This window comes from Pteropus vampyrus, unplaced genomic scaffold (genome assembly GCF_000151845.1).
Source record: "Pteropus vampyrus isolate Shadow unplaced genomic scaffold, Pvam_2.0 Scaffold462, whole genome shotgun sequence".
NCBI classification, from domain to species: domain Eukaryota; kingdom Metazoa; phylum Chordata; class Mammalia; order Chiroptera; family Pteropodidae; genus Pteropus; species Pteropus vampyrus.
In genome coordinates, this window is record NW_011889243.1 from 553,035 (window position 1) to 656,004 (window position 102,970).

At 42.2% G+C, this 102,970-nt stretch overlaps 2 protein-coding genes and 2 pseudogenes across 7 annotated transcripts; 3 read left to right on the forward strand and 1 right to left on the reverse strand.

Moving 5' to 3' along the window:
• The first annotated feature begins 4,383 nt into the window (after positions 1 to 4,383).
• CLK3 (CDC like kinase 3) lies at positions 4,384 to 18,867 on the forward strand. Of its 3 annotated transcripts, none has more exons than XM_011382074.2 (13): positions 4,384 to 4,806; positions 8,176 to 8,327; positions 8,971 to 9,187; positions 11,067 to 11,163; positions 11,440 to 11,506; positions 13,953 to 14,069; positions 14,828 to 14,994; positions 16,203 to 16,297; positions 16,389 to 16,518; positions 16,772 to 16,854; positions 17,286 to 17,365; positions 17,630 to 17,720; positions 18,381 to 18,867. In XM_011382074.2, the coding sequence occupies exons 1-13, from the start codon at positions 4,384 to 4,386 to the stop codon at positions 18,555 to 18,557; spliced, it is 1,896 nt and encodes a 631-aa protein (XP_011380376.2). In that variant the 3' UTR covers positions 18,558 to 18,867. The 3 variants fall into 3 exon arrangements, with proteins under 3 accessions (XP_011380376.2, XP_011380378.1, XP_023380188.1); XM_011382076.2 differs by having other exon boundaries at positions 4,769 to 4,844; positions 18,381 to 18,794; XM_023524420.1 differs by lacking the exons at positions 4,384 to 4,806; positions 8,176 to 8,327; positions 8,971 to 9,187; ... (1 more) ...; positions 11,440 to 11,506; positions 13,953 to 14,069 and adding an exon at positions 14,155 to 14,173 and having other exon boundaries at positions 18,381 to 18,794.
• Positions 18,868 to 19,270: 403 nt separating this feature from the next.
• On the reverse strand, positions 19,271 to 82,289 carry EDC3 (enhancer of mRNA decapping 3). 4 transcript variants are annotated; one of them, XM_011382080.2, is made up of 7 exons: positions 82,172 to 82,289; positions 57,069 to 57,276; positions 54,040 to 54,359; positions 41,316 to 41,651; positions 27,833 to 27,986; positions 24,007 to 24,224; positions 19,271 to 21,725 (listed from the first exon to the last, which is right to left on the reverse strand). In XM_011382080.2, the coding sequence occupies exons 2-7, from the start codon at positions 57,230 to 57,232 to the stop codon at positions 21,391 to 21,393; spliced, it is 1,527 nt and encodes a 508-aa protein (XP_011380382.1). In that variant the 5' UTR covers positions 57,233 to 57,276; positions 82,172 to 82,289; the 3' UTR covers positions 19,271 to 21,390. The 4 variants fall into 4 exon arrangements, with proteins under 4 accessions (XP_011380382.1, XP_011380380.1, XP_011380379.1 ...); XM_011382078.2 differs by having other exon boundaries at positions 82,150 to 82,279; XM_011382077.2 differs by having other exon boundaries at positions 82,146 to 82,276.
• LOC111732487 lies at positions 40,039 to 40,157 on the forward strand (annotated as a pseudogene).
• Positions 82,290 to 98,629: 16,340 nt separating the features above from the next.
• On the forward strand, positions 98,630 to 99,389 carry LOC105306872 (annotated as a pseudogene).
• Positions 99,390 to 102,970: the final 3,581 nt, after the last annotated feature.

The window sequence follows — 102,970 nt, forward strand, 5'->3', positions numbered from 1 at the left end:
ATGAGATCCTGTCTGCTCCATCAGCTGTGATAAGTCCAGCCAGGGGCTCAGCTGAGGGCCCAGCATAAACCTAGGCCCTGGCTTGTACACAAGGGACTGTGCCCCACAGTCCCGAGGGGCTCCCCAGCTGTTGTCACTACAGGCACCAGATGTGCAACCCTCAACTTTCAGCTGGACCCAAGACACATCACCTCTTCATTCCAACTACTGATGGCTCTGGAGCTCCAGTAAGACCAAGGATGCTGTTATGGGATGCTAGAGTGGGCAGACATGAAGAGACAGGTTGTCAACTGGGTCCCCAGAGTCACCTCAGGCCTGGTGGGGAGCAGTGCCTCTAGGAGCGTCAGCTGTGGGCTGAGATATCCAGGTCACTAAAGGCTTGAATATCTAGGCTATTACAGGGTGGCACTGTCCACACTCTGATGTGGAGCATAGAAGCTAGGTACCCTCCCTAGAAGCCTCAGCTTGCAGAGCCCTTCCTCTCTCCCTAGGGATTGCAGCTTTCACAAGGAGCAACTGGGCATCTAAGGAAACTCTTCTTCCACTGAGCTAAAACCAGTCACCTCCTTCCCTCTGACTCTCCCTGGGGGCCACAGGGACCTTCCTTTGCCTCTATCCAGTGCCCCCAGCAATACTAGGCGATACACTACTCACATCTAGGGGGCACCAGACCCTGACAATCCTGAGAACATGATACCAGATGTGGGTGCCAGCCCTGAGCATTCAGGAGCTTTTGGCTTGGAAGGGGACCTTGCTAGCTCAGGGGACCTCCCTAGGGCTGAGGACAAGAGAGAGAGGGTGGAAGTCTCACTTTCTCCTTTAAAGCCAGCACCTTACATCGAGCCTGTTGAGTCTCAGTTTGCATTCTCACCTCTGCAGCACCTGTACTTACTCCAACAGGGCCTCTAGTGCTACCCATAGGCTGGTGGCCAGTTCGGCCCACTGCCAGCCACACATGCAGGTCCTTCTTTGACTGACTCCGGTTCTGGGCTCTGTCGGAGCACCTGCCAGGGAGAGCACCTTCCAGGCTTCAGCCCAGGTCCAAGCGGCTGCTGTGCCCACCTTCCCCATACTCACCTGCACCCTTCAGTGTGGCTTGGTGGGCAGGCACAGTCCAGTGACCAGAAGTGACAGGAGTGCCAGAGATAGCAGGTGGGAGGCCATAGAGCTCTGCTCCAGTGGGTCCTGAGAGGACAGATGGGAGACCCTGAAGCTGAGGGGGTCCTGCCCTCCCAGAGGACCAGCCTCTGAGACCCCTCCTCGGATGTGAAAACTGAGGCCCTAGGCTGAGCCTGCACTTAAACTCTTGAATCCTAGCCCCTTAGCCCAGGATTTTCTCTAGTAATTCGTATTTCAAATAAACACTAGCCTCAATCCCACTAAACAGTTCTCAGTTCCAACAGTTTCCATGAACTGTAGATGCTGAACAACAAGCTTATTTGGGCCTCCCTGGTCTTGGGAGGTGGGATTGAAGCTCAGAAGGGTACGTCAGTTGCCCCAGGCCATGCAGGGAGTCCATTGCAAACTGGGCCCACGATAACCCATCCCTCATGCCCTCCTCCCCACTGTGTGAGTCTGAAAATGGCAGGGTCAGGGGAATATCTAGGGGTACAGCTCTGATATGGGGGGGTCATTAGCCCTTGAATCAAGTCACTGCTCTGTTACCTCTGGCTTCCATAGCTCCAGCTGCGAGATGGGGGCCCTGATCCCCATGCCCTACCAGCTTAGTAATGGAACTCTTGGAGTAGATAGGGGAGCCCTCCCTCAGCTGGTGCTGGCTCCCCACCCCATTCCTCCTTATCCCCACCCACTTCACCTCTGAAGTTTGGGCCTCAGAATCCTACCACTGTCTCCCACCCACACCCCCAGGCACCAGATACCCTGCTCCAGTTCTGTGTGGGCACAGTAAGAGGACACTCACTGAGGAGATTTACTGGGCTGAGCTCCCCCCCCCTTGACTTGCCCACTCCTCACATTCCCATACCTTTCAAGATGGTACCACTATCCACCAGGCACTCTCCCCTCTATACACCTTGACTCTTTCCTTCCCCAATTTCAGATTCTTACAACCCCCTCCAAGCTCTTTCCCCACATTTCACCACCACACAAGTCCTCTCCAGAATGAACCATGAGGAATCACTCCACCGTGGCTGGGTGCTCTGTCTTCCCACTTAGAAACGACAATTCTCCACAGCAGCCCCTAGCCCTTACTGGGGTCTCAAGCTCTGCCTGGCTTGGTTTTGGAGAGGCTCATGGTCTGTCAGGTTGTTGAGCTTGTGGAGCTGGCACAGAGGAAAGCATGGGCATTGACTGCCGTTGGAGCACAGGGAAGAGAGCCAGACTCTTCCTTGGGGCTCCCAAGAAGGCTCTCCAGAGAGGTGAGGCTAAGGCTCAAAGGTGAATTAAGTGTCTTCAGAGAAGGCAAAGATGAATGTGACAGAAAACAGAGCGAGAGCAACAAGACAAGGAGATCAGGGAAGCTGAGGCCTGGAAGGGGGTGGTGAGGTGAGCCAAGAGCCCAGGGGGGCAAATGGGAGATGAAGAGGGGCAAGAGTTGCTGGTGGCAGAGTGCAGGGCATCTTCCCTGGTGCCCCTGAATCATACTGCAGTCCTCAACCCTGGTACCCCAGGGCTGAAGCATGGGGAAAGAGCTTGGGCATCAGCGCCAGAGGATGTGCAGCAAGCCTCCTGGAGGTGGCCCTTCCACTGAGCGCCCCAGCCCGGAGTTGCCCAGGTCTCGGTTGTGCAGCACTAGAATGAGGTGGGCGGGTGGGGTCGAAGTTAACCAGACTGCTTCAGGGTAGATCTTTCCCCAAGGGCGTGATGCTCTGCCTCTCTTCTAGGCGTCAGTTCTTTTAAGAATTAAAGAGACAAAAGAATGAAGCTCTAATAGTATTTCAGGCACAATAGCTGCAGGGCCGCAGATTTTGGCGAGGGAGCTGGGAGACGGCTCCTATTCCGCTTTAGAAAAAGAGAGAGCTGCTTCGTTACTGGGAAGCAGAGACTCCTGGGTTCTCGATGGTGGAAGGGCTGGTGGGAAGATGGACTCGACTTATCCTTCAGAACCTGACGCCCGAGGCAGGGCTGAGAGCAGGATCCTCTCCGAGCTCCTCCGCTCTCAGCGGTCCATGCGGCCTGGTTTCCAGGATTCATGGAAACCGCAACAACACGAAGCGGTGGGAGAAGGAGACGCCAGAGTCTTCCTACCTCGTTTGAGTGGATGAAACTCAGATGAAACTCAGCTCGTGTGGCCGCGACCATGGGCCAAGCATTGGGCCGGGCCAAGAAGGGCAACTCAGACTCTCTGGCCAGACGCAGCACGCTTAAGGGGCGGATCTAGGGGCGGGGACAGCCAGGCTCTCTGTCACCTACTGCGCACTGAAGCGGCTCTAGAATCTTTATTTTGGGAGGCAGGTGCATTTGGTTGGCAGGGGACCAGGAGCCGGTCTTGAGGATGCCTTAGCGTAGTAGGCATTCCGTTTTTATTTAGCTTTGTTTACTTTGGGTAGAGGTGGTGGAACTAACGGAGATTTGGTGGATACCAAGCATCCTCTCAAGCCACGCCATCAGACACCAGTTTAAGGGAGAGCCAGAGACATGGGACTAAAGAGCCTACCACAACTCCGGAGTGGATGTGCCTGCCGGGGCGGGAAGACTACACCTCGCGTCAGGGGCATGCCCAGCCCTCATTGGGGAGGGGGTGTGGCGTGGGGGGGCGGGGAAAACCTGGCTGCCCCCGCGGCCTGGCTCCGCGAAGGGGCGGGGCCTGGTGGGATGCCCTAGCCCTCCCACTTTAGCTCTGGCGTGGCTTGGTGTCAATTAGGCGCCCCCCCGCCCCCTCCGCCGGCTTGGCTAAGCTACGCCAAGCGGAAGCCCGGGGGCGTGGACGCTCGCAAACCGTGAGGTCTCCCAAAGGGCCCGACCTTGGTTTAGAAAATGGAGTCTCGTTATCCCGTCCCGACTAAGCACGGGACAGTGGGTGGGTTTTGATCCAGGGGTGGTCGAATGGAACTTAGAGGAGAAATGGCCTGCGGGGCTTGACTGCGACAGCGCGCGGGGTCTATTAACTGAGAAAAGGATGTCCGTTTGCTGCATTGCTCATGGCATATGAGATCCCCTTCCCCCAGCGGCTCCGCCCACAGGGTTCTCCCCACAAACCGCTCTCGGCGTGCCCGCGGGCGCTGGGCGTGCCGCCTTGGCTTTACAAACCTCCCCCTCCCCAAAGAGAACGTGGTCTGGTTTGCTTCTTTCACGTAAGCGGGAGTCGTGACAGCCTCCCGGAGCCGCCGACCGCGCACAGACCTCCGTCGTCTTTGGCGCCCTCTGGGGCCCCGGACTGGCGCTCGAGGTCTGCTGGGTCTTCACAGAGGCGACCGCGCAACAATGCCCTCCTCCCCGCTCACAGGAATGGGGTGGCGGGCGGGGTCCGGGTGGCAGAGCGGGCCGAGCCCGCCGGCCCGGTCGCAGCTGCACCTTTCGGCTCCCAGTGCCCGCCGGCCAGGGACGTTGCCCCTGTTAAGTCTTGGGGGCCTAAGTGCGTCGCGACACGGCGGGCAGCAGGCCGGGGACGTCCCCTCGGCCCTCACGGAACGAGTCTCCTCTGAAGCCGCCCGGACCCGGGCTGAGAAGGCGGGTCCTCCAGAGCCTTCGAGACGGGACCTAGAGCGGCCCGGCCACTGCGCTGGGACTGGTGACGGCTGCGTCACGCGAGGGGCGGGGCCGCCGCGGGCGGAGGCTGGAGCCGGAAGCGGAAGAGGCGCTCGGAGCGGGGAGTGGGGCCTAGCCGCAGCCAGAGCCTGGGAGACGGTGAGTGAGGTCCCGGGTCCGCGGTGGCGGCGGCGGGGGTGAGTCGGCGGGGTCGGTGCGCCAGGTGCGGGTACCCGGGCTCCGGGTTCGGTCTCAGCCTAGTCCCTTTTTTCCTCCTCGGCCATCTCAGGCCGCGACCCCGACCTCTCACCCCTGACCCGTCGCTTCTACCTCGGAGGGCGGTCACCACAGTCCCGACCTCTCGGTCCCTCGTTGTAGGAGTCCCAGCCTGAGCGGTCACTGAGCCTCCTGCAGGGATCCGGTTTCTGCTTTGCACCTGCCCACGGAATGGGGTTGGGTGCTACCTCGACTAGCTTGGAGGAGCTTTCAGACCCCTCCCCTGTCCCCGGCTCGAGGCTTGGTCCGCAGTCTCCTCCCCGCGCGGGCTGGAGTTTGATTCTGGCCCAGGCTGGCGTTCCCTCCGTCCCCCTGGGTCTTCCCCTCGCCGCCATTGGCGGCGGTTACAGGGGACGGGGCTCTTGAAATCTCTGGGACCCGGGGCGTCAGGAAAGGCCGCGAGCGAGGGCCGCAGGCCCCCGCATGTTTTGTTATGATGGAGCCGCTCCAGCCCGGGGGAAGGGCCAAGTCAAGTTGACAGCACTAATGCCTGAGCAGCTCCCGGTCCGGGAGTCTCTGTGCTTTAGTTCCGGGTGCGGGTGCTCTGGTGTGGAGCTGGGGTGGGAACCGCCTGAGCCAGGCCCCCGTCGAGGCGGAGTTGGCGGTCTTCCAGCTTCCCTCCTCCATGCCCTTGAAAAGGAGGAGCGTTTCACCCGGAGGTGGCTGCTTGCAAGGTGGCAGGTTTGAGATTGCAGTGGTGGAGCAGCGTCAGCCAAAAATAACCATGGGGCGCTCCGGTGGCTGGGATCCGAGAGGGCCGTTGCTGACCTGGCTGGCTGCTTTTCTTGTCAGTCCAGTTCTCTGGCCAGGAACAGCAACTGAAAAGCCAACTAGGCCTGTGCTCAGAGGAAAGCTGGCATCCTCCCCCAGGTTTCCTTCACATTACTTTTTTCTTCATTGTGCGGAGCAGAGCCTTCTGGAGCATAATTGTGGCCCTTAGCTTCTTTAAACCGCCCGTTTCCTGGGGTGCCAGAGAATCCGAGATAATCGGTTATAAATGGGCCTTAGAACCTTGGCTGGGAAGATAATAAGGGGCATCAGGTAGTCCCAGTACTTCACCTGCATAGAATGTGTCGAAGAAGAGTTTATTTCCTCTGTGATTGCTTTGTACGTGGTACTTTATAGCTTGTCATCTCCTTTGCCAAGTGGGTTGGGAGGTGTTATCTCTATTTTCCAGGTATGGTAACTAAGGCCTGGAGTGACTTGGTCATGAGGCCAGTAAGTGGCAGCACTGGGATTTAGTTCAGGGTTTTCTACCCAGGGCTCCCTCCCCTCTGATCCCTTGGAAAAGACTTATAATATTAAACGCTTCAAGGTGTTACACTCAGAGGTGTTACCTGGATACTTTTTAATGTTGTTAATGAAAAATTGCCTTCAGTACTTCTCGTGAACCAAGACCTGTGCTAGGCATTTAACATAAAGGCACACGCTAGGCGTGTTACTTAAAGAAGTAACATAATGTAACCCTGTAAGAAATACTATCCCCTTGTTGCAAGAGGGAGCTGAAGGTCAGAATAGTTTAATAACTTGTCTAAAGGCACACAGCTAGAAGTGACAGTGCCAAAATTCAGATTGGCATCTGACTGAAGCTGTGTTCTTTCCACTAATGTGAACATGTGTGGACATAAGAATTTTTTAGGTACCAGGAGGGAGTCTTTGGCCTGGTGTGAACTAGACAATGTCCCCAAGCTCTGGTGCTTTGTCTGCCCAGTGAGGATGGGCAGGGCCTCTGTCCTGGCCACTTGAGCATCTTCCATGTCACTTACTGTCTTCATTCCATAACTTGGGTGCTTTACACAGGGTAATTGCAGGAAAACAGTGAAACATTAGTCACCTGATCATCAAAACAAAAATAGTCTAAGTACTTGAGGAGCTGTACTTGAGGAGTTGTTGGTGATTTTACATAGTATTTATCTTCAAGGATTGCTGGGGCCTGGACTTCCAGGTAGACAGGGGAAGACACCTACTTGTGGGGAAATTGAGGGCAGCGCTTTTCTCAGGATCATGGAGAAGCTCCCAGGGTTTTGTTCAGATATGCTTCACTGCCTTGCTTATCTATCCAAGGGGAGCTGTTTGATTCTGCTCTTCTTATAGACTCTTCTCATGAGATGGGCAGTCTCAGTGTTTTTGTCCAAAAATGTGCTTGTTCAGGCTAGCCCAGGAGGTTGGTCAGCTGAATGGTAAGGCTAGCCATGGTCTCTGGCCCAGCCTTTTCATGGAGGCATTGTCAAGGTTTTGAGTGTGGGTGGAATATGGTGCTGGCCTCACATAGCTGTCTTTCTCAGCTGGTGGCTGATCCAGCCTGACAATTTCCTGTAGCGGATATAATTTCCTGCTGAACAGGATAGCGAGGTGGGCCCTTTTGGCCTGCTTCCCCAAGCATACCACCCTGAGATCGGCATAGGAGAAGGGTACTGGAGCAGGGTACTGGAGCAGGGGATCTAGAAGAGTGGAGAGTCGAATAGAGGCAAGGCAGCGCCTGGCATGGTTGGTACCACAGGCGGTCTGAGGGTGCTAAATGGGCCTCAAGCAAGACACTTGGATGCTCTGAGGACTCTGGAATCTTTACTGGTACTGAGCCCTAGTGTAGACTAGCAAGGGTTAGCCAGACTCTCAGGTGGACTATGTTTGTGAGGGAATGTTTGTGAGACCCTGTTCACCTTTTTCTCCAAGGGCCGGTCTTCTCATTTCTGCCCAACTTGTGGTCCTTGCTCCCTTGAGTGAGGTTCAGTTTAGGGCCTCCTCAAGCCAATAGGGCTTCTCAACTTAAGTACTTTCACCCTTTGTTTCTGTGTGTTGGCATCAATTCCAACAGCTGACTCTGGCCTCTAGGTTGAGAGAACAGGTGCTTCATAGTACCCCACAGACAGGCAGGAGGGAATTGAGCACAGGAGACTCCCCTTTCTCCTGGGCCTTGGTCTCTTGTGATGGGTTCACTAGCCCCCCTATGTTCCACCTCAGCACCTGTCCTGGCTCTCTTGGTTCCCCAAGTGCTCAGGCCACCAGGCCAGTGATGCTGTGCTGGGGAGGCAGCTATTTGTTTGTTCACTGGCAGAGAAGGGTGTTACCCATTGTCTGCTCTTTGAGCAGTGTGACCTCAGAGTTCTTCTTCACTTCATAAACCCCTGGGAGGGGCTGCCCCTGAACAGAACAATGGGCCTCTTCAGGAGCATCTAGGCTGCCCAGGCAGCCCCATGGCTGGAGGTTGGCTGGCTGCATGTTTAGCAGGATTTTCCATTTCTCATGGCCTAGATGCATCACTGTAAGCGATACCGCTCCCCTGAGCCAGACCCGTACCTGAGCTACCGATGGAAGAGGAGGAGGTCTTACAGTCGGGAGCACGAAGGGAGACTGCGATACCCGTCTCGAAGGGAGCCTCCGCCCCGGAGATCTCGGTCCAGAAGGTGAGGGGGAACTAGATCAGAAGGAAGAGCTCCTTCCCTCAGTCAGGCTAGGGAGACAGTCTGGAGACTTGTGGCAGCGCTGACTTCCTTCAGGTGACTGCCACCTCTGCCTGGCTGCATCTAGATCACTGCCCTGTCCTCTTTGGGCTCCTCCCTGATCTCACCTGCATTCCTTGGCCTAAGTGTTTGCTGCCTTCCTTGCCACCCCTTCTTTCTCTGTCCTTGAGTCTTCCTTCTCCCAACACATTCTCCCATTTCCTAATTCAGCACCTCACCTGCTAACCTCTGAGACTTCCTCAGTGGGGATTAGAAAAATAACCTCAGCCCTTTCCAGAGGTTGGTCCCTGGTCCTGTCTCAGCCCCCAGATGACAGAGAGCTCTGCCACCTTGCTCACCTTCCCCAGGGCTCTGCCTCCTGTGGCACTGGAGGGATGCTGTCAATAGCCGAGGTTCTGGAGGTTGGACTTCACACATACACACTTCCCCAACCCTTCTTCCCCCAGTGTGGGTGCCTCTGCTCCAACAGGCTACCCTTGTGAGCCCTTTGCAGGAGCCCCACCACATTCTCTTATCTGGTAGCAGGAACCTGGCTGGTGGGAGGAAGGGCCTCGTCTGACCGGTGTCTCCATTCCTCTCTTGGCAGCCATGACCGCCTGCCCTACCAGAGGCGATACCGGGAACGCCGAGACAGTGACACATACCGGTGTGAAGAGCGGAGCCCATCCTTTGGAGAGGACTGCTATGGATCTTCACGTTCCCATCATCGTCGGCGGTCACGAGAGAGGGAGCCATACCGGACCCGCAAGCACGCCCACCACTGCCACAAACGCCGCACCAGGTCTTGTAGCAGCGCCTCCTCGGTGAGTGGTGGCCAGAGTGTGCTGGCTGGGGCTTCAAGGCCTCATCTCTTTCTAGCCTTCTCTCAGGCTGGCTGGTCTGGGTGAGTACTGCCAGCCCTGCACATGTGCATTTGGTATGTGTGTGTGCGTGTGTGTGTATGTGTTGTCTGGTCTAGGTACAAGGCTGAGCAGAGGGCCTGGCTCCTCTATCTTCTGGCCCATTGACAGTGGCAGCTGTAGGGGCTCTGGTTCCGGCGCTGGCTAGTCCCTGGCCTGTCTGTGTCTCCACATTGCTCTAGGCACAGGCTGCATGGGTTCAAGTGGCCAGGGACACTTCTTAGGGATCCTATTAGAGTTGCTGGTATATGGTCTGGAGCTATATGACCTGGTTCTTCCCACCTAGAGATTGCCTCCACACGTAACTGAATGCTCTGACGTGTGGAATGCACCCACTTCTGCAGTCTCACCTCCACACCCCTCCCCAAAGGCCCGGAGGCTGGAGTGCCTACGGGTAGGGGAGGGTCCGCCTGTCACTCAACTCAGACTGGTGGCATCACTTACGACCTCCAGCCAGGCCCTCTTTAGCCTTGCCTCTTTGCATGGCAAGGGGGACAAGCTGCCTCTGTGATGGGACATGTAAAGAAATGACAGAAAGGCCTACAGCCCTAGGCCTTGTCCAGTTGCAGGCCACATGCCATGAGCAGGGCCTGCTGGTGTTCCTAGCATGCAAGGTTCTGTAGATCTCTGCTGAGACCAAGAGCCCACACTGCATTCAGACCTTTGGGAAGGAAAACGCGCTGTGTCTCTGAGGTTATTTGCTGTCTTCTCCCCATTTCTCTTCCCTTCCTTACTCCCGCCCCCCAGCCATGAGGCCACTGAGGAGGAGTGATGGAACCAGTGGAGGGGTCAAGCATCTTCTCTGCCTGACTCTCCAGTGACTTCTTTGAGTGGCCATGGGTTGCGGGTTTACTGTGCCGGCGCCCAGCATGACCTGGTGGCCTCTCTGCACACTGCCACACACTGCCACAGGAGGGCAGTGCAGAGGTGTGTGACTCTGCTTCTCTTTTTGGTGCCCTCTGTCATCACGAGGCTTTGGATGGCCCTGGCCTGTGAGTAGCATGGGTGCCAAGGCCAGGGTAGGAGCTGGCTTGGGGCCTTTGTGGGCCATCGTGGTAGGAGACCTGGAGGTTGACCAGCCCAGAGGATTCTGGGCTCCTTACTTGCTTGAAGCTGTTGGCATAAGGGCTGCTGATAGAAGGCCGTTTCTGGTGGTGTTGTTAAGTCTGGCCACGGATGCCGTCTGGGGTAGCATCTTTGCTCTCAGTAGCAGCTGTCGGGTATGTGCAGGGCTGCGTGGGCAAACAGGCAAGCAAGGACAGGCTGGGTATTCTGCAGCTGAACCCAGAGTAGCCTCTGACCATTCTGAATGATCGGACCTAGGCTGAGCCAGCCACCTTCTTGCGCCGTTTTCACTGCGTCTCCACCCTGGCTGAAGCGTCATGGGAGGGCCCGGGAGGGGGAGACTCAGTGGAGGAGGGAGTCGGCTCTCTGGCTCTCCGCACCGCCCAGCTGGTCCCCTCAGGAGCAGAGGCTGGTCGTCTTTCTGAGCATTTGCGGCACCCTTCTCTTAGATAATGTCCGAGTTTTCTTTACATACCTGTAGCTGTTTTTACTTTTCTGTTTTTGAAGTCAGTTTGTGTCTTGACGTGTCCCTTGCAATATCCCTATCGTTATATATGCTGTGTGCCTTATGAAATGCTGGGATCTGGAAAATCCAACCAACCAACCCACCGGCTCCTCACCGTCTCCACCTCTGCCTTTGACTGACACCTCAATCTGTCAATCGGAACCGCCTACCATGCGATTGGTCGGATGGCGTTTCGGGGGGCGGTGCATGCAGAGAAGCCAACAGAGCAGTAAGCGCAGCAGCCGGAGTGTGGAAGATGACAAGGAGGGCCACCTGGTGTGCCGGATCGGCGATTGGCTCCAAGAGCGATGTACAGCCACCTTTCGTAAAACTTTACCTCTCTACTTTCTACCCCCTTGTTAGACCAGACCTCTCCTGCCTGGAGGGGCCTCTAGTGCGCGTGGCGCCTTAGTGGGGCCACCAGTAATTGCCTGAATGACACAAACGCTAGCAACTTCTGTTTTTAAGAGTGTAGCAGTGAGAGAGAAACCTTTTTTGTTTTTGAGAATTTGAATGCTGTGAACTTGCAGGAGCTGCCGCCCCTCTTCCTTCCAGACCCTCATGCCCCGCTTCTTTTCTCTTCTAGATGAGATTGTGGGGAACCTGGGCGAAGGCACCTTTGGCAAGGTGGTGGAGTGCTTGGACCATGCCAGGTGAGCAAGCTTCCTGGGAAGCAGTGGCCTGAGGTTCTTAAAGTTGGTGGCAGTCAGAGCGTAACCTTATCCTTTTTCTTTTTGAAGGGTAGCACCAAAGCAGGGTTCTGACCTGCATATTTCAGGGTTTTGCTGATTCCCTGAATTTGGGAGACACTGCTGAGTGGGGTTCCACAGGCATGTGGCATGCCTGCTCAAGAATTACTGGTCAGTGAAATTGCTGGCCTGCCCAATTTCTCCACTTTCCCAGGGTGGTGGAGGTGAATATCAGAACAGGGCCAAGGCCCTGGCTCTTCTGTGGCTGGATCTGCTCCCTGTGGGCTTGGGCAGGAGTAGAGAGTACTGCTGAGCCCAGCCCAAGCATTAGCCTCCGCCCTCTAGAGCAGTGGTCCCCAACCTTTTTGGCAGCAGGGACCCTTGCTCCTAATAGGATCTAATGCCTAATGTTCTGAGGTGGAGCTGAGGCGGTGATGCTAGTGCTGGGGAGTGGCTGCAAATACAGATGAGGCTTTGCTTCCTCGCCCTGCCCGCTGCTCACCACCTGATGTGCGGCCCAGTTCCTAACAGGCCAAGGACTGGCACCAGTCTGGGGCCCCAGGGTAGGGGACCCCTGCTCTAGAGGTCTGCCTGAGAGGCTGTGCTGGTCTCAGTAGGCCAGTGCCTTCTCCAGTGTGGCCAGGGTTGAGCGTGGTCCCCTTTGAGTGTGCTCACGTAGAGCATGATATACCTGTGTTGGTTGGGGTGCTGCTGGAGGCCCCTTGCTCCCTTCCAGGCTGAACATTAGAACACTTTTGTCCTCTTGCAATTCCTTAAGACCAGAAACCTTGCCTCCTCTGCCATAGGCTGAGTGGCCACTGTCTCCCTGACTTAATGGCCCTCTCTTAGGTTTGGCACTCTAGCTACAATGTCCTTAGCTGTCTTAGCTGTCTCAGTTGAGCCATGTGGTGCCCATATGTGACTCTTCCAGTAGTTTAGAAATGAAGAAACATGCTCAGGGTTTGCCCATATTCCCTTGCTGTTGAATGGTGGAGTGGGGTTCCACTGTACTGCAGTGCTCCCTTGTTCAGAGGGGTGCTTAGAGGGGACAATTAGACCCGGTAGTCCAGCTGGCCATGGGGCCCCAAGAGAAAAATAGTGATGGTGACTGAGAGGAAGGCTTCCCAGGCTCCCAGTTCCTATTTAAATACCCCTTTGACTCAAGAGGTTAGGGTTGGTACCAGTAGGCATAGGGATGTATAGACTGTACTGTGACTGGAGAGGGATGAGGCAGATCTGAGAGCTGTGGCACATCGGGGCAGCTGAGCTTTCTAGGCTGTGCCACTTTTAGTACCTAGAGGGAAGTCACTAAGGGGCAGGCATAGGGCTCAGGGGACTTTCAGGGGGTCCAAAGGGAGTCATCTAGTGGGGTCGTTTTGAAGAGGCAGGATTCAGCCTAGCAAAAGGAGGGGACTTAACCTCAGAACCATCCAGCCCTGATAGTGGCTGTCTGTGAAAGTGATGAGCTCTTTGTGTTGAGGGTTGGAATGCCATTGAGGGATCTTGTTCTAGGATGAGGCTGGTGGCCTTTCTCTGAGGTCCTTTCCTGCCCTAAAAATCTGGGAAAATGGGATAGGGAGAGAAAAAGCAGGGTATGCTGTAGAAGATGCCTCTGCCCTGGGGCCTGTAAGGCTTTCTGTAGGCACCAAGGCCAGCCTCCCAGAGGCCTCAGAGGCCACACCCTTGTGGGCTAGGGCTTCTTACTCCAATTCCCCAGCTGGCATTTGAACTCTGGCTTCCTTTCTAGCCTCAATTGGTTTCCTTCTCTGCTGGCATCTTTCCACGAAGCGGGGGGAGGGGAAGTGTAGAGCAGGAATTGTTAAAATCTTCAGTGGTCTCTGATAATGCTGTGGCTGGTAGGCTGGCAGGCAGGACTAGAGGGGGGTGTGGTAAAGAGCGCAGTCTTTGGCCTCCCAGTGAGGGGTCCCTACTCCTGGCACCTCTTACCAGGCTTAAACCCCTTAAATTCCACCCTGAAATCCCCATACCAGGGGGAGCCATTTGCCCAGAGTTGTAGACATGCTCAGGAAGTTCAGGAAGTTCAAGAGGTACTGAAAGAGGGTGCTGTGTGGACAGCCTGGCAGGGGTCAGGCTGACTGGCCTACATACAGGTTGGGTTACTGAGTGATCAATCACTGGGGCTGGTGTTGGTCAGCAGGACGGGCCTCTCTCCTCCTCTGCTCACTCTTCCCTAGGGGCTGGCAGTAGCTGAGATCATAAAAGCCTAAGGTGGCACAGATGCCAAGGGAGCCTGCCGGGGCCGGCTGGGTGTCAAGTATTTGCTTTCCTTGGAGCAGGCCCTGTTCCTGGAGTCCAGAGTGGTGTCTGCCAGGAGTTGCTGGGTTGGGGTGGAGGGTAGGGGGTTTGGGCAGTTTCTCATGAGAATCTGTGTTTCTTTCTCCGGTTGCAGAGGGAAGTCTCAGGTTGCCTTGAAGATCATCCGCAATGTGGGCAAGTACCGGGAGGCTGCCCGGCTAGAAATCAATGTTCTCAAAAAAATCAAGGAGAAGGACAAAGAAAACAAGTTGTGAGTGTCAGCAAGGAATGGGAGGAAAGCATTCACTGGGGACAGCATCCTCTCCAGCCCCAACTGTCTGGACCCCCTGGGACTGAGCAGTGTCCTCTCACCTGGTTAGCACCCTGCCTTCTCCCTACACCCAGAGCCAGGAGTTGGGCAAGTGAGTCTTGCTGGAAGGAGGCTTTGGAATTCAGTCTAGGCTCCACCACGACCAGCTCTGAGTTCAGAGGCAGGCCTCACAGTCATGCATTTGTGGATTGGGGGCCTTGTTGGGTGTGGTGGGCATTAGACAAGATATAAACCAGAAGCTGTTTGGGGCTCTTGCATGGTCAGACACCCAAAGGAGAGCTGCCTCTAGCACACAGGTGCTGAGCCCTGCAGACTTGGGAAGTTCCACTGAGGGAGTTGAAAAAGGCACTGCTAGTCCTGTGGCATGTCCTGGCATTATTCCATCTTTTTTGGAAGTTATCATTATAATTTACCATATCATTAAGTAGATAAGGCAGGAGACCTCAGACCAGAATGGCTCCCGACCCCTTCACAGCAGGAAGTTCAGACCTTGCTCTGAGCTGATCTAGGTGATGGCTGGTGGGGAGATGTGCTCTTGCTGTTAACTGATTCTCTTTCTTTGTGTGTATCTGCATCCTGGTGTGTGACCCAGTGGCCTGGGAGGGAGTGGGGACTGGCTTCATCTGAGGGAAGGGGTGAGGCAGCCAGCCCCCTCCCCTCAACACAGAGCCTGATTCCCACCCATCCTTCTCTCCCAGCCTGTGCGTCTTGATGTCTGATTGGTTCAACTTCCACGGTCACATGTGCATCGCTTTTGAGCTCCTGGGCAAGAACACCTTTGAGTTCCTGAAGGAGAATAACTTCCAGCCTTACCCCTTACCACATGTCCGGCACATGGCCTACCAGCTCTGCCACGCCCTTAGATGTAAGTGTCCATCATCAAATGGAACGTGAGTGGTCACATACCTGGCAGGAAAGTTACCTGGTAGTCTTGCTGGCCCCCATTCACTCCAGCATATTGCTAAGCATTTTGCTGCGCCTGAGACATACCAAGGCCCTTTTGACTAAAAGGCCTTCAAGTATGAATCTGTGTAGATGGAGAGGCAGCCTCTATCAGAGGCTTTCTGAGCCAACCTCTGCCCCAGGCACTCAGGAAGAGGGCCGATGCTCTAGAATTCTCCCAGCTACCAATCCTGCTTGCACTTTCCTGCAAAGGATGAAAAGTTCCAAGTGACCTGCGTGATCCCAGCCATAGCTCCTGTCCACACAGACACCCTCACTACCACTTCCCATCTGTTTTCCAGCATGTTTGCTGGTGTTCATGCTCAACACTATAGGATTTGCAGTGGTTGGAGGACAGTGAAGCTCCTTGGAGGGGAGGTAGATAGACCTAGAGCAGGGTCTGCGTAGAATGAGGGGACAGGGAAGAGTGCTCCAAGCAAGGTGTGCCAGCTCAGTGATGGCCTAGAGCCTGGCATGTGTTCAGTCTGGTGAAAGAGGGCCCATGTTGGGGAGAGGTGGGCTGCACTGCTGTGAGGGTCCTGAGTGCCAGATGGGAGCCTGGAGCCTGAAAGTGATGAGTGGCAGGGCACCACTATTAGTGGGACAGTGATTGGAGGAAAAAGGATTTCTTGCCTAGGACTAGGGATGAGGAGAGATAGGGCTGGCTTTATGGGTGGTCCTGTGCTTGGTTTAATGTTCTCTTGCCACCAGCTTGACATTCTTAAGCTTCAGAGTAAGGGGACCTGCATTTTCATTTTGCCTTGGGCCCCACAAATGATGTAGCTGGTGCTGGGGAGAGGGAACCTCCCCAAGGCAGATGCTGCAACTTTGCTGAGAGACAGGCTGAGGAGGCCTGCGCCCTGCAGAGGTAGAGGGAGATATTTTGAATGGAGTCACCCCTGCCTTCTCATCTGAAGTATCCAAAACCTCCAAGGTCCCCAGCACAGAGAACCTTTAAGAGGGAAGCCAGTGCAGAGGCAGAGCTCGGGTTTGCTCCTTTGGCCCACTGCTGAGGTTACAGCGTGAGGGGCTCTGGCAGACTGGTCTTGGAGGACAGATCTGGCCTACAGTTGGTAGGAGCCAGAAAAGAAGCCCAGGTTCTTAGTCTGCTTCCCTCTCCTGTCTCTCCAGTTCTACATGAAAACCAACTGACCCACACAGACTTGAAGCCAGAGAACATCCTGTTTGTGAATTCTGAGTTTGAAACCCTCTACAATGAGCACAAGGTATGGTGGACGGAGGGCAAGGCCCCACTCCAAGGCTGGGTTTACCCACTAGGACAGAGTCTTGACCTGGCTCTCCTTCCTTGCCTCTCAGAGCTGTGAGGAGAAGTCAGTGAAGAACACCAGCATCCGCGTGGCTGACTTTGGCAGTGCTACCTTTGACCACGAGCATCACACAACCATTGTGGCCACTCGTCACTACCGCCCACCTGAGGTGATCCTTGGTGAGTGACAGTATAGCCCCCAACCAAGATAAAGTGTGCAGTTGCTGGGAGGGAATGAATAGAGGAAGTGATGTACCTGCTGCCACCCAGGGCCAGTGTCATGGGTCACTGTGGTTGTCAACTTGACCTTACTGAGAAAGGGAACTTGGGATGTAGGCAAAAGACCTGCCAGCCAGTGTGGCAGCTGCCCTGTGACCTCTAGGCTCGGAGCACAAAGCTCAATCTCATAGCTTTTCTCCATCTTAACTTTCAGAGCTGGGCTGGGCACAGCCCTGTGACGTATGGAGCATTGGCTGCATTCTCTTTGAGTACTACCGAGGCTTCACACTTTTCCAGGTAAGGCCCCTTCCCGCTTTGTTCTCACTACCCTGAGTGCTGATATTCTGATACACCATAGGGTCCTGGTGTGGGAAGCCCTTCTTAAGCCCACCAATCAGCATGTTGTGAGATTCAGACTCTTGAGGGTTGTAGATACTTAGGGGAAGGCAGAGGTCAGGGTAGCTGAAGCAGTCAGCAAGTCTTAAGCTTAGCCACCAAGGATGGAGGACTGGGGCCAGAGGAGTGAGCATTCGAGGAAAGAGGCACATGAGTGAGGGTGTGGAGATGAGCTGGGGTAGGTTATGTTCTGGGTAGAGAGTGAGGAATGTAGCAGGCTACCACAAGGCCAAAGCTGGGAAGGTACTTGCCCATCTTTTTTGTCCCTTATTCTTCTTGAGGGACTGAAGCTGGTAGTGACCCCCGCTTGCTCTATCCCTGACTTTCTACAGACCCATGAAAACCGAGAGCATTTGGTGATGATGGAGAAAATCCTAGGGCCCATCCCATCACACATGATTCACCGTACCAGGTAAGGAGCCTGGCCTAGGGGCCTTTCCCATCTTGGCTATGGGTCAGCAAGCTACTAGATAAGTCTTTGCAGAATGTTCTATGGCTCCTCCAGGCTCATAGCAGCCTTCACTGTATGCTTGAGTGGCCTCGCAAACCTGCTGCCCAGAGCTTCCTGCCCTGCTGAGTCAGCCCAGGATCCCGTCTGGCTTTCCTGCCATTCCTTAGGCTGCTGCTGTCTCCCCTACCCCCCACTCAAGACTTGACCCCCTCCCTTCATTTTCAGGAAGCAGAAATATTTCTACAAAGGGGGCTTGGTTTGGGATGAGAACAGCTCTGATGGCCGGTATGTGAAGGAGAACTGCAAACCTCTGAAGGTCAGTTTCTGGCTTCCCCCAGCTCAACTCATGCCAAGGAGACCCCAGGCACTGGGCACACATACAGCAGAGAGACAGGCCAGGCAGCTAAAGGCTGCCCCCTCGCTCCAGCTGTATGGGAGGCTGCACTCAAGGCTGCTGGGTGCTGGCAGTGGGTGCTTCTTGCAAACTGCCCCAGAGGGGTCCTTAGCCCTAACCCTTCCCCACAAGGTGGCTATGAATATAATTGGAAGAGCCAAGTATCAGAGACCCTGCTGCTTCCTGTCCCCCTCTTCTCTCAATTTTGGGAAAAACTAGGCAGGACTGAGGTGAGGGGGAGGGAAGACCTAGACATGGCCAGGAGGCCTCTATCAACTGCATTTGGTGCTCGGACAGTGAATTTCACAGAGGTGATTTCTGCTCACCTGTCAGGACTTTTGCATGTGGGGGCAAAGGCACCAAACCAGCAAGACACCCAATAGCCCGACAAGTTCAGAGCAAAATGCTATAACAGGCATGAAAAGGAAGGTGCTGCTCATTGTCCAAGAGGGCAGAAGTAGTTCTCCAGGAGGCATCACTACCTCCTCAACCCATGCAGCAAGTCTTCCCAGAGGCTGGGGGACCTGCTGTGGCTTCCCATGACCCTGCCATCACACTGAGGCACCTTGTGTCCCTGAGCAGAGTTACATGCTTCAAGACTCCCTGGAGCACGTGCAGCTGTTTGACCTGATGAGGAGGATGTTAGAATTTGATCCTGCCCAGCGCATCACACTGGCGGAGGCCCTGCTGCACCCCTTCTTTGCTGGCCTGACCCCTGAGGAGCGGTCCTTCCACACCAGCCGCAACCCCAGCAGATGACAGGCGCAGGCCACCACATGAGGAGATGGAGAGTGGGACTGGGCTGCCCAGCCCCTTTTCTCCAACCTCTAACCACCGGGCCCCAGGGCCAGAGCCACCCAACGAACAGTGCAATGTGAAGGAAGGCAGGAGCCTATTGGGGAGGAGACTTGATGCCCGGCTGCCAGAAAGCACAGATTTGACCTAAGCTATTTATATGTTGTAAAGTTATAATAAAGTGTTTCTTACTGTTTGTAACCCCTGGTACCAGTGTGTCCGTCTCCAGGCTCCTTGCCTTCTCCCTTCTGTATTAATAAAGTCTTTCTTAGCAGTTCAGCTTGTGGAGAGCTAAGTGACCCGGGCCAGGCACATAAGGCCTAGCCAGTGAAAACATCAGAAACTGGACTGTCCCTCTGGGCCCAGGAGAAGAGCAGTTCTAGCCCTGAGGTGCTTTCTGAACTGTGCTAGAAGGCACCTGGGCCTTGTCCTGTATCTGTTCCCCTGCTGTACCTCTTGGCACTATGGAATCTTAAGGGAAATGGCCCGCTGCAGTTTTCCAGGCAGCATCTGGTTTTACTTATCTGTCCAGCCCTATTACTGGCTTGGACTTCAGGCAGTATGCGCCCAACAACTATAGCTTACTGAAGGCTGTCAGGCATAGGACAGCTTCTAGGGCTGGGGTGGCAGTACCTTACTGCAGCCTATAGAGCAAAATTTACCACAGAGCACAGGACTCCCATCATTCAGCTTTATTTTAGTGCTGGTTTTTGGTTCCCCAAGAACTGTATGAGTGATAGTCTTGACTACCTGACTGGGGCCCCTTGGGGACTGGGCACTGTGGGCAGGATATCTCTGAATAGAACCAAAGATAGATAAAGGAATCATGCTTTAATACCACCCAGGAAGGCTCAGACTGAGGGCAGAAAGAAGCTCCAGAGCCACCAGGGGAGGAAAAAAAGGTTTGGGCACAAACTCCTAGTGGCCCCGCAACACGGCCGTCATCCCCAAGGCCACTGCTACTTACTGGAGTGAGCAGTCTTTTGGGCCAGGGTTCTTCGAGCTCATTTGCCACTGTACCCAATCAGGGAGCCTCACAGCATCAGCAGGCAGCCAAAGCCTGTTTAATGGTTGCTTACTGAAATGCCTGTAATCCAGCACTGCTCCTTAGATTATGGTCCTGCCTCTAAAGAGAGGACCCCATCTTAGGAGCTGCTTGGCCCTGAGAGTGAGCAGAGGCTCAGGGAGGGATACACAGCACAGAGCTCACAGTCTCTGGCCCTCCCACTGCTGTAGACAATTTAACATTTGAGGGAGGATGGGAGGAAAGGAGGGACCAGCCCTCTCTGCCCTGCCTCATCTGCTCCTGGCTGTGCTCTTATACAGAAAATGACAAGTAGACTGAAACCCATGGTACCATGGCCTACCTACCCTGTGTCCATGATCCCTGGCAAGCCTTCACATTCACTCCCTTCATCATAATAGGTGGGCACAGAGCTGAAGGAAGCCTGAGCCCTGAAAAAGGCTTTAAAGCCTTTTGCAAGGGCTGCTGCCAGGCAGAGGTGGCACCTGTTCTACCAGCCTCCAGGGCTTAGGCCTGCCATGGTCCAAAAGCTTAGTGCCTTAGGATCTGAGCTGCAGTGTGTTCCTGTGACTGAGCCTCCCCAGCTAGCTCATCCAGAACTAGCCTCATTTTGGCATCTCTGAGACAGGGTGCTGGCCCTAAGCCTGCTCATCTAGAGTGGACAATCAAAAAGGGTTCAAATCCAGACACTAAGAACTGGGGTGGAGCCCAGACAGGGGAGGGACATGCACCCTGCTCTGGGATGACACCTATAGAAGACCACTTTAGGGGAAGGGCAGGGGTACGTATGTCTAGGAAAGGAAGTAGGGGGAGTGGTGGCCTAGGACAGAAGCACCAGGGAGCCTCTTCTGGCTCAGCACCAGGCCCCCACCGGGGGCCTCCCTAACACTGAACATTAAAGCTGTACCCTGAGGGGCTCTGGCCCCAGACTAAGCAAATGCTCAGTCCCCAGCGAGAGAGGGTATGGGTTTAGGGGACACTACTGGCAAGAATGGGCACTGTGGTCCTACAGTAACAATCTTATACTAACTGTGCTGAAAGCAACAGAAAAACAGTATAAAATTCCAGTACAGTAAAACCATCCCAATGCCACCCCACTTCCCTGCCTTTTTGAGTGATGGGAGTGGGAAGGAAGAAGGACCTTTGGAAAAAATTCCAGCATAAAACTTGGATCAGCTCAGGAGAAAGGGTCAAAAGCCCCCAAAACAACTCTGGTGGGGCTCAAAGCCTCCTCACAGCCCTCAAAATGAATGGAGAGTGCAAGTGTGCCCTCTAGGGAACAGCTGCAGTGCAGCCAGGTGCACATGATGCAGAGGAAGGGCTGTCCAGCTGGGGAAATGAGGCAGTAGGGGAGGGAGGAAGACAAAGCCACAAGCTCTGAAATAGAGCAAGTACAGGCCCCTAAACAGGACCTACCCCACCCTGCAAGGCTCTTGTCCAGGCCCAGTGGCTGTAAACCTGAAACACAGTCTGTGAACTGCCTAAGTCTGTAAACAAAGCCCCACTGGCCAGTGGGGCCGAGTGCAGAGATGCTGGAGCCACTGTACACTCAGCCTGCTACCTGCCCCACAAGCCTGGTGGGAAAGCCTTTCCTGGCTAAGGGCAAGTGACAGGTCAGCTTTAAATATGATCTGTTCTCTCACAGAAGAAACAAACCCAAAAGAGAAAAAATTTAACAAGGTCCATGAAGCTTCACATCCTTAAGGCGTTTGTTGTCAAGTTCAGTATCACCAGCAGCAGGGGATTACAGGGTCCAGCCTGCCCAGAGCCCCTCTAGGCAGAATGCAGTGGGATGACAAACTTGCAGCCAAAGGGTGAGTGGTAGTTGATGCCCACCTCCTGGAATACCTGCTGGGGAATGCCGATGTCACACAAATAGACGCGGCCTGCATGCTCTCCCAGTGGCAGAGGCAGGCCGAGAGCCAGTGACCACTTGGCATCGATGCCCTGTTCAACTTCATGCACAGGAGGATCTATGCTGAGTACTGGTGCCCGGTTCTGGTTGGCCCAGGCCACAGCCGCCTTGTACCAGGGCTGATCCCGCAGGAAGGCATTCTCAGGGCAATCCAGGCAGTTGATCACGAGGTCCACGGGGCTAGTGGGTAGATCTGCAGGTGGAAAGAAGGCCATCCGAAAATCTCTATAAGCAGAGTGCAGCCATGGCAGGGACTAGAACCCAAGTGGCCCCTCAAGTGTCTTGTTCAGACACCACTCCAATGCCTTTCCATAGGCTAGCCTTCTAAGGTTGGGCCAGGACTCAGGTCTCAGGAGTTCCAAGGCTTAGACTGGCTGCGTGCTAGAGACCAAGGGCTTATCAACCCAATGGACCACTGTCCTCATGGAGCTCCCAGGCTAAAGCAATGTCCTGCTGGGTATGCAGAGCTTCTCAGAGCACAAGGCCCTCACCTCCTTTGCACATCTAATTCACTCCCAGGGTAAATTATAAGCTCTGGGAAGGCGGGGTCTACTGCCCAGTCAGCTCTCACAGGGAGACTGCTATTTGCCGACTAGCCCTAGAAGTGTGAGCAGGCTCAATTATTCTACCCTGGGCTGGCCTCTGTTGCTATTCTCATGGAAATGGGTCCTCCTTACAGCCCGACCTTAAAAATGGGGAGAGAACCTATCGCTTTTCCCAGGCATTTAAAAAGGCTTTTCTGCTCTAAGTAGGCCTCTGGGACAGTATAAGAACATTAAGAATATAAGACTTGACTAGCCTAAGAAGTTAAAACTGAGAATAGCAGAAATTGGACTAAAGTCAGGGTCAGCCTCCTCAGGCTTGCCTCCTGGCATAGCTGGGATAGGAAGGCTTTGGGGCAGCCAGAGAAAGATTTGCCTGGAATGGGCATCGTGTTATAGATATCAAGAGAGGGAACTCACACCAGGTACCCTTCCCAGCTCTCAGCCTAAAGTAATACTTCTCAGAGACCCACAGCTCCTTTACTTAGGACAGGCCACCATGGGTCTGTGTGCTCATAGGCACCTGGCCTGAGAATTAGGAGACTGAGGTTCTGCCTCAGGCTCTAGCCCCAGCTTGCCATTGGTCACCAAGCAAGGCCCTTTCTTTAGACCATATTTGTTCACCCCACTTCTCCCCTATTCTTACTTACCCACTCCAATAAGACTTTACCGCCACCATTCCATGTGAAACTGCTACTGTCAAGAGCATCAGGGGATTGCTTCCACACTGCTAAATCCAGCAGCCAATTCTCAATCTTCATTTGAACTTAACCCAGAATTGCTTACTGACACAGCTCATCACACTCTACTATCCTCACTTGCCTTTCAGGTACCAGACCCTTCTGGTTTTCCTCCTCCTTCACTGACCAACCACTCTTTCCCTTTCTCCTTAGCAGATCTCTCAACTCCCTGACTCCAAAACAAAGACTCAGTCTCACGACTTCTCTATCTACCCTCTCTTCCTAGGAGATATTTTGTCCAGGCTCATTATGGCTTTAAATACCAACTACACACTTTTAATTCCAGAATGGATCCCTTCACTTAAGTCCAGACTCATCTACATATCAATCAACATTTCCACCTGCATATCCAGCGGCATCTCTAACTGAGCTGTTCTTTCTCCCCCAAGTCATCCCATTTCAGTGACTCAGGCCAAAGACCTTAAAGTCACTCTTAACCCTTCTCTTTCTCTCATTCCCTACATCCAATCTGGAGATCCTATCTTCATGATTCAGAAACTTTCACCACCGTTCACCACTTCTTAGCCACTGTCTTAGCCACCATCATCTCATTCTCCAATTTATCACAGCCTCTTAAACACCTCCCTTTGTAAGCCTATAGTTTACTCTCAGGCCAGGATGATCGTTTGGAACCTGAGTTGGATTATATCTTCTACTTCATCTTCTAGTGACTCTCCATCTAGCCCAGTAAAAGTTCAAACCTTTACTGTGATCCACAGGCCCTTTATGACCTGACCCTGAAATGTCTAAGTCTGCTATTCTTCACCCAACCCTCCAACATTCACTATCTCCCTTCCATGCTTTATTTGTCTCCATAAAACTCACTACCATCTTACCTATTAGAGATGTTACTTATCATCTCTTCAACTGTTTTAACTAGAATGTTAAGCTCCAGGGAAGCATGGATTTAATAAAAAAATCTATTGCCCTATCCCCAGTGTCAGGAACAGTGCCTGTTCCATAAATGTTTGTGAAATGAATAAGTGGGTCCCCCACTTTCCATCTGAGTAGTGGGAGAAGGAGGGTGAAGGGATGGGAAGCAGGCAAACAGACACCAGAGATAATTCCAGCATGTATGAAGACTCTTTACACTCATGGTGCTTTTCCCCCTGTCACCACTGGGTGGTACCATAAGATCATCAAATTACCAAGGAAAGAGGTGGCCTCAGCCCAGCCCTGTGCAGGTGCTCACCTTTGAGGCTAGACACTTGTTGGCCTTGGGTCTTGCAGAAGAGAGACAGCTCGTTTGTGATAGATTCTAGCATCTTGACAAAGTTGGGCAGGAAGAGGATGACCTGGACATCATGGTTGGCTAGGTGCCTTCCACAGCTGATACCCTGAGCCCCCTTTACGTGGGGCCCACACAGCAGGGCCACTGTAGGCCTCTGATGAATATTTTTGGGATTCAACCTGGAAAAGGGGTAAAGATGCATTATCGGCTGAAGATCTGGCAATTCCTTGCACTCTAAACCAAATGAGTGCCTCAGCACCCGTTCTCAGAATTCTTGATAGCCCCAGGTTCCAGAGGGGGCCAAAATCTACTTCAGGACAGGTCTACAGGGTGGCATTCTCATTGTCCCAGACCCCAGTGTCATCTGCTGGGTTCTCTCGCTAGGTTGTTCACCTACAGCTTGTTCCATATAACACTGTTGCCAGGATACTGCTTTCTGACCAAGAACACTTGCTATTCTCACGGTATGAACCTATTAGCTCCAAACTCTACTTAACAAAGATGCTTTTCCACCTCTGCAGCCTTCTTGTTTTGTTTTTTTTTTTTTCCCCCAAGATGCCTGCTTCACGGCAGCAAGGCTGGTCTCATTATTCTCTCCTGCACTTGTAAAGCTTTCTTGCTTCTGCTCAGTGTCTCCTGTCCAGAAAGCCCTCTGCATGTCAGATTCTATCCTACCTTTTCTTTGAGATCCAGCTCAAGGCTCGTCTCTTCTAGGATTACTCTGGTTCAACTCCTAAGAGACTCCCAGCAAGTACCAACCAGGATAGTTCTAAACTGTCCACAGTTTCTAGTCCAAGTTCTCTTATTCAGTTGCCAAGTAAGCTTCAATAAAGGTAACGCTGTAGATACTAACAGTACCTATATCATAGGATGCTGTGCAGATTAATGGATGTACTGAGAACAGAGTCCAACACAAAGTGCTCAACTGGCGTTAGCACCATTATAGCACTGGTCACAGAGGAGGCAGCAGGCTCGGGGAGACCCAGCCTCCTAGGCTGGCAGCTGCCTTGGACACCCACTTCCTGATGAAGTCACTTTCAGTTTCCTGCCATTCAAAGCTGAGAACTCCCTGGTCTCTGAGAAGCCACAAGTAAGGAGATTTGCAAGATTAGCCCTGGAGCTGTGCCCAACTCACAGGCCATGAGGTCTGCCTGAAGGGCAAGAAGGTAGAGGGAGACAGCCAGCCAGAAACAGGTCCCTGATGAGGCAGTAACAGTAACTTACTGGTCTCCCTAAAGGAGAAAGAGGACAGCTGCTGTCTGGCAAAGAGGAAATTCCTGCCCTCCAAATAAATTTGGGGAATTTAGCAACATACTCTACATATACACCAAATCATTCACTTCCCAGACTATGTTTGCATCTTAAAAGAAACATGATGAGTACTCTTCCCTTCAGACAGACACTGTAGAGTTCTGGCATCTGACTCATCCATGTCTTTCCCTCTCACAAAAGCATCCCCCATCAGAGGACTCAAAGCAGACCATGGCACCCACATACCCAACAGCCAGGGGTAGAGTACAGACATTGGAGACCTGGCTCCACCACTCACTAGCAAGGTGACATGGGCAAGTCTTTCAGCTCTCTTTGCCTTAGCTCATTCATCTTACAATGCTGAAGTTATGAAGATCAAATTCAATGCTGCTGTGAAAATACAGTGAAAAACTGCATGGTATTTGACATACACAAAAATGATTACTAGCTGTGGTTATCCTTCTCAAAGGAAAACTAGCAACTGCTACAAAGGACAGGAGGTGGCCCTTCTAAGTTCAGATAGGCACAAAAACAGCCTGCCCCAAGAAGCTGGCTAGAGAGGAATGTGATTTTGTAGGGACATTCGGATCCTCTTCCCAAAACTACTAATTCTGGGAAGCCACTTAGGCAGTCACAGAACCAAGGGCCAGCTTGCACTACACTTCCTCCTTTGGGGGTTCTCCACTGGTTCTTCCCTGGCACAGGACAGGCCAGGGATCTAGCACGGTTGAGAAGCAGGCCTAAATCAAAGAGAAAGGTGGAACAAACACCCCCCTCCCCAAATCGACAGGGCAAGGGGAGTGGGGGAGCAAGAAGAGGAAATCTCACATCCAGCTTGGATCACTTTAGATCCCACTCTCCCACAAGGTTGCCAAAGTCCTCCTCTCTATTGACAAATCCAGCAGACGCTTGTCAACTCTAATTGTGCTTGATCTCTCAGCTGTACCACTGACCATTCCTTTATTCTTCAAACACTATTTCTTTGGTTCTGAAGCACTATCTTTCAGTTCTCTTATCTCTCTGGCTTTCTTTCTCAGCCATTTTGGAAGGCTTCTCATCTCTTAACTATGCTTTTAATGCTGATGTTCCCCAGAATTCTACCCTAGGCCCGTTCCTCCCTTTACATCCTCTCTTTAGAGGATCTTATCTGCTCTTCTACCATCTACGAGCTGATCACTTCCAGATCTCCTTCTGCTCAGATTTTTTTCTAAACTTCAGATCCAGATTGCTAATGGTCTATCTAGCTATCTCACAGGCCTCCCAAACTTAACATATCCAAAACAAGATCCACTATCTCCCACAAACATACTCCTCCTCTTCCCACGTTCCCTATCACAGTGAATGTGATTACTATCCAACCAGGTGTACATGCTGGAAAGCTTCAAGTTCAGTGACCACGGACATTCTATTTTCTATCACCCCCACATTAATTCCATGACCCTCCTACTGTTGATTTTATCTTTAAACTCCCCCCACCCTCCCACACACACTTATCTCCACTTCTCTGATCCCTACTTCCCTGGTTGGGGTCACCATCATTTGGTTCCAGGCTCAGTTTTCTGTTAGTTTCCTACTGGTCTCACTGCCTCCAGTCTTGCCTCCACTCAATCTACTCAGCCAAAGTCATTTTTGTTTAAAACGCAAGACTAATCATGTCACAGCCCTACTGAAATCCCTTTAGCAGCTCCCTTACTGCTCAGTTGCAGCAAAGCCCTACTTTCCAGCCACACTGAATGACTTTTGGATCCCTACCACTTCCATGGTCTCTTAATTCTTTCTGTTCTTGGCACATGCTACACCCTAGATCCAGACTACTTTCCCCCTTCCTGCTTGCCCATTAATTCCTCCTTGTTCTGCAGGACTCAGCTTAGATGCCCTGCTCTAAGAAGGGTAACTGGCTTCTCCAGCCTGGAGTAGAAATGTGGCTTGCTAGAGAATCTTGTTTCCTCTACAAGGGCATGGTACTTTCTAAAGAGCTCACTTGGCTATAGGGTGGGAGCATATTTTATTCTTTTTTGTATCCCTAGTCCTAGCACAAGATCTGGTACATGATATCAGTAAATGTCTACAACTAAAGTTAAGCACTGCTCCTGATATATGAACCCAAAGGGCAGGTGAAAAGGTACCAAACTCCAGCTCTCCCACCCAGTTGTTAGGGTGGTCCTAGAAGTTCTCAGGTATGGAACTCAAGAGATTTGTATCCCAGCCCCTTTGAGTAAATGACAAGTGCCGAAGGCCAGGTCTCTGAAGGTTCTTAGAAGGCAGGTCTGTGACAGTAGCAGTCTCAAAGCCAGCTGTTATCAGGAAAGAAAGGGTTAAAGGGTGGCTTGCTGAGGGAAGAATGAGGACTTCCAGAAGAGGGCTAAGAGAGGCAAACAAAAACCTTCCAGCATCCAGGAAAGTGGCTTCATAGAGGTGTTCCCATTAGTTGAGCAGCAGCTATCTGATGAACTTCTCTTGCGTGAGGCACGGTGGTGGGGCCCCAGCAAAGTACTACCACCCCACACTTGGCTCCCAAAAGTCTAGAGGCATTTACCTGTTGGGTCCTCCAAGCAGGGTCAGTGCCATCTGACTGGCACACACGCCTGTCATCTCCAGTCTCCGCTCCAGTGTCAAACCATGCTTTTCAGCCACAGACAACAGCTTTTTATGTAGCTCATAGGAAACACTTGGGACAACCAGGCCAGAGTCTGCAATCCAACAGGAGGTGAGGAGAGAAAAGGATAGCAATTATAGGAAACCAGGTCCACAAATGGGTGTATTCCTAGTCCTAGCACAAGATCTGGTACATGGTATCAGTAAATGTACCATGTACAAATCCAGGATTCTGTGAAAGCCAAGATGTTAAGACTGACTCTGCCCTCACCCATCTGCCTCATCTGCGACTGAGGCATACTATGTAGACCCCCAGAGCCTCAAGCAGTGGATACAGAACTGAGTAACAACTTGTTCAAGCTACCATATGGAGTGGGGTTGAACTTAAGCTCTCTTAGCAGCTTATCTTTCATCATGAAGGCCAGATTCACCAAGATATATTTGGTACTACCAAGAAAAGGCCAGCACAAAGCATGGAACAACCACCTATTAACCACATTAGGAGATAGCATGCTTGTCTCAAAGTGGGAGAAAGTCTGTCCCAGTAGCGGGGTTCTCCTCACAAGCAGTCCCCTTATCCTTCCCTAGAAGTGGAATAGACACTACCTAACCCTTCTGACCCTCTAGTCCTGCTATTCGATTTCAAGGCAGGATGATTCACTGATCCCATCTGTTCCCTACTTCCTCTTCCTCCTCTTCTCTTCTATTTAGCTCTTTCTCTTTGCTTAAGAAATTCAACTAGCAACTTGTTTTCTCATGTAATTTGTCATTTTCTCCCCATATGGGGTGAACGTGACCCATTACTCATACCACAGGGAAACAGTACACAGAAAGTAACCTGTGGCTTGCTTTAAGCTATTCAGAAGAATCCTGCACATTTTATTCTCCATAAATAAAGAGAACTCTATAAAGGTTAGAGAGAATCAGTCATTGAAAGTACATCATGGAAAGTACTTGGTTTTATAAGATCAAAATCTGCAATAGCTGCTACACTTGAAAAAGTCTACAGTACTATATGTATCAGTATCAACACACCAGGTGCCATTTCAGGGCCCAGAAAACCAGGACAGGAAACAGCAAAATCGAAAATTATGATCTGTAATGAGCAGCTTTTGCCTTGACAACAAATGCTATCTCAAAAATGCTAAAAGTCACTGGGAACAGACCCTTTGCAAAGAGCCCCATCTGGCCTCACTGGCTGACAGACTAACGAACAAGATTCGCATTAGCAAGTCATCGTGGACTGCATGGAACTAGTTGTCTGGACAGATCAGATGCTTTTTTAGATCCTGTGTCCTCATCTATACTGGAATGTAAACTCCTCAAAGTAGGGAAAGAGGCCTTTTACTTCTTGGGCCCCCACCTCTTCAACTTGTCTTAGCTATATTTATCAACAGAGGTGAGTTCGTTCACATCAGATACTCAAACCTATAAGTGATGCAAACCTAGTGCTATTTCGGTCTGGCCGAACTCTAAGGTGGAAGTTCATCATCATCCGATCGGTTCCAGGGCCTTGTATAAAAAAAACTTGTCTTTTTTACTGATTGTTTCAAGAGAAATTTCTTGAGGTTCTATCAGGTGTCTAATTTTGTCTACAGATTCTTAAAATCACACAAAATGAGGTTAGGGCTATACATTTTAACAACAAGAATCTAAACACAAAGACTGAACCTAAAGCCTCCAGGTCTGTATCTTCTCAAGGGAAGGTCAAAGAATAATAATTTAATGTAACGATGATAATAAAATAAAAATATCTACACATTAAAATTAACACTATCTTCTTGGTTAATGGAGCCTCTCTATCTGCCTGAGTCCTATCCTGCCTTGGGCAGAGACAACAGTGTCACCAGGAACAATTGTCGCAACCCAGGTGCCTGGAGCATGATGGCAGTTGGAGTCCAAGGTAAAGGTAAAGGGGTGAACTCTATAGGGGCAAGATCATGGGAGGCCTTGTGGACCCTAATCAAGAGTATTAGGTGTATTTAGGCTTCTCGTAATGAATTCTCCTTTCAGAGATAACTTGATACCAAACTGTATTTAGTGGTAGCTTTAATGTAAATCTGCAGGGACTGTCTGTACATTGTAGGTCTGAGAGGGTATTAATTTACCAGTGGTTTTATACTCCAAAAAAGGACCAGTGTGATATCACCACCCAATTGGGTGACCAGCACAGAATGGAATTAAAATTCAAATTCCTAGATAAATCCCTATACCCATGAAATAGCTGTGCTGCTTATTGATAAGACATGGAGTTTTTTTCCTCTGCCTCTTTCTGATAAGCCAGTCTGACTGGTTGGACTTTGTGTGTAAATGTTGAAAAGAAGCGTTTTGTGGTGCTTGCACATTCCTTTTAGAGAATCAGTACAGTGGAGTCTTAGACCCTGCAACAGCAGACTGAGCAAAAGAAATTCCTGGCCTCGTCTTTCCCTGAGCTACAGAATGTGCCAAATTCATCAGCAGTGCCCCTTCCTCCCCAACGCAGATCAGTGAGGAGATAGTAATAGCCACACAGTGTCCAGCTGCAGCATCTAGCCAGCCTGGGTGGGATAAGCTCTCCTCTCCCTGTACCGTAAGTTTTATATTTTTAGAGAGAGGCAGCAGAAAGTGAGGTCTGCTCCCAGAGAGCCCTCAGAATGGGAGAGGGGGCACCTGTACACACAGCACAAGACCTAGACCTGGAAAGCCAGCTTGATTGTAGGGTAGCAGGCTCAAGTCTCGCTGCTCTGACCCATTTTCAATTCAGCAGTAAGAACAAGTAGGTGAAGAAATGCATGGACTTCAGGGAAACTCTCCCTTGCATGAAGAGGTGAAGAGGGTGTTTGAAGTAGGCATGTGCGTGACTTGCCTGACAGGTTTAGGGTTGTAAGTGGCTTAGGCCTCCTGAGAATTTATTCAGCTTTTTTACACTGCTATCAATGGTTCCTGAATAGTTCTGATAATATGTGCGTGTCTGGAGCAGGTCATAAAAATGGCTGTTTTAATCAGCTGTTGACATGCAAGGTCAGGCTGCAGCCTCCAGCACTGGCACCTGGTACATCAATGACTGACATTTCTGAACGGGTGAGAGGAGCGGAGCGACAATGAGTCCTAGCCACACTGGGGCAGAGACAAAAGGCACAACAGGAACAAGGCACGCTCCACTCCTCTCACCCGTTCAGAAATGTCAGTCATTGATGTACCAGGTGCCAGTGCTGGAGGCTGCAGCCTGACCTTGCATGTCAACAGCTGATTAAAACAGCCATTTTTATGACCTGCTCCAGACACGCACATATTATCAGAACTATTCAGGAACCATTGATAGCAGTGTAAAAAAGCTGAATAAATTCTCAGGAGGCCTAAGCCACTTACAACCCTAAACCTGTCAGGCAAGTCACGCACATGCCTACTTCAAACACCCTCTTCACCTCTTCATGCAAGGGAGAGTTTCCCTGAAGTCCATGCATTTCTTCACCTACTTGTTCTTACTGCTGAATTGAAAATGGGTCAGAGCAGCGAGACTTGAGCCTGCTACCCTACAATCAAGCTGGCTTTCCAGGTCTAGGTCTTGTGCTGTGTGTACAGGTGCCCCCTCTCCCATTCTGAGGGCTCTCTGGGAGCAGACCTCACTTTCTGCTGCCTCTCTCTAAAAATATAAAACTCACGGTACAGGGAGAGGAGAGCTTATCCCACCCAGGCTGGCTAGATGCTGCAGCTGGACACTGTGTGGCTATTACTATCTCCTCACTGATCTGCGTTGGGGAGGAAGGGGCACTGCTGATGAATTTGGCACATTCTGTAGCTCAGGGAAAGACGAGGCCAGGAATTTCTTTTGCTCAGTCTGCTGTTGCAGGGTCTAAGACTCCACTGTACTGATTCTCTAAAAGGAATGTGCAAGCACCACAAAACGCTTCTTTTCAACATTTACACACAAAGTCCAACCAGTCAGACTGGCTTATCAGAAAGAGGCAGAGGAAAAAAACTCCAAAGGAAGAGAACCAAGAACATAGCATGCAAACTCCAACAATAACATTGCCAAAGCCTGAACAAGGGCCAAGCGTAATTACGTTTGGGTTGGAAGGTGGATCTTTATTGTTCAGGTACCAAGGCGGTAAAATCAGTTGGTAGGGTTTCTCTTAATATTAATATGTATTTTATAGCTGTTGCTAAAACAAGAAAGGGAGATATAATTATAGCCAGCTCTTGACAAGCAGAGAACTTAGGATATGACTAACTTTATCGAAAAAAATGGCTTAAGTACACTCAGTACAAGCCAGGAGAGAAGGCTCTTCCTGACTATACAACTAATTCCACAGTACAAGGCTCGGGCCATGGAACCTAGTGGCCTAGGCACTGCACGGGCCTGCTGCAGTCTGTCCTTTGTTCATGTCTTCATTATTTCTGCACTGCTCATTCTAATACATACTTTTCAGGCCTTTCCCTCCCTATAAACACATGCATGTTCTCACACCCTCCATCGTACTTCCCTACCCTCAGATACCCTCCAGCACCATGTCCAAGTCTTCCCTAGAAGCTTCTGAATGAACATTCCTCGCTGTACTTCAAACCTCCTAGTCTTTCTATTGTGTAACAAAGCTTCCACAACAGTGTCATCTCAGACCTAAATTCAATCCTCACACTGCTGTGGCCCTTTAGTTGAAAGGGCTGTCTGTATCCCATGTCTTATCAATAAGCGGCACAGCTATTTCATGGGTATAGGGATTTATCTAGGAATTTGAATTTTAATTCCATTCTGTGCTGGTCGCCCAATTGGGTGGTGATATCACACTGGTCCTTTTTTGGAGTATAAAACCACTGGTAAATTAATACCCTCCCAGACCTATAATGTACAGACAGTCCCTGCAGATTTACATTAAAGCTACCACTAAATACAGTTTGGTATCAAGTTATCTCTGAAAGGAGAATTCATTACGAGAAGCTTAAATACACCTAATACTCTTGATTAGGGTCCACAAGGCCTCCCATGATCTTGCCCCTATAGAGTTCACCCCTTTACCTTTACCTTGGACTCCAACTGCCATCATGCTCCAGGCACCTTGGTTGCTTTCTAGTTCCTAAATACTCCAAGTTCCTTTTGGCTTCTGGAAGCATGCCTCTCTCCTAGCACTGTCTTCTTTCTTCCAGTGCTACCCCCAAACACATGGCTAGTTTCTCATTCTTCATGTCTCAGCTTAAATATCCCTTGGTCTCAGCATGCTGCTTATTTTCTTTATTGTACTTAATACAATTTGTAGATGTTTTCTTTCTGGACTATCTCACTATACTGTAAGTTCCATGAGGGCAGTAACTGTGTTTATCTTGTTTGGCGCTATATCCCCTTCTTCTCCACTGTGCCTTCAGTGCTAGCACAGTGCCTGGTGAAGGGGCTACACAGATGTGTAGAACTAATGAACAAATAGGACGAAAACCTGTACAATAGCCTCAGGGCATTCCATTGGGTAGCTGGGTAAGAGCTAAGCTGTAACCAAAGGCAAAAGTGGGCAACATGTTTTTGACTCTTTCCTCACCACTTCTTTTCCTATTTACAACTAGAGACCAACCCTCCTGTCCATACTGTACCTCATTTCTTCAGGTTAAAGCTCTGCTAGAACAAGCTATGGACTCAAAAGGTAAAGGACTACCTAACAAGATTACTTATTAATTACAAAGAGGAAAAGTACTTTTACAAAGAAATCTGATGCACACTTTACTAAGTGATCAAACTTAGCCCCAGTGATAGGACAAACTGACATCGTGTACTCTATGACATGATGCTCAGGGAGAGACAGAGCCCCACCAAAATCCTGCAAAAAATGTTTAATATAAATCATACCAAAAGGAAACAATAAATCAAAACTAAGGGGTATTCTGCAAATCAACTGGCTTAGACTCTTCACAAATAAACAAAATAAACAACATCATAAAAAAAAATAAAGTTGTGGAAACTGTTCTGGTTAATGGAAATTAAAGAGATATGACAACTAAATGTAATATGCGATGGTTGATTAAAAATACAGCTATGAAGGACATGACTGGAACAACTGGACAGTTTTGCATACGGAGTGTACATAATACTTTTGTATTAATTTTAATTTCCTGAGAACAATCTTATAGTGTGGTTGTGCAAAGCAATAACCTACTGAGTACATATGGAAGTATTTAAGGGTGAAATACAATGAATGCAACTAAATCTCAAATAGTTCAGATGTGTGTGTGTGTGTGTATTTAGTTTATTTATTTACATAAAGTAAATGTAGCAAAACGTTAACTGAATTTAAATGAAGGGTGTACAGTTGTTCATTAAACTAGTCTAGCAACTCTTTGAAATTTTTCCAATATAAGAAGTTGGGAAGAAAAAAAGAGAGAGTTGAGTGCCTCCATATATGATCAACAAATGTTTACAGAGCAATAATACATCAAGACAGTGGTGGGGTGGGGAGTGGCATGAGACAGAGTAAATAAAAAGATATGAAAATAGATCCTGTTCACGCAGTCTTCCAATCTAGTTGGGAAATAAAAAATATGTATGTGTAAGTATCAGAGAATACAAAAACTAAACTGTGTTATCCTGAGCACAAGTAATTTTAAATCAGAAACTGTGGGCAGTAGGTGTCAAATTCTCAAACTAAATTGTGCCTTGAAAGACAGGCAGGACTATAGTCACAATGATAAAAGAAAGAGCACTCCAGGTTGGGTGTGGAAGAACCTTGAACAAAGTTCCAGAGGCTGGAATGGGTGTGACATGTGCAGATGGAAACTTTCCTGCCTGGAGCCCAGAGGCTCATGTCGAATCTAACTTAGAGTAGGGACAGAGCCAGACATCAGAAGGCTTTAAAAGTGAAGTTGTTTTATGCAGGATGAAGCTGACAGGGCTAGAAAATGAGAGCAGAATGATCTTGTAGAATTGATTTCAAGGTACACAAGGGAACCTGTGGGGTAGTACAAAAAACTAAATGGTCAAGACAATTTCAAGGGTGATTCTGAAGGAAGAAGAGAATCTAGGGCCGGAATGAAAACTGAAGATAAAGGAAAACTCTTTGCCAGGGCTGCTACCGAAAGAATCACCATGCCTGCTATCAAATTAAAAAAAAATGGCCTCAAAGATCCTTTCTAGTCATAAACTTTTATGAGAAGGAAGAGGTAAAGATGGCCACAAAGTTTCACGCTGGATACTTAAAGAATGGTGATTCCAGTGAGAAAAGAAAATGGAAGGCCAAGGAGTCAAAGGTATGGGCGGGGGTGAATGACTGACTTAGCTATGATACGTTGAATTTAAAGAGGATGGTGAATACACTGAAATCAAACTTTTTCTTTATTGTGGCTAGATATCTTTGGCTCTGAAATGGCAAGATGGCATATACTGGCAAGGTAGTCACATTTGTAGAGACAAACTCAGTTTCTAGAATGACCAATTAGCAGCTCCATCAAAAACTCAGATGTGGGGTTATAATGTGCTAGGCTCCAAATCCTCCAGCCCTTAGTTTGAGCTTAAATTCTTAACTTAAACTCTGGCAACAAGATGCCATGAGACCTTTTCCAGTGAAAGACTGTAGGAAGCACAAATGTTCATTACTGTAGGAAGAGTCTAGCAAAGACAGCTGTCTCAACAGTATTACTCTAAAACCTCATGAGATTGCCAATGACTTGCAACCAAGCCCTTCAGGCCAATGACAAGTGCCCACCTGATTATTCAGGCCCAGAAACTCTGAGGGATTCCATGTTAAAGGGACTGAACACTCCCTCCACTCCTGGCACTGGAGGATCTGCTAGAATCTGAGATTCCCCAAATCGACCAAGTCACTGTCAAGGAAGTTCGCCGGCAGAAATACAATTTCAGAAACTAGGCTCATTAGCTCTGCTCAATGAAAAGTTGTGCTGGCACTTGGTGCAGGAGCATAGGTGTATTAGTGCAGGTGTTCTGATTCAGAATATCTCCCTAGAGTTTACCTCCTGATGTCTCCCTGTGGCCCTCTTAAGATAAGCAATGCTGAAGAGGTACATCCCTGTAACACATGGTCTAACCTGTAAACACAGGATGGAGAATGGGGTTCACGGGGAGATAGAGACAGGAAACTATGTGGATTGGGTCAATGGTTTGAGGAGGCAATAAGATCGTGACCAATTCCACTACAGGAAACAGCTGATTCTGTGAATAAGAAGGATTCTCTTCAAGAGCACAATAGCTGCTAAAGGAAGTCTCACCACTTCAGGGTAAAATTCTCCAATGGCGACGTCTAAACTTGAACATTTATTTTTTTCCTGAATTCTATCTGAACACATACACAAACCCAAAACAGATTTCCTGATCACCTGTTCCTCAGGAGATAAAATTATTGCTAGTCTTGAAAGCATTACAACATTTCTTGAGGGATTCTTGGTAACAAGAAGCAAAGGAAGGCAGCCAGGGCTCAGAGGCAGAAATAGAATGCCAGCAGTGGAAGACACCTGCCAGCCTGTAATGGTGAAAGCTGAGCTTGCCCTGAAAGCAAGATATATCTCCACTGAAGCTCAAAGACGTAGCTAGCAGAGGTGGGAAGAGTAAAAAGGCAAGCCACAAAACAGAAGGAACTAACTGTGGCTTCATCAGCTACTTCCCTGCAGAGCGGGTAGGAGAACTGCTTTCACCAAGAGAAAGGGTATGGCTGAGTGGTCCTAGACTCAAAGGGAGCTCAGACCAAGTACCTAGCTCAAACGTTGACTTGATCCTTTTGGAAGACAGTAAACAGAAACTCTACTTCAGGTCATCTTCACTTGCTGCTCCCCCAAATATCGACACACACAGTGTGGAGGCAGAGAAACATTCTTCAGGCAAAGCAGATGGGACAACTGCAGAGATTTCAGTGCCTGCGTCAACAGGACCCCACCGCTTCCCATTTGGCTTCTATGTACTTGAGGAAAAAGGCTACACAGTGGAAAACAAATGGTGGAAGTTAAATGAAAATTCTACCCAAAAGGAAGGGCTCTTGAATAAGATATACCTGAGAGAAATTTACTAGAACCCAGGGAATGAAGAATTTAAGACATGTGAAAGTCATTCCTGATGAAAGATTTACTGGAACACTTAACTACAGCAAAATAAAAGTAACAAAAAAAAAGGGGGGGGGGCGGGTAATGGTGAAACCTCATAGAGATGCCAGGAATTTAACTGAGATAGCACATGAATAGAATAAATACTCAATGAATATATTCAATACTATGATGTTGATTATAATGATGCTGCTTCTCCTGAACCAGGCCTCCACCTTCTCCTTTCTGCCACCTCTAAACCTGGTACACACTTTTATTATTTACTTGTTTATACATTTGATTATCCTATACTCTAAGGCCCTTGAGGTTTGGACAATGACTTAGCCAGAGTATCCAGAACTGTGCCTAGTACATAATAGAAATTTTGTAAATGTTGATCTTTTGAAATAACCTTACTGAAATTCATATTTGAAGTCAAATATTGATAAATAACAATTATAAAATGGGTACTGCACTAGCTGCTTTTCCATATGATCTCATTTGACAAGTATTACTTCGTTTTACAGATAAGGAAACAGGCTCTGTAGTCCCTTTTTGGCTACGTAACTCAATTCTCTAACTCTACAGAAGCCTCCTCACTGAAGCCTTTAGTAATTAATAATTTTATCACCTCTCTATCCCTTAGTGTGGCAACTCTACTATCTGCTTTCCCTGGGCTCAGTCACAAAAACAATGCAGGAGGAAGATCAAAACTATGTGGACTTGGCCCACTACAAATTCATGCTATCTAACTGAAATTAGACTCTCACTGCCATTCTTCCTGCCCCACAAGTTTAATGCGCTTGATTACTCTATCTTTTTTCACTTGTTTTCAATCATTAAATCCTATCCAATTCCTCTTTGTCATTTCTCTCACATCTTTGTCTTCTTTTCCATTCAGAGGTCCAAACCCATGATACATTAGTTATGTAATGAGCTTAACTGTTTTTTCCTATTCTGGTCTTTCTCCTTTCATTCTACCTTGAATTCTATCATAAGACCAATCTTCCTAAAGACTAGAAGTCTTTGGAACATCTCATTTTCAGAATCCTTCAGTTATTCCCTGTGGCCACAGGACGATATCACTGGCACACAAGGCTCTCTGCACTTGCCAAACCAGCCAATGGCTGACCTCCCATCGGCCCTTTCCTCACCAGCACCTGCTCAGTCTATCCACGAATATTCTCCTCTTCTTCTCTGCCTGATGAAACGCTGCCCATGCTTCAGGGCTTCTGTCTTGCTCCCTTAGTGAAGCCTTGCCTGAACAGCCCAGTCTTCAAGCCTTCTCCTGCCTCTCGACACCCAGTACATTCTCATTGGACTCCAGGCCTATACGGCATATTTCTATTTCTTAGTACATTATAATAACTTGAACACAAAGACTGGATTCAAGTGACTTACAAATAATAAGCACAGTGTTCTGATTGACTTAAAGTGTCTTATACATTTCTTTTAGATTATTATGAATATTCATCCAAGATTCCTCTCTGAAGCCTTACCATTCTCCTAACCAGTGTTCTTTGGGGACCTCTCACCACTGAATAGAGTGTTCACACCTTATAGCCAAACTTAACACTCAGGTATATAGCCACTAATACCATTATTTAGCAGGGGAGGGCCAAGCTGGAGAAATGTCTGACAATCTGTGACTGCTAGAGACAGTCACACTATCAAAGGACCCAAAAGGGCTTTCCAAGAAAAAAAAGACTTGGGTTAAGCAAAGAGCTAAGTTTAACTGCTTCCTGAATGTATTTTCCCAATCAACAGACCTTTTATAACACTGCTGTGCCCTCCCTCCAAACACAGTTGGCAAAGAATACTGCCAAGAGTATGAACAGTTAGTAATAGCTTAGAAACTGCTGACACCACTTAGCATGCAGTCAGTATGTGGAATACACAGTACACAGCAAGCTGTCAGAATCCTAAAACCCAAGCTATCACCAAATAAGCGGTAAACATCTTGTTCTTTTGCTACTCTGGGGATTAGTAGAAAAAAAGATATTTGAGGTTCTAGGACATGAATGCCACAAGGCTAGATTGAGGAGCTATCCAAGTCACTTTCCACAACTGCTGATCTAAGTTGGTCCATTTCTGAGGGAATACTAAAGAGAAAAGACTATAGTCTATTTTATCATTAAACTGCCGATCTCATATTATATTCTTCTTCTCTTTAACTAAACCACATTCAGAAAAGGAAAGAAAATGTGATAAAGTTTTTTAGAGCCTTTACCTCTCTGGGCCTTGATGTCCTCATCCGTAAAATAAGAAAATCATATGAGGTGATCAAGTAACCTAACACTACTATTTTATGAACCTAGGTTGTTTCCCCACATATTCTAGATAGTTTGCCTTATTCTGATCCTAATAACATATGGATAGCAGATCCAGCTGGAAGTGTCCTCGGCTGTGCACTATCTGAATTAACAATCAGTAAAATCTGCTTTGAGGCCTTGGAGTTGGAGCCGAGATAAAAATCGCCTGTAGGAGAAACTGCTCAGCAAGATAACGGCTTGCTTGCTCTATTTCCAGCCAAGGGCTTCATATCCACTCCTATCACTGTTGAGAACAAAGAGAAAACCAGATGGCATGAGGCTGCAGGGCCTCTTGTCCCCTCACTACCGTGCGCCAGTGAAGTGCAACTGGTCACTACACACCACAAGCTGCCACACCTGAGTTCTTGGCCAAGGACAAGCACGTGTGGTTAGAAGTGTGTTTAATGGCAATTCTGGAAGAACAGTTTCATATGAGAGAAGGGAACTTTTTACTTCTGTCATTAAATTAATAAAGTGTGTGAAAATCAGGTTGGGGAGGTGAAGGGTGTAGTAGGAAGAAATTCTCACCTCTTCCTCTGTCCATTTTAACAAATGTTTTCTTGGGCTCTTTTAGATCTGTGACTCTTTCCTGATTTTCACCGATATTCTCTCCCTTTTAGCCACTTCACTCCAAGGCAGGCTATAATCTCCCCAAGCTCAGGAATTTCAGGGAAATTACATACTGTGTGACTCAACCACCTCTGCCCAAAGAACTACTAGTAGAGGCAGCTTATTTTGCAACTGAGAGCTGTAAAGGGGGAACAGTCAGAGGTACATGGATGGCAGGCTCTGAGTGTACTACCAGACCTGCTGGATACTGGATGATAGATGCCTTTTGAAGTGTCTAAAATCTGCCTATGGTCATGGCACCCTGAACACACCTGATCTCATCTGATCTCAGTTGCTAAGCAGGGTCAGGCCTGGTTAGTACTTGGATGGGAGACCACCTAGGAAGACCAGGTACTGTAGGTGTTAAAAAAAAAAGAAAAGTCTAAAATCTAGCAAAGTAAGTGTGATTCTGAGCTATGCTATTTGCTTTTACAAGTGGTAAAAATCAAAGGAGTTCAGCAAGATACAGTCAATGCCACTTAAGGAAACTACCTTCTTAGTAAAGAGGCACGCCTGCCAGAGTTTGCTAGTGAAAGATGGAAACAATTTAGTATTCTTTCTTGGCCTGAGAGTCCGCTTACTTTTTTCACATGGAAAGGACATGCAAACTTCTATACTCAGCAAAACCAATACAACAGAGCCCTACTGTTATCTACAAAAAAGCCATGCCATATCTCTGATTTTCCTCTCAATATAATTAAGCTGTCTCTATAATTCTCCCTATAACTGCTACTAGCATTCAAGATTTATATTCTCTATATTCAAAACTTCAAACCGAAATGAATGTTTATACTTAGTTCCTTCTCTGCTTATTAAAATGATTATGATTCCCCTCAGCTCTTAAGGTCATTCAGTAACAATAGTTTTCTAACTGTATTCTAAGAAGCCCAGTTAATAATGTGATGTGAGAGGACGGAGCAGGGACGAGCAGACCACCTTTCACACAGCTGTTTTTATCTGCCTCTATCGGCATATGTTTGAAGAAAAGATTCTAATGCTAAAAAAGAAACTTAAAAATCACTATAGTAATAGACTAGACAACCATATGCAATGACTTATATAAGTACCAAGGTACTATTTTATTATATGAGAATTATGACTAGCCAACCCTCAATGAACATGGCTAGCAGGAGATGAGGACAGTGTAGTAAACAAATATAATTTATTGAAACCCTAATTTTAGCCATCTCCAACTGTTTTTTAACCCAGCAAACAACTAGTAAAATAGAGCTAAACTTCTGGTAAAATTATGTGAATCTAGATAGGTGGTCCCTATGCCTTTAGTTGTTAATCATAACATACCAAATAAACAGCAGACCGGATCCTACCAGATGCAGGATATAAATGAACATGTAGAGAAATCGGCTCACCGACAGTGGTGGGTAGGATGCTGTATTAGCCATAATCTCCAAGAGACAATAATAATGCGCCAACCACCAAGCCACTTTAGTTAATTCCTACTATAAGACTCTGACTCAAATCTGGTCATTCTGTTTTAAGCATAATAGAAAGGGAACTCACCTGTGCAGAACTCCTTGCTCACACTGTGGGGCACTGTGATCCGTCGGTAGACAATGGGCTCTGACTCTAGGATGTTCTCATCATGGCGGTACCGAGTAGGCCTTTCATTTGGGATGCCCCGGGAACGGGTGCCACTTCTCCTCTCATAGGTGTCAATCTCCTCAAACACAGCTGCCTTGTCGAAAAGAGCCAGGTTCCCTTCAAAATCAAAATCTGTGTCTGGGATCTCCTCAATATCATCCCCAAAGCACTCGTCATCTTTATTCTTCATTTGGCCATTCTTTAAACCACTTTTCTTTGGAGTTGCCTGATTCGGATGTCTGCTACTAGATGACCCTAGAGAAACAACAGGGACTAAGGTCAGTGAGGCTACAGCAAGGGCTCAGTGGAAGTAGAGCATACATTAGTGCTTTATGGAAAGTGTTACAGGAATCAAAGTGAAGATGGTAACTTATTCCTCAATTATAATAAGTAGCATAAACTACCACAAATCATAGAATAACAGATTTCATATATTACCCAAGTAACAGTGAGTATGAAATAAGCAGTACTCCTGGAAATCTCAACCAGCTCTGTCCTTCATAAGGAAATTGGTAATGACAGAGGCTCTGTTTTTTTGACAACTGAATATCAAAAAACTGGAAGGTCAAAAATACAGCAGTCTCTTCCCACAGGTTTGGGTGGTTTGATTCTGAATGTCTGGCAGTTGTTGGAGAAAAATACTCTAGTATCAAAGAATGTCAAGTCCTCATAATCTTAAGCTCATAGGAAGATACTATTCAACTGGTTCTTAATCCTCTGCTTACAAAGCAAGCAACCTTATGATTTTAATTTGGTGCCAGGCCAGACCCCAGCAGGAGGAAATCTCTGGTTTAGATAGATTCCAGATTCTGAGCCAGATATACATCTCCCATTATAATCTCCCATTATTCTGACTTACAAACCTGTTTTTCTATCTTTTGGTTCATGTGATCTCTTTTCTCAGAATTTCATCACTTCTGGGTAAGCAATTTCTGAACCCTCAAATAATGCTAGGGACCATACTGACCTGATTCTGTAGAGGCCACATCAAGATACACACCAGCATCAAATAGCCACTCACCCTCAGTCTCTGAAACTCTATCTGGCTGCCACACATCAGTCAACTGCTACTCTAGCAGCCAAGGCATAAGACCCCACAGAATTCTTCAAACCATCCATTCCCAGAGAATCCTGAATTGAATTTGTACTCTGATCCCCATCTGACCACCTGAAAGGGTGGACCAGGTGACTGGTATGCCAAATCGAATCTCCATGATGGTCTAAATAAATGTAATGTACTTCTTTTGAGAGACTGGGCTCCTCAATTACTGAAAATGCTCAAGTAGAGGTTAGAATGATCATGAGTGAACTCCCTCACACATACCATCTGAACTATCCTGTTTTAATTCTTCACAGCAATCCCTTCTATCCAATGGACAATGAGTCAGGAGACCTAGGATCTAGTTGCATCCTGCCATTAATATGATATGTAATCTTATACCTGTCACCCAACTTGTTTCCCTGTATGTAAAATGCTCACTATGGTATCCCCCAGCAGGGTTTCTAGCATGTAGCACAGTCAATAATTTAATGAATTAATCAACATCAGAAAGATTAATTATAATAACTATTCTGAAAGATGTGTACTATGCAAGTGTAAATTGTATCCTAGTCTTCCTAATGCCAAATATTGGCAGGGAAAAAGGCTGTGGCTAGCGGTGAAGTTGAGATTTAGGACTCAGAAAAAAACTAGGGCTAACCAAAATTACAAAGGGGAGGAAGAGCTGGCTAAGCCACCATAAACAGCTCAGGTTATGAACCACTGAAAAGCTCATTAATGTCTGGGTTAAGCTCTAATTCCAATAATTTGATAAAAGTATTTAGTGACAGCATGTAGCGTGCTACATCGAGGTGCTGGGAATATAGTATACAACCAAGGCATGCTATTCAAAAAGGAAGGAAGAGAGAAATATAAGCAAATAACTAAAATACAATGTGATGAGAATTATAATAGAAGTTTATATAAAGTGCTATAGAAAGATGAATGAAAAAGCAGAGCTGAATTAGGAATGGGAGAGCAGGCATGAAAATACAAGGTCAGGATAACACCATTAGCAAGGCATGCTGGCAGGGGAAGAACTAGAGAAAAAATCCAGTTTGCAAAATTATCTATGTATTGCCTCAAAATTAATGAAAGCATTCTATTAGGAAACAAGTCTCTAGCTCAGTGGTCTCCCTCCAGAGGGATATGCATACCCAAGGAGTGGTACAGGATGATCCACTGTGATTAGGGAGAAGACACTAAATATTCTATTTACTTTTTCTTTAAAACCAGTAAGAAACCAAGCTTTATGAATTTAATGTATGGATGGAAATTGGCACCCTTATGAAGGTTCATGACAGCCAATCACTTTGAGATATCTGAAAAAGGCTGATTTTCCATAAGAAGTGTATATATACAAGTAGAGCTGCATCATTTTTTTTTGTGTGGCAATATATATGTAACAAAATTTACCATTTTAACCATTTTAAGTGTACAGTTCAGTGGCATTAAATATACTCACACTGTTGTGCAAGTACACAAAATTTTAACTAAAGCATATGAGTAAGTGGCTTAAAAACATTCCTGTAAAGAAACTATGTATTAAAGATAATACTGATAATGCATCGTAAGTGAAAAAGAGAATGGCAGAGCTAATACTTCTCCTGGTATTCTTATAGGCCTCTTTTAGTCAGAATGAGTTGTTTTTTTTTTTTATGTTTACATAAAAAAAAATTGGTTAATACAATTATATAATTGGTTAATACAATTATATAATTTCAGGTGTACATTATAATTTGACATCTATACATTCTATTCTGTTTATCACCCAAAGTCCAGTTTCCATCAACTACTATATATTTGATCCCCTTTACCCACTTCACCCTCTCCCTGTATTTGATCTCCTTTATCCCAACTACTTTCCCCACCTCCCCATCCCACTAGTAACCACTAGTCTATAGTCCTCTGGTAACCATTCATCTATAGTCCATGTCCATGAGTCTCTGTTTGTCTTGCTCAAATGCTGCTTTTAGGTTTATATCCCACATATAAGTAATATCATGTGATTTTCTATTTTTTCCTGTCTGGCTTATTTTGCTTAGCATGATTATCTCGAGGTCCATCCATGATGTCACAAATGGCAGTATTTCATCTCTTATAGCTGAGTAATATTCCATTGTATATATGTGCCACAGCTTCTTTAGCCAATCATCTATCGTAAGACAATTCAGTTGCTTCCATGTCCTGGCCACTGTAAATAAAGCTGCTATGAACATCGATGTGCAAATATCTTTACGGATATGGATTTTCAAGTCTTTGGGGTAAATACCCAGTAGAGGGATTGCTGGATCACGTGGTAGATCAATTCTTAGTTTTTTGAGGAACCTCCATACTGTTTTCCATAGTGGCTGTACTAATTTGCAGTCCCACCAGCAGCGTATGAAGGTTCCTTTTTCTCCGCATCCTCTCCAACATTTGTTATTACTTGTCCCATTGATTATAGCTATTCTAACAGGTGTGAGATGGTATCATTGTGGTTTTGATTTGCATTTCCCTAATAGCTAGTGATGATGAGCATCATTTCATATATCTGTTGGTCATGTGTATGTCTTCTAGGGAGAAGTGTCTGTTCAGGTCCTCTGCCCATTTTTTGATTGGATCATTTGTTTTTTTGCTGTTATTGAGTTGTATAAGTTTTCTGCATATTTTGGATATTAGGCCTTTATCAGAGGTGTTGCTTGCAAATATGTTTTCCCATTCAGATGGTTGCCTCTTTACCTTGTTGATAGTTTCTTTTGCTGAGCAGAAGCTTTTTAGTTTGATACAGTCCCATTCATTTATTTTAGCTTTTACTTCCCTTGCTTTTGAGGTTAAATTCATAAAATCCTCTCTAAGTCCAAGGTCCTTGAGTTCAGTTCCTATGTTTTCTTTTATGCATTTTATTGTTTCAGGTCTTATATTCAGGTCCTTAATCCATTTTGAGTTAATTTTAGTGTGTGGTAATAGACAACAGTCTAGTTTCATTCTTTTGCAGGTGGCTTTCCAGTTTTCCCAGCACCATTTATTGAAGAGGCTTTCCTTTCTCCACTGTATGTTTTTGGCTTTTTTGTTGCAAATTATTTGCCCATGTAAATATGAGTTATTTCTGGACTCTCGATTCTGTTCCACTGATCCATGTATCTGTTTTGCTGCCAATACCATGCCATTTTGCTTACTGTCGCTTTGTAGTATAATTTGAAGTTGGGCAGAATGATGCCTCCAGCCAGAATGAGGTTTTTAAAAATTAATCTAACCAGATCTAAAAAGATAAACTTCCAAATTAAAAAGTATCAAAGTTATTCCAACATATGGACTACCACTAATTAACTTTACCCTAAGTATAACTACACTACATCAGAAGTCTGCAAAAGATAGTCCTGGGGCCAAATCCAGCCCACTGCCTGTTTCTGTAAATAAAATTTTACTGTTTGTTTCCATATTTTCTACAGCTGCTTTTGTACTACAAGGGCAAAGTTAAGTACTGGAGACAGAAATCATTTGGCCTACAAAGCCTCAAATATTTAACATCTCATCCCTTAGAAAAAGTTTGTTCACCCAGCTCTACATCATGCCTCTGAGGTATTTTTTCCAGCTATGACTGCCATTAAAATTTAAAAAATATATATATATATTTTAATTAACTGAACCTGGGACCAATTTCTTGAATATCCATTTCATTCAAAGGGTTAAGTGTGTCACTTATTAAACTATTGTCTTTGAACTCCACACTCTCCCTTTGTGATGCAGGACTAGAACTCTACAAACTACATTTTCTCCTTCCTTAGTTGGCTTCCTGTTAGTTTCCACCGCGAGTAGTAGGTACTTGAAGAGACTGGAAGGAAGGAGGAAGAAGGAAGAAGAAGGGGCTTTTTCCTTGTTTGCTTGCTACTCGTACCAGCACTGCCCTGATAGCTGCTACCAGTCTCCAGCTTTTCTTTCTGGAATGCGTAAACACAGTTTCATTGTACCCACCTCAGAAGTACTGGCACCAGCTCTGTGAAGCCCCTTCTCTGAATTTTGAGGTTCTGATAACCCCAACCTCATCCATTTATTTCCTCTCCCTCAATGTCTTTTTGCTTTTTTTTAAATCTTCCAACACTTAGTTAACCAATTCTCTATATTAATTTTTTTCTGAAAGAACTAGTGCGTTACTATTATTCTTAGTGGTATACAAAGATTTTAAAAATTAATGACCCACAGTTAATCACTCTAAGTATTAATGTTTAATAAAAAAATTTTGAAATACTACTATAAAATAGTACTATAAAAATAGTTCATTTCATGTTTATGTAATCCTTTTTAATTTTAAAGGTAAAGACCTTTCTTAAATTACAGACACAGACATACAGAGAAATAAAGCTGATAGCTTCAATTCCAAAATCTCAAACATGGGTCAAGAGTGAACAGTGAAATACACTCATCAGGTTCAGATGTGAAAGAGCTGATCTTCTTCCAGTGGGCAGAAAAATCTTAATTGATTTGAGCTCAAAGCAGACAATCAGAAAAGACTTTAGAAAGACTCTGTTGCCTCCCACCCAATAAAGATTTGACATCTAGAAACATTAATCTCTTTACAGAAATCAACGAGTATTCAAAACATAAAAACCAAACTCCCAATCATTGCTACCACTAATGGGAAATAGCTTAGCTCTAAATGAACAGAATACAAAGCAAAAACACAAAACTAGTACATAGGAAAAATACTAAAGAAACAACGTCAGCCAAGTTCTATTGCTGCTTTGGATTCACCTCTGGGAGCCAAAAAAAGATGCACCTAGGGTTCATCTGCTCATAGGTGCATCACTGGTTATTTTTTAAACAGCTTTACTGAGGTATAACTGGTATATGGAAACTGCATATACTTAATCTATACAATTTGATGCGTTTTGGACAAATCCATCCATACACGTCTGACACCATCACCACAATCAAGGTAATAAACATATCCACCACTTCCCCACACAAAAAAAGTCAATGACTCACAGATAATCACTGTTTTAACCAAATAATTTTTTAATAAGCAAAAAATATTTTGAACCATGAAACCATATTTGAACCAGTTAAATTACTGTAATATAGTTCACGTTTACCTAATCCTTTTTAATTTGTACTTTTAATGTCTCATATCTAATGTATATAATATGTAGAAACAAAGTCAATAAACTGATGAGCCAAATCAAGAGGTCATAGAACTGGTTATCCTGAAGGAGGAAGTACAAGAAACCTAATGAAATAATATATTATGAGTCAAATACTTTATGCTTATTTTAAGGCACTACTTAGGTCAAAGCATAATTCTTTTGAAGCAGAATACATTTATTTGGAATAAAAGAAAGGGAGTGGTCTACATGAGTCTCTTCATTTCTTCCAACTGCATTTATAACCACGCTACTGTTCACTGAATCCAAAACACCATTTCACTCACAAGGTATTGTGATAGGCTATCTTCTATATGCATTCATTCGAAAAATTCTCATTAAGCATCTGCTATCTACTGAGATCTGTGCTAGGTGCTGGAGAATCAACAGTGAACACATCAACATAACCCCAGTTATGTTATACTCACCCCCTTATTATCATTCCAAATCACTCCTACAAACCCAATAGTCAAACCGCCTGCATTTTCCAACATAGCACTTTCAGTAGGCCCTTGCCACAGGCAAACAATGTTAGAGTGAATGTTTTTTGCCCTGTTAGCAGACAACTGTTGCTGCCCATCTAACATCCAGACCCCTCTACTCTCACAACCAAACCTACTTTTGTTCACGTAGATACCCTCCTCTCAGCCGAAGAAGGTGACTAATTTCTAACTCAATCATGGTGGTACTCATTCCAATACCTGATTTAAGTATGGGCATGTGAAGCAGTACTGGCCAAGAAGATATGATATGGCAGCGGCTAAGAGGAGGGAGACCTGCAGCAGTTTCTAATAAAAGTTTCCTCACTCCTGAAGAACTCCTGGTTCTCAATCAGGGGCAATTTTGCCTCCTAAGGAACATTTGATAATGTCTGGAGACATTTTTGTTTGTTACAACTTGTGGTGGTTGGTGGGGCTAACGGCATCTAGCAGGTAGAATCCAGGGATGCTGCTAAACATCTTACAATGCACAGGATAGTACACTACCAAAAAAAATTATCTGGCCAAAAATATTAAGAGTACTGAAGTTGAGAAACTATGCTAAAGATGATACATTGGAAGAGATGGTGCCTTTTCTCCTTTTGAAGACTGTTAAATCTTGATTAGACACATGGAACTGATGGAGCCACCAAATATCAATTTGAGGACAAAGCCAATACACAAAGGAGAGCTTCAGAGAAACAAAGCTGAAGCCCTGATGTCTTATACCAGGAAATGTCCAACCTCTGACTTACTGTAACACTTCTTGATTATTTAAGCCACTGAGTAGGGTTTTCTATTACAATCAGAGCATGCTAACTGGTATAATCTGTTTAGTACTCTAACATTTACCATGAGCTTTTTCAAAAAGATTACTTCATTAACTCTTATAATACTCTAAGGTATTGAAAAGGTATTAGGGAAAAGTGAAAATACTTTAGGATGGTTATTATTGTCTATAGTTAATTACTAGTTGAGAGTAAAAGAAGAAAGACACTAAGGACTCCCCACTTGTTATCTTGCAGAACCTATGTGCCTGGCACCATCTCAGGCTTTAATATATACATTATCTCAGTTTGTCTTCAAAACCTGATTAAACCTAACCATTCTACATATGAGGAAACTAAGAGTGCTCTAAATTTACACAGCTAATAAATAGTTAGGATATGAACTTTGATCTGTCAGATTCCCAATTCCACACTATTTCCACATATAAAAAGTGGAAACAAGAGTAGAGAAACCATGTAACTGATAGACCCAGGCCAAGTTAAAAGAACTAGTGGAGAGGATCATGTCTAGAAATGAGCATACAAGGCAAAAGCAAAAAACTTATTCGACAAAGCAGAATAGTAAACAAACAAATAAAAAAAAACAATTCGAAAGCATCAGGAAATAAGTATTCCTTCTTTAAAACTATCTTTTTGTTGATAAATGTCCATAGGAGATAATGCAAAAAATATATAGAAAATTACAGATATTCACTTAACATTCTGATGTATTTTCTTTCAGTCAAAAATATGCATCTCTCATTTATGAAGTTTTGTATCCTGCTTTCCTGCTTAGGAGCTTCTTCCTGATTCATAAAAGACTTCTCCAAATATTTTTTATGGCTGCGTAAATTATAGACACAATATTGATATATATACCATACCTACTGATAAACTTTTAAGCTATTTCTCATTTTTATTTGATAACTCCAGCTGAAAAATCACTACCATCAGACAACTTGTAGCAGTGTGGGCACCATTCATCTAGCACTTACTTTATACTACCTACTTTGTTCTGTAGTTACCTGTGTTCTCACGTTAACTTTCCAAGGAGCACGTAAGCTAATGGGAAAAACCCTGAAGGTCAAATTGCAAATGTTTTAGTGCCAGATTCAATGGGCTTCATGAGGAGGTACCTGAAAACATCTGGGACCTTCTTTTCAACTCCCCAATTCTAGGCCCTGGTAATGTCAACTCTTGGGCTCCAGCAGCAGCACCAAGATTTTCAAGTCTGTTGGAAAAATGAAGCACATTCAAAGAGGTTAAGAAGTCACAGCAGGACCTCAGTAGGACTATGAAACTTGGCAAAAAACAACTTTCTGACCTCAGATGGTGGGCTGTCAAACTGAACAGACCACACACAAACTTGTACCCTTAGCAGACCTCAAGCGGTTTTCCTCTGCTCCCTGGGACTGATGTTCCATCCATCTACTTGAAAATATTCTGAGTGGTCAGTTCAACGACCAAGAACATAGAGACTATTCTTTATAACTGTCCCCTCACACCTAAAGGAAGAGATTAAAATCTGCTTGCGCTAACTCATTAATATTGGATTAGATAACTAGAAGCAACAAATCATTCAACAATTCATTACAAACCTTGAAAGAACACTTAAAAATCAGAACTGAAGAGATTATATTCCTATAGCTTTATCAATCTACTAGTCTCAACATCAATGTACATATACCAGAAGAAATTTTATTTATAGATTTTTAATGAAAAAAATACTTAATCTCCATTTTTTCATCAACGAGGAAAACATTGATAACTTACATTACAACTGTGGTGAGGAAAAATATCTATTTACTTGGAATCCTTAAAATATTACAGAAATGCTAAGTAAGTCAACCTCTGGCAGACCTTTCTGTTCATTTTACAGGGCTCACTGAACATATAAATAGATGTAACTCTATCTTCTTTCACAAACCAATTCTGAGCCACATTTCATGATCAAATTCCCAGACCAGAGACATTTTCCACTCTAATCTGGATTCAAAAGAAGTTCTCCGAAAGAGAATAACATTTTTCTGCCCATGACCTCTTTATTTTATTTTTGTGCAGTTAATAATCTAGGAGAAGGGAATGGACCAAATGGCAAAAGCCAGCAGCAGAAACAACCAGGGTATACTTTTGAGAGTGACTACGCTTTTTAATATACCAGAGGTGACTTAAGACCAAATAATTTGTTTTGAAGTTAACTGCACTCTTTCAAGAGTTGCTGCAATTGTTAGTAACAAAAAAAAAAAAAAAAGAAAAAAAAAAAACCAAACCTGATAGTTTTACCATAACATCAAGCAATCCTGCACTTAGGTATTTACACAACTGATTTGAAAACTTATGTCCACATACAACCTGTACACAAATGTTTATAGCAGCTTTACTCATAAGCACAAAAAGCTGGAAACAACCAAGATGTCCTTCAATAGGTAAAAGGATAAACAAACATCTATACAATGAAACATTATTCAGCAATAAAAGGAAATGAGCTATTAAGCCACAAAAAGACATGGATGAATCCTAAACGCATATTGTTAAGTGGAAGGAGACAATCTAAAAAGGCTACCATACTGTATGATTTTAAGTGCTATTCTACGAAAAAAGGCAAAACAATGGAGATGGTAAAAAGATCAGTCATTGCTGGGGCAAGAAAGATAGGTTGTGGAAGGAAAAAAGGACGGACTGAACAGGTGAAACAGTTCTGTATACTGTAATGATGGATAGAAGACACTATGTATTTATTCAAACCAAAAACTTTAAAAGCACCATGAATGAGATTTAATGTATGCATATTTTAAAAAAACATCACTGTGGAGGCTGGAGGACTCCAGGATGGAATGCAGAGTGTGACAATTTGTTATAAATGTATGAAACAAGTCAATGAAGGGGTCGGGGGCACAGGTCAATTCTGATACTGCTATACAGGAATACTGGAATTGAGTAATTTAAGTCAATGGATGGCAGATGGTTAAGAGACAGGTTTCTCACTGTCAGAGAGGTTACAGATGAGGAGGCTAGAATGATTCACGTGGTACTGGATTAAAATTGGAGACATGACTATAAACTCATATTTAGCTTCATATAGTACAGAAGATTACAGACACAAATATTTATAGGTATGTGTATATAATCTGGTTAAGTATACATATATATTTCCTTGCTCTGTCAGCTGAAAGGGCAACAACCAGTACAAATGAGTACGCCTAGCACCCAGATCATGATTTGTAACACCATTCTCCAATAAAAGGAAACAGGGCTCCTTGGAGACATGGCTGATTTAGGACTGGGACAGGAAACACAGAAGATAAACCTGAAGCATCTTGCAGTACCAGACAATAAAGAAGTACTGGGGGGAAAAAAATCCACAAGGAGTACATGTCAAAGTGCATGCGATAGGGGCATGTCAAAGGGATACAGTAGCCAACTGAAAGAGCTAACAGTAGCCAAAGCTGAAACAATGAGCACTAAAATAAAGCAGTATTGAATTTAACCCTAAGAATGAAATAAGTACTTATGAGTCCATATTGATAAAAATAAATGATTGCATAAATAAATACATGGGGGAGAAATCTCTGGTGCAGAAGAATTCCAAATGACTTATATAAATACTCTGTATAACTCCCCACTCCTTAGGTGTGGGCTGCTCATAGTGACTTCCTTCCAAAGAGCACAGTATGGAAAGGGGGGAAAAGGAGTAACTTTACAGAAGAAATCTGATACACACTACCACAGCCAGGCAACCAAGGTCAACATCAAAAGTCATAAACCATGTCGAAAGCAAATATCCTTGATATGATGTGATGAAAATGGCACTTTATACCCTCAAAACACATAACCCTACTCTAGTCACAAGAAAAATATCAAATACCAATTGAGGAGTATTCTACAAAATACAAGACAGCACTCATCAAAATTGTCTAGGTCACCAAAAACAATGAAACTGAGAAACCATCAGAGCCAAGAGGAGACATGACTACTAAACATAATGTGGTATGCTGGATGGGAGCCTGTAACAAGGACATTAGGTAAAAACCAAGGCAATCTGAATAAAAAATAGATTTTCATTAATAATAATGTATCAATACTGGTTCATTAATTGTAATAAATGTATATTAATGTAAGATAAGATGTTAATGATAGGGAGACAAATATGTAGAAAAAATAATACCTAAATTGTTAATAAAGATTATCTCCAAGTGCATGAGATTTTAAACTGCTTGACTATTTGAACTTTTAACAAATAAGTGAATATTTTCAGTAGAGATAAAAGTTTTGTTTTTGTTTTTTTAAAGAGAGAATAAAGCAAGTCTAAATGGAAAGGATCATTTTCTAGCCAAGCATTCTACAGTTTTTCAAAGGATACAGAAGTAACAATTCAACTTCAGTCTCAGGATTTCAATCATTGTCAATTTATAAAGTTATTTAAGCAGACTGAAGGAAAGTGCCTTGAAATACATTGTTTTGATTATCGAAATTCCAATAGCTGATTCATGGAATCAGGTATTTTCAAAATTTAAAAATGTTTGCCCCTGACAAAGATGCTGCACAGGTTCTAGTGAATCTGTTATAACTCACTATTATAACATTATTTTAGTGAATATGTTAAAAGAGCATACCAGATTCCAGTGAATTAACTATGGTTCTATAATGAGAAAATGGCATTCAGTAATTTGCTAGTACCAAACAAAACTGGACAACAACACACACTCCTGTGCATGCTCTCCTGGATGTGCCAGTAGGGACAGTGAGTACAGCAAACTGACAATTGTCAGTTTGTGAGAAATTGTTAAGTCACAGAGACATCTAGGCCAGTCCCTTCCTCTTATCTAATTGAGGATGGGAGCCAAATCACAAGAGAAAAATTATTCAAGAATCTCTTGGGACAGCCCAAATGCAGGCTCAACTCAGACATCACTATGACAATCAGTTACCAGATTAGAAACAACATCACTTTTGTGTATGTGAACTCTAGGCAGATTACTGACTTTTCTTGAAGAAAGGGAAGGAAGTGGCAGGAGAGAGCAGGGAACCAATGTGAGTCTCTAACAGCTTATTTCCTTTCCCTTAATATCTTGAGGAAATAGCCCTGGAACAAGAGAACCAGGCTGTATTTCTGTGACGCTCTGCCAGCATCCCTTTTTATTAGGATAACAAAGGACTTGTTTACAGAACAGCAATGGATAAGAACTTACAGCCCTCAAACATTAGATTAAGAAGAAAGACCAACTTGCTCCAACTTACAAGAGTTGTGCCGACGACGGAAACTTTTGGACTGACTCAAGGGCTCCACATGCCTGTCCACATAGCTCTTGGAGCACTGCTGTTGCTGGGGGGAAACGGCAGCATCTTGGTTCTTCGCATCTGTCCTCTTAGGGATGTTCTGAGGGGCACTGCTAGAAGAGGATGGCTTCTTGACCAACCTGCCCGTGCCATTCTGATTGATACCCACTTGGTATCCAACACCAGAGGAGCCTAATTCTGTCGGATGAAGGTCTCCAAGATGCTGGTTTTCTCCAGGACCTGGTATCTCCAGAATTTTTAATTCCGTAATGTCACCTGCCCTGAAATACACAAAAGAATCCAAGTCTCAAAACTACAATAATGATAACAGTAATGAAACCGAAATCAACAGCAACCAGCTACACCTTTGTGGGGCTGTATTTCAAAGAGTTATCAAAGGCAAAAACTAGGAAAGGTGACAGAGCACTTAAAGACAAGGCACAGCCACCAACATTAAACTGACACAGCACTGGCCTTTAAAGAGCCCTATTGTGAATCACAAAACTGTCATTAGGATCTTAGTTTCCGAATGTTTAATAGCTTCTTTTCATTCATTTACTCACTTGCTCATTCAGTAGGCACATATAGGGTACTCACTGTGTAGTAAGCCCTGCGTTAAGAATAGGGTATATAGAAATAAAAAGCAATACATGCCACAAAGAACTCACAATCTGGTCAGCGGAAAAGACAAGACAATCAAAAGTGGTAAATACTGTAACAAAGGTGTGCACAGGAGACTAGAGACCCCAAAAGAAAAATACAAAAGTTAATTTGGCAGAGATGGATGAAACATGTACACCAAGTCTGGGTGGGCAGAGAAAGTAAGAGTTGGCCAAGCAGGAGAGGCATCTCAGGCCAAGGCTCAGAGACAGAAAACATGGCCCTCTTGAAGAATTGCAAACGTTATGATGTGACTAAAGGGAAGGATGTTTGTTAGAGGGCCATCAGGAGGTAAAGCTGTGGAGGGACCAGATCACAACAACACTGGATTTTTCTAGTGGCCACAGGAAAGGTGGAGAAACTAGAGGCAAAAGCACAAGTTAGGAGACCAGGCAAGAAATAAGAGGTGATGAACGGGGCAAATGTCAAAGCAAAGGGAAGAGGGAGAGTAAAACCAAGAAACATTTGGAATCCACAGTATTTGGTGACTAAGTGAACATGAGGATCAAAGAGAAAGAAGAATTTATTATGATTAAGTTTTAACTTGAGTGAAAGGTATCATTAGTCATCTACTAATGGTAGACCTTTGGAAGAAGAAACCTGCAGATAACATAATGAGTTCACCTTTGAAAATCTTTCTTTTTTTAAACAGTAAGAGATATATATATATATATATATATTTATATATTTATACTGTGAGTTCATCTCTCAGAGTTAGATTTCTTTCTGTCACCACCACGTCTGAAAATCTTAAATTTAAGATATCTTGTAGGATATCTACCTGGAAATGACCAGTGTCTGGAGCTCGGAAAGTGGTTCTAAATTAAAGATTTGGTATAGACAAACAGAAGTTATCAGTAATAACAATGACAGTTTATAAATATTCTTATGGGGATAAATATGATATATGTGAATCATTAGGTCTAATATTTAGTAAGAATTCAATAAATGTTTATTATTATTACTAAAAAAAGATTTAGGGTCTTACTGATGTATAAGAAAGTACACATGAAATTGCCTAGAGTACATAATGAGAAAAGAATCAAAGATAGAAATTTGAGTACACCAAACTTAAGACATGAGTAGAAAAAAAGGAACCTGGGGAAAAAAGAAAGAAATATACAGGAATGAATATACATAAAAAAACAAAAACCAAAAAAAAAAAAAAAAAACCAAAAGGGTGACTAGAGGAACTAGAAAAACTAAAAGAAGCTATTTCAACAGTTAGGGAACATTTGAATAAGATTATAATTGAGACACTGCCACTAACTTTGTCAACTGGGTCATTTGTAACCTTGGCAAGAGCTAGTTCAGCAAGATGAGTTAGAAAAGTTAGAAAAAAGATAATGGTGGAGTAAGGAGGGACTAGAGAATGAAGTCACAAAGGAAATGAAGGCAGACTATTTTGCTCTGAAAAAAATTATGCATATAAAGAGAAGGAAATGATAGTTATAAATGCAAGTGTGTGTGTGGGGGGGAGTGTTTGAACTACAGGGGAGGCCTGGGAATGTTAGAATGTGGAGAGGAAAGAGACAGTATAAAGGTTGAAACCACAGACAAATAAAGATGGAGTAGTGTCTCAAAGGAAATAGAAAAGGATAGCACATAAAAAGCATACATGATAAAATGAGCCCTGGACACCAAGAGTATTTTTTCTACTGAGACTTCAGAGGGCGTAAGAAATAAGAATGGACGTACCTACAGAAAAGGTTATGTATGAGTATTGTTCAGAAAGTCAAAGAAGCTCTTGCCAGACTTTTTTTTTTTTTTTAAAACGTAAGTCTGCCAAACTGGTGAAAAGAAGGATGTGCAGACAACAGCTGAACTTGAGATATGTTGGCAAACACTAAGAAAAATACATTCCTATAACTAAGGACTTTAGCTACTGGCTTCTACTGGCACACACTACAGTGTGCTTCTGCAGATAAATTATAACACAAACCTCCAAAGAGAAATGTATTTGTGAGGGGGGAAATCAATAAAGACCTTAGATTAAGAAAGCACAAACGATACAAAACTGAGAAAGAAAATGTGAAACCATAAAACAGAAAGGTTATTCTGAATTTGACACATTTAAATAATATAATACTGCACACTTAGTAAGAGATAAGAAAAATGTTTTACAAACCCTAAATCATTAGCTCAAAGATATTACACGAAGTCTCTGCTGAAACGGCAGCAGGGTTGTAAAATCTAATACCGCAAAACCTCACATCTGACAAGACTCTACTCAAAAGCAGCCCTATGCAAGAGAATATTGGCAGTCAGACCTAGGTTCAAGCTCCACAAACTACCAAATTAGATTTGGAAGAATCAGTCAGGACACTCACCTGAAGGTGACTTCTGGCACAAGGCACTTCACTCCATTGTGGAAAGGGCGGGTGAGAGAAATGGTCTGGCTGACCTGATCCACTGCTGACACTCTTCCCTGATATACACCCAAGCTATCCCCACAGTTGATGGACACAATACTGCCCAGCCAATCTGTAGCCATGTTTCAGATGTGAGACCACCGTGGAAAGAAACTAGGCAGTGTACCTTGAGAAACAGACAAATCTTTAATTAAATTCAGTAAAGAATTATGTCAGGCTCTGTATCAGGTGTTGCTTAATAACACACATTCTGTCACATCCTTAACTGATCATTTAATATACATAAAAATCATTCGACTGCTTTAAAGCACATATACTGGATAAAGATAATATTTTCCCAAGTATTAAATCACACAAACTATAACCTGTTTATAACCTATTAATTTTAATTTCTTACTTCAGAATGCTTTCAGAGAATACATTATGTATGTTTATATTATACACAAATAATATGTAAAAAATAATATTGATAATGTCAGAGTAGCTCATATCAGACTAACCCTCTTGCTGATAAATTCTGGACAAAATTTTTTTTAAAGAGCTGACTGAAGGCATTACAGAACACTATACTTACCAACTACAGAATATATATTCTTTTCAAGTCCACATGGAGGGCTAACCAATATATGCTGGGCCTTAAACTAGTATCAATTCATTCCAAAGGACTGAAATCAGAGTATATTCTTTGTCCACAAAAGAATTCAACTTGACGTTGATAATAAGGTATCTCAAATACTCTCAAATATTTGGAAATTAAGCAAGACATTTTTAAATAACCTATGGGTCAAGGAAGAACTCAAAAGGGAAGTTAGAAAATAGTTCAAACTCAGTGATAATGAAAATACATTTATGGAATGCACTTAAAATGGTGCTTAAAAGTAAAATTATAGCTTTAAATGATTATACTAGAAAAGGAGAAAGGTTTGAAACCAATGATTGAAGAGTCCACCTTATAAAGCTAGAGAAAAAAGCAAATTAGCCTACAGTTATTAGAAAGGAAATAAAAAGTAGAAATCAATGAACTAGGAAACAAAAATAAATAAAACCCAAAATTAGTTCTTTAAAAATAGTAAAGTTTATAAATCCTTAACCAAGAAAAAAAAAGATAAAACACCTATTGTCTATATCAGGAATAAATAAGGGAACATCACAGGCTTTAAAAAGATTACTTTGTGCCAGTTAATCTGACAATTAGATGAAACAGAGAAATTCTTGGAAACACAAGTTACCAAAACTGATACAAAAAGAAAAAGAAATCTGAATAGCTTTATATCTATTTTAAATACTGAATTTTTCAAGACAATGAGAAGACAAGCCATATACTGAGAGAAAATATTTGCAAAAGACATATCTGATGGTCTGTTACCCAAAGTATATAAAGAACTCTTCCTCCTCCCACCAACAGCTTTACTGAAGTATAACAATTAGTTGCTCATATTTACACTTTACAATTCAATGAGTTTTTTTTTTTAATTATAGTTGGCATACAATATGTTAGTTTCAGTTGCACAGCATAGTGACGAGATCTATATAACTCACGAAGTGGACATCCCACTAAATCAGGGACCTCTCTTGCCCCTTACATACTTTTTACATTGTTGACTATTTCCCTTATGCTACACTTTATATCTCCATGACTATTTTGTATCTATCCATCTGTACCTCTTAATCCCTTTGTCCTTTTTCACCGTCCCTGCCAACACCCCTTCCAACTAGTAGCCCTCAAAATATTCTCTGTATCTATGAGTTTGTTTCCGTTTTTGTTGTTTGTTATTTTGTTCTTTAGATTCCACATGTACCTGAAGTCATGTGGTCTTTATCTAGCTGACTTACTTCATTCAACACAATACCCTCTGGGTCCATCAAGGCAATATCTTTTTCCATCCCCTTCCTTTTAGTCTGTGTGTATCTTTTAATCTAAAGTGAGTCTCTTGTAGGCAGCATATGTAGGGGTCTTGATTTCTTATACATTCAGTTTCCCTATCTTTTGGTTGGAGAATGTAACTCTTTTCCATCTGAATTACTTGTTGATAGGAGTGTAGTTATTACCATACTTTATTCACATTTTGACACATGTTTTTTCTCCTTAAAGAAGTCTCTCCAACATTTCCTGTAATACTGGCTTGGTGGTGATAAATTCCTTTAGCTTATTTTTGTCTGGGAAGCTCTTTATCTGTCCTTTGACTCTAAATGACAGCTTTGCTGGATAAAGTATTCTTGGTTGTAGATCCTGGGTTTCATCACACTGAATATTTTATGCCAAGACCTTCTGGCCTACATAGTTTCTTTTGAGAAATCAGTTGCCAGTCTTATGGGTGCTCCCTTGTAGGTAACTAACTGCTTTTCTCTTGCTGCTTTTAAGATTCTCTTTTTGTATTCACCCTCTGGCATTTTAATTATGATGTGTCTTGGTGTGGGCCTCTTTGGGTTCCTCTTTCTTGGGACTCTCTGAGCTTCCTGGGGTTGTATGTCTATTTCCTTCACCAGGTTAGGGAAGTTTTCCATTGTCATTTCTTCGAATAGCTCTTCAACTTCTTGTTTTCCTTCAGGTACCCCTGTGACATGGATATTTTTATATTTAATCGTGTTCCATAGGCTCCTTAAATTATTTTTATAGTCTTGGCATCTTATCTCTTGCCATTCTGATTGAGTGTCTTTTGCTTCCCCACCCTCTATATCGGTTCTTCTTTATCCACTCTGTTGATTTCCTCTAATATATTCTTCATTTCAAATAATATGTTTGCTCTTCATTTCTGACTGGTTCCCTTTTATAATTTCCATTTTTATGTTTTTTATCTCTTTGTTAAAGTTCTCAGAGTTCATCTACACTTCCCCTAAGTTCACTGAGCATCTTTATAACCAGTGTTTTGAACTCTGCATCTGTTGATTGCTTGACTCCATTATTCCTGGATCTCTTTTCTGTTCTCTCATATGCTTTCTGCTTGTCTTCCCATTCTGGCTGCCTGTCCATGTCTGTTTCTATGTACTAAGCAAAGCCCTTAAGTCTCCTTTTCTTATTAATGTGACTTTGTATAGTAGGTGTCCAGCAGCACAGTCCTGAGAGGGGTTCAGCTGCAGGCCAAGTTTAGCCCCAGCATATGCCCCTCTGGGGCCACCTATTAAGATTCGGCAAGCAATCCACAGATGCTGTGCTTATAATTGCCTCAATGGTTTTTCTTCTTAAAGAAGTCCCTCCAATAATTTCTATAATACTAGTTTAGTGTTGATGAATTCCTTTAGCTTATTTTTGTCTGGGAAGCTCTTTATCTGTCCTTCGACTCCAAATGATAGCTTTGCTGGACAAAGTATTCTTGGTTGTAGATTCTGGGTTTTCAATACTTATAAAAGAACTCTTAAACTCTCAATAGAAAATGAACAACTTAATTCAAAAAATGGGCAAAATATCTGGACAGACACCTCACCAAAGAAGATACACAGATGGCAAATAAGCATATGAAAAGTTGCTCCACATCTTATGTCATGATTAAAATGCAAATTAAAATGAAATACTACCACTACAACACCTAACAGAATGGTCAAAATCTAAACCACTGACATCTAAACATCAAACGTTGGTGAAGATAATGGACCAACAAGAACTCTCATTCATTGCTAGAGAGAATGCAAAACAGTACAGTCACTTTGGAAGACAGTTTGGCAGTTCCTTACAACACTAAATATACCCTTACCATATGGTCCAGCAATCACACTCCTTGGTATTTACCCACAAGAGTCAAAAACTTATGTCCAGGGTGGCTCCATCATGTAGTGGTTAGCACGTCTGCTTTGCATGCAGAAGGTCCTGGGTTCACGCCCCAGGTGGAGCCATGGACCATACCCCGGGTGCACCAGACCCCGGGTGCGTCAGGCCCCCCGAGTGTACCAGGGGTGTCAGGCCCTGGGTGCGCCAGGCCCTGGGTGCACCAGGCCCTGGGTGCGCCAGGTCCCAGGTGCACGCCGCAAGCGTGTGGGAGCGGACATACCACCTGCAGAGATCCAGTTCTTAAGGGGAAATGGCAACATCCATGAGTTAGAGGTGGAAGTTGGGGGGGGGGCGGTATTAAAGAGGGAGGAAATAAAAACTTAATCCACACAAAAACATGAGCATGGATGTTTATAAAAGCCTTATCCGTAACTGCCAAAACAAAGATGTCCTCCAGTAAGTGAATAAACTATGGCATATCTAGACAATGGAATACCATTCAGCCCTAAAAAGAAATGAGCTATCAAACCATGAGAAGACATGGAGGAAACTTAAATGGGTATTACTAAGTGAAAGAAGCCAATTTGAAAAGGCTGCATAATGTATGATTCCAAGTATATGACATTCTGGAGAAGGCAAAACTATGAAGACAGTAAAAAGACCAGGGGCTTTGGGGGATAGGGAGGGATAAATAGGTAGAGCACAGAGGATTTTTAGAACAGTGAAACTATTCTGTATGATACTATAATGGTAGATGCATGCCATTACACATTTGTCAAAACCCACAGAAGTACAACATGAAGAGTGAACTCTATTAATATAAACTATAGACTTTGGGTGATAAGAATGTGTCAGTGTAGGTTCATGGACTGTAACAAATGTACCACTGTGGTGGGGTATGTTGATAATTGGGGAGGCTATGCTTATGTGGGGGCAGGGAGCATATGGAAGCCTCTGTGTTTCCTGCTCACTTTTGCTGTGATCCTAAAAATGCTCTACAACAGCGGTCCTCAACATTTTTGGTACCAAGAACCAGTGCCATGAGAATCTAATGTCTGATGATCTGAGGTGGAACTGAGGTGGTGATGCTAGCGCTGGGGAGAGGCTGCAAATACAGATAAAGCTTCGCTCGCTCACTTGCCATTCACCTGCTGTATGGCCTGGTTCCTAAGAGGCTACGGACTAGCACCAGTCCACAGCCCAGGGGTTGTGGACCCTTGATCTAAAACATAAAACTTATTTACAAGAAAAAAAATTGAATCTTTAATTTAAAACCTTTCCACAAAGAAGACTCCAAGCCTACATGGCTTTACAGGTGAATTTTACCAAACATGTAAAGAAGAAATAATGCCAACCTTATACAAACTTTCCAAAAAAATAGGCGAATAAAACAATTCACAACTCGTTCAATGAGGCCTGCATAACCCTGATAAGAAAGCCTGACAAAAGCATTACAGAAAAAATAAATCGATGTCCTGTACACATATAGACCAAAAATCTTAAGGAAATACTAACAAATCAAAGGAAGCAATATATTTTAAAAGTAAAATATATCATGATTATTTAGGTGTTTGCCCCTGGAATGCAAGGTTGGTTTGAAATTTTGGAACTCTATCAATGCATTTCACCACATTAACAAAATAAATAAGAAAATCATAGGATTTTTGTCACTATACATGCAGAAAAATTACCCTGATAGCAAAACTAGGCAAAACCACCACCACCGCCACCACCACAAACACTCAAAAAAATAAAAAACTAGAGAACGCCCCTCATGAGTAGAAATAAAACTCCCTATCAATATATCAACCAAAAGAATTCAGCAGTATATAAAAAGAATTATATACCATAATTAAGTTGGGTTTAGTTCAAGAATGCAATGCTGGTTCAATATTCAAAAACCAATCAATGTAATCTACCATATTTACAGGCTGAAGAAAAATGACATGATCAAAGCAACTGATGCAGAAAAAGCATTTCACAAAATTTAACATTCACTAATGATAAAAACTCAAAAAAATGTTACCAATTTGACAAAGAACATCTACAAAAAAAACCTACAGATAACATTATAATTATGGTGAAAGACTGAATACTTTCCCCAAAAGATCAAGAACAAGATAAAGATGTCTACTGTTCAACACAGCACTGAAGTTCTTGTAATAAGGCGAGCAAAGGAAATAAAAGGAACACAGGTTGGAAAGGAAAAATAAAACTGTTCCTATTTGTAGATGACATGATTGTCTACAGAGAAAATCCCAAAGGTCTACAAAACAAACTCGTAGAATGAATAAGTGAGTTCAGCAAGGTCGCACATACAAGACAAACATACAAAAGTCCATCTTAACATACTAGCAATAAACACATGGAAACTGAAATTTAAAATGCAATACTGTTTAAAATTGCTCAAAAAATTAAATACTAAGTGTAAATCTAACAAAACATATATAGTATTTGTATGCTGAAAACTATACAATGCTTATGAAAAAATCAAAGCAATAAATGAAGAGACATACCATGTTCATGGATTGAAAAATTCAATATATAAGTATGTCGCTTCTTCTCAAAGTAGTACTCAGAATTAATGCAATTCCTGTCAAAATCCCAGCAAGACTTTTTGTTAATATAAAGATTATTCTAAAATTTGTATGGTAAGGCAAAGTAACTAAAATAGCTAAATCAATTTTTACAAGAAAATGGGAGGAATCAATCTACCCAATTTCAAGACTTATTTATAGGTATAATAATCAAGACTGGTACTGGTGGGAGGATAAACACATAAATCAATGGAAGAAAACTGAAAGCCCAGAAATAGACCTACACAAACATACTGAACTCATTTTCTGACAACATGCAAAAGTAATTCAACAGCAGCAAAACAGCTTTTACAACAAATGGTACTGCAGCAAATAGATAACCATCAGTAAAAAATGAACCTTGACTTAAATCTCATAAGTTATACAAACATTTACTCATAATGAATCCTAAACTTAAATGTAAAATGTCAAACTACAGAACTTTTAGGAAAAACATAAGAAAAATCTTTGGGATCCAGGGTGAGACAAAGAGTTCTAAGACTTGACACCAAAAGCACAATACATAAAAAGAGAAACTGATCAACTGGACTTCTTGAAAATTAAAAACCTTTATTATGCAAAGACTTTTAGGAAGATAAAAAAAAAAACAAGTTACAGACTGGGAGAAAATATTTGCAAACTATATATCTGACAGAGAGCTAGCAACTAAAATGTTTTAAAAAAAATCCAATCAAAAATGGGAAAAAAGTTTTTCAACAAAGATGATACACAGATGGCACATGAAAAGATGTTCATCATTAATCATTAAGGAAATGCAAATTAAAACCACAATGAGATATTACTACACACTCACCAGAATGGCTAAAATAAAAAACAGTTGACAGCACCAAGTGCTGACAAGCGTATGGAAAAGTGGATTACTCATACACTGCTGATGGGAATATTAAATAGTGTAGCCATTCTGGAAAACAATTTAGCAATTCATTTAAAAAAAAAAAAATCTAAACGTGCAACTACTAAAAGACCCAGAAAATGTGCTACTGGCCATCTATCCCAGAGAAAGGATGACTTAAGTTTATGCAAAAATCCGTACATGAGTACATGAATGTTTATATCAGGTTTACTCCTAATATCCCCAAACTAGAAACAACCCAGGTGACTTTCAAAGGGTGAATGGTTAAATAAACTGTGGTACATTAAAACCATGAAGAAAAAGTGAAAAAAGCCAAACTCTAAAGGTTACATCCTGTATGATTCCATCTGTGTAGCACTCTTGGAATGACGATCTATAGAAATAGAGAAGACATTACAGTTCCCAGGTGTTAGGGAAAAGGGTGGAGGCAGGAGAGAAATAGGTATGGCTATAAAAGGCAACATGAGGGATCTCTGTGGTAATGAAAATGTTCTGTATCTTGATCATACCAATGTCATCATCCTGGTAGTGATTGTACATTAATATTTTTGAAAGTTGTTACCAACGGGGAAAACCAGCTAAGGTATATAGAATTTCTTACAAGTGCATGAAATCTACAGTTATCTCAAACAAAAAGTTTAACTTAAAAAAATCACTGTCTTCTACCATGTTAACAAAATAAATGAGAAAACCATGTATGATAATACATCAATAAATGCAGAAAGATAATTGGACACAATTTAATATCCATTCATGACATCAAAAAGAGGAGTGGCTTTTACAAAACAATTACAGCTAACATCATATTAATAATAAAATAATGAATCCTTTCTCCCTAAGACTGGGACAAGGCAAGTCCACTTCCACTTCTACTTCTATTTAATGCTATGTTGTAGGTCCCAGCCAGTGCAATAAAACAAGAACTAAAAAGCACAAATATTGCAAAGGAAAAAGTAAAACTGTGTTTGTAAATTATACGAGAGACTGTGTTTACAGAAAATCCAAAGGAATATACCAAAAAAAAAAAAAAAATCCTACTAGAATTAACAAATAAACTTAGCAAAGGCACAGGACACACACACAGCATAAAACAGATATTCTACATAATAGCAACAAACAACTAAAAATGAAATTTAAAACTACTATTTATAATGGTATTAAAAAACAAACTACTTAGGAATCAGTCTAATGAAAAATGTACAGGATCTCTACCATGAAAACTAGAAAGACATCTGAGAAAAAAATTTTTAAATATCTAAATAAATGAAGAGATGTACCACATTCACGGACTGAAGAGTTTAATGTCAATTCTCCCCCAAATAATCTATGGATCAAATATAGATATCAATAAAATTCCCAGCTAGCCTTTTCGGAGAAATTAAAATATTGGTTCTAAAATGTATGTGGGGGAGATTGGATTAAACATGGCGCCGTAAGAGACGTTCCCAGATGTCTCCCCTTGAAACAACAAGCTGAACACCTAAAACTCAACAAAAAACACCCAAACTGCACACCAGCACGTCTGAGTGTGGAATCTGCACATAAGAGCTACCACAAGTCAGAACCCCAGGTGTTGGGTGGTGGATTGGGAGAAAAAAAGCTGCCTCTCACAGCCAGAGCTCCCTGTAGGAGAGGGAGGAGAGAAGGAGCAGCGAGTTCCCTGAACAGCCCTGCCTGAGAGTGCTTTGAGCTCCATGCGGCTGGCAGCAGTGCCCAATCATCAGGGCATAAAACAGGGATGGGAGAAAAGCGGGGACGGCAGAGAAACAAGTTGATTTTTACCAGCTGCAGTTGTAAAACTGAGCCTGAGCCGCAGCCCTCAACTCTCAACCCAGAGAGCCCCTCTCCCCATACCATCCGAGATGGAACACCACGGAGTGCCACGGGAATCTAAGCAAATGCTACTGAAACTGTCACTAACACTGACAGGAATAGAGACTGAGAGTAGCAAGCATGATTAAATATCTATAAGGAAAAAAAAAGACATTATTAACACTTTATATAAAGCAGAGATCCAAGAGTCTTCGACACCACCTACTGGAAACCAAAAGAAAAACACCTTCTTTGCAACAAGCGAGGGATCATTATATAACAAATCTTTCTGGGGGCGGGGGAAGGGAAGCAGAACACACTTCCATTAATGCCCAGGCAGTGAAATAGTCCATTAGACACCATGAACAACCAAGGTGGCAAGGCATCTCAGAACGAAAGAGAAAAATCTCCAAAAAATAAGCTTACATAGAAATATGCGACTTAAATGACAGAGAATTCAGGATGGTACTTCTGAAGAAACTCAGTGAGTTCCGAAACAAATCATATCAACAATTTCAGGAATTGAAAAACAACTAGATGAGCAGAATGAGTTCTTTAGCAGGGAAACTGAAACCCTCAAAAAGAACTGAATAGACCTTCTGGAGATAAACAACATGCTGCAAGAGCTGAAAAATGAAATAACAAGCTTGGGAAATAGAGTCGACCAAATGGAGGAAAGGATCAGTGATACTGAAAGCAGAAATCTAGAAATAAATCAAAAGGAGGAAGAGAGAAACCGAAGAATAAAAAATAATGAAAGAAATACAAGAACTAGCTGATACCATCAGAAGAGGAAAAAGAATAATGGGAATTCTCGAAGGGGAGGAAAAAGAGCAGGGAGTAGAAAGCATTTTCAGATAAATAGTTGATGAGAATTTCCCAAATATAAGGAATGAGCTGGAGCTCGGAATTTAAGAAATCAATAGAACATCCAATTATCTCAACCCAAAAAGGCCTCAACCAAGATACACTGTATTAAAAAAATCAAAAATCAATGACAAAGACAGAATTCTAAGGGTAGCCAGGGAAAAGAAGACGGTAACCTATAAAGGAAAACCCATTAGATTACCGTCCGACTTCTCAGCACAAACCTTACAAGCCAGAAGTGGTGGAATCAAATATTCAAACTATTAAATGAAAGAAATAACCAGCCAAGAATAAAGTATCCAGCTAAGCTCTCCTTTAGATATGAAGGAGAAATAAAGACCTTTCCGGACATAAAAAAATTGAGGGAATTCTCCACTATGAGGCCTGCACTACAAGAAATACTGAAAGAGGTCAGCTGACCTAAAACAAAATCACACACACACAAAAAAGCATAATTAGGAATAAGGTGATTAGCAGGTTGATAAAAGCAGAGGAGTGCAACCCTTACTACGAACAGGGCATTATAAGCTTAAAAAAAGAGATTTGCAATAGCAAGATAGTAATGAACATTCAGCACACATAGGGACAAAATGAGACGACTATGACTGAAAAGGAAAGGATTCAAAGATCCAAATTCACAAAGGGGAATGGAGATAAGGTACACACAGAAGAAGAGGGACGACTGTACATATACGACTATCCTTTTCATATTTGTAATGGTAACCACAGACCAAAGATTTAGAACCAAAGTATATAGCATAAAACAAGGACCAGAAGGAAAACCCACAAAAGCCAACCAAAATAAAGAAAATAGAAACACATGGACAAGGAAGCAATTAAAACACCGAGATACCAAAAAGCAAAAGATAAAATGTCTGTAAGAATACCTCATATTTCAATAATCACCCTAAATGTAAATGGACTGAAATCACTAATAAAAAGGCACAGAGTTGCAGACTGGATTAAAAAACAAACCATATGCTGCCTCCAGGAGACACATGTCAGTTCCAAAGACAAATATAGACTCAAAGGGCAAGGGTGGAAAATGATGTTTCAAGCAAATGGCATTCAAAGAAAAGCGGGAGTAGCAGTACTAATATTGGACAAAATAGACTTCGAAATAAAAAAGGTGAAGAAAGATACCGAAGAACACTTCATAATGAATCATGCACTTAGAAGACATAAAACTTATTAATATCTATGCTCCCAAACAGGGAACCCCAAAATAAGTAAAGCAATTACTAACAGAACTAAGGAAAAAACAGACCAAAACATTATCATAGTAGGGGACCTAAATACCCCACTGTCAGATATGATCATCCAAGCAGAAAATCAATAAGGAAATAACATCCTTAAATGACACATTAGACCAACAGGACATGATTGACATTTACAGAGCCTTCCATCCCAAAACAGCTGCTTATACATTCTTCTCTACTGTACATGGAACATTTTTAAGAATCGACCACATACTGTAACACAGAGATAGCCTCAATACATATAAGAGGACTGAAATCATACCAACCATATTCTCTGATGATAATGCTCTGAAACTAGAGATCAACTGCAAAAAGTAATCAGAAAGAACCACAAATACATGGAGACTGAACTATATGCTACTGAAGAATAACTGGGTCAGAAGAAATAAAAAGAGAGATCAAAAGATGCGTAGAAATGAATGATCATGAGAGTACAAATATCAAAACTTTTGGGACACGGCAAAAGCAGTCATAAGAAGAAAGTTCCTATCAGTACAGGACTACTTCCAAAAACAAGAACGAGCCAAAATAAACAACCTAACGCTTCATTTTAAAAAACTAGAAAAGGAAGAACAAATGAACCCTAAATCAGCAGAAGGAAAGAAATCATCAAAATTAGAGTGGAAATAAATGAAATTGAAAAGAAAAAAAATAGAAAAAATAAATGCACCAAAGAGCTGGTTCTTTGAAAAGGTTAATAAAATTGACAAACCCTTGGCTAGAATCACAAAAAAAAAAAAAAAAAAGAGGACACAAAAAAACAAAATGAGGGATGAAAGAGGAAAAATTACAACAGACACTACAGAAATACAAAGGATCATACAAGAATACTATAGAAAAAGTATGTGACACCAAATTTAATAACCGAGAAGAAATGGACCTGTATTTAGAAAAATACAACCTTCCTAGACTGAATCAAGAACTGGAAAATCTAAATAGACTGATCAGCAGTATGGAAATTGAAACGAGCATCAAAAACCTACCAAAAAGTAAAAGTCCAGGACCAGATGGCTTCAGTAATGAATTCTACCAAACATTCAAAGAAGATTTAATACCTCCTCTCCTCAAACTCTTCCAAAAAATCGAAGGAGGCGGCAATATTTCCAAACTCATTTTATGAGGCCAACATCACTCTGATACCAAAACCTGGTAAAGATAACACAAAAAAAGAAAACTATAGACCAATATCTCTCATCAATTCAGATGCAAAAATCCTAAATAAGATACTAGCAAACCGAATACAGCAACATATTAAAAAGATTATACATCACAATCAAGTGGGCTTCATCCCAGAGGCACGGGGATGGTTCAACGTATGCAAATGAATTAATGTGATATACCGCATAAACAAGTTAAAAAATAAGAATCATATGATCATATCAAAAGATGAAGAAAAAGCCTTTGACAAGATACAGCACCCATGTATGATCAAAACACTTAACAAAATCGGTATAGAAGGAAAGTATCTTAACATAATAAAGGCCATATATGACAAACCCTCAGCCAACACTATACTTAATGGTGAAAAACTAAAAACCTTCCCTCTATCATCAGGAATATGGCAAGGCGGTCCACTACTGCCACTGTTATTCAATATAAAATTGGAGGTCCTAGTGAATGCAATCAGACAAGAGAAAGATATAAAAGGCATCCTAATAGGAAACGAAGAAGTCACACTGTCACTATTTGCGGATGACATGATTCTCTATACAGAAAACCCTAAAGACTCCACAAGAACACTACTAGAAACAATAAGCAAATACAGTAAAGTCTCTGGATACAATACCAACATTCAAAAATTCATAGCGTTCCTATACTCTAATAACGAAGTGTCAGAAAAAGTGGAAAAAATAATTCCTTTTGCAATTGCAACAAAAAGAATAAAATACCTAGGAATAAATCTAAGGAAACATGTGAAGGACCTATATAATGAAAACTGTAAGACCCTATTAAAAGAAATCGAAGAAGATACAAAGAAATGGAAAGATATTTCGTATTCTTGGATTGGAAGAATCACCACAGTTAAAATGAACTTATTACCTAAAGCATTATACAGATTTTATACAATCCCCATCATCGGCATTTTTTAAAGAAATGGAACAAAAAAAAAAATCATCAGATTTGTGTGGAAGCACAAAGGACCCCGAATTTCCAAAGCCATCCTGAGAAAAAGAATGAGGCTGGAGGCATCACTCTGTCTGATTTCAAATTATACTACAAAGCGACAGTAATCAAAATGGCATGGTACTGGCAGCAAAACAGACACACGGATCAGTGGAACAGAATCAAGAGTCCAGAAATAAACCCATGTTTTTATGGGCAAATATTTTTTGCCAAACATCCAAAAACATTCAGTGTAGAAAGAAAATCCTCTTCAATAAATGTTGCTGGCAAAACTGGAAAGCCACCTGCAAAAGAATGAAACTAGACTGTCGTCTAACATCACCAAAATTAACTCAAAATGGATTAAGGACCTGAATATAAGACCTATAAACAATAAAATGCATAGAAGAAAACAAAGGAACTAAATTCAAGGACCTTGGACTTAAAGAACATTTTATGAATTTGACCTCAATGGCAAGGGAATTCGAAGCTAAAATAAATGAATAGGACTACATCAAACTAATAAGCTTCTGCTCAGCAAAAGAAACCATCGACAAGGTAAAAAGACAAACATCCGAATGGGAAAATATATCTGCAAACAAGACCTCCGATAAGGGCCTAATATCCAAAACATACAAGGAACTCATACAACTCAATAACAAAAAAACAAATGATCCAGTCAAATAAATGGGCAGAGGACCTGAACAGACACTTCTCCCTAGAGGACATACAAATGACCAACAAATATATGAAAAGATGCTCAACATCGCTAGCTATTAGGGAAATGCAAATCAAAACCACAATGAGATACCATCTCACACCTGTTAGAATAGCTATAATCAACAGGACAAGTAATAAATGTTGGAGAGGATGCGGAGAAAAAAGAGCCCTCATACACTGCTGGTGGGAAGCCACTATGGAAAGCAGTATGGAGTTTCCTCAAAAAACTAAGAATTGATCTGCCGTATGATCCAGCAATCCCTCTACTGGGTATTTACCCCAAAGATTTAAAAACTCATATTCAAAAAGATATTTCCACACCGATGTTCACAGCAGCATTATTCACTGTATGGCCTGGACATGGAAGCAAGTGAAGTGGCTACAGTAGCTGTGGTACATATATATAATGGAATATTACTCAGCCATAAGAAGAGATGAAATATTGCCATTTATGACAACATGGATGGACCTTGAAATAATCATACTAAGCGAAATAAGCCAGGCAGGAAAGACTGAAAATCACATGATATCACATATGTGGGATATAAACCTAAAAGCAACAAATGAACAGGACAAATAAAGACTCATGGACATGGACAATGGACTAGTGGTTAACAGAAAGAAGGGGGAGGGAGGAAAAAAAAATAAAAAGTTTTAAAAATTTTATGTATATAAAGTATGAAAAAATAAATAAACTGGCAAGATAAATAAATAAATGTTATCAGGAAAAAAATGAAATGTACATGGGAATGCAAAATAGAAAGGCCAAAATCATTATGAAAAAGAAAAGCAAAGTTAGATGTTTTACACTATCTTATGTCAAGATTACTACTAAAGGTATAGAAATCAGTGTGGTATTGGTGCAAAGACAGACAGATCAATGGAACAGAACGGAGTCCAGAAATAGACCCATATGCATATAGTCAATTGACTTCTGATCAAGGTACCAAGATAAATTAGTGGAGAAATCGAAGTATTTTTCAATAAATGGTGCTAGAACAACTGAACATATATGAGATAAAAATAACTTTCTATTCCTATCCTACTCCAGATACAAAAAAATTGAAGCAAACTATCTAAACATAAAACTAAAACTAAAGCTACTAAAAAACAAAACATGAGTATCTTAGTGACCTTGAGATCGAGAAAGATTTCTTAGACAAAACACAAATAAGTACTAATCATTAAAAAAAATTTGATGACTTACATTTCATCAAAATTAAAAGGTTTCACATCGAAAGTCACCATTAAAGAATACAAACTGGAAGAGCTTAAAAAAAGACGCAGTGAGACCAGCTGGGATGCAACTAGAGCAGTCCATTTGAGAGATGATGGTAAGCTGGAATAGGTGGAATCAACTGGGAAAGAAAAAGTTGATGGATTCAAGACCTATATAGGTAGTGGTTTGAATCTGGTGATGGTTTAATATGGTAGGTAACAATAAGGGGGAAAAATACACCATTAATAGGAGGTGAATGGAACACATATAATCCCACAGCTGTTACACACCTACCACCGTAATGTGTAAGAAGAGCAGCAGCAGCTAGCATTTATTGCACACTTACTATGTTTCAGTCACAAACTGAAACTTTAGGGGCATTCTTTCCTTCTACCTTCATGACAATATTATCGTATTTTACAGATGGGGAATTTGCAACCCAGAGATTATACTGGATATTTTACACACCTGTAACCAAGGCATAAAGCCAGCTTCTTAGTGCAAAGGCATATTTTCCATGTTCTACATACTATTCCACTGCATTCACATATCACAGTTTTCTAATTTCTTCTCACTAGACTTTCAGATAATTGCATCTTTCACAATTTTAGTTAATGCAGCAATGATCAAATTCATTTAGTGCTTGTCTTAAATTATTTTCTTAGGATAGAGCCTCAATCAGTCAAGAGGTAAAATCATCTTTTTAACAGATTACAATGTACCAGAGCAGAAAACTATTTCTTTCAAACCAAATCATTCCCTGGATGGGTTTAGATAGTCATACATTTAAAATAATGGTACTGTAATGTAATAATTAGAAAGATATTCCATATAATCTTGCCCCATCCCAAAATCACTCAATTGGAGGTTACCTTCCAGGTAACGAAGCACTTCAAGAAAACTTGCAGATTTAGGATGGCAAAAAGGTGGTCTTGCCTTCTATTATAATCACCCCAAAACAGTGAGTGAGAGGAGAGCGAGAGCGAGAGCGAGAGCGAGAGCGAGAGCGAAAGCCAGAGTCGAGGAGAAAGTATTCACAATAGAAATAATCTGATAAAAGACTTTATATCCAGATATATAAAGAAAGCTTACAAGTCAGCAATAAGGAAGAAAAAATACTTTCAAAGCAGGCAAAAGAAGTTATTGGAATGGCTAATATACATATGAAAAGCTGTTCAATGTACTTATCAAGCAAATGCAAATTAACATCAGACAACCCAAATGTCCATGATGGATGAATGGATAAAATGTGATAATATACATACAATGAAATATCATTCATCTGAAAAAGGAAGTTCTGATATGTTACAACATAGAAAAACCTTGACATTATGCTAAGTGAAATAAGCCAGACACAAAAAGACAAATTTAGTATGATTCCACTTCCCTGAGGTTTCTAGAGTAGTCAAACTCTGAGAGACAGAAAGAATGTGGTGGCTGCCAGGGCCTGGGGGAGCAGGGAATGGGAGTTATTGTTTAACAGGTACAGAATTTCAGTTTGGGACAATGAAAAAGTTCTAAAGAAGGATGGCAGTGATGGTTGCACAATGTGAGTGTACTCAATGCCCTGAACTGTACAGTTTAAAATGCTTAAAATGGTAAATTTTATGTATACTTTACATACAATAAAAAAAAAAATCACTAAACTGGGAAAAAGCACTGTAATACACCAGTTACGTCCAATACAATGGCTTAAAATGAAAAGGACTGGAAGGTAATACAAAAACGTGTGTGATGATGTGGAGCAAATGGACCTTCCTTACATTGCTGATAATGTAAAATGATACAACCACTTTGGAAAAGTTTGGCAGTTTCTTATGACATTAAACATATACCTAGGACCCAAAATTTCATCCCCAGGATTTACCGAAGAGAAATGAAAATACAGTCACAAAAAGACTTGTACACAAATGTATAGTAGTTCTACTGACAATAGCCAAAAACTGAAAACTAGAAGCAGATAAATTATGGTATAATTCTGCAACAGAACACTATTCAACAATGAAAAGGAACAAACTGCCTATGTTACAACAAAAAAAGATTCTCAAAAACTAAGTGAAAGAAATCACACAGATGAGTACAGACAAGTATATGAGACAATTCGTAAAATTCCTACAAGAGGCAAAACTACTTCAGAGTGAGAAAAATCAGAAGTGATTGCCTCCAGGGTGGAAAATGGCTTGGATCGGGGCACAGGGCCTTCTGGTGCAATGGGAATGTTCTAATATTTTATTGATGCAGTACTTAGGAGGATGTATACTCCATCCACAGTCACTGAATTGGGTGCTTACCATCTGTGCATTTTACTGTAAACTCTATCTCAATAAAAAAGGCAAAAATGAATATGTAGCCAACAAAAGCACTATATAACACCACAGAATATTTAGCCATTCCTCCAACATAAGATTAATTTCCTAGAAAGGTTTTCCACAAAATGTAAGATGAAAACTCACACAAAGAACAGTTCTTACCAAAATGTCTATTAGGCATTTCACAAATGTCCAGACAGCATTCTTGATTTCTCCAGCCTCATGTTCAACCAGCCCTCAACTTGTTCCTTCCCAAGCCACTCCCTTATAAATAAATGAAACCAACAACCACCAAGTTACTCAGGCCAAAAAAAAAAAAAAAAAAAGGTCATCCCTGATTCCTTCCTTTCCTTCATCCCATACATTTAATCCATCAGTAAATTCTATTATCACCACCTCAAAAATACGTCCATTTCTCTCCATCTCCAGTACCGTCTTCCTAATCCAAACCACCATCTCATAACTGCAGGAGTCTCCTAACTGGTCTTTCTGCTTCCACTACTACCCCTCCAATTCTTTCTCTACATAGCAACCAGAACAAATTTTAAAATGTAAAGCATTTGTCATGACCCTACTTATCAACTGTACTTATAATCAAGTCCAACTTCTTTTACATGGACTATAGGCCTTACATAATCTGATTTCTGCTAACCTCATAGCTTCATCTCTCACTATGCAGAGGGCCGTGTTAGATTTCATCTCCCACTATTCTCCAGACACAATGGCCTTCTTATTGTTCCTCAAACATATCAAGCTTGTTCCTTTCCTCCAGAACTCTGCACCAGGTATTCTCAGAATACTCTTTCCCCAGCTCTGTGAATGGCCTAGTTCTACCTTGTCTTTCTGCTATCTACTAAAATGTTACCACCCCACGAGGCCTTCTCTGGCTACTCAATCTAATGTAGCTACTCCCCATCACTCTCCAATACTTCATCTTCTGTTACGACCTCAAAATAAATCACCATATGAATTAACTTATTTTTTATGTTGTGTCACTCCACTAGAACTTAAGCTCCACGAGGGCCAAGGGCTCATCTCTATCCTGTCCAGTCAATAATAGTGCCTAGAATGGAAGAGGAATACAATAAATATTTATTCAATGGTTAAGTTAGAGATAATAAATCTGACAAAAGTTAAGTACTCAAAATCTAGAGTATTTAAATATTTATATCTAAATGTCTTGGCTCTTCTGGAAATGGTTCTAAAAATACAATATTTTTTAAGCATTCTCTATGCAAAATCCTATATAAGATATGAAATCTAACACGGCCCTATGCACAGAAGGAAATCAGAAAATAGCAAATGAGTACATATGTAACATGTAATATTAAGTACAAAATGAAACACTGGCTTAGTGTTTTCCATGAAAAATAAAAAATGAACAGAATAGTATTTTGAGCTGTTTCAAATATTAATTTCAGAAATATACCTACGTTAAATATCATCTAAAAAAGGAAAAATAATAATAAAAAAAAGCATATAAAGGATCCAAAAAGCACTCCTGTGGTAAGAAAGAGTATGTCCCATCAGAAACACAAAAACCTAAAGACAAACTCAGGTAGTTCTCCAGTGATCTGAGTATCATAAAACTATCCTGACAGAACAGAAGATAAAAGAAACAATGCATTAGCAGGCTCATCCATAAGACTTTTTTTCCATTTTATTATAGAGAATTTTGAACATACCCAAATGTAGACAGAATAGCATAACGAACCTTCATGTACTCAACACTGAGTTGCAACGAGTATCAGTATATCTCTAAGAATTTAGGAAACCAGGTAAATTTCCAATGCAACACAATTACCAAAACACTGATGATAGTAAATAGAACAAACTATACATATTTTAGGCTTATTTTCCCCTTCCAGATCAGCCTTTGTCTACCTAATATCAAAAAGTATGAATTTCTTTTCATATTATTTATACTCATCATAATCCTACTCTGATGCTTCAGATGAAGAATGAAAAGCTATAATAATAACTGAGTAGAATTTTTAATAGTTTGAAACTGTGGATTACTCGAAGTATATATTTTTCAATATTTATAGAAAATTAGTTCTATATTAATAGAAAAAAATTTTAAACTACTCAATATGTAACAAACTGCCCTTTTCTTTTACTGTCAGAAATTTCCCTCTAAGTAAAATATAACGTTAACGCATTATTCAAAACTCATCAAATAGGCATACCTCATTTTATGGAGCTTCACTTTAATGTGCTTCACAGATGTTGCATTTTTTACAAATTGAAGGCAAGACCCTCCACTTTACTGCAATACTCGTTTTATTGCAGTTGCCTGGAACCAAACCCCTAATATCTCCAAGGCATGCCTGTATTCTATAAAAAAAAATTCTTTTATTAACTGAAAACAGTAAATCTAAAACAAGTGGAGTGCCAGCATCTGGGTTCCTAATCAGATGAACACCCTAAGGAAGGGGGCTTCATCAATTACAGGGCTAACCCCTTCAGGTTAAAAGAAGAGCTACAGCTGAAGCAGAAGGAAATATAGGAGCTACAAAGAACCAATCTTTGATGCCTTTTATTTTCTACTTTTCTATCAAGGTATAACTTATTATAATAAGTCTACATATTTTAAATATACAGCTCAATAAATTTTTACATATTAATTTGCCCACAAACTGCCACCCAAATCAAGACACAGAATATTTCAAACATCCCAGAAGGTTCCATTGTGTATCCACAAAGGTAGCCATTATTCTGGTACCTACAATGAAAGATTAGGATAGCTTGTTTTTGATTTTCATATAAATGAAATTAGAAAGGTTCTCTTTTAAAGTGCCCGGCTTCTTCTGTTCAATATTACACCTATGAGATTCATCCTTGCTGTTGCATATAGCAATAGTTCATTCTTTCTCATACTATAAAACTATGCCTCAATGGATTTATCTATTCTCCTGTTGATAGACAGTTGGCTTATTTACGGTTTAGAGGCTATTATGAATAAAGAATTAAACATTTTTGTATATGCCTTTGTGAACAAATGTACCCATTTATGCTGAGCATAGTACATGGGAAGTCATAGATACAAAACTATTTTGTTCAAATGCTGAACTATCAAGATTTCCAGACTACAAAATGCCACACTAAATATGAAACTTTACTGTATCATTTCTCTTGTAGGAAGCCTTTAGATAACCATGCCAGATAGCCGTAAACAGTTTTCCACGTGTTATACACCTGCGCAGTTGCCAAATGATCTGTGAACTACAAATAAACAACTTGCCAACTTTAGACCTCCTAACTTCCATCTCAACTGCCATAACAGACAGACCTTAACAGCATTCAGATCCAAGGAGCAACTCCTTGGTCTGCTAAGGACAATTATAATCAATAGCTGTGGATGAGTAAGTGGTTAGTTATGAATTTTTGAAAAACTAGGTATTTTTCTGTGCATCCATCTGGAAAGGTATTTATAGAATCAAATATCTTGGAAATGGCGGAGATCTTAAAAGAAAACATCTAGTACAACCCTACTACTAAGTCCCTATCTTCTATAAAAGGCAGCATAGTGAAAGAGCATGGATTTCTGAAGTCAGAACCCACAGGCCCAGGTTCGCTTCTGGACTCTACCACTTACCAGCACTATTACCTGAGCAAATTACCCAACTCTGACTCTCAACTGTCTCTGCTACAAAATGAGAATTATACCAATTATATCACTGCCTCACAGAACCACTGGTAAAGATTAAATGAGATAGTCTATAGAGTTTCTACCATATGGCAAATTTTATTTCATATGTCTCTTTTTAGCGGAAAGAATACTGGCCATATAGGGGACTTGAGTTATGGCCCTAGAAAATCCTACTCTGAGGCCACCTCCCTTTTCACCCAAACATAACTACAAAAATGCCTAAATTACCTCTAAAACATCTTAGAAGTGAAGTCCCAATCTTCAAACTAGAATACACATATCCCTAGGGGTACACAAAGATATGCAAGCAAGGGAATCAATTTCTACGCTTCTCTTTCATAAACCTGATCTGCCTAGATAATTAGATTATCAATGAAAGATTTTCAACCATAAAATTTATTACTTCAGGACAGGGGTCAGAAAACTATAGCCCATGGGCCAAATCTGGCTCACTACCAATAAAGTCTTATGGGCACACAACCGCACTCAGTTTGCTTGTTGTTTGTGGCTGTTTTCACACTACAATGAAAGAGCTGAGTAGTTATGACAGAAACCACATGGCCCACAAAGCCTACTATCTAGCCCTTTACAGAAAAAGTTTGCTGACTTCTGCTTTAAGACAAAATTCTGTGAGAAAAGTAGAATGGCTACAAATCCAAAAAGGAAAAATGTGATATGGACAAAATCCCAGAATGATACAAATTACCAAAACTAACTTAAGAAGTAATAAAAAAATGTGGATAGCTCTATATCAAGTAAACAAGATTTAAAATCTTCCCACAAAGAAAAGCTCAAGCCCAGGGGACCTCACTGGTAAATTCTATCAAACATATAGAAAGAAATAATTAATGATCCTATACAAGAAAACATAAAAGGAAGGAACATTGCCCATGAAATTTTAAGAGGGTAGTACAGTTGACCCTTGAACAATGCAGAAGTTAGGGGTACCAACCCCACCAAAGTGTAGTCAAAAATCCACGTGTAACTTTTGATTCCCAAAAAGCTTAACGCTGTTTCTTGGTATTCACAGGAGACTGATTCTAGGACACCCCCGAGGACGTTCAAATCTCATATAAAATGGCATGAAACAATACATACAGTAGACCCTACACAACACGGTTGGTTGAAATCTGCGGATGTGAAACCCAGGGATAAGAAAGGCCAACTGTGCATTTGAGGAAAAAAAATCTGGAAACCTTTTGTTGTAACCCGTCGGAGTGTCTTTGTTTATTCGCCGTGGCTGGCCATAGTGAAAAAATTAAATAACTGAAAAGAAAAAAAAAAATCTGTGTATAAGTGTACCCACACAGTTCAAATCCATATTGTTCAAGGATCAACTGTATTACTCTGATACTAAGGCCAGACAAAGAGATTATAAGAAATTCTCAAATCAATATTCATCATGAACAGAGTCACAAAAATTCTTAACAAAATATTAGCAAACTGAATTCAACAACATATAAAAATTATTATACACCATGACTAAATGGGTTTCATTAAAGGAACACAAGATTGGCTTAACATCTGAAAAATCAAGTAATGTAATAAGCATTTATACATATCTTAGCAAGTTTTTTTTTAATATATTTTTTAAAAATTACTATGGTATTTAGAAAACTTTCTATTTATTTTTAAAAAGTCAATATTTATGTCAGAAATTACATCCTAAACTTTAAAATTAAATGTTTAAACTACCTAAATTTATGTTGAAAAATTTCAGATGCCAACTTAAGAGTGTGTAAGAGACACAGATTTCCCAGTGTTTTGGACACTCTCAAGCAAAAATGTTTTAAGACCACACTGAATATGCCTGAAATGACAAGGGGAAAAAGAATCACTCATGCCAAAGCAATGCCATCATATCTTCAGACAGCCAATAAAAAATTACTTTTTAAAATGCGATGAATTCGGACTCCTTTTAACTTCTACCCTCAAATTAATTTACTCTTGTAGAGTACCCAGACTTAAACCTAATATTCTAGGTGTGAGCCAATCCTCTTTTCTCATTCTTACATTTTCCTAATGTAATCTACTATTGCAGATCCTATCAGTTCTTCTCACAGCCTAACAATACTACTGATGCAGAGAACTGAGACTCCACATCTCTACCTTCATTAACTGGTATAACTGAATTTTTTGGACCCAAGTAAAATTCCTCACATGTATATGACCCTTCCATTTCACTAAATTGCACTGGGAAAATCTTGAGATTATCCAGATGGTACTTTCTCTCTTCACTTCATAAAGGCAACAAATTTGATAAGTACATCTTCCAGGTAAGGATTCAAAGACATACCTTGTATAAACAAAGAAACAGAGCCTCAACTCAGATCACCTGAATCCAAGCTGTAAATTGTGTCCATAAACCAAACCCCTCCAGACACAGATACTCTAAGTCATGACTCCATCTAATTTTACCACAATCTAGCACATTCTTCCATCTCATCCACCAGGCCATCATAAAAGACTTAACAAATGCCTTGCTAAAAAAATGACACAGTATCACTATGGATACTATACTCCTTTGAGCTATCATTTGAATGTCCTGTCCTGTTTGTTGTTCTAGCTGAATTTAGAAGAACTCTAGTAACCCTGCTACTCTGGCTGAGAAAACAGGAAAATGATATTTTCCACTTTGTATTAATTACAGAATCTCAGGATTCACAAGGATCTTAAACATTTTCTAGTCTAATATTTTTCAAATTACAGATCTTTAGCTATCAGACCCACTGGCAGTCAGAGTCAATTTAGTAAGTTACGATCAACTTTTTTTTTTCTATTAAAGCACATCAGAAGGCATCAAATGTAGCAAGGGAAAATCTCTGTGTCCCCTGTGTGTGTGTATACACATACCTTGTGCATGCAGAGGCACACTGAGTCAAGATGTAGTATGTATCTAACTGTGGGTCACCAGTCAAAAAAGTTTGAGAGAAACTTTGCTAGCCCCACAGCTCTAAGCACACAAGGAAGCTCCACCAAAAAATACTAAGTAATCAAAAAGTTACATTATTTGTAATCATCTTCACTTCATACAGAGAAACCAACAAATAGGAGTTTTGTGCTCAGTACACCTAATTTGTTGTTCCTAAAAAAAGACTGGAGTGCATCTGAAGTCTCCCGCTGAAATACGGACTTGCTCAAAGACAGTTACTTTGATGGGACTGAGACCAATAACGACAGACAGCAGAATGAAATGTCTGTGTCTAGGGAAGAGAACAAAAACCATTCTGGGACTCGAGTTCCTCATCTGTTACCAAAGGAGAGGATTATTACAATTCCTAATTCTGGAAGTGGGAAATTTACTGAAAACCAGTTGGCCAAGCAGGAGGACTATGTCTTCCACACACCAATACACTTTAACCACTTCAACAATCAATTATTGATAAATTCAATCAATATCACGCAAAGAGTACTTAAAATAAGCTCAGACTTACACCAACATCAAGAAAGAATCTAGGGGACGTCCCCAGGATTCAGCAGACGCTAGGCTCCGACAAATATCATTAATTTTCCAGCCACCCTTCCCTTTCAGATTCCAGTTCACCTCTGTCCTCAAGTTATCAGTGGCACACAGATGTGGCACTCGTGGTCTTCCCTGACACCTTACTCTACTGTGAAAAAGGAAACTGAGGCACCGAGCAATGAGTGGGCGAGCTGCAGCAGCCATCAACAAGGCTAAATCAAGAGCTTAGGCCTCTAATTCCGCACACCTCATTCAAGTCCCAGACTGTTTAGAATCCCACCATCCTCCGCCTCTCACCTCAAACCATATCCCCGAGGCAACCCCTAGTACCCGGCCCCCTACGTGCCCGATGCGGCCCCCAGCTCGTGCCCGCCTTTATGAAGGTCTACGAGGCCTGGACCCCAGAAGCCTAAAAGCAAACCCGCCTGGCAACTCCGGAAGCCCCCTCCCACAAACGCCCAGCCGCCGCCCCTCGTACCCACTTCCACGCTGTCGGGCCCGCGCCTCTTCGACACACCACGCCAGACCAACCGGCCACGTAACGGGACCCAGAGACCGAGGGGTTGCTCCACGTCCACCCCGACAGCCCCAGCCGCCGCCGCCGCCGCCGCCGGAAGCGCACCGCGTATTTACGCCACCGTCGTGAGGTCACTTCCGGCGCGACGCCTTGGAATCAGGAGAGCAAGCCGTTGCGGGGCGGGGCGCCCGGGAAATTTGAGTTTGAGAGCTTGGAGGTAGGCCTGGCTTGCGGTCTTCCAGAACCGCAACTGGGCGACCTGATTAGAGTTGGGGTCCTACCCCTCCCCGGATTAGATGCCTGGGGGACTCCGCTCTTTCATTCTTGATGACAAGCTCCGTCTTTTCCTCCAGTCCCCGTTGCGCTAGTCTAGAAGCAGGAGTAGGGGACTTTGAGCGGTGGGGGTGGGGGGCTGGTAACGTGGATCCCATCCTTAATCAGTCGCAGCTGTGGGACTCAATAAGCAGGCCCCCGGGACAAATAAAGGAAACAGATTCCCTTCGTGGTTGATCTTCAGAGTTATCGGCTTCGGCTCATTTGGGGGTTAGTGTCAGCCAGTCTATGCTTCACTGCCGCCGCCGCCTCGCCCCCAAGTACTCGGGACTGAGGAAAGTGCCTCTCTCTTCCCGTGGCATTTTAGTTTTGGTAGTCTTGATTTAAAAAAAAGAAAGAAAGAAAGAAAGAAAGGTGTTTACGGCCAAGAGTGAGTGTAATGAGGAATCTTGGAGCTTAAGTTTACAAGGTTTTGAAGCCTGACACCTGGTTTGGGGAACCACTGCTTGGGCAGGCAGCATAGAGTAGGACAATGGTTCCAAACTTGGCTCTTCAAAATCAGTCGAAGAATGTTATAAAATCTTCATTTTCCAGGGACTCTTCCCTTCTTCACCACCAGAGATTCAGTTTTACTAAGTCTGGAGGGGCCCTGGCATCTATTAGGAGCACACCCAGGTTTTGGAGCCATTGGTATATCAGACTCAGGGGTGAATCCTGAGTTGAACTTATTCATTATTTGTTTGTTTGTTTATATTTATAACAAGCTATGCAACTTAGTTAAGCCGGAGATAAGAGCTAACAAAATTGCTGTGAAATTAAAATATGATGTGCATCCGAACTGGTTGATAGTCCTAAAATTAACACATGATTGGCCATGGTGGTTGTTGGGGCTGGGTGATAGTACATAGGGATTTATTATATTATTATCGTGTCTACATTTATGTATGTTCAAAAGCCACCATAATGAAAAAAGATTTTTTTTTTTAAGTAGCAAATATTTAAACACAAGTAACTGGCCAACATCCAGCTTTACCAAGGCCAGCCTCACTTGGTCTGTTAGTACATCTCAAACAATATTATGTTTGTAATGGTTAAATTAGGAACACCTTGAACTATGTAGCAGCAAGAGAGAAGTTTAACATTACACTGAAAGCCTTCCTGGTTTGATAAAATTAGTTCATTTTGGAAGCCTTAAGCACCTTAATAGAATGGGATGCAGTTGCTAAAAGTTAATGAATAGCTACTGACCTGGAAAGAGCTCCAAGAAAAGGTTACAATCTTATTTTTGTGAAAATAAGCTGCATATGTGATGTTCTGGGGGGAAAAAAAGGGTAAATGCCTGGAGAAAGGTCTGGAAGGATACCCTCTAAACTGTGCTATATCTACCTGGGGGCAGGAGGGAGATATGGAAAGGGAGTATAGGAGTAGGTGAAGATTTTAATTTTTTACTACAAGTCATGTGCCTCATCACAACATTTCAGCCAGAGGTGGACAGCATATATGATGGTGGTATATACCATATAGCCTAGGTGTGGTGTAGGCTGTCCAATCTAGGTTTATGTAAGTGTACTCTGATGTTCATATGATGAAATTGCGTAACGATACATTTTTCAGAACATATCCTTGTCGTTAAGTAGTACATGACTGTATATACTTCTGAATTGTTAGGAAAATTGAGTGTAATTTATAATTTTTAAAAAATTCTTATCCCAAGTCATCCTGAAATGGAGCTCCTTAAGGGCATTCCATCCACCCCCTCCACCCACCTACCCTAGAAAAAGTTAGCTTCCACTTTCCCAAAAACAGAGGCAGACATTTAGAATGGGGCATTGGTTGTTTATGCAGAAAAAATTATAATTTCATGTGCACTGGTAATCAGTGGGGAAATTCATATTTACAACTTGGAACCCAATCAGAGTTACATCTTGCTTACACCCACAAAAAAGGGAGTTTGTAGCAGTCCTCCCTTTGCCTCAGCATGCTGAAGAATACAAAAGGGCAGAATTCAAGACTTAGAGACACAGAACTCAGATGCCATTAGTGTCCCACAAAGTGAGAAAATTCCCAGCTTAATAAGTGGAGCAGGATACCAGCATTTTACAGGGAGTATTAAGTGAAAATAAAGCCACCTAACAGCAATAGAATTAGCACTTATTTTAACATTAAAGTGAAAGTTGTGGAAGGTTGTAAGTAACCCAAGACTGGCAATAAGGCCGTGCCATTAGGGCATAACGATCCCAGGACACAACATCTTGGCATCCAGAAAAGGTTCCACAGAGCTTGGAAGAGGAGAAAACCAGGCTCATCACAACAGAGGCACTTTTCATAGTCATTCCTATTAAAAGATTGTCATTGGCAAAAACTAGAAACTGATTTCAGATCCCCCTCTACCTTATAGTAATTGTAGCATATAAATTGCTTATTAATTACATTAAAAACCAGTATTGTTTTAAAAAAGTATATATGAATAGAATCTTCTTTCCATAGTTCTTTGATTCATTCAGTAAACATTTATAGAGGGCCTGCCTACTAAGTGTCTTTTACTATGCTGGGTACTGCGGCATAAAGACAGAGTTCCTGCCTTCAAGCTGCTCACATTCCAGAGAGGAAAACAGAATTACAGACTAGCATGATACAAAAGCACAGAGTACTATGAGAGCACATAAGAAGGTCCCCTAAAAAGAAAGTTGGGGCGGGGAGTACTAAAGGGAGCACAGGAATTTCTAAATGTGTCACGTAGGTTGAGGTATAAAGGAAGAAAAGGGATTAATTAGTGAGTAAAGTCATTCCAGTGAAGAGAGAGGTACATAATTAGCCAAAGAAGTGTGGATAAGTGTGGCCCATCCAGGGAAATACAAATAGTTCAACTGGATAGAGCATATATGTAAAAAGAGGAAGTGATGATAGATTTAGAATGATAAGCAGGAGCCAGATCCCAAAGTGCTTTCTATGCCCTAAGGCATAAGGGGTCCCTAATCCCCAGGCCACAGACCAGTACCATGGCCTGTTAGGGACCACACAGCAGGAGGTGAGTAGCGGACCAGCAAGCAAGCTTCATCTGTATTTGCAGTCACTCCCCAGTGCTAGCATCACCGCTTCAGCTCCACCTCAAATCATCAGGCATTAGATTCTCATAAGAGCAGCGGTCCCTGGTGCCAAAAAGGTTAAGGACTGCTGCCCTAAGGAACTGGGATTATTCTAAGGGCAATGGAAAACAAATGAAGACTTTTAAGCAGGAAACTGCTTATGGTAGGAGTGAGAGCAGTTGATAAATGATGATAATCCAAACTAAGGCATTGCAAGTGGAGTCATAAGGTGAAGACAGACATCATAAGACAATTAGGAGATAGGTCCAACTTTCAGGTTTATGGCTAAGGGAAAAGATTACTTGGTGGTGCTATTTGCTGAGATATGGAATAGAAGAGTATGAAGAGGTTGTGGGTAGGCAGTTCTAGAGGAGAAAAAGGAGATAGATGATAAATTCAGGTCTGCATGTTGGTTTTAAGGTACCTATGGGAGCAGTTAAAATCCTTAGACTTGGAAAATTGGGGGCCTTGCCTTAGACCCCACACTTTAGATAGTCCCCACTCTGATTCTCCTCAAGCCAAGCCTTTCTCTGTGGGGCTAAAGGGACATGATTATTCAGAGCTCACACCCCCATTTTCAGACCTGCTTCATTTCTTATTCCTAGGATTCCAAAATTTCCTCTCGAATGGCCTGAGTCTACTTTCAGCCCATAGACAAGCCTCTTCCCCAGGTCTGCCCTCCTGAGAATGGACCTCTCTGCCATCATGCAATACTCCTAGGCCTAAGGAGTGGCCAAAAAAGGTGGCTGTTTGGGAGGAGAATGGATGGAGCTTGGAAATTCAGGCCAAGATGTTTATACATGTGGACCTGAGAAGCCCCTTACAGTATGGGGTAGAAGAGGAGTGGGAAGAAAAAGAACAGATCAGGGATCTCTGTGTGTACTCTTGCCCTGGCCATGCACATGTTAGGAGTGGGCCTGCTGTAAGGCACCTGGTGGGAAACTGGATATGTGGATCTGGAGCTCAAGAGAGAGAGATGAGATTTAGAAGTCATCAATAACCAGACAGTAATTAAAGTCCCAATAATGGGTGATATGGTCCAGGGACAGCATATAGCATGAGAAGAGTCAAAGGCCAAGGACAGAACTCTAAGGTACACCAACATTTAAGGGATACACACAGGAAGGGAATGATTCAAAGGAAATTGAGAAGCAGTGGCTAGGAAAACAGAAGAAACCACAGCAGTTGATGATACCAAAGAGACTCAGGAAAAAAAGAATTTTAGGAGAGTAGTCAATGATGCTAACTACTGCAAAGAACTCAAATCAGGGGAAGACTGAAAATGTCCATTAGACTTAGCAACAAGGAGATCCCTGGTGATTTTGACAGGGGTTTAATAGCAGAGTGAAGAGGTCAGAAATCAAATGTCTGTGGGTTGAGAAAAGAATGGGAGGTGAGCAAATGGAAAGCGTTGAGTGTAGACAACTTCAAAAAGTTTGACAATGAAGGTAAGAAGTGAGATACAGCAATAGCTACAGAGGCAAATGGAATATTGTAGTAGTTCAGTCACAGAATTTACTACTCCCCAAGTTCTCTTAGTCTTCCTAAACTCCCAAGTTAGAGAACTCCACCAAGAATTGCTGGTTATAGACAGTTATCTGAACTAGATGGACTCTACCTGACCCCAGAGGCAAGTTTCTGGGAACCACTCTAGAGAAGTGGGCACCCACTTGCCTTCCCTGACATATGGAAGGGGTTGCTTTTTTTTTTTTTTTAAACAAGACTTATTTCTGCTTTCATGTGCTGTAGGCCACACTAATAGTCTCTAACAAAGACATTAAATTCTCAGGTCAAAAACAGCACAGCACTAATCTACAATTCTTGACTACATGTCATGAAGTTCTAGAATGGCAGAGCTGAAAGAAACCTTAGAAATTATCTACTTTACTCACCCCCATTAGTATAGGTGAGGGTTTAGCAATTTAATGGTGGACCAACATTGGGATTTGAGACTCCATTACTTATATGTAAGAAGAACATACGTCCCAGTTTGCCTGGAATAGTTCTAGTCATGCCCACTACCCTATCATAATGTTTAATATCACCCCCTTTTCCTTTCAAATACGTTCTGGTTTAGACAATAAATTCTAAGTCATCCTACTTATATGGTATAGGTTTGGGGGCTAGGCATATTACTAATTACTTAACGTAAGATTATTTTTCTTTTATGTAATCTCAAAAGTTTAAGTGTCTTAAACTTTTACGTGTCATTTAATAAACGAGGTAATATACATGAAAGCAGGTCCTAGACTATAAACTGCAAGACAAATTTTAGGATTAAAAATAATAACCTTGGGTTAGGCAAGCATTTCTTAAATATGACACCAAAAGTATAAGCAACAAAAGAAAAAATAGATAAGTTGGACTTCATCAAAATTAAAAACTTTTGTACTTCTAAGAGCATATCGAGAGAATGAAAAGACAACTCACAGAGTGGAAGAAAATATTTGAAAGTCATGTATCTGATAAGGTCTAGTATCCAGAATATAGAACGCTCACAACTCAACAACAAAAAGATAAACAACTCAATTTAAAATGAGCAAAGGACTCGATAGGCAGTTTTCCAAAGAAGATATGCAAATGACCAAGAAGCACATGAAAAGGTGCTCAACATCACTAATCATAAGGGAAATGCAAGTCAAAACAACATAAGATACCACTTCATACCCACTAGGATGGCTAAAATTTTAAAGAAACTGAAAATATGTGAAGATGTAGAGATATTTAAACCAGATATTTCTGGTGGGAATGTAAAATGGTCTAGCTATTGTAGAAAACAATTTGGCAGTTTCTCAAAAAGTTAAACACAGAATTCCCACATGACCCAACAATTTCCCTTCTAGGTCTATAACCAAGAAAATTTAAAACATGTTCAAACAAAATTTTATACAAGAATGTCTTAGCAGCACTATTCACAATAGCCAAAGGTGGAAACAACCTAAATATCCAACAAAAGAATGGATAAACATGAGGACAGAAAGTAAGAGGTTACCAGGAGGGAAGGGATGAAAAGTGACTGCTTAATGGGCATGGAATCACTTTAGATTTGCTTATTCTAGACATTGCATATAAATGAGATCAAACAATATTTTCTCTTTTGTGACTGGTTTCTTTCACTTAGCATGTTTTCAAGATTCATCCATGTTGTAGTATGTACAGGTACTTCATTCTTTTTTATGGCTTAATATCCCATTGTATGGATACATCACATTTTATATACACATTCATGTACAAGTTTTTATTTGAACAACTCTATTCAGTTCTCTTAGGCATATATGTAGAAGTAGAATTGTTGGATCACTCGGTAATTCTATGCTTAACTTTTTATTTTCCACAGTGGATGCATCATTTTACTTTACCACCGGCAATAAATGAGGGTTCCAATTTTTCCATATCCTTGCCAACACTTATCCCCCATTCTTTTATTATAATCATCCGAATGGGTGTGAAGTAGTAGTATGTCACTCTAGTTTTGACCTGTATTTCCCTAGTGACTAATGATGCTGAACATCTTTTTGTGTGCTTATTGGCCATTTGTACATCTTCTTTGGAAAAATGTCTGTTTAAGTCCTTGGCCCATTTTTGGACTAAGATGTCTTTTTGTTGTTGAGTTGGGCTTTCTTTTTGGGGTGAAAATGTTCTAGAATTAGATAGTGGTGATAATTGCACAACATTGTGAATATACTAAAAATTATTGAATTATACACTTTAAAATGGTTGAAAGAGTAAATCTGATGTTATGTGAATTTTATCTCAAAAAATTTTAAAGAATAGTATACATAATGCACAGTAAACATTCAATTTTTAATAAAAATAAGAGTCACCACAGGACTCTGATCCACCTAGCCACAGTAATAAACCTCTCTCTTCCAATGCAATGTCTTCTCTCCCACTACACCCCTCCAACAACATCCTGTATTCCTTACCTCTTCCTTGGTTTTCTCTCTCAAACTCCTTTTTCTACATCTAAACTAAAGAGAATTGTCTTAATTTTTTTAATGGGGAGGAATAGATAATAAGCATAAAAAACAAGGGGAAGCTAGAACTGTGCCGGGTAACTGGGGAGGGTGTGTTGTCTGTCCAAAAGAATGGCCAAGGAAACAGACAAGGACTGTCACTGCTGTGGCAGCAGCCTCGCGTCTGGCATGAAGCCTCTCCCAGCTCCAGCCACTGAGCCTCTGTGTCCTCCCTCTCCTTCCCTTACTGGAATACTCTGAGTGGAAACCTGCTTAGCAACAATTGGCCTTTTCAGATGCTGCTGCTGAGTTGCCACTTCTTACTCTGGTCCTGGGACTTGAAACAGGAATGCCAGCTTCACATCTGCTCTCAGGTTCCCAAGCAAGCCTAAGGGTTTGCGTGCAGACACAGAAGCTCTAGACTTTCCTCATCCAGATCTGCAAGGTAGCCATTAAAATATTCAGGAGGGGCGATCTCACTGTGTGCAGGCACAGAGTTGAAGCAAACAGAAGCCCAGTTGTTGGTGGGGAGGGGATTGGTTGGGGATACCTCCTGGGTCAAGATGGCAAACAGTCCAGAGGGTGGGCTCTATCCCAAGTTCAGTGTACTCCTGGAGACCTGGATGCCAGGTGTCCTCTCCAAGCATATCTCAAGGATCAAAGTACTGTGCAGAATGTTTAGGAGTTCAGGACACTTCTGCGTGTTCCCCACACACAAACAGGTGAAGAGTGCAAGTTGTATATCTCTTTACTCCCCTGGTTTCCTCTCCACTACCACTCACCTCAGTGCCACATCCTGAGATAACCGATGTTGCCCATGCAAGAAAAGTGCTGGGGAAAGCGGGAAGTAAATAATTTCACATGCAAGGTTAAATCATTTAAACAAATTTTGTGATAAACTCAAGAATGTTTGGGCTGTTTCACAAGTATGCATTTTTTAAAACATAGACTGAGTATTCTGTGGAGGACCCATCAATAGATACTCGGGAAAAGTCCCACCAGAGAAACTTACATCTTTATTTACTTACTTATGATTCAATCCTTTGGAAAGAGCAAACAGAAGTGTGAACCAGAGAGAAGTCAGCCCAGACAGGCAAAACAAGATGCTCCAAGTCACCCAACAAACCAATATCTTTCTAGTGAAGAATCGATTAATCAGCAAGGATTTATGATTTGCCAACCATGTGCTCAGCCCCAGTGCTAGAAGCTCCAGTAGAGGCAACAAAGAAATAGGCCTGTGCTGAAAAAGCTTATTGTTTAATCAGGGAAATCAAATGAACACAGTGTATCGATTATTTATTGCTATGTAACAAACTACCCCCAAATTTAGTGGCTTCAAATAGCAACCATTTATTTAGCTCATTACTCTATGGATTAGTTGAATAATTCTGCTGATTAGACTGGGCCTGGCTGGTATTGACTAGACTCACTCAAAGAAGGTTAGCTAGGTTCTGGTTAGTTTAAGGAGGCCTCGACTGGGGCAACTTCTCTCTCTTTCATTATGGCCTTTTACCCTCCAGCAGGTTAGCCTGGGTTTGTTTTTGTATTGATGGGAGAATTCCAAGAGAGAACGGAAGTCTGCGAGGTCTCTTGAGGCCTCGGCTCAGAGCTAGCAACCATCACTCCAGCACATCCTATTGACCAAAGCAAATCACAAGTTTAGCCTATATTCAAGGGGTGGGGAAAGACTATATTTCTTTACAGAAGGAGATGTAAAGTCACTTTATAAGAGACAGATGTGGAAAGGAAAGAAAAATAGGGCTACTATCTGACAACACATAGGAAGTAACAAGCAGTAAATGGATAAAGGCTACTCTGTGCTGTGGGACATTGACCAGGTCCCAGGCCTAGGACCTGGACCAGGCTCCTTGTCAGACATCAAACTAGCAAACCACTCAAGTGCAATTGCACACCATTCTGATAACAGTAGTCTTATTGTTATTGGTCTAGGTGCTTTCATTGATTTACAGTCCAGAAGCCCAAACCTGCCTAATAAGCCATCGTTTCAACCAAACATGGCCCACCTTTCAAGTGAGTACTCACTTGAAAAGGGTAGCCCTAGTCCCACATCCCAGACAAGATTACCATCCCAGCAGCTCACTGCTAAAGGTGACATCACCTCAGATGACATCTTCCTAACCCAAGACCTTGAAGATGAGGATATCTTCACCCACTTCTCTAGAAACAACTTCACCTCAGGCACTAAAACCTTCACCCCAGTGATGCTTATGGACTGCATCTCCTAAGGCACGAATTAGAGAGAGGACATTTTAATTTCTTTTCCTTTGATGTTAGGAATTCTATTATATTTCTGAGCTTTCTGTCTGCTTAGACCATGATCTTGGTATGTTCCTTGACAAAACATACACCTCTACACTCCAATACCTAAAGAGAAATCTGGTAGAAGTTACTATTTCTGTGCCATTCTAAAAATTAATGGAGCTTTTTACTTTCAGCAGGAGGCACCTGCCTCACATCAATCAACCCCATGGCTCCCAGGGGGAGAGGATCACTCATTCCCCAGTGTCCTCTCCTACTACTGTCCTCCAACTTTCCACCACAACCTCTGTCTTGTGTCTCTAAGCAAGACCATCACAGAAAACATGGCAGAGTGAGAGACGTCCTCAGATCTCTCCCCTTGAAACAACAATAAACCGAACATCTAAAACTGAACAAAAAACACCCAAACTGCACTCCAGCACGTCTGAGCATGGGATCTGTGCATAAGATCTACCACAGGTCAGAACCCTGGGTGTCAGGCGGTGGACTAGGACAAATAAAGAAACTTGCTCTTACAGCCACCAGGGCTCACTGCAGGAGGAGGGGGAAGGGTGAAGGTGTGGTGACTTCCTGCCTGGAAGTTCCATGACTTTTCTACACAGCCGGCAGCAGGGCTCAGTCATCAGGGCTGAAAGCAGAGAAGCAGGACGGGACTGCAGAGAAACAACAGTTGATTTCTACTGGCCTCGGTTGCAAAATCAAGGCTGAGCCGCACCCCCAACCCCCAACCCACAGGGCCCCTCCCCCCATACCCTCTGAGACCATTCACTGCAAAGCCCCAGGGAAATCTGAGCAAATGCTACCAAAACTGTTGCTAACACTGACAGAGACTGAAACAGAGTAGCGAATGTGATTAAAATCTACAAGGAAATAAAAGGCATTAGGCTTTATATAAAGCAGGGATCCAAGAGGCTTAGACACCACCTACTTGAAACCAAAAGAAAAGTGCCTTCTTTGCAGCAGGATAAAGAGAGACCTTTATATAATAAGTCTTCTTTCTGGAAAAACAACAGAATACACTTCCATTAATGCCCAGGTGGATAAATAGTCCATTAAACACCATGAACAACCAAGGTGACAAGACGTCTCAGAAAGAAAGAGAAAAATCTTCAGAAAATAAGCTTACAGACATAGAAATATGTGACCTTAAGTGACAGAGAATTCAGTATGATACTTCTGAAAAAACTCAGTGAGTTCCAAAACGAGTCATATCAACAATTTCAGGAACTGAAAAAACAACAACGTGAGCAGAGCAAGGAGATTGAAATCCTCAAAAAGAACCAAATAGAACTTCTGGAGATAAAAAACACACTGCAAGAGTTGAAAAATGAAATAGCAAGCTTGGGAAATAGAGTCGACCAAATGGAGAAAAGGATCAGTGATATAGAAGACAGAAATCTCGTAATAAATCCAAAGGAAGAAGAGAGAAACCAAAGAATGAGAAATAATGAAAGAGAAATACAAGAACTAGCTGATACCATCAGGAGAGGAAACATAAGAATAATGGGCATTAGCGAAGGCAAGGAAAAGGAGCAGGGACTAGAAAGCATTTTCAGACAAATAGTTGATGAGAATTTCTCAAATTTAAAGAATGAGCTGGAACTTCAAGAAGTCAACAGAACACCCAATTATCTCAACCCAAAAAGGCCTTCACCAAGACACATTGTACTAAAATGATCAAAAATCAATGACAAATCAGGGCAGCCAGGGTGAAGAAAACAGTAATGTTTAAAAAACTCATTAGATGATTGTCAGACTTCTCAGCACAAACCTTACAAGCCAGAAGTGGTGGAATCAAATATTCAAACTATTAAGTGAAAGTAACTACCAGCCTAGAATAATGTATCTGGCTAAACTCTCCTTTAGATGTGGAGAAGAAATTAAGAACTTTTCAGACATACAAAAATTGAGAGAATTCTCCACTATGAGGCCTGCACTACAGGAAATTCTGAAAGGGGTCAGCTCACCTAAAACAAAATAACAAAAACAAAAAAGACCATCACAACCACTCTTCCCCCTGTTTGCACACAATACTATTAATCTTTATCTATACTTTTCTAACTTATCAGTTCATATCCTCCAACAACATAACCTCCAGATCTGCCACCTTGAACTGAGCATATTTCTAACACGTTTAATAATTCCAACAAGATATTGTTAGAGACTCTAAAAATTTCAGATCTATTTTCTTGGCTAATGCCATATCAATGGGAAACTTAGTTATGTCCAGCCTGTAAGAAATCCTTATACTGCTACTTGTGTTTTTCCCTTGTTACTCTCATATTAAAATATTTTCTAGGTTACTTAGGGCAACTCATGCTCTACTCTCTAAATGTCTCCATGATCATCACTCCAAATTGTCCTTAAAATGCTGCCTTATAGCCACAGAGATAATTTCTCTGTTTTCTTAGATTCTGTATTTATTTGACATCTATTGGCCAATTACATTAACTATATTTTCTTATTTTCTGTATTCTTTTTTAAATTAAAATTATTGGGGCGACATTGGTTAACAAAATCAAATATATTTCAAGTGTACAATTCAACAATACATCATATGTATATTGCATTGTGTGTTCACCACCCAAAGTTAAATTTCCTCCCGTTGCCAATGGGCTTGGGCCTAAGCATACCTTTCCTGCACAAACCAACCAATCCAGAGTCTATACCCCACAACCATCTCCTTATCTAACTCCTTTTACCACTTCCTCCCTCTTCCCTTCCCCCTACCCTCTTGTAACCACTAATTCACTGTCCATGTTCACAACTCTCTGTTTGTTTTCATGTTTGTTGTTCTTAGTTTTATATCCCACATAGGAGTAAAATCATACAGTTCTCAACTTTTTCCATCTGACTTCACTTAGCATGATTATTTCAAGATCCATCCATGTTGTCACAAATGGCAGTATTTCGTCTTTTCTTATGACTGAGTAATATTCCATTGTATATATGCACCACAGCTTCTTTAGCCAATCACCTATCATAGAACACTTTGGTTGTTTCCATGTCCGGGGCACCACAAATAATGCTTCTATGAACATCAGGGTGCATATATCTTTGCAGATAATTGTTTTCAGGTTTTATGGGTAAATATCAAAAAGAAATTTCTGGGTCATATGGTAATTCTATTCTCAGTTTTTTGTATTTTCTGTATTCTTGATGCTCAGTCATTTTATGAGCCTTACAGACCCTAGGAAAGATTGCCTCTCCCAGGGCTAGTCAATTCTTACAGAGAGCAATGGGCTTGGGCCTAAGCATACCTTTCCTACACAAACCAACCAATCCAGAGTCTATACCCCACAACCATCTCCTTATCTAACTCACATACCAAGCAAATATTTCTCCTTCCCTAAAGCACCCCAGGATCAAGTATAAGGTAACTAGAGACACCCTGTGCCCAGAGCCTGTGGGAATTATTCAAACTAGCCAGTCCTTCTTTGCCTTCCCCCAAATCAAAATAAAGGCTCTGGCCTAGGCTTTTCTCTTGCTCCTGTCTTCTGCCACCTGACCAAAACTTGGCACATCCCCTGTGGGCCTGCATGCCATGCAGTGACCCCCACTCTGGGAACCATAAATATAACAAACTTCTTTCTTCCAAGTTTCATTCTTGTTTCCTTCTGTGGTATCACCAATTTTACCATACCATATTCCGCATACATTCTTAGGATAGGTAGGAAGTATTACCTCATCTTATAGTTGAGAAAACATGTACTAATGGAACTTAAATCACTTATTGAAGATTAGACAGTAAGAGGAGGAGCTTAAGTTTGAACTGTTAATAAGATAACAAGACCAATGGAAAGACAAAACTAAATGTATTAAACTTCCCAATCAATAATCCATTTACTCACAAAAGATGGAGAGAATAAAATAGGTATCATATAGTTAAAAAAAAAACTGAATGTATTAAATTTGCCAAGCAAGAGAGTCCTGTGTTCATTGAGCAACAGTCTCTCCCAGCAATGTTTGACCAGGTCTGATAGACTTTACACTGAATAAATGCAGGAGATTTTGATGGGCTCTAACAGAAGCAGGGAAAAATTCTGAATGGCCCTACAGATATGGGAGAAAATTCTGATTTGCTCTTTGACCCGAGGTGAGCAACTACAGCATTCTACAAGGCTGGTTCATTCTGGCCTCCTACTCCATGACGTGAGATTTTTCTTTAAATTAAAAAAAAAAAATTATTGTGGTAAAGCACATATAACATATAATTTACTACTAGTGACATTTAGTACATTCACACTGTTGTGCAACCATCACCACAATCTAATTCCAGAACATTTCATTATCCCAAAAGGAAACTCCATCCCCATCCCCATTCCTCCCTCTCCACCAGCTCCTGTCAATCATTATCTGCTTTTTGTCTCAATGGATTTGCTGACTCTGAATATTTCATATAAATGGGCTCATACAATAAGTGGTCTTTTGTGTCCAGCTTCTTTTACTTAGAATAATGTTTTAAATGTTCATACAATGTTGTAGCATGTATCAGTACCTCACCTTTTTCTATGGCCAAATAATACTCCATTGTTACCACATTTTGTTTATCCATTCATCAGATGATGAATATTTAGGCTGTTTCCACCTTTTGGCTATTATAAATAATGCTTCTGTGAACATCCATGTGCAGATCTAGGAATGCAATTACTAAGTCATATAGTAATTTTATGTTTAACTTGAGGAAACAACAAGCTGTTTTCCACAGTGATTACACCATTTTATATTACCATTAGCAATGTACGAGGGCTCCAATTTCTCTACATCCTTCCAATACTTGTTTTTTCCTTTTTAAAATTATTATTATTTCAATGAGTATGAAGTGATATTTCATTGTTATTTTGATTTGCATTTCTTGAATGGCTAATGATGTTGAGCATCTTTTTATGTCTTTTTTGGCCATTTGCATATTGTCTTTGGAGAAACATCCATTCAAGTCTTTTGCTAATTTATTAATAGGGTTGTTTGTCTTTTTTGTTGTTAAGTATGAGAGTTGTTTATATAGTCTAGATACTTGTCTCTTATCAGATATGTGGTTTTCAAGTCTTTTTTTCATTCCATGTGTTGTCTTTTCATTCTCTTGATAGTGTTCTTTGATGAACAGTGTTTTAAATTTTGATGAAGTCAAAATTTTTTTTATTGTTGCTGTGTTTCTGGTGTCGTATCTAAGAAAATGTTGCTAAAAATTTGTTTCTGTGTTTTCTTCTAAGAGTTTTATGGGTTTAGTCTTGATATTTAGGTCTTTGATCTAGTTTGAGTTAATTTTTGTATATGGTGTGAGGTAAGAGTCTCACTTCTTTTGCATCTGGATACCAAGTACTATTTATTGAAGAGACTATTCTTTCTCCATTGATTGGTCTTGGCACCGTTGTTGAAAATCAATTGACAGTAGATATGTGAATTTATTTCTGGACTCTAGGTTATATTCAATTGACCTAAATGTCTGTCCTTATTCCAGTGCCACACTGTTTTGATTATTGTAGCTGTAGCTGCAGTAATTGTTGAAATCCAGTGATGTGATTCTTCCAACTTTATTCTTCTTTTTCCCTGATGTGATTTTAAACAGCAAAGTTTCTCGGGGTATTATGATTCAAAGGAACAACATTTTTCAGCACTATCCTTGAGGCTGATGTAATTTCAATGAACATGATTCCTACCTAATATTATGCCCTTGATTCTCATTATCAGGAGCAACACCTTGTTTGTCCTTTTTAAAATCTCCCTGTTGATCCCTTGATCTTTTTTAATCTAAATAAGAAAAGACCATGAAATTCCGATTCATGTCCCTATATCTTCACAGCTGTGTGTATTCCTTCTCTGTGTCCAGCTGATCATCAAGAGTTTAAATTGAGTTGATAACATAATTGATCCATTTTCCTTCTCTGCAATGTCGTGTGATGAACCAGTTTTCATAATAGTGGCTGCACAGTAGCTTTTAAGACTCTTGAGGTCTAGCATCTGATGTAAAGATGCCAACTAATACTATAAGGAGGGTTTGAAAAGCACCTCTAAACCATAATTCAAGGTTTCCCAAGACCTAGCCATGAGAATTGATTCCAAAAGGGTAATTTTGAAAGCCAAGTAGGACATTTTTATATTTTGTGTGAAGACCTTTCTAATTGAGCAGAAGAATTTATCTAAATATACAAGAAGAGGTATTTGCTAATGAACAGACACCACCTTATTCAGCCAACAAGTAGCTCAGTCTAATTCTATAATTTAATGTCATGACTTCCATACGAAGAAAAATATTTTGTATTTAATGTTCAAATGCAGGTATACCAAACCACGGACCAAATACTCAAGAAATGTTCGGAAGTAATTTTTTGGACTCCCCTTAGATAATCTGCACTTGAACAGGCATATCAATGAGAGCAGATTAAGTCATTTATCAGAGAGTGAAAAAGTATTAAAATCCAAGAATGGCATAAAAACCATTACTATGTATCAGGCTCCTCACTCCCTTTAAGGTCCCCAATGTGTAGCAATATTCCTTAGGCATAAACATACAAAGCACAATTTGCAATTTTGTTAAATTTCTCTTCCTTGGATGTCTGGGAACCATTATAACAAAATATGTCTAAAGTGACATAACTATATATAGTGACAAGAGTGTAGTTAGTCCTGCCAGCACAAATAAATTTTCTTTAATCAATTAGTTGAGTGTAAAGTGTTGTTCGTTATGTCATGTGATGTGGCACAATTGGCAAGATTTTATATTACATGGCTTTACAAAAACCCTAGCATTTTGTGTTCGCCGTGCCACCATTGCTCTCCAGCGCCATCGCCGCCTCCAGCTCACGAAGCTCCAGCTGAAGGAGAACGCCGGTAGTTAAGGAGGTCTCTATACATGGCTCTTACAGAGCAGACTGCCCGCAAATGAACCGGTGGTAAAGCCCAGGAAGCAACTGGCTGCAAAAGCGGCTCGCAAGAGTACGCCTTCTACTGAAGGGGTGAAGAGACATCGTCGTTACAGGCCTGGTACTGTGTGTAGCATTTCTTGAAATTAGACGTTATCAATTCCGATTCTCAAACTTTCCTTCCAGCATCTGGTGCAAGAAATTGCTCAGGACTTCAGAACAGATCTGCACTTCCAGAATGCAACTATTGGTGCTTTGCAGGAGTCAAGTGAGGCCTATCTGGCTGGCCATTTTGAAGACACCAATCTGTGTACTATCCATGCCAAACGTATAACACAATTATGCCAAAAGACATCCAGCTAGCACGCCACATACATGGAGAACATGCTTAAGAATCCACTATGATGGAAAATATTTCATCCCTTAAAAAAAATTCTCCTCTTCCTATTATTGGTAGTTCTGAACATTAGATATTTTTTCCCATGGGGTCAAAAGATACCTAAGTATATAATTGCAAGTGGAAAAATAGGGGACAGAAATCAGGTGTTGGCAGTTTTTCCATTTTCATTTGTGTGTGAATTTTTAATGTAAATGAGGGACATAAAGCATTAATAAAAGTCAAAATGTTTCAGTGAACAAGTTTCAGCAGTTCAACTTTATAACAATTATAAATAAACTTGTTAAATTATTCTGAACAATGCCAACATTTGGATTTTTTGTAAACAAGTAAATTTCTTATTGATGGCAAAATAATAATAATAATAAAATTTTTAAAAACCCTATCAACCTTTGTAACAGGTATTTGTGTCATATTTACATGAGTTATCTCAACACAAGCCATGTATTTAAAATACTTTTTGAACTATTATAGCTAACCAGTTTTGTTTTCTCAATATAATCAGCCCATGATGTACTTTTTTCTACATTAAAGTTATTAATTGAGGACCAATCTGAAACAGAAATTAATTTTCATGAATGAGCCTTATCATAATTGCAGTTGGTGGCATCCTTAGTAAAATAATTTAATAGAAGAGATTTCACCAGTATTTTTGGAGACAAAAAATAAATTCAACAGCAAGTTAAATTTTCTGAGGTAGCTACTGAATCTAAAAAATGAAGGACCTCTATATAGAGTAAGTCTGAGAATTAGGAGGGTCAGAAATTTTTTCTTGAATTTGAGCTGTCTACTTCTGTGAAGTCCCTGCCTCTGGATTAACAAGGTCCTGGAGATCCTGACTTTGTCACTGAGTATAGTCTGGCAACTGTCTGTAATGGTTATTGAGACTTTCTTGATGTTCCTTCTAAGAGATTCAGTTTCTAATCTATGACTCGTAGCAGGGATCTTTAGTAAAGTGTAAGGAAACAAAACAGCAACTTCTTGAGCCTGATAAAACCAAATGGCTCTGGTTAATTTGTTTTGATAATCAATAATACTAGACTTAGGAAAGTGGAATCTTCTGTTGAGAATAATACACATCAATCTATAAAGCTTTAGTCAGTTATTTATACCATAAAGTGTTTTTATGATTGTTCTCAAATGAAAGGAGTATTTAAACATAGATACAAAAATTGTTCATCATTCTGTGTGTAGTTTATTATTTTGGTTGTTGCAGGTGAACAGACAATGCCTATTATAAAACAAAAAAGTACATATTCCCTGAAGCATATTAATATCAAAACTGAATTTCTCTTTAGATATGTCAGATTTGATTTATTTTCATCTCGGTTTGGAAAACAAGACTTTTCTTAATGATTTAAGTTAAATAAAACCTGGTAAGTGAGAGGGAACCAAAAAGGTGTAGATGATAGAGGCTCTGTTCATCCCTCTGGCGACCAAATCAAAGTTGTGACGAAAATAAGGAGCAGCAGCAATGAAAAATCGCCTGAGATCTTGCTGAACAAGCCATACAATTAGGAAGAAATCCAAGAAAGCACCCTGCAACAGCAGAAGGTAGGACGGGGCAAGGATGTGGGGCTGCCCCTTCCTGAGCTACTGAGTGAACTGGAGGCTGCAGCAGCGGCAGCAGCCGATGCCTCTGAAAGGGGCCGTGTCCACGAGCAGATTTTTGCAGTGATGGACCTGCTCTCTCTGAGCAGCAGTGCCGATTTGGCTGTTCACAGGTGGCACCAGGGACTTACAAGGAGATACTGTCGGAGTGAAGGCCTAAGCAAGATTCGCTCTGTACAGAAGTACCGGCGGTATTCATTGTTCCCTGTTGAGCCCTCCCCTCCACCAGAGCACTGACATAGAGACATCATCAAACTGGATAATAGAGGTCGTTCCGCCCAAAGGTGGAAACTCACCTCCCCCAACTGAAACCTCACCTCCCCCAACTCATGGCCCCCACCCAAGCCACATCCAGGTATATCCTCAGCGAGTCAGGTGCTCCTTGCTTAGCAGTGCCTAGACTCACACTGGAGGCAGCTGGCCTTGGTTTTTGATGTGGCCTTTTGAGGCAACTATAAGCACAGTATCTGTGGATTGCTTGCTGGATCTTAATAGGTGGCTCCGGAGGAGCAGAGGCTTGAGCTAAATTTGGCCTGTAGCTGAACCCCTCTCAGGACTGTGCCACTGGACACCTACTTCACAAATCCACACCAATAAGACCGGAAGACTTAGAAACTTCGCTTGATACATAGAAACAGACACAGAAAGGCAGCCAAAATGAGAAGACAAAGAAACAGAAACCATATGAGAGAACAAAACAGAGATCCAGATATAATAGAGTTAAGCAATCTAACAGATGCAGTGTTCAAAACATTGGTTATAAAGATGCTCAATGAACTTTTGGTTAAATTCAGTGAGAACTTCAACAAAGAGATAAAAAACATAAAGATGGGAATGGAAATTTTAAAAGGGAAACAGTCTGAAATGAAGAACACATTATCTGAGATGAGAAGTATATTAAATGGAATAAACAAAGGAATAAACAGAGTGAATAAAAAAGAGGATCAAATGCCCTATCTAGAGGATGGGAAAGCCAAAGACACTCAATCAGAATGGCAAGAAATAAGATGCCAAGACTATAAAAATAATTTAAGGAGCATATGGGACACTATTAAGGGTCCAAATATCTGTCTGATTGGCGTAACTGAAGAAAATCAAGATGTTGAACAACTGTTTGAAGAAATGATGGAAAACTTCCCTCACTTGGTGAAGGAAATGAACATAAAACCCCAGGAAGCTCAGAGAATTCCAAAAATCAGGGATCCAAAGAGGCCCACACCAAGACACATCATAATTAAAATGCCAGAGGTTAAATACAAAGAAAGAATATTAAAAGCAGCAAGAGAAAAACATAGCTACTTATAAGGGAAACCCATAAGACTGGCAGCTGATTTCTCAAAAGAAACTATGCAGGACAGAAGGGCTTGACAAAAAATATTCAACAGGATGAAGACCCAGGATCTACAACCAGCAAAGCTATCATCTATCCTTCGACAGATAAAGAGCTTTCCAGACAAAAATAAGCTAAAGGAAGTTATCACCACCAAACTCGTATTATAGGAAATGTTGGAGGGACTTCTTTAAGAAGAAAAAACATGTATCAAAAACAGGAATAAAGAAAGATAACAACTACATTCCTATCAATAAGTACCTTAAATGGAAAAGAATTAAGTGCTCCAACTAAGAGTAGATGAATGGAAAGGAGAACAAGACCCCTACATGTTGCTTGTAAGAGACTCACTTCAGATTAAAAGACATAGACTAAAAGGAAGGAAATGGAAAAACATATTGCTTTGATGGACCTAGAAGATACTTAAGTCAGACAAAAAAAAGATAAACACTATATGATTTCACTTCTATGCAGAATCTAAGGAATAAAAAGAACAAACTAATCAAAAACAGACTCACAAATATAGTAAAAAATTTGGTGATGGACAGAAGGGAGGGGAGTTTGGAGGGTTGGGAGAATGGGGTGAAGGGTTAGAGAAGTACAAATTAGTAGCTGTTGGATGGACACGGGGATGGGAAGCATGGCACAGAATAAATACGTTGGCTAGGTGGAAGGTCGGGAGGAAGGGAGCAATGGAGGGTACCATTTTATGAACTATATAGATGTCTAACCAATGTACTGTATACTTGAAACTAATTAAAATAAATTTTTAAAAACCTGGTAATTAACCAAACATAGAAATACAAAAATTGAATTTTTGAGAATTGAGAGTATGCACATAGGTGAGACAAGATAAAATTTTGTTTGAGTAGAGTACACAGAATGAAGACCAATTCTTTATTTCTTCATATCTAGAACTATCTATATATTCAAGGCCATAATTGTTCTTTAGTTATAAGTTCTCTTTTTCCTATAATATTTAAATTTTAGCTT

What these genes read in the sequence shown, in the direction of transcription:
- CLK3 (XM_011382074.2), top strand. Translation starts at nt 4,384, where the DNA reads ATGCCCTCCTCCCCGCTCACAGGAATGGGGTGGCGGGCGGGGTCCGGG. An exon ending in CTTGTAGCAGCGCCTCCTCG is followed by an intron (nt 9,188 to 11,066) that starts GTGAGTGGTGGC and finishes CGGTGCATGCAG; the next exon opens with AGAAGCCAACAGAGCAGTAA. An exon ending in AAGGACAAAGAAAACAAGTT is followed by an intron (nt 14,070 to 14,827) that starts GTGAGTGTCAGC and finishes CTTCTCTCCCAG; the next exon opens with CCTGTGCGTCTTGATGTCTG.
- EDC3 (XM_011382080.2), bottom strand. Translation starts at nt 57,232, where the DNA reads ATGGCTACAGATTGGCTGGGCAGTATTGTGTCCATCAACTGTGGGGAT. An exon ending in CCGTCGTCGGCACAACTCTT is followed by an intron (nt 41,652 to 54,039) that starts GTAAGTTGGAGC and finishes TTGTTTCTCTAG; the next exon opens with GGTCATCTAGTAGCAGACAT. An exon ending in ACAAGTGTCTAGCCTCAAAG is followed by an intron (nt 21,726 to 24,006) that starts GTGAGCACCTGC and finishes TTCCACCTGCAG; the next exon opens with ATCTACCCACTAGCCCCGTG.